Genomic DNA, 144179 nt, shown 5'->3' with positions numbered 1-144179 from the left:
CCCCCACCCCCCAGCAGTGCAGGGGCACCCTCCACCAGGCCCCCACCCATGTCCAACTCATGTCATCACAATCTAGATCCCTGGTCCCTATGGTCAGCCTCCAAATGCAAAACACCCACCCGAGTATTGCATCCACCCACTCAGAAATGGCAATTACATGACAGAACACCAATTGCAAGTTTCGAAACAAACACATGTCCCTCACATACACCCAATGGGTGTCAGCGAATCTCAAAACCCATATCATGATATGCATGAAACCAATGAGATGATACTACACATTGAAGTTCGATTAAAAAATATGTATCAAAGGAAACATAAATAGATTCAAAAATAAAGAAACAGAAATGGGAATGTACAAAAATGAAAAGAAGCATGTCCGTGAAAAAAAGCAAAACCAAAAATCATAATCCAAAGTAATGGTGTCCAAAGTCACTGTCCACAAAAGAAAATCCAATGGGAAATAATAATTGAAAGCCATTGCTCCATGGGTAAATTGTGAAAGAAAAATAAAATCCAACAGTGAACTATGTACAGACGAACAAGCCAGGGTCCATTATCCCAACAAAAAAAATGAAACCTATCTAACAACACTAACTAATAAAATAAACTATATTAAAAAATGTGGCCAATGTCCAAAAGGTCCAAAATAAATCAAAAAACAAAGGAAACCTAACACTAACTACATAACTATGTACAAGGGCAGCAGGCTAGTCTGACGGCTCACTTTTGGATGTCCCGGGCCAGGGCATCATCGAACTCCTGCTCAATGTCCCGGAGGCGGTCCTCCTCCATGGCCCCGAGGGTCCGCAGGGCCGTCGACGTGTCCACCTCCAACCCCCTGCAGATTGCCTCGAGGCACTCGGCCCGCCTCAGGGCCCTCCACATGGAGTTCTCCGCCCTGACCATTGTGAGCCGTGCCTTTTCCGCCCGCTGCCGCTCCGCATCTATGGCGTGGCCCAACCGCTGCCACACGGAAGACACTCTCTGTCCTGGGTCCTCCTGCCCTCCGGCCGATGCCTGCCCCTCTGATTTTGAAGGCCCCGAGCCTTCATGGCTCCCACCACGCTGCTGCTGCTGCTGTGCCTCTGCCCGTGCACTGCCTCCTGCTGCCTGCACATCCTCTGCCGGCTGGGGTGCAGTCGTTGATGTGGCCACCCCTGCTGGACATCCGACTACCGACTGTGGCAGGGATGCCTCCTCCACCAGCCTGGCTGCACCGTCAGAGGCAGCTCCACAGGGCACCCAGGTGACTGATGGGTGGGAAGATGGCATGGAGGACGACTGGCGCATAGGGGGTTCAGTTGAGGAGGGGGTCGTAGCAAGCCCCATCAAACAGAGGAATCCGGCCTGGGTGACCTGTCCCAGTAGGCTGATGTGGTCAACGAGCCATTCGAGATGACGTGCAGTCTCCTCAAGAAAAGACTGCAGGTCACCTCGCATGGCCCGTTGACGCAATGCCACACCAGTCAGGACAGGCTCAACCTGGACCCGGATAGCCACGTCCGCAGGCAGAGGAAGGCCAGTTGTCGTTTGCTCATCCCCTGCCTGAAAACGGGTCTGGACGTAGGCATCCCTGCTGGTGCAAGATGATGCAGGGACAGGATCAGGGACAGGATTGCACACAGGCACCTCCGCGGCGGCCTGTGCTGCCTCCTGTCCCTGGTCCTGCACTGCATCACTAGCACCAGTGGGATCCCCACCTCCAGACCCCGTCTCTGTTGCTTGCACGGCCTCCTCCTCCACCAAACCCCCCAATAACCTGGATGACTCCCTGCCATCTTCCCCCATAGGGCCCTGTGGGGTCCCAGCTGCCTCTTCTGCTGCCGAGGAGTCCAACTCCAACCTCCGCCTCTTGGACCTCCTCCCGGCAGCTGCAGCCTGGGACGCGGCACCGGACTCCTCACTCCCCGACGAAATGACAACATGGGAGGGGAGCCGGGCCTTGTGTCTCCGTTTGGCGGTGGGATCCCCGCCGCTGTGCTCCACAGCACCTTCTCCGCCCTCTTCATCAGTTGACGCTGCAGACAGGGAAAAATAAAACACAGGCATCAGGGCACTGTACAATGGACACATACACACATGACAGTTGTACATGAGTGGCATTGGCAATCCTCAGACATGCCATCACAATCCCCAACACACATGTCATTTCAACTCGCACACATGAGCCATACCACAGCCATATCGCAACTGGCAGCACCATCCATACACATACAACAGCATGAGCAGGCAAAGCTGAGCCAGACATCACATGCAACACAGGAAGTGCACCACACATGTACACACACCACCACACTTGCATGCATGTGTACACCTCTGCCAAGTGTCGCAGTGTTCAGATGGGCATCCATGTCACATCTGCCAATCAGGCTTCCACATCCCGCTGTCAAATGCATCCATGTTGCATCACTGTTGCACCCTTGTCAAATGCACACAAATGCACATGTACACAGTGCTGATACATGCAGCTGCAAACAACATACATGCGTGACATCACGGACATGTATACTTACACACACATTCATCCAAACATGTGTGCCCACACAACTGCATTTGGCATGCAAGCCTACGCACACAAGCACCATCCATGTCTCACACATTACAGCCCTCGCATGTGTTAGCCCCACAGCCCTGTACACCCCCACCCATACTCGACCCCATACAAACAGATGTGCAACCTGCACACTACTGAAACATCACCACACGCACAGCTCACAATCAGGATGCATGTACACTTACCGCTCGACTCCAGACGGGTCTGCCTCTCAAGGACCTGGACGTGGAGCGCTGGGGATATGCGTTCCAGGACCCTCATCTGATCTTCCGACAAGTGGCCCCGGCGCCCCTTGGCATCCGCTGCCTTCAAGAGGTGCCGGGCCTTGTTCAGGGTCCTGGACCTGAAGTCCTCCCAGCGCTTCTTGACATGTTGGAAGCCGCGGATTGCCACCCCCTCCGCATTGATGGCAGTCACGATGTCAGTCCAGATCCGAGGCCGTCCTTCCTTGTCGGCGCGGGAACTTCCGAAGAGGGCATGGTATTGCCCCAGGACTTGCTCCACCAGGACACCAACTTCCCTGGCACTGAAGCTGGTGCCCCTCTGCCTCTCCGGCCAGTGGTTGTCAGTGGTGCCAGATGTTGCAGTGCCTGACATGACAACCCCAGAAGCAGGAGTGGGTGGGCAACTGGGTTCTGGGGCTGGGCTGTGGAGCGATGGAATCCCAGTCGGGAGTCTTCGGTTCCAGCAGGGGTGGTCACAGCAACAGCACCCCTGGCTGATGTGTAGGCAGCAAATGGCAGGGCACGTGGGCAGCAGGCAGTCAGGCAGCAGCAGATGGCAGGTGGGAGCGTGCTCGGGGCTCTGGGGGGCAGTAGTTTGGCCTTCTGGGCAGGAGGGTGGTCTTCCGTGTGCTTACGCATGGCCAGCTTGATACGGAGTGATTTGGCACGTGAAAATTCAGCACGTCAGCGTGTAATTCTAGGAAAGGCCCTTAGCGCGTAAGCGCGTCTACACGCATACGCAATTTCATTGGACAGAAGGCCCCTCAAGCGCAGGCGCCCCTGTGACGTGACGCGCACAGGCGTGCATGGGCATTTCAGCGCGCGTGAAAAACTGCACGTCCGCGTGTAATACGAGGAAAGGGCCCATGCGCGTAAGTGATGTGACGCGCGCGTGCGTTTCCCTCAGCACGGGTTAAAGGTGAGCGGGCCCAGCAGTTCGCTGTACGTGCCTTTCGTGGAGACCGACATGTGTTGCTGCATCCTGTTGTTTTGCGCGCCATCACAACTTCACAGCTATCAAGGACGTATCTCTTCTTTTGGCGGGGATATTGGCTATCCGTGTTTTTCTGCATCGCGCTAGTCAGACGGTGAGTCGCACACGCTCTTTTTCCCACTGCGGGTGCCCCTGTGTATCGCACCCATTTTCGATGTCATAGTAGCCTGCGTGTCCCACGCGTATGCGTTATTCGTGTTACTGGGTGCCACCGCGTACTGCAGGAGGTTGAATCCACGCACGTAGGCTGCAGGGTTGCGTGCACGGTTTTACTGCAGTTTTGGGGTGCCTGAGCATTGCGTGACCTGTCACCACATCACCGGGGTCACATACAGCCTTGCAGGTGCAGGGGGGCTGTTAACATCTTGCTTCCCACCCCCTTCACCCCAATTGCCCAGGTCAATTGTGGTGTACACCTCCCACTGGCACCACTCCATCTGTGCCGGCACTACTACATCTGTGCCATGGTTGGGAGGCCACCAAAGGTGAGGGGCGCCTCAGCTGGGCATCCTCCTCGTGGCGGGCGTGGTCGGGGACGTGGCCGTGGTGACCAGGGAGTAGGGGGACTCCAGGGTGTCCAGGGCGGCCACAGAGGGGGAAGAGGGAGGGGTGCGCCACTTGAGCACAATGTTGTGCCATGTGTCGGTGCAGTCATGCCACCACCCCCTGTGGTTCCTGGGGATGCAGCTCCTGCATCTGGCATTGGCACTCGTGTGACCCGGCAGTCCGTTCCATCGACTTCCACTGGCCCAAGGGTAGTGGTAGCTGCAGGTGCAGCTGTGGACACCACCACCCAGGCTCGGGGTCTGCCAGCGCAGGCTGCGTTGGCACTTGAAGAGCCATTGGTAGATCTCCAACAGGCCAGGGGGGAAACCATAGGGGCAGGCCAGGCTGCTCAGACCAAGACACGTGTCCCTGGGGCAGTCATGTCATCTGCTGCCCCGAACAGCCGGGTGTTGGCAAGTGCAGGGGCAGATGCCCCCAACAGCACCCCGGTTGTGAGTCTGCCAACCAGGACCGTTGCGGTCAATGAACTGCCACAGCTGATGTTGCTGCGCAGGGTTCATTAGTGGGCACCCAGCTGCCACTGACACAAGTCAGGCCTTTGGTCATCCCTCCACCTGCCACTCCCTTGGCTCAATCCACCGAACCCACTGGCCATACTGGTCAGGGCGGCATTAGCCAGCCAGGGTCTGCGCCACAGTCCAAGAGGAGGAAGGTTGCACCTGCAGCACAGGCTGGGACCCCACACACAGCCACGACCTCCTGCACGTCGAGGAAGAAGCCTTTCTGTAAGCAGGAACTGGACTTCCTCGTGGACTACGTGCGGGGCCACAGCCGTGACATGCTAGTGGGTGCCAATAGTCAGACGACGGCTGCCCAACGTGACACCCACTGGAAGCATGTTGTGGAACATGTCAGTTCATTCGGCCATGAGGTGCGCACGGCGCAAGAGTGGAAAAAGCGTTGGAATGACATCAAACGCAGCACTAAGGCTAAGCGTGCCTCTAATTACAACTTGACTGTGGTGACTGGCGGTGGGCCTGCACCAGAGGAGGAAGAGCTCACTCCGCATGAGGCTCTCGTTGAGGAGTTCATACCACCTGAATTGGTCGAAGGAGTGGGAGAGATGGTGGACTTTGATGCGCAGTCCAGTGAGTGTTGATGCGTGTTTGTTGAGGACGTGTGTGTTTCACTTGTGGGATGTGTTGTGCATGATTGCCGCTACATGTGACGTGTACATGGTTCTGATGTGTAAGTAATGCAATGCTTCCATCATGCATGTCTCCTCTGCCTGCATGCGGGGACTCCATGTAGGCATGCTCTCTTGCCCCTCCTCCACCACTCTGCACCCCAGTTCCACCTTTGCACTGGTGTTCTTCAATCTTGCCAATGTGCACTTTCTTGTTCATGCTTCCTGTGTAGATGCTAACTTCCAGCGTAGAATCTGCCAGACATATGCCGTGTGGTACAGCCTTAGTACTTGATGCAGGGTATCTTCCTTATACTGTGCATAGGTCAGATGTCCCGCAGGGACATGAGTGCCCATTCATGCTCCATGTGCATTGCACGCATGCCCCTATGTGTCCTTGACTGGATGATCACTGTAATACAAGTCCTTGGTTACATACATTGCCTGCCATCTCATCAGCCTTCCCATGTCAACTGTGGCTCAGTCCTGCATTGCACACATGTTTAGGGTCTGACAATCTGTGTGGCTCACAGGCCTCAGCCTGTTCAATGGCCAATGACTCTGTCCAACTGTTGTTGTGTCTTCTTCACACATGGGCGGAATCTAGAGTTTTCATCATGTGTCCTGCTTACTGTCCCAGCATCATTTGCAGTGTTGTCACTTGAATCACATTAAGCTGTTGATGCCAGTCAACACTGCCTGTCAATACACAGGTGTATGGTCAGCCTTTTGATACCATGCTAGGCATCCCTGCTTTGGTACTGGGGTGGAGGGGTGCTTGGCTTCTAGATATGGTACACATTGAATGCACAATGCACGTGATGTCTGAATTTGACATTGCACTGCCTTCACATTTCCTGGCACACACCATGGAGTCCTTGTACATGTAGGTAGTGAGTGGCATACACATTTTCTGCACTGCATAGACCCACTTCCATGGAAACTGCCACCTTTCAACAGGTCTGATCACAGAAGCTATTCAAAGTTGACCCAGCATGCATGCCAGGTTATATGTTGTGTGTCACATGTCTGCCTGATGCGTTTGCTGTCGGTGTGTGTGTGTGTTGTGTGCTTCTGACATGAGTAGTGACCTTTTTTCTCTCTATTTTTCAGGTGATGACGCAATGGAGGCAGAGGTTGGTGTTGTCATGCCAGACAGAGGGTTGTTACCACTACATCAACCCGGCACTAGTGGGGGTTGTGGGGTGGTAGGCCACGAAAACCCCCAAGTGTTACAGTCCATCTTGTCTCTGGCTGCATATGAGTCCAGCCTTGATGACGACTCTGAAGTCCATGTTGAGTTGGATGAGCATCAAGTCCATGTGTCAGGGGTGAGTGATTCTGATGTGGACACTCCTCTGTCTGCGACACCTGCACTGAGGGATCAGACAGTCTTGGTTCCTCCGCCTGTTGTGGATTGGGACGCAGGGTCACCCTCCACACCAGTCACTGATGTGCCTGGGACATCACGTCGACGGGGGCATGTAGTCGTGCAGCCACGGGCGTGCCAAAACAGCCAGGACCCCCGGTCCTTGGGTCCCGCAGTATACTGAGTAGGAGCAAGACATGACTGCCAATTCAGAACGGCAGGGGGCAGCAATGGAGAACATCGCTGAGAGCATGTAGCGTGTGGCCCGATCTGTGCTCCCGCCTGCTAGGCAGGTGCTTCTCCAGAAGCAGGCGGCACGGTCCATGGCCCGCTCGTTCAGGCTGGGCATGGCGGCCTCAGACAGGGCACGCCAGGCTGAAATGTTGTCTCTGCGTCAAGCAATTGCTGCTCACACAGAGGCGCACATGGATGTCCTGAGGGAGGGGTATGCTTCCCTCAGATCCACTCTGGGTGTCCTCATGATGTCCCAGAGGCAGCAGGCTGAGGAGAGGTTTGCACAGCTTGAGTGTACCATCTCGGCTGAGCTACAGGCTTGCCGGGAGGTGCAGCGGATGTCCAGCCAGGCCTTGCAGGAGGAACTCCGTGTTACACGTGCTACCTTGCAAGAGGAAGCACATGTATCACGTGAGGTTCTGCATGCAGACCTATGTCACATCGCCACACAGAACCAGGCTCACCCGTCTGGCAGACATGCTGCCGACAAGGGGTAAGCTGCGGCTAGGCGTGGCCAGGCTACTGTGCCACGTCCTCCTTTACAGGATGAGCCACACTCGGACGACCATCTATCGCCCACATAGGTCGGGCTGTGCAGGCGTTGAGCCCATGGAGGTTTTTGTTTTGGCTCAGCATCATTGCATGTGGATGTTGAGCAGCACCCTGTACCTCCCCCCTCCTGGGTGCCTCCCCTTCCCCCGGGTCGTATGTGGCCATTTTTGATTTTTCTTTTAGTTTAGTTAGTTAAGTTTCTGTTTGATAGTTAGTTTAATTAGGTAATGTAGGTTTTCCATAGTTAGTGTAATTAGCTAATAGTTGATTTAGTTTAAAATTGCTTGTCTATTGTGCTTTCATGTGACGGTGCGGTGCTTTGTGGCTTTTGAAGGCATCCACTGTCTGTTCCAGCTTGGCCCTTCAGGCTTGTCTTGTGTATGTGTTTGCTGCTTGGGGTCCTTGACTCACATATGCCACTCCTGCCTCCCTTATCCATGGGCTCGCAAGGATGGTTCGGTGTCACAAACTTTTACACACGGGCTTTGGACTGTCATATCTGTGGCATGTCTGGTGCTGTGTGACTTGTGTTTACACCCCTAGTGGGGATGATTTTGGTGTTATTGTCCACTGTTCAGTGTTTGCTAGATGGGGTGTTTCATGATTAATGTGTACATTAATTGCTATGCATTGTGTAGTATGTTTCTTATCTTTACTGTACACGTGCTTGTTGCAATTCATGCTGTAGATAGTGTTCCACACTTTGGATGTGAAATACGGACTGATGGTGTGATTTATGATGTGACTCTCTGACATGGTTAAGTAATTAGATGCCTGAAGAGACACACACAGATGACTTTGAAGCATTAATCATGTGTTTCATGCCCTTTCTGCAGGGGGATGAGCATCCAGAGCACCTTTGCCAGCAGACATGGCCCATTGGACGACGGAATTCTGGACACGTTTGTTGGTGCCCACATGCACATGTGTGCACAAGCAGAGGCACAGGGATTGCAGACCTACATCCTAAAACTGCTGACGTGTTCCAAGGAACTCCAGGCAAGGTGAGCAGCAGAGGGGGGCCACAACACAGCAAAGCTTGCACCAGGCAAGTTGCACATGCAGGCTTAGTCACAGCACTGAGGGTGAGCTTGGACGAATATTGGTGTTGAAGCACACAATGCAGCTCAGATGTGTTGGTGGACTGATGGCTGTTGATTGTAAGGTTGTCTGGGACACGTGCAGGGGCAGTGGCACATACCCTCCGGTACACCAAGGTCCATTGAGGCACTTGTATCAACCATGTAGCCTTCCGAGACATGGGAAGGGGCAGCTCACAGGGACATACAGCAAGGGGCATACTCGGGTGCAGTGCATATCATTTCCATGTACTTTATGATAAATGCACTGCCAACTTTGTTTTGGTCATGGTGGTACGAAACTTGCTCTGAAGTCATGGCTTGCTATATGGGTCTGTCTGCTTACCCAGGGAACATTGCATGTTGTGTGAATTGTGACACATTGGTGTTCCATTTGCCACACACCCACCGGTGGCTGACTTACTGCATTGACTGTGTATGACCCGTCACAGGGGTAATGTTATCTATGGGTACGAAGCATATACACCAGATTGTCTGTTTGTAGAGTAGTTTGTTGCTATGGGGCATGTTTGGTGTTGTGTTTTTGTGTAATTGGCACGTATAGGTTGTTGACTGTGGCTCTCTTTGCAGCATTGCAGTGCTCCTGTGACCGGACCTGAGAGTGCGCAGGCAGGAGGCCTGCACTCAAAACCAGAGCTAAGTGTCTTGTGGTTTTTCTTTCAAACTGCTCTGCATAGACTTGCTGGGGGGTGCACTAATGCATGGATGAATGTGTGATTCAATTTGGTATGTTTTTTCCCCCTAATCACCCGGAATCCTATGCACTTTTGAACCCTGTACCCTCTACCCGGTGTTCCTGCTTCCCGTACCTATCCAAGCAACGTTCCCTAACCCTCTTTCCCCGCTGGGGTGCGGATGCCTGTGTAAGCCCCGAACTTGCAGGCGCTAAAACCCTAGAGGGGGTGGTTGGTTCGTACCACTCCTAAGCCTGGACTACAGAAGGCCATGACAATGATGTCCAAGTTTGTTTGGATTGTGTATGTGTTCATGCAGGTAGTACATTTTCGTGCATTGCCTACTTTCATGTGTCATTCCTCCTCCCCTCTCCTGCCACTCATTCCAGTTATCCAGTGTGTCAACACCTGTCCCGAAAGCATATCCCTGAACCTCCTTCCCCACCAGGGTCTCAGGGGCCTGTGTGAGTTTGACCTTGCAGGCACCCGGGACACGGTGGGGGTGGTTGTTTCGTGACACTCCCACGCCTGTACACGGGACCTGTGACAGTACACATCCGTTCATGGTGCATCATCCTATGTTATGTACCACACATGGTTCACATCCTGTTGTGACATTGTTTTACTGTGCTACCTTGGTTGTTGCATCATTGTGGTAGTACTTGGCCTTTTTGAGGTACAGCTACGCCATGTCATCTACTGAAGTGTGTTCTGGTTCGTTTTTATGGCTTGGATTTTGTGATTTTGGAAATGAGTGTGGATCCTGAGGGTGCAGGCACCATTTACACACAAGGTGGGAGATGGTGACGAAGGGTAAAGGTGATCCTGTGGCCAGGTGGAATTGAGGGTTGAAGGCTCCATGACCCAGGTGCAGTTGTTCAGTGGGTCATGGTCATTTGTGAGGGAGGGGGGAGTTGTTGTTAATAGTTGCCTTGCCCTGCAGTGTGATGGGAACTCTGACATTGTAATGGTGGTATCCTATGCACATGTTGTGTTCTGCTGATCAATGCCTGTTCATGTGTTGTGTTTACCTTTCAGGTGCGAGGGGATAGTTGTGGTTTGACATGCCGGGGTGTACACATGGTGAATGTTCACATGTGATGTGTAGAGAACACTGATGGTCACTTGAGTGCACATGCATATGTGGAGTGCATGTCCTTGCAGAACCACACACTTGCACTCTGATGCACTACATGTACTCCCACCCTTGCATATCCACGTGTACACCGTTTGCCTTCTGGTGGCCACTGTGTCCCTGCAGCACATGTTCTGTGACCAATTATGGATCCTGTACATGCCTAATTTGCTTTTTGATGTGGTCTGTCGCTTAGATGTGATGCTCAGGGTGTGCATCACACACAATGGCTGTTCACTGTGCTGTGCGCTGGGCAGTGTGTTGCAGGAGTAGGACACAGCACACAGAAGCTGCAGTGTTGATTTTGCAATGCACAATGTGCATGTAGACAGGCATTCATTGTTATGGTACGTCTACAATTCTTGTGATGCATTTGGAAATGACTTATTTTGGGTGGGAGGTTGTTGGTCTGTCATTTCATCTGATTCCAGGTCAGGCATCATTGTCTGATGCCACTGTACATTTTGGACATGGCAATGTGTACCTTATCGTTACTGTGTTGGTGTATGGGTATTGCTTGCTAAGTCATGTTGTGGTTTGGGAGGGTTTGAGTGACATAACAGTGATGGCCATGGCCTGTTTTGCAGGTGTGTGTGATGCACACCTTGCATGTCAGGGTCATCCGCTTCTCAGAGCAACTAGCTGGGGGTAGATCTCTCTCCGCGGCAGGGCCCTCCCTCTGGAACAGCCTTCCTGCCTCACTTGAACTTGAGGGGAACCATCTCCGGTTTGGGAAGCACCTCAAGACCTTCCTCTTTGCTTCTGCTTTCTCTCTGCCTCTCCCTTGCGGAATTCTTCACTGGAACTGCACTGGATCTGCAACTGGGCCACTCTCACCGACCTCGGTCCCTGGCCCAGCCACTCTCTACTTGCACTGCCTCCCTGGCAACCCCTGCACTGCGGTATTGTCTCTCTATCCCTACAGCCCCCCCTTCCCAGCACTTGTCTGCACTTACCTTTGCAGTTGCCACCAGCTGACCTATGTATTTGTTTTTTGGTCTACTTCCCCTGTACTGCACTCCCCCCCTCCCCTTCCCATTGCACTTTTCCCTTCCCCCTACCCCTGCACTTGCACAATCTAAATGACACCTGGCCTAGTAGTACCGTTGTCTGTCTTCCCTTGTTCCCCCCTCCCTGCCTCATCGCACCTTGAAATACTTGTGTATTGGCCATATCATGTCATATGTCATATGTGTGCCTTTTGGTCACACAGGATAGCTTGTGTTTAAGTACCTAGGGATGCAGACAATGTGGCACTTCCATGGCAACTATCTCAGGGTGGTAGGGTTGTGACAGTTGACTGTCTCTTTGTCATCATCGATTGTCACCTGGTATGTGCCAGGCCTGTGTGCACTCCGCAGCAGTCGGAGTTTAGGTGAAAAATGTGGGCACAAGCTGGGTCCGGGCTTCCTCACCACGTGCCCTGTCCCCTCCCATGGGCAGTGCCTGTGCCTGTGGTTGAGGATGCGGGGGCACCACCATGTCCACCGGGACGCCCTGCTGTGTTGCAAAATTGTGCAGGACACATGCTGCCACAATGATCCTGCACACTACTGGTGGTGCATAGAGTAGTTGCCCGCCAGAGCGGTCAAGGGAGCGGAAACGTGACTTGAGCACTCCGAATGTGCGCTCCACTATGGCCCTGGTTGCAATATGGGCGGCGTTGTATCTTACCTGGGGTGGGGTGGTGGGGTTCCGGATTGGCGTCATCATGTGGTTGCTCAGAGGGTAGGCACTTTCCCCTGTGGAGGTGATAATAGTTGAGATTATTAGGGTTTGGGTATTTGTCTGTGTGTGACTTGCATGCATGTGCAAGGGCATTTGTACTCACCTAGAAGCCATGTGTCGCCATGCTGCCCAGCTTCCAGGGCCCGGTTCAGGGTGGACATTCTGTATATGAAACTGTCATGGGTGGAGCCAGGGTAGTTTGCATAGACAGAGGTGATGATTCCCTTTGCAACGCATACCACCTGTACATTGATGGAATGCCAGTGCTTGCGGTTTCGGTAGATGTGCTCAGTGGCCCTAGGTGGACGTAGGGCCACATGGGTGCAATCTATGTCACCGAGCACTTTGGGGAAGTGTGCCACCCTGAAAAAATCCAGGACAACGGCCTGCCTTTCTGTGGGTGTTCTGGGCATGTATATGTGCCTGCGGACTGAGGGGCGCGCTGTCATGATTGCCAGTACCTGGTGTAGGCAGCGTGACTGCGTGGCCTGTGAGACCCCCCCCACTATGGCAGTAGTCCGCTGAAATGACCCAGTGACCAAAAAATGCAGGACATTGAGCAGCTTCTCCAAGGGGCTCAATGCTTGGGAGCAAAGGGTGGGGGATGTAAGGTCATCTTCCCACTCCCTGACCAGGTCTAGGATGATATGGGGTGGAAACCTATACCTGCCATAGACCTGGTCCTCAGGCATCCCACTAAGGCTTGTCCGTGGTGTGAAAATGCGTGCCCTGGCTATTCTCCTCCTCCTGCGGTGTCCCACGATGGGGCATTCATCGTAGCTGTGTATACGTGTTTGTTGTTTGCGCGCTCTTTTGTACTGTGCGCGGGGACGCTTCCGCCTGCCTTCGTGTGGCGGACGCGTTGACGCCTTTTGCCGTTCGGATCCATTAATACGGGTTATTCGCGTGCGTGTGGGCGTTCCGTGTAGTTCCCTGCAGTACTTCCCCAGTTACGCCTTCTTTTTCACACGTTGTTCCCCATTCCGCGTGTTACGCCCACTGTTCCGCTCACTTTGGTTGTGTGCGCCGCGCTATGTGCGCTTTTGCTGTGCGCGTAGCACACGACGTGTATGCCTGCGTGCGCCATGGCTGGATTGGGCGCACGGACAGCGGGAAACACGCGCGGCATCTTCCTTGAATCGCACGCGTGCGCTGCGTTTCTCACACTTGCGCTCCCTTGCGCCTGCTTGCGCATGGATTTTCGGCGCACGTTTGTTCTATGAATCGGCCCCAGTATTAGATATCCAAAATGTGAACAGTAATTAGCTTTACTGAATAAATAAATACATCAAGAAGAACTTTTGGCAACTAAATTTTCAAAAGAGACTCCTGAGGGCAGTCCAGATTCTGTAGTAGGAATTCAAAATGTCCTAGGCAAGCCAATTATTCAAAATGATGTTGATCTCACCATGGAAGAAGTAGAAAGTGAAATGCAACGAACTAAAGTTGCAGATGCAAATTATTATACATTAGTAAGTAAACCTAATGTAGAGCAGAAGTAAGTTGATTGTAAAATCAAAGATAGGTTCTTACACAGTTTACCAAATGACATGCATGAATGTACTTGGGCTCAATACAAACCTATATTGATGTATGTTAGTGGGCATGCAGGAACAGGGACATCTCTTTTAATTCATGCATTGAGAGCAATGACACAAAATGTAACTGATTGCTCTCTGTTATGTATTGTAGCTGCTCCAACAGGTTTATCAGCATTCAGCATCACAGGGGTTACTTTACATAGATTGTTTATGCTACCAGTGGAGCATGACAATAAACTTGAATATTGAAAACTTGTATCAAGTGCAGCACAAGAAGTAGAAACATTTATGAGAAAATGAAATACCTTGCTATTAGATGAAGTATGCATGGCGTCTAACTTGATGCTAGCTTTCATTTACTGCAAGAGTTCTTGAAGTGTGATTATGATGTTATTGTTGGAGGTACACGTGTCCTTGCTTTTGGAGATTTGTGACAACTAACTCCTGTGAAAGTTCAACCAGTATTCAAGATGCTGCAATCTAAGGATAGAAAAACAACTATGGGTAGCATTGGTAGATTTAACTTTTGGAATTATTTTGAATTTCAAGAATTTACCAGTAATATGAGGAAATCTGCAGACGTATTATAACCAGAAAGGTGATGGGTGGAAAGCTTTGAATTAATCTGAGCCACTGGCACTGTTCTAGCCAATCTTTCACACCACAATTTGTTGGCCCATCTGCGCCATTGCAAAAGGGGTCCAACCATATGCAAATCAGTCAGGTACTGCCACCAGAAGGACACACCCAGTCTGAACCACTAGGCCAGGTCCCCCTTGCACACAAACACAAACAACCCCAGGTATGTTTTGGCCTTGTTGGGCCTCATCACTGAGATGCAGCTTGGTTCCCTTTGGTGCAGCGAGCAATGCCCATGCCTGGGCATACCCTCTCTCACATAGGGAGACAAACTATAATAGAAAAAGTGATGGGTGGAGGGTTTTGAATTAATTTGAAACACTGGCAATGCTCCGGGCAACCTTCCACATTGAGGTTTTTAGCATGTCTGCACCATTGCTAAATCATATGCAAATCAGCCTGGTACTGCCACCAATGGGAGCAGCCAGCCAAACTGCTAGACCAGGTCAGACTTAGAGCATGCAGAAATGCTTAATAAGATTTGTATAGGTATCCTTGAGGAGAATATGAAAAAGTCTTAAAAGGGAGACTGATTTCTAACATGTTTCATGCAGGTTGCACTGCACCTGATGCCATTTTGACTTTTCAAGAATCAAAATGTCTCATGTTGCTTTGATGTGTACACTTGGAGAGTGTGACAAGTTCAACGCTATCTGAGAAGCAAGACATTGTAGAAATAACGTTGTGCAATGTTTTAGATGGCCATATTATGTCACTAGAGTTTGATAAAAGAGCAAAGGCTTGATTAATTCAATTAGGCAGTTCAATTTCTAAAGCAGCAGATCTGGAATCAGTTTTAAAACTGTGCATCAATGCATGAGTAATGTTAAATAGGAAGTTGAATGTAGACATTGTTCTAGTCAATGGAGCAATGGGAATAGTGGTTGCATTTCTCATCTTTCCTCAGAGTACAAATATTGAACTTATTCTTGTAAAGTTTGATCGTGTAGAGAAACCTCATTTGATTTCTCTGACCTCTGCACTCTTCATGCTTTTTAAGGATACCTTTGTGAAAAGAAGTGCTCTGCATGGGCAATTACTATTCATAAATCACAAGGGTTGTCTTTAGAAGCCGCACTAATTGGTCATACAGTCATATGTCGCCCTGTCACGTGTAAACAATATTCAAGGTTAATTTTTATTAAATTTTGATGAATCAAAAGTGACAGCTGACATTTTCTGCATTGAAAAATATAATAGATTACGTGTACTGTATGTTGCTCACCTTTTCCTTCTACCGCTTCCTGTAAAGCAATTAGCAAGAAGAAATAAGGAACTGGTGAAGCTACATTCAAATAAAGTGGTTCCTCTTAAGTGTGCAAAACAAGAGAATCTAGCAGTGGTGGAAAGTCAAACAAATATGACATACTCCCAATGCAGATTTAGTGATCAAACAGGAGTTGAATGCTATTCAAATACAGCTTTGTGCATGTTGTTTCAAATGACACCACTGATGCAAGAGATAACTTCAACAGTAGAGAAACAGCTATATGTGAACATTTGATTCTTATAGTAGCTGTAGATGAAAGACCACACAACACACATTCGGCAATGTCAATCTGAAGTATAGTAGCTGTTGCAAGTGGAAGTTAACATTTTTCTCAAAATACACAGGAACATAGTCAAGACTTCTGAATTACTATTTTTGAGGTAATTGTGCAGGAAACAGTTTGTACAAAAATAAGCATAGGATTTATGTATATAGTTATTTATTTTTATGATGCTCTTTTTGCATATTTAGGGGGTAATTCATATAATTTAGCGCAGAAGTGGCGCACACAGCTTGTGCCAGCCGCGTGCGCCAAAACCCATTTTCACACACAGCGTATTCATGGATACTTACATCCAGATTAACAAGGGGGGTCCTGGGAGTCCCTCTGCCAGACATTAGTCCTGGTTACGAGAGACTTACCCAGAGTCTTTAGCTCACTATCTTTCACAGAGAAGAAATATCCCAAACATATCAGTCTTTGTCCTGCCCTGGGGCAGTCCAGCACCGAAATGCTAGGCAATTCTCCTCTGAACAAGAGTACCAACAGAAACCCCAGACACGTGTTTCGGTTTGGTTGGACCTCATCAGTAGGGTGGATCTGTGCCTCTCTAAGAATAGTGAGCAAGGGGTCCACGTCTGGATTCCCCTAGTAACTTAGGTTGAGACCCAAAGTTACTTAAATATGCAAATTAACAAGGGGGTCCTGGGAGTCCCTCTGCCAGACATTAGTCCTGGTTACGAGAGACTTATCCAGAGTCTTTAGCTCACTATCTTTCACAGAGAAGAAATATCAGAAACATATCAGTCTTTGTCCTGCCCTGGGGCAGTCCAGCACCGAAATGCTAGGCAATTCTCCTCTGAACAAGAGTACCAACAGAAACCCCAGACACGTGTTTCGGTCTGGTTGGACCTCATCAGTAGGGTGGATCTGTGCCTCTCTAAGAATAGTGAGCAAGGGGTCCACATCTGGATTCCCCTAGTAACTTAGGTTGAGACCCAAAGTTACTTAAATATGCAAATTAACAAGGGGGGTCCTGGGAGTCCCTCTGCCAGACATTAGTCCTGGTTACGAGAGACATACCCAGAGTCTTTAGCTCACTATCTTTCACAGAGAAGAAATATCCCAAACATATCAGTCTTTGTCCTGCCCTGGGGCAGTCCAGCACCGAAATACTAGGCAATTCTCCTCTGAACAAGAGTACCAACAGAAACCCCAGACACGTGTTTCGGTCTGGTTGGACCTCATCAGTAGGGTGGATCTGTGCCTCTCTAAGAATAGTGAGCAAGGGGTGCACGTCTGGATTCCCCTAGTAACTTAGGTTGGGACCCAAAGTTACTTAAATATGCAAATTAACAAGGGGGGTCCTCGGAGTCCCTCTGCCAGACATTAGTCCTGGTTACGAGAGACTTACCTAGAGTCTTTAGCTCACTATCTTTCACAGAGAAGAAATGAGATGAGGTCCAACCAGACCAAAACACGTGTCTGGGGATGCTGTTGGTACTTTTGTTCAAAGGAGAATTGCCTAGCATTTCGGTGCTGGACTGCCCCAGGGCAGGACAAAGACTGATATGTTTAGGATATTTCTTCTCTGTGAAAGATAGTGAGCTAAAGACTCTGGGTAAGTCTCTCGCAACCAGGACTAATGTCTGGCAGAGGGACTCCCAGGACCCCCTTGTTAATTTGCATATTCAAGTAACTTTGGGTCTCACCCTAAGTTACTAGGGGAATCCAGACGTGGACCCCTTGCTCACTATTCTTAGAGAGGCACAGCTCCTCCCTACTGATGAGGTCCAACCAGACCAAAACACGTGTCTGGGGATGCTGTTGGTACTCCTGTTCAGAGGAGAATTGCCTAGCATTTCGGTGCTGGACTGCCCCAGGGCAGGACAAAGACAGATATGTTTAGGATATTTCTTCTCTGTGAAAGATAGTGAGCTAAAGACTCTGGGTAAGTCTCTCGCAACCAGGACTAATGTCTGGCAGAGGGACTCCCAGGACCCCCCTTGTTAATTTACTTACATCCAGAACCAGATGTGGCACAGAGTGGCGCAGCGACCGCCAGTTACGCCCCCAACCCCGCCCTGTGCGCCAAAAACATCGCACAAATCGCCTACATGGCGCAAAGGCCAGTGGACCAGCATACAGCCCCCCAACCACGGAAACACGCTAAGAACGCCACATAGCCCTCACACACCAGCGAAATTGCATGTAAAACGCCTCGCGCACCCCTCTGTCAGTCTAGAAATACGGATACCTCTACTTTAAGACCGCAAACGCATTTTGGTGGCCGTGAACCAACCGTCTCATGCACGATACGACAGAATATAGGTTTTCGATTTTGCCAATGAACGGCCATTTTGATGTAACACGAATCGCCATTTTGTTTTCTAACCATTGCTAATTGCTTTCTGTTCCTATTGCTTCGCAGTATATTTTCAGCTTACACTGCTCGACTGTGGAACATTGTTGTCTGTATGTGAAAAGGACAAGGCCACAGGGCCGTGAGGATAACAAGAGTTCGCTGAAACACAAACAGAGGCAGCGCCAGGAAGAATGCCCAGCTCCCTCCTTAATGTAGCCTTGAAGCAGAGCTGCAGGGCATTTAATCATGTCACATCTGCCAGCCAGTCTCGTTATATGGTAGAATATGTTAGAATAATACCGCTAAAGGCTTGAATTATGCTTTTCTAACGGCCCGCCTTTGCTGAGCCCGCTAAGAGCATGTCGGCTCCCAGGACGCGAATAGCACCTGATAGATAGCAACTCCTCCTGTATGTAGTTTGCTTCCAAGAACAGAAGCGCTGTGTTCTATTCAATAACCGAAAGATACCTACGCACTCACAAATTACAAATTGATACTAGAATAGATGTTTGAAGGTGTCATAGTGGTCGGAGATGTCCATCATCACACCAAGTTCAAAGAAACCCAATAAGGAGGGGTGTTAAACATGTCATAGCTGATTGTTTGATATGCATTTTGTATATATGTAACTGATGTACGTAATTCACTCTCTTGCGTCCCTCGAGGTCTAGAGATACATGTCGCGGGGCGTGAGACCGAGTTGGCCAACTGAGACTTTCTGCTTTGCAATAAAACCCTAGCTTTGGGAATACAACCTCGTGTCTGGCATCTCTATCGTGTGTGGTGACCCGCCTTGTTTCCATAGACGTCAGGGTCCCCTAGGGGCCCCTTTCAAGATGGTGCCCGAATAGGGACCCTCCCCCACTTGTTCCCTCGCGTAACGTTGTAATTGAGAAAGGCAGAGAAGGGCGAGGACGGGACGATCGAGCCGGGATCAAGAGGTGTTCGGGGCGCCCTGTAAAAGTGATGAGACTCCTTTGCAGATCTGCACACATCTGATCCCTGATCGACGTGCCTAGCTAGAGAACAAGGAGGCGAGGGTCCCGAAATGAGGCGGAAGCCAAGAAACGCAGACACGACGTCCTTTGGTGCGTCAGTATACAGACGACTTGATTTATCAGGTGAGTCATTCCCCGATTCAAAGTATCCTGATATTGGATGAGAGTTGACTTTGTAAAATCAAATGACCTAGGTAAGGTTGATTAACCAGGGGGAAGGTTGAAACATGCCTGGGGTATTGTCCACCTTAGCAGGGTTTTTCCGCTGTGGTAGACAATCTTTGGAAAATGGCCAAATTGTACCACCTGGGGGAACGCCGGCGTATGAGATTTATGTGAAGTATGGAGTGGGTGCGATAATATTCTGTGAGACTTGGCATAGGCAAACCAGAAAGCAACAAGACCATCAGTGGCCGATTAATGGTAGTTTTGAGATGGCGAGGATACATAACTTGGAAAGGGTGTTGATAAGAAAGAAAGCGTGTCCTGCAGCATTTGAGACTATTAAAGACTGGAGAAAGGAAGCAATGCTCCGATTTAAAAGCAGAGCAAAGCATGCGCGCAGACATAAATCAAAAGGTGAGGTAGCGGAAGAAAAAGAAGAGGAGGAGTGGACTGAGAGTATAAGAAGGGCAGGCAGGCGTGACCAGTTGAATATAGAAAATATATACCCACAACGAGAATTACACATGGCAGACGAATTGATAGAAAATATATTGACCGATACAAAACAAGGCCCAAGATCAGAAGTAAGACCAGACACGTCAGTAGCTATTGCCCAGACCCCGCCAGTAGCCCAAGCTCCCCCTCCGGAAGCTCAAGCCCTCCCACAGCCACAAACCGTGCACGTAACACTTCCTACTAGCCAACCAGGCCCACAACAGACACTCGCTGTTCCCATTGTCCTATCTGCACCTCCCGCCTTAGACACAGACTCGGTACCATCCGTTCCTCACGGGGTTGAAGTTGAAACCACGGGGGCAAGAGGCAGGACTGACCAACGGGAGTGCACGAGGGTAACCCACAGCGCAATCAGCAAAGAAAGGAAGGTGGAATTGCAGCAACAGGCAGAGATGTATATAGACGGGAATGATGGGACGGCAACATTGGCTTTGATATATAACTTTCGTAGAAGCAACGAAAGACAGGTAGTGTTGGAATGCATGAGTGAATATTTGGTGGAGAAATGGAAACAGCTAATTAGGAAATGACCACCGCAGCGATTGTTAGATTAGAATGCATTAGCACGCTGTAGGGAGAGTGATGAAGAAGTGAGAGAACATGTGTATAGACTTTATGAGCTTAAAGATGAATTAGATAATGACTATGCCGAAATGTTTACTACGCCTGGGTACAGGAGTAGGGAAGTTGGGAGACCTGAGAAGGGGAAAAAGGGGTCACATAATAAACAGCAGCAGTTACCATCGCCGGGGCAGAAGGAGATGGTGAACAAATTATCGTTGCTAAAACAGGTGGGGCAGACTTGAAGGAATGTCTAATTAGAGCAGAGTATCAATGCAGCAAGTAGTAGGACATAATAGAGGGCGAGGGAATGCACAAGGAAGGAGTAGTTTGAATATGCATGGGGGAACAGTGGGGCCGAATCAGTGCGCATATTGTAAAGAGGAAGGACATTGGCGAGCGCAGTGCCCGCATCTACAGAATAGAAATGGGTCTGGTCAGAGGAGACAGCATAGAGGACACCCAGGAGCGAATGGACCAAATAGAAATAGTATGCAGCAGCATCATAATAACGGAGATAATCAAAACCAAGGCCAAAACCAAAGTGCCCCAAACCAGAGTCAGAGACAGCAAAATCAACACTATGGAAATCAGAGTGGGGGAAATAGAGGGAAGAGTGGAAATGTTTTCGATACACAGCCAAACACGTATTACAGTAATAGTAATGATTACACATCGGACGATGTGTTATTTCCCCAATAGGACAGCCCAGGACAGGGGTCGGAACCAGTGTCTATTCCCGTGAATCAGAGAGGACCCTATGTAGAAATAAGAGTCGGGAATGAGGAGCACCGCTTTCTTGTAGATACAGGAGCACAGAAGTGTTCAATAGACCATCAGTTGGTTCCGAATATACCACTGTCAGGGCAAAAGAATATTTCCGTAGGGTTTGCAGGTACACCAGTCATAAACCCAGTGTCCAAACCAGTCCCAGTTACCATAGGACCATTTACCGAACATTGTCCTTTCCTTCTAACAGAAAATTGTGGAGAAAATTTGTTGGGATTAAATTTGTTGAAAAAACTAGGTTCTGTTATACATTGTACGGCAGACGGAGTGTTTCTAACGATATGGCCACACGATGCCCCTGTGTCAGAATGAATGTCCGAAGCGTTACCAGGGGAACTAAGTAAAGTACCAACCTGTATATGGGCAATGCATGACAACGATGTGGGATGTTTAAAGATAGAGCCAGTAAAGATTATTTTAAAAGAAGGTGTTACCCTACCGCGAATACCCTAATACAAAATTTCGGTTGAAGGTGAGAAAGGATTGAAGAGTATTGTTACCGATTTGGTGAAATTAGGGGTAATAGAGGAAATCACAGGTAGTACATGCAACAGCCCGATTCTTCCGGTTTATAAAAAAGGAGTTAATGAGGTACCATACCGTTTCATAATTGATCTACGCGCTTTGAATAAGGTAGTAGATCCGCAATTTCCTCTAGTGCCAGACGTCACTACAATATTGACAATGATACCTGTTTCAGCAGAATATTTTATTGTAATAGATTTGAAAAACACATTCTTTAGTATTCCAGTGGACAAGGACAGTAGATATTTGTTCGCGTTCACATTAGGAGGACGATCATTTACATTTATGCGGATTCCGCAAGGTTATACAGAAAGTCCAAGTATTTACAGTAGAGCATTAAAAGAACAGCTAGAAATGCTGGAATTACCCGTGGGTTGTGTACTTTTGCAATACATAGACGATTTATTGCTAGCTGCAGACGCAGAGGAGATTTGTAAAGAAGGCACTGTATTACTACTGTCACACCTAGCGGCACATGGCCATAAAGCTAGTTTGAAGAAATTTCAGTATAATCGAAAGGAGGTAGCTTATTTGGGCTACCTACTTTCGAAAGGAGGGAGAAGACTAACGCCAGAACGCATAGAAAGTATTTCTTGTATGCCTATTCCATAGACACAAAAAGGAGTCAGAGCCATGGCTTCATATTGCCGACAATGGATTGGTAATTTTGCGTTAATTGTGAAACCATTAGTGAATTTGACTAGAAAAGATGTGGTTATGCCTTTGCAGTGGGATGAGGAATGTCAGAGAGCATTTGATGGATTGAAAACTGCATTATGCTCGGCTCCAGTTTTGGGTACGCCGAACTATAAGAACATTTTTAGACTATTTGTGTGTGAAAGTGAAGGATGTGCATTGGCGGTTTTGACACAGGAACAAGGTGAAAGAAATAGGCCGTGCAGCTATTTTTCTTCTGCGCTGGACCCTGTAGCGCACACTACCACAATGTTTGCGATCTGTCGCGGCGGCTGCTGCGTCAGTGAAACAAACGGAAGGGATGGTATTGGGGGACACTTTAATTTTGATGGTGCCACATGCCATAGATGTTCTATTAAATAGGACACAGACGCAACACCTCACCTCTGCTAGATTGACAAGATATGAGATTATCTTGTTCGCGCCCCATATCCAAATTATGAGGTATAGCGCTTTGAATCCTGCAGAATTAATGCCATTGACATTAAAAGAAATTGGGAAGAATGAATCCCCCCCCCACGATTGCTTAATGGTCACTGAGGAAGAAACCAAGGGGAGAGTTGATTTAAGTGATATTCCACAGAAAGAGCCGGATGTAGAGTTATTTTGTGACGGCTCATGTTTTAAATTACCAGATGGTACAACAACTGCCGCATACGCTATCACTACCCTAGAGAGTGTTGTAGAAAGTAAAAGAATCCCCTATAATTCAGCACAAGCCGCGGAAATAATAGCAGTAACCAGAGCCTGCGAGATTTCTGAAAATTTGAATGTGAATATATATACTGATAGCCAGTACGCGTTTGGAGTGGTTCATAACTTTGGTCGACTCTGGGCTGAGAGAGGGTTTCTGACATCACATGGTGCCAGAATTCAACATGGCCCTTTGATTGTACGATTGCTGTCTGCACTCACGTTTCCAAAGCGCCTAGCAATAGTGAAATGCGAGGCACATAAAAAAGTAACATGCAAAATAGGAGAGGGAAACGCATTTGCAGACAGAATTGCGAAACAAACTGCCACTGATTTGAATACCAAGATGATGACGGTTCAGACAGAGGAAGTACCCTGTATGATAGAAGATGGAGTTGCGATTGTCAAAGAAATGCAAGCCGAGGCTACGGCCGATGAAATACAGGGATGGGCAGAGGGATCTGCTGAGTTGGATTTGGAGGGTTGTTGGGTGGACAAGGGAACTAGAAACTGGATGTTGCCAAATTCATATGTGACCGCAATGGTCACAATGGCCCACAGCCCTATGCACATCTGTGCCAAGAAAATGATACAACACCTTTCTACAGTATGGCAGAATGTAAAGATAAAAACGAATGCAGAGAGGTTGGTGCAGAACTGTATCACGTGTTTACAACACAACGTAGGAAAGGGAACAGTGACACCAACAGGCAGTTTTGGCCCGCCCTCCATGCCGTTTGTGGTAGTTCATTTTGATTTCATAGAGATGGAGAGGTGCCAAAACTTAAAATACGTCTTGGTGGTAATCTGTGCATTCAGTAAGTGGGTGGAGGCATATCCTTTAAAAGATTGCACAGCAATGACTACGGCAAAAGTAATGTTGAAGGAGTATTTTTCCAGATTTGGCTTGCCCCGGGTCCTATGATCTGATAATGGACCGCATTTTGTGGGTGCAATGGATATGTGCTGGTCTCCAGATTGATAAGAGATTCCATAGTTCAAGGCATCTGAGTTCTGCCGGTCTTGTGGAGAGGCACAACGAGATTCTTAAATCAAAGATTAGCAAGATTTGTGCGGGAAGCAAGTTGAGTTGGGTGGATGCATTACCAACAGCACTATTATGTATGCGTACGTCTGTACAGGCTAAAACTGGGCTCTCCCCATACGAGATCGTAATGGGGAGGCCAGCAAATGTTTGGTGCGCACCTCAGCCAAAACGACTCAGTGAGATAGAACATCCTGTGCTTAGTACTTGCTGTGGCCTTTTAATGCAGAAATTGCGTTTGATTCATCAGCAGGTGCAGGAGGCATTACCAGCACGGTATACTGGTCCGGGGCACGCGCTGGAGCCAGGAGACTGGGTGCTGCTAAAAAAACTTTGAAAGAAAGTCATCATTAGCACCCAGGTGACGCGGGCCCCATCAAGTACTTTAAGTGATGCAGACGGCAATACGGGTGGATGGAAGGAAGTCGTGGATCCATGCCACCCATGCCAAAAAGATTCCAACTCCACTGAAAGTCTTGCCTGACACTGCTGACCGGAAGGAGACAGCGGTCCCAGAAACGAAAGAAACTGTTGCCAGTGAGCAGCCGCCTAATCTGCCAAAACGTGAAGTGAAACTCGAAATAAAGCCTGAGGCGATTGCCAAAAAGGGGGAAGGGCAAAAAGTGCCCCAACGTTGCCCAGCAGAATCAACATCACTACTGACTGACGTGAAATCTGCCTTGCAGATACCAGCAAAACCAAATCGTGTACCCCTTTGGCGCCCACCAGCACTTGCCAGCACGCCAAAAAACGGATTTTCATCATTGGCGCGGCGCACACCAGCACCTGCAGTAGCGCCACAGGCTGACTTCAAGCCTGAATCTGAAAGTGCACCGGCACTGTTCGTGGATCATATGATAGCAGGAGCAAGGCGATGCAACCTGCGGCCTCGGAAGACAAAGTGATCCGCATTCTTTTTTTTTGGTGTTTATGTCAACCTCTGGTTCAGCTCATGGACGGAGAAGTAACCAGGGGTGTAGAGGAGAGAGGCGTGAGAATTGTGCAAGTCAGACAATTCAAGACTCGCGGCTCCTCGGTGCGATCATAAAAAGTACATGTGTCCTGAACCAGAACGGACAAGCTGGGCGCACATGGTACTATGGCAAGTGAGATAATTGATTAACAGTTCATGTGTCCGGAACCAGAGAGGACAAGCTGGGCGCACATGATACTGAGGCGATAACTGATCAAAGGTCCTCTGAGCAGTATAAGAAGGGACAAGTGATCTCGCCTAAAAATGAATAATCGAATCCACGCTAAAAAGGACAGGCAAAACTGAACTGTGAGAATTCCATTGAACTTATAGACATCAGAGCAAGCGCGACGAAGAGAGATATCCACAACGAACTGTGATAAGGAAGAAGAAGGACGACGAGAAACATGCCGGGACTGGTTCCAGCCTCCTCCTGCACTACAACCGCTGAGAATGAGTCAGTTATAAAGACTATGGCCCTCATTACAAGTCAGGCGTTAAGGGTTTAACGGCGCCGTCGGCGCCGTTATCCCTTAACGCCTGATTCAGACGTTAACGCCTGCTTTTTGCAGGCATTAAAGTCCAAGGCGCTAAGCGACCATGGTGCTAATTACGGCACCTTAATTTACGGTGCCGTAATTAGCACCTTCCCCATCCCCATTATGCCCTATGGGGCAAAAATGGGAATGGGGAAGAGCAAATGGTGAATGGGGAATTACCGCCCCACTCACCTTGGAATGGGGCGGTAATTCCGCCATCCACCATGGCGGAATTCAGCATGGACCATGGTGCTAATAGCACTATGGTCCACCGCATGACTTGTAATGAGGGCCTATAAGTTTAAGAAAAACGCATGGTAAAACAGATTGTATGCTGACACTAACGATAATAATTTGCTTTATGAGCATGGTAGCACCAATATCGACAGCCCTAATATTATGGTGGGTAGAAACAATACACCCATTAGAAATGTTTTTACCAATAATTAATATATCCACTACTGAAAGCCCGGTTCAGGTGATCACTTATACCCTACCCCCAATGGAAGAAAAACACAGGGAAGGTTTTGGAAATAACACCTTACTACTGATAATGAACATGACACATGCAATCCTGAAGAAAACAAACTGTTGGGTATGTGCCCATTTACCACAGCATGCCGGAAAAGGAATAAGGTGGTATGTGCAGCCATTACCATTACGTTCTGCATGTAGTGCATCTTTAGGTGCAATATTCTATGGGAAGTGGAATGAGAGTAATACGGGTCAATTAGACAGAACCAACATGAATGAGTTTGAGGAGATAATAATGAAGCCTGTGGGTTGTTCCATTTTCCATAAAGCACAAGTAATAGCCCCAGAGCCCACGAGGAAAAGTACACGGAAGATAACACGACAAAATAGGCGAGATAGATTGTGCCCGCCAGAAAAAACATCTGTAATGACGTTTTGTGTAAGAACAAAAGGGGACAAAGATGCAATTCCCCCATTTTACACGGTGAATTATAGCCCAAGAACTCTCCCTTTTTGTCTAAAAAAGAAAGGCTCTTTTTCAGTCGGAACATATACTGGTTGTATGAATACAGTGGTACTAAAATGGGAAATAGAACCAGTATACGTAGGTGATCCAGTTTATTTTATATGTGGAGAGAAAGCATACCCTTGGTTGCCCAGAAACTGGGGAGGTACATGTTACCTAGGCCTACTGTTCCCAGGAGTATTCCTTTTGGAAAGAGCAGCCATGGCCAGATTATCCAGAACTAGAGTCAAGAGGATTGACAAAGGTGTTTTAATAGCAACTGATGTAGCAAAATCATTCATTCCATTCTTAGGACAGATAGTGAACTCCTATAATATAAGGCGACTGTCCAGAATCCTAAAGAATACAATAAAAACAACAACAGATATATTATTTAACATGACGTTGGAAGAAAGAGGAATCAGGTTAATGACGCAGCAAAATAGAATGGCTCTCGAAATAGTGGGATCAGCATGTTGCGTTTATGTCGATGACTATTCCCCCACGATCTTTGAAGCAATAAAGAAAATGCACGTTCTAAGCTCTGAACTCCCCACGGGAGAAGGGAGCTGTGGAATAGGATCTTGGTTTTGGGGAATACTGCGATCTTGGGGATGGAAGTTGATCTCAATATTAGTAGTGGTGTTCAGAATATTCCTAATGTGCTGTTGTCGTATACATTGTTTACCCATAGTTTGTGCAGAGGTAACTGAGCGATGTACGGAAGGATGCATGCATATGATAACAAAGAAAAAACAACCTCATGATCGAACTAGCCCTGACCCAAATGAGATGAGAGCAGTGAAAGAATAGATATTGATGAAGACAAAGATGTCCATGATAGCATGCAAGACTCAGATATAAGTACTTCAGATTCATCATCACTAGAGGAGGTTTCAATAAATAGATGAGACGTTTGGCATACGGCCAAAGGAGGGTTTGTCAGTCTAGAACTACAGATACCTCTACTTTGAGACCGCAAATGCATTTTGGTGGCCGTGGACCAACCGTCTCATGCACGATACGACAGAATATAGGTTTTCGAGTTTGCCAATGAACGGCCATTTTGATGTAACAAGAATCGCCATTTTGTTTTCTAACCATTGCTCATTGCTTTCTGTTCCTATTGCTTCGCAGTATATTTTCCGCTTACACTGCTCGACTGTGGAACATTGTTGTCTGTATGTGAAAAGGACAAGGCCACAGGGCCGTGAGGATAACAAGAGTTCGCTGAAACACAAATGTAGGCAGCGCCAGGAAGAATGCCCGGCTCCCTCCTTAATGTAGCCTTGAAGCAGAGCTGCAGGCCATTTAATCATTTCACAGCTGCCAGCCAGTCTCATTATATGGTAGAATATGTTTGAATAATACCGCTAAAGGCTTGGACTATGCTTTTCTAACGGCCTCCCTTTGCTGAGCCCGCTAAGAGCATGTCGGCTCCCAGGACGCGAATAGCACCTGATAGATAGCAAGGTCCGGAATGCAACTCCCCCCCGTATGTAGTTCGCTTCCAAGGACAGAAGCGCCGTGTTCTATTCAATAACCGAAAGATGCCTACGCACTCACAAATTGCAAATTGATACTAGAATAGATGTTTGAAGGTGTCATAGTGGTCAGAGATGTCCATCATCACACCAAGTTAAAAGAAACCCAATAAAGAGGGGTGTTAAACATGTCATAGCTGATTGTTTGATATGCATTTTGTATATATGTAACTGATGTACGTAATTCACTCTCTCACGTCCTTCGAGGTTTAGAGATACACGTCGCGGGGCGTGAGACCGAGTTGGCCAACTGAGACTTTTGCTTTGCAATAAAACCCTAGCTTTGGGAATACAACCTAGTGTCTGGCGTCTCTATCGTGTGTGGTGACCCGCCTTGTTTTCATAGACGTCAGGGTCCCCTAGGGGCCTCTTTCACCTCGTAATATGCATACCCCGCTCGCGCCAGCGAAATCACGTGTAAAACTCCCCATGCACTCCTGGAATACGTATAACCCACTCACGCCATCGAAATCGCGTGTAAAACTCCACGTGCACCCCTCGGAATACATGTACCCCATTCGTGCCAGCAATATCGCATGTAAAACTCCCCACGCACCCCTGGAATACGCGTACACCGCTCACGCCAGGAAAATTGTGTGTAAAACTCCCCCCGCACCTCTGGAATACGCGTACCCCACTCGCACCAGTGAAATCGCATGTAAAACTCCCCGTGCACCCCTGGAATATGCATACCCCGCTCGTGCCAGCAAAATCACGTGTAAAACTCCATGTGCACCCCTCGGAATACATGTACCCCACTTGTACCAGAGAAATTGCATCTAAAACTCTGCACGCACCCCTGGAATACGCGTACCCCACTCGCGCCAGAAAAATCACGTGTAAAACTCCCCGCGCACCCCTGGGATACATGTGCCCTGCTCGCGCCAGCGAAATCACGTGTAAAACTCCACGGGCACCCCTCGGAATATGTGTACCCTGTTCGTGCCAACAAAATCATGTGTAATTCTCACTCCCGTAGCCCCAGATTCACGCAGCAGTGTGTTGAGAAGCCACAAGCACCCCCTTCAGCCAGCCCATGCCACATGGGTCCACCCTACACCCCTCCCCTTGCCCCACAGACAGCCCATCCACTCTCCCCATGCCCTGCAGGCAGCCCATCCACTCAGACCATGCCCCGCAGCAGCCCATCCACTCTCACCATGCCCCGCAGGCAGCCTATCTACTCTCCCCATGCCCCGCAGCAGCCATCCACTCTCCTCATGCCCTGCAGGCAGCCCATCCACTCTGACCATGCCACGCAGGCAGCCCACCCACTCTCCCCATGCCCCGCAGGCAGCCCATCCACTCTGACCATGCCCCGCAGCAGCCCATCCACTCTCCCCATGCCCTGCAGGCAGCCCATCCACTCTGACCATGCCCCGCAGGCAGGCCACATAGCACCATGCATTTGGGAGCCCCGACTCATGTCCTCCACCCCACGCCCAGTGACGGGCACCTGCCAGCAGGCCCTGAATCACATCCCACACCCCACCCCCAGTGACGGCCCTGAATCATGTCTCCCCACCCCACCCACAGTGTCGAGCACCTGCCAGCAGGTCCCGACTCATGTGAATACCCGGGGCTGTCGTGCAGGTGCCCTGCTTGAATGTGCCTGCACATCATCCGTTTGAAAAAATATTGACACCTCAGAACACACTGAGGTGATCACCTGGTCACTCCTATGAGGAAACAATCCTCTTCAAATGAAAATTCAGGCCTATAAAAGGACTTAATCATTAAGTTCTTGACATCAATATTGCGAACAATTTTCTTAATGTAAACACAATTAGATAATTCATTAACTCATGATGCGTTTAATTCCAACACTTCTCAAAAAATGAATAGGAGTACGAATTTCAACATAAGATAAACTTCATGTAGCTTAATTGGTTCAAACAAAATGTGTCTGTTTATTTTCACAAATTAAATCAAAAGAGCTTTCAAACAGGTATATATATTCCACTCCAGTAACATTCCTGTGTTGATCAAACAGTATTCACTTCATACTGTTTTACAGTAATTTTATCAAGACATCATACAACGCGTTTCGGGGTCCTACGCCCCCTTCTTCAGGTATGGATGTTACTTTCAAAATTCTCTTATCTATTAACAAAAAATAAAGGATATCAATCAATAATGTGTCCAAGGTGCATCACTTTCCAAGACCAAGTGCACTTGCAGCATTAAAAGCTTGAACTAACCTTGTAAACCTGGGGTAACTCGAACCCCTCCAATGGAATCTGTTTAAGACCTTGAGTCGAATTCACCAAAATCTGCGGACAATAGTCCAAAGAAAAATGTATGTAAGATTCTAATTCTCTGTGTGTAGCATGTAACAAAAAAATGAATACCACCAATGTAAAACTTAAAAAGAATAAAAATTAAACTCAAAGCTACCTACTTGAAGAAATCTCCAGAAACTTCCTACTGTAAGATCGCCAAAGATTTCAGACTGAACGCTGCTGCAAATCAACCCATGTGGATCTGTAATGAAAAGCACCCAAGCGCCATGAAGCCAACTATCAAAAGGAAAACACCCCAACAATTTATATCTAGTGAAATCTGTAATTTCCAAACTCAAATGAACTCCAAAAGAAAACCAATGAGTAACAAACAAGAAAATACTCGAGTGTTTTAAACAAATTGTTTTAACTCAAAACTAGTGCCCAATCATCTACAATATATTAGCACTCACCATTATCTGAATATATCCAAAAACCGAGGGCCGGGAACGGGAGGAACAGCTGCATTAGCAGCCTCCCATCCCGGGCCTCACTTTTATCTGATTCCTTAGCTTAGTCACGTGATCGCCTTGCCGATCACGTGACACGTCAACGTCACATTGTTCCTAAGATTAAACAAGTCTGCATTCACGAACAATGGTAAGATCTATATTTTGTATTTGTAAATTACAGTCCCTATAACTATGAGTCTTCCTGTTGTGAGCCATAAGATGCTCCATTATAGTACATATAAATTAGAGAGGGATTATCGTGTGAACGTTTCCCCGATCACGGGACTACTAAACTTACAAATCACGTGATATTAATAGCCGCGAACGGATCTGAACTGTCGTTGTCACAGTATACGTGACAATGGATATTCTGTTGTTGCAACATATTATATTTGTCGCCACTGTCGCCTACAAATCCTACTGCAAGTTAAATATGCATTATACTAAGTCACATGATCGCTAGATTGGACTCGTTGCCAAAGAATTAGGTCCATGACAAATATTCAAATTTAACTCATTGGCGCCACCAATGTCTGGGTACTACAAATTATTAACTAAATAAAAATGCTAAAAAAAATAAAATAATACATAATGTACCAAATTAACGTTAAATAATAAACACTATGTTAAACAATACTAACACGAGATGTGAGATGTGTCAATTCCAAAATGGGAAGGCAGCATGGCAAACAGTAATTGATACAGTCCTACAAGAAACTGTATGGACACAATATCGTAATCACATTTGAATCTTTGTTTTGTAGTCAATCACCACTGAAAAAAAAGGGAGAGAGGGTAACATAAAATCAAAACAGAAATACATTCCATATTAACACCACATTAAAGGCATAGACAAGATATATCCACCACAATCATTAGATATAACATGTCAAATCAAATTCATTATTCATCCCTCTAGGTTCCAATGAGTCAAGCCTATCAATCCATTCAATTTCTTTCTGTCTCAAGAGTAACTTCATGTCTCCTCATCGTTTCGGGGTTTTAATGTGTTCCAAAATGATTAATTTAATCTGGGCTATGGTGTGATTATGGGAAATAAAGTGTTGAGATACTGGTGAGTGAATAGACTTATTTCTTATGTTTGATTCATGTTCAGTCCACCTGATTTTGACTTTCCTGGATGTCAGACCTACGTAAAAGATGCCACAAGGGCATCTCATACCGTAGATCAAATTCAATGTGTCACATGTACTTGTGTGATTCAAAGAAATTGGTTTGCCTGTATATGGGTGATTAATGGTTGAACCTCTAATTACATTATGACAATGCTGACAATTGTTACAAGGCAATGTGCCTTTATATTGCTTAGCATCTTTTTGTATCTCATATTCTGCTTTAACTAGAAAATCTTTCAAGCATTTACTCTTCCTGTAAGCAAAAGTAGGAGGATCTTCGAACAATTGTGCCAAGACTGGATCCATTTTCAACATCTCCCAGTTCCTCATAAGAATCTTTTTGATCTTGTGACTTTGCTCTGAATATGTAGTCACATAAACAAGTGATTTCTGGTCAGACTTTTCTGCTGGTAGTAGGCACTGATCCCTTGATAATGATGAGGCCTTAATTCTTGAGTTTGTTAGTAGGTCTTGTGAGTAACCTCTTTTAGTACATTTTTGATGAAGTTTTGCTGCTTGAATCTCATATTCTTCTGGCTCTGAGATTATTCTTTTGTATCGCAAAAATTGACTTTATGGTATGCTTTCAATAGTAGTCTTAGGATGAAAAGTGGATGCCAATAATAAACTGTTCCTGTCCGTTGGTTTATTGTAAATAGTAGTGTGCAATTGTCTGTTCTTACTGTAAATTTCCACATCTAAAAACTGTATATGACTGTTACTGATGGAGGTCGTGAATTTGATTCTCGGGGCTAGTTGATTCATGTAATCAAAAAATTCTGAAAGTTTCTCCAGTGGGCCTCTCCAATTCCAAAAATATCATCGATGAAACGGAAGTAACATCTCAATGGATCCTTAAATTGTGGTTTATTCAAAACGGATGTTTGTTCAAGATATGCCATGTACGTATTAGCATATCCTGGGGCCATTGCAGCCCCCATGGATGTGCCTGATATCTGTACATAAAATCGATCTTCAAATCGGAAGAAATTATTGTTAAGCACTATTTTCAACAGACTTAAGATGCACAATCTGTTAGCGCCAAAATTTTGGGATGACAGTAGTAACCACTCCATGGCTTCCAGGCCTGCTTCATGAGTAATGTTCGTGCATAAGCTACAGACATCCATGGTAAACATGGTGTCTGTAGATTCGTCAAAGTCCAAACTTTGATTTTCAATAAAAAGTCAGTTGCATCTTTCAGATAAGAAGTCGTCGATTGCACCAATGGTTGAATAGCCTGATCTATGTACTGTGCTAGAGGTTCATCCCTGGCAAATCATCCGTTGCCAGGGGTCCAGTTGCTGGGTGACCACCTGTGCTGGAGCTCCGACTCCCGACTGTGGCAGGGATGGGATCTCCACCAGCCTGGCTGCGTTGGTTGGGGCAGGTCCACAGGGGGCCCTGGTGGCATCTGGGCCAAATGACAGCAGGAAAACGACTGGTGTATAGTGTGCACAGTGGAGGAGAGGGCCGCAAGACAGATCAACACATGGAGGAAACCCGTTACCACGAGCCCTCTCAAATGGTCCACGTTGGCACACGTCTCTTCGTTATGACGTGCGTGGTCCCACCAGGAAGCATGCACGCCATCACGAATTACACATGTGTGCAACGCGACACCAATGAGGACGGACTCAATCCTGTCACAGGTCCCCACGTACGCAGGTAGAGGAGTGCCAGATGATGTGGACCTCCCCCCTACCTGCGGACGGGCCTGGGATGGGGCATCCCTACTGGTGCATGGTGATGCAGTCACAGTGTCAGGGCCAGTGACATGCACAGGCCCCTCCGCGATGACCAGTGCTGCCTCCTGCCCCTTCCCCTGGACTGCACCACTTGCACCTTGGTACCACCCCCACCAGGCCCCATGTGCAGCTTGGAGGCGGCCTTCTCCTCCTCCATATACACCACCAACCTGGATGTCTCTGCACCGTCTTCCGCCGTCACAAGCCCCTGTGGGGGCTCACCTGCCCCTTCCGCTGCATCCGTAGTGGCAGATGCGGCACTAGTCTCCTCGCTCCAGGATGATGGAATTTCCTGGGCGGGTGACTGGGCCTTGCGTCGCCAGCCGGTGGAGGCATCCCTGCTGCTTTCCTCTACAGCGCCGTCTCCACCCTCTTCTTCACTCGCCGCTGTGTAAAGGGAGACATTAAACACGAGCATCAGGGTACTGTACAATAGTCCCCTAGACACAAAGCAATAGCACATGAGTGGCACTATCAAAAGTCACTTCCATCATGTCCCTCCACAACATATGGGTTAGTGCAGGCAACACACATGTAGAAACAGGCATAGCACATGCAACAAACATTTGCATCCATTACCAAAGCCCCGTAGAAACATCCAATGGTGGGTTGAAACTCGCATACATCATGGGACATGCTGATCACATGCACACACATCACAGGAGGGTCATGCATCTGGCCCTGTATACCCCCAGACACAGTGGATACAAGGATGACTAGGCTGTATCAGTGAATAAACGCATCATCACAGACATGTGTCATGCATCCATGGCGTTTACCAGTCACTCACACACTACTCAGACACACAGATATGTACACCATGCATGTCCATGACAGCAGCACCGATCTCTCACACCCCAAACATGTCCAAGTACAGACACAGGCTTGCATACATGTGTGCATTCTGCATGCTGCTCCGCATGATGCATTGTAGCACATACAGCATCCATGTGGGTCACACCTGACTGGACTCACATGCAGCACCATCATGTCCCTGCGCACACACATCCATACATGACCCATGTCACACATACAGCCAAGTAGCTAACTACCACCACACGGCAACATGCACTGTTTTACACGGCAAACCATGGGCACTTACCGCTCGACTACAGACAGGCCTGCATCCTGAGGATCTGGTGGTGAAGCACTGGGTAAATGCGCTCCAGGACCCTCATTTGCTGGGTGGTAAGCTGGCCCCTGCGCCCCACTGCATCCGCTGCGTCTAAGAGGCGCCGGGCCTTCTTGAGGGTCCTGGACTTGTAGTCCTCCCAGCACTTCTGGATGTGTTTGATGTCAGGGGGTGCAACCCCGTCCGCGTTGATGGCACCCACTATGTCTGTCCAGTTCCTCCTCCGTCCTTCCTTGTCGGCGCTCGATGGTGGGAAGAGGGCATCACAATGCCCCAGGACTTGCTCCACCAGGATGCCAACTTCATTGGCAGTGAAGCTGGCAGCCCTCTGCTTCTCTGCTTGGGGGTTGCCACTAGTGCCAGATGGTGTTGGTTCGGACATGGCAACCCCGAGGCAGGTGTGGGTGGGCAACTGGGTCCTGGGGCTGGTCTGTGGAGTGATGGAGCACCAGTCGGGAGTCTTCTGTTCCAGCAGGGGTGGTCACAGCAACTGGACCCCTGCAGATGGTTGATGTGCAGGCACCAAATGGCAGGGCACTGTTGGCAGCAGGCAGGCAGCAGCAGATGGCTTGTAGGAGGCTCCCCGGGGTTCTAGGGGGCAGGTAAATGTCCTTCTAGGCAAGAGCGTGGTCTTCCGTGTGTTGTCGCATGGCCAGCTTGATGCAGAGTGAATTGGCACATGAAGAAACAGCACATCAGCGTGTAATTCGAGGAAAGGGCCTTAGCGCATAAGTGCGTAAGTGATGTTACGCGTGTGGGCGTTTCCCTCGGCATGGGTGAATCCGCACGTGCAAAAACAGCACATCCGCGTGTGAATGCGTGTAATTCGTGGAAATGGCCTCAGCGCATATGCACACCAATGACGTTGGCATTGCTTTGTGCGCAGGCGTTGCCTTCAGCACGGGTTAAAATTGAGCGCGGACCAGCAGTCCACTGTACATGCTGTTCGTGGAGACCGACGCGTGAGTTTACTCTTCTGGAATCACACGCGATTACTTCACAGCGTTTGAAGTTCGTACCTCTTCTTTTGGCGGGGTGTTGCCTACGCGCACAAGCGCGTGTGTTTTTCTTTTTTTTTCCCATGCAAGGCAGACGGTGAGTCGTGCACGCTATTTTTCCCACTGTGATTCCCCCTGTGCATCGCGTACTGTTTTCGAGGTCATAGTAGACTGTGGGTTCCATGCGTACATGTTTTTTGTGTCCCTCGGGTGCCTCACCATACTGCTGGATGTTAAATCCATGCACGTGGGCTACCGGGGTCGCGTGCACATTTTTCTTTTGTGAATTTACAATTTTTTGTTTTTATTTTTTGTCAATTTTTGATTTTTTAAATGTTTTTAATTTTTTTTACATTTTTGGTGTGCTGAGCATTGCGTGACCCATCCTTTTTCCCTAGGGGTCACAGACAGCCTTGCAGGAGCACAGGGGTACCTATTCCATCCAGTACCCTGCGCCCTTCTACCCAATTACCCAGGACAATTGTTGAGTGCACCTCCCATCGGCTATTTACCATCTGTGCCATGGTTGGGAGGCCACCAAAGGGTAAGGGGGCAAAGCTGGGTGTCCTCCCAGGGGTGTGTATAGTTGGGCACAAGGGTGCAGAGACCAGGGGGGACAGGGAGTCCAGGTTGTCTAGGGTGGCTACAGAGGGGGAAGAGGCAGGGGTACCCCACTGGGGCAGGAGGCCCAGCCACGTGCTCGTGCAGACATGCCACCACCCCTGTGGCTCCTGGTGATGCAGCTGTTGCATCACAACCTTGCGCCCATATGACCCAACAGCAACTTACAAATGCTGTCACAGGCCCACCGGTGGTGGTAGCTGCAGGTGCAGCTGTGGGCACCACCACCCGGGCTCTGGGTCGGGCACTGCATGTTGTGTTGTGTGACAAGGACTCCCAGGACAATTTCCATCTTGTCCGCAGGTGCGGGTTACGTGGGTCCAGTGTAGCTGTGACTGGGGCACACTTATCTGGGGCAGTTATGACATCTGCTGACCCAAACAGCGGGTGTTTGTAACTGTATGTGCAGATGCAGCCAACACCACCCCGGCAGTGAGTCAGACCCAAGCCAGACCTTCTGTCTTCATACCAACACCCACTGCCTTGGTCCAGTCCACCACATCGCCACTGCCCCCACTGATCAGGGCCACATTGGCCACTCAGGGTCAGTACCACCACCCAAAAGGAGGAAGCTTGCTCCTGCGCAAGAGGCTGGGACCCCAGACACGGCTCTGGCCTCCGGCACGTCGAGGAAGAAGCCTTTCGGCAAGCAGGAAGTGGACCTCCTTGTGGACTACGTGTCGGCACACCAACGCGATATCCTTGAGGCCCCACAGTGCCATGCAACGCATCACCAGCATTGGGTCCACTGGCAGCATGTTGCAGATGGTGTGACATCCATGGGATTCCTGGTGTGCATGGCTCAGGACTGCTACAAGCATTGGAATGACCTCCGACGCAGTGCAAAACAAAAACGTGCATCCAATTATTCTATGTCTCTGGTGACTGGTGGTCCCAGGAAGAACAAATCCATGGAGTGGGAGAGAGGATCGATTATGATGCATCGTCCCATGAGTATTGATGCGTGTTACTCAATGACATGTGTGTTTGGCATGTGTGACCCTCCCAGCTATAACTTGGCTCCTTCCTTTCTTCAATCTCCCTCCCTACCTGTGGTGTTCACCAGGGGTCTGACCTCTCGGCCTGACTTTACAAACAGCACCTGGCAGCTCTCGCCTGCTGCATTTTCATTTTCTGCTACGACTTCCAGTGCTATGCTGATGACACTCAACTCATTTCCAGGCTGCCCTTGGCCACCTCTTCTCCCTCCCTCATTTCTGATAGCCTCATTGACATTTGAAATTGGTGTACTGGCAACGATCTCTGTCTAAATGCCAGCAAGACTGACATCCTCCTCATCAGTACACCTTCGCCATCCTTTACCCTCACTCTCTGGCCAGCCCCCCTTGGCCCTCCTGCGACCTCCACCTGCAAGGCCAACAACCTCGGGTCATCTTTGACTCCACACATTCCTTTTCCGCACACATTTCTGACGTATCTTGAGATGTATTGCCTTCTTGCTTAACCTCCTCGGGGCTACTGTCCCTTTCCTATCGTTCACCTACAGACTCACAGTCTCTCAAGCTCTGGTTGTCTCAAGGTTGGAGTACTGTGATAGGCTGTTTCAATATTCTACCTGCCTCCGCACTCCGCCCTCTACCACTAATCCAGTACAGGACTGCAAGACTTGTCCTTGGCCTCAAGCCCTGGGATCCTATCTTTCCAGCTCTGAAATCCCATCATTGGTTACCGGTGGATGCAAGGATGATGCTCCAGACTCTCTGCAGTGTGCACAACGATTTGGGGCCTGGGTCCAAAATACCTTCAACTAGCCCTCTGCCAATTCCTCCCCTCTTGAGTCCTTTGCTCCTCCACCTCACACTCCCTCCGGGTCAGTCGTTAATTGAAGAAATAAGCTGGGGGCAGATCTGTGTCTACGGCTGGGAGCTCCCTTTGGAACAGCCTACCGGCCACGTTGAAACTTGAGGAGAAACATCTCTGCTTCCGGAAGCACCTCAAGACCTTCCTATTTGCTCCTGCATTAGCCCCTCTTCTCCCCAGCTGAAAAGTTTCCTCTGTTGGCACTGTGCACCTGCACATACTCTGTCCTTTGGGCCCAGATACCTGCTCACCCTGCCTCCCTGCTGCACTGCCTCCAGGGCTCCCATTGCAATGGGTCCTGCACGTGTACCCACACAGTCCCCGACTCTTCTTCTGCACTCATCAGATTTGCCCTATCCAAATTATCTTGCACTTGCCACGTGCTGGCTGCACTACCACCTTTTGAATGCCTATTCTATCATTGGACTTCATTTTCCTTCTTTGGTCTCCTCTGTCTGGCATGTTACACTTCTCCCCCTTCCAGGGTCTTCAACCTTTTATCCCTTCTCCATGCACTTGTGTGTTCTCAATGTCACTGTGCCCAGTATGATAGTTGTTTTGATTTCCTTTTCTTCCTTGTTCTCCTCCCTTTTCTTGTTTGGGCTCTGAGCCACTTGTGTACGAGTGCAATCTTGATGAGATGTCATATCATGTCATATACATCCTTTGTCCTTGGTGCAGTGTGTCTCACTCTGACTGTGCTGATGGCAGTGGCTCCCCATGCACATGTGTGCACATTCATGTTCCATGTGCATTCCATGTATGCCCCTAGGTGTCCTTGACCGCCTGCTCATTGTAGTATGTCTCCAGGATGATCCAAGTGTCATGTTATTTGGACAGCCATTTCATGCTCACTGTGGGTCTGTATGTCATCACGCACGACTTTAGGCTGTCCACATCTGTGTCATGCACATGGCTCCCCCTGTTACAGGCCCACTGCCTCTTTTCAACTGGTGTTGTGTCTTCTGCATGCATGGGTGTACTATTGATGGTTCCTCATCTGTCCTGCATCATGTCCACTTCTCATCGGCTGTAGTGACATTTGACTGACGACATGCAATAGACAAATGCCAGCACTGTCTGACAAGGCACAGTTCTGTGGGGAACCTTTCATTGCCATGCAGTGCCTCCCTGCTATTGCCCAGAGGGTGGGTGTTTCACAGTATCCATGCTACATAGTGCATGCCATTTGCACATGATGGCTGCAATTGCCCTTACACTGACGTCATGTTTGGAGATTGACATCACTACGTACGTGTTAATGTTGGAAGTTGAGGGGCTACACATGCACTGCACCGCACACACCAACTCCTGTGGCAAGTTCAGACCTTCAACATGCAAACACAATGCTGCTGTCTGATGGTGACCTGACATGTAGTACCCATGTCCCTCCTTTCACTGTATAGAAACACATTAGCGTAGGTGACTCCCAGGACACATGTACTCTGCATAGTTGATGGTAGTTGAGTTCTGCACATGAACATGCATGTTACATGTGTCGTGGTGTGTTTGGTTTGATTGCCAACTGTGGCTATTTGTGTGTACCCCCATGCTTATGCTATGTGCCATTTCTTTGTTGCCATCTCTCATTTCTGCTTTGGATATGTGCCTGATAGAGGTTGTGTGTGATGCAGGTGATGTGCAACATGCAATACATGTGCTGCCTTCACATTTTACACACATCCTTTTCTGCTTTTGGGATACCCTTGCATTGCAATGCCACTGGATGCATGTTGGGGTTTTAGTTGCCTGTGAAATGGCTGCTTCATTAGTTGGCTGTCAATGTTGTGATCTGTATGTGTGTGGTATGTGCTAGTGGCATGCGTGTTCATGTTTCTTTTGTTTATGTTGCAGGTGATGATGCACTGGCGGCAGAGGATGAAGATGTCATCCCAGACACAGTGGTCAGTTCACATCAACAACCAGGCACCAGTGGTGGTCGTGGGGTGGCAGACCACGAGAACCCACTGGTGCTCCAGGCCATCGTGACCAGAGCTGACGCTGAGTCAGGCTTTGATGTATCCTCTGACCACTATGTTCAGTAGTATCTGCATCATGACGTGTCGTCGCCGGTAAGTGATCCTGTGTTGGATGATCTTCTGTCTGCGACACCTGCAGTAGAGGGCCAGGCAGGGTTGGAATGTCCACCTGTGGTGGTTACGGGTGCACGGTCATCCTCAACACCAGTTGGCCATGTTCCTGGCGTATCTAGTGGACGGAGGGATGCAGTCCTGGAGCCGCAGGTGGCACCAGCCCAGCAAGTACAACGGCTCCTTGGGCCCAGCAGTTGTGGTGTCCGGCAACACGGTGGCCGTGTGCCACCGGGGTCAACTGAGTGGGAGCGTGCCATGATTGCCATAGCACAGCAACAGGGGGGAGCAGTTGAGATGATTGCTCAAGGTATGGAAAGTGTGGCCCATTCCATCTTCCCCTCTGTAAGGCAAGTGGAGTTCCAGCAGTGGGCTACGCGGTCCACGTGTTGCTCACTCAGGATGGGCATACCGGCGTCTGACAGGATGCGCTGGGCTGAAATGGTGGCTCTGCATCAAGCACTTGATGCTCAAGCAGGGGCACACCGTGAGGCCCTGAGGGTGAAACACCAATCCCTCCAATCTACTCTGGCTGCGCTCTGGATGAACGAGAGTAGGTGGGCAGAAGACAGGATGGTGCAGCTTGAAAGAACCATCTCAGCTCAACTCCATGCAAGCCAGGAGTCACACCCTTTGTCATGTGAGGCCATGCAGGCAGAACTCCATCTTACACGTCAGTCCTTGCAGGAGTTAGAACATGTGACACGTGAGGTAATGCATGCTCACATACGTGTCATTGCCATGCAGGACCTGGTTTACCAGACCCGCATGCTTGCTGACGTTGAGGGGCAAGGAGCGACTAGGTGTGGTGAGGCAACTGAGCCACGTCCACCTTCTGATTTCCATCCAGAGGGTGATGACGACAACCAATCTCCCACATAGGTCGGGGTGTGCAGGCGCTGAGCCCAGTGAGGATTTTTTTTAATCTCAACATCTACACATGTGGGTTTTGAGGTGCACCCTGTACCTCCCCCTCCTCGATGCCCCCCCCCCCCCCCGGAACATATATTTTTTATTTTTTTTCCAGCACATTTTTTTTTTCAGCAAAACATTTTTTGCCCATAAATATTTTTACATTTTTTAAATTTTTTTGGGAATATTTTGTGATCTTTATTTTTTCCTGCACATTTTTTTTAAATCATTTTTTTCTGGATTTATTTCATTTTTACATTTTTTAAATTTTATTTATTTTTTACAAAAAACTTTTTTAATTTAATTTTTTATTTACTGATTATTATTTTTTCTTTTCCTGCAAATAATTATTTTATTAATTTTATTTTCTGCTGATTTTTTATTAATTGCATTTTGTTATGTCTATTGTGCATTCATGTGACAGTGTGGTGCTTTGTGGCATTTGAAGGCATCCACTGTGTGTTCCAACTGGGCCCATTCAGGCTTGTCTTGTGTATGTGATTTGCTTGGGGTCCTGACACATATGCTACTCCTTCTTCCCCTTTCCATGGGCTTGCAAGGATGGCTCAGTGTGACAGCATCTCACCCAGGGACATTGGGCTTCCGTCATATCTGTGGCCAGCCTGCACTCCTACTTGTGTGTACACCCCTAGTGGGTATTCCGGATGGCTTCTCCAATGCATGTCTGCACTTCACTTTGGTTAGTATTCTGTTGACTGTGCATTTCATCATGTTGCTTATGATATTTTTATGTATTGACTGTCTATGTTCATGCACTTCCTGCTGTAGGTGGTACCATGCACCCTTTGGCTGTGTAACACACACTGATGGTGGGAGGGGTCCGTGTGCTGACAATGTTGAATTGGGACACTTGCCCCACAGTGATTTTGATATGCCACATGAAGGCTGAACGCTGAGTTGTCCATGTCACCACACATTTCAACAACCCACCATTCCTTGCTTGCCCTGCTTTGGCCATCTTGCAGCCTTGCCTGGTGTTTTGATGTGCCATTTGAAGTATGGCTGCATTGCTTTTGACTTGACTGTCATGTTTGTGTCCTGGCCCTGCTCCCCCCTCCCATTGGTTGCACTTGGCCCTTGTGACAATCTGGCCAACCAGGAGGCTGGAGCCTGCCACGACTACCAAAGGCTCACAATGGAGGCCCTGTCTAGCCTTGTCCACCACCCTTCTCGGTCCCTTGATTGCCCCCCTGTCTCCCCTGCCCCCGCTCGTCTCCCTCTGTCTCCCTCCTTCACCATCACACCCCCTCCTCTTCTGCACGTCTTTTTTCCCTCTGCCCCCTGTGTGTGCTTTCTTTCCCCCTCTCACCCTTCATGCATTTAGACCTTGGCCCCCTCCTCCCTTCTCTCCTCCCTCTCCCTCTCCCTCTCCACCACTCTTCCCCCTCCTCCTTGTTCTCAGTCTGTCTTTTTCCACCACTTCCCCAATTTCCATTAGTCATGGTGATACATAGCCGCTTGTTCTTTGCAGACACTTCCCCCTCTGCCTCCATCTATCCGCCCCCACCTTCACCTTTTTTAGTATTATTTTGGCACTTACTTTTATCATTGGTCCCTCCACCACTGATTACAGGTCGTCTGTTCCCCCTTTCCCTTCTGTGTTTCTTCTCCCCCTCCCCAGCACTATCTTGATTCTTTGTTGACCTTCCACAGTTTGTCACTTGTTTTGTTACTCTCCTCACCTCTTCCCTCCTCTTCCCTCACTCCCCTCCTTATGTGACTCCTGCACTGCAACTATTGCCATCAGGCATAGCAATGTCAATGGGCCTCATTACGAGTCCGGCGGTAACTGCGGCGGTAAAATTGCCTGTTACCGTGGGACTTGTATTAACATTCCACCTCTGTGATTCCCCGAAATACCAGGGCATTACTACCCTGGTGTCCTGGGAATCCCGGAGGCGGAATGGTGTAAATCCCCATTCCCATTGAGTCCTACAGGACTCAATGGGAATGGGGAAGTGGAAACACCGGCACCATCTTGTGATGGTGCTGGTGTTTCCACATCCGCCTGCAGGCGGGAGGTGTTCAACCCGCCAGGTCAGACCTGGCGGGAAGATCACCTCCCACCTGCAGGACTCGGGATCGGGCGGTCCGGAATTAACAGTGGCGGCAGGTTTACCGCCACTGTTAATTCCGGACCGCCCGACCTGTAATGAGGCCCAATGTTAGTTTTGTTTTCCCACATTCCCTCCCTAGGCTCTCCCTTATTGTTCCAGGCACTTGTAATATGTACTTTGATTTGATAGTTCATTTTCACATTCTGGACTGTTTGAAGGACTTGTAGGAATGTACTGTTCTGCTCCCTTGTTCCCTCCCTCCTTGAGGCACTTTGATGAACTTTGTGTGTAGGCCCTATAAGGATTTTCAATGAATTAGTGATTGCTCACTGTCTGCCATTGTCAATTTGGGGTACTCTGTACATGATATATTCTGCTGGTCAATGGCTGATCCTATGTTGTGTATTATTTTGTGGTGTCAGGGGATGGGTGTGGTTTAACACACAGGGGAGTCCTTGAGTGCAATGTTCGCATGTGCTGTGTACAGGACACTGGGGCTCACTCCATTTCACATGCATGTATTCGATGCATGTCCCTACTGACACAAACACTTAGGCAACGCCCCCCACACCAACTACGTTGACACCATGCACACACATGCACCCAGATTGCCTTCTCAGGCATGCTGTGTCCCGACAGTCCATGTTCACTTCTGAGTCATTGATCGTGTACATGCATGACAGGGTACTATTTGGTAGATTGCAGTTTTTTTAATGATGCTCAAGGGGTTTCCCCAATACAATGCACAGTCACTGTGCTGTCCAGTGAGCGGTGTGTTGCAGGGGACACACACGCAGCACACAGCGTTTGAAATGCCAATTTTTTATTGTCCAATGTGCATGCCAACAGCTATTCTGACTTTTGCTGCTTGCACCACTGGTGGCATGCATTTGTGCCACCGTTTTCAGGGTGTGAGGTTTTGTTCAGTCATTTCTTCAGATACCATGTCAGGTGTAATTGTCTGGTACCTATTTACATTTCTGTAAAACATGACATTTCAATAGTCATGAAGTGGCACTTCATGACTATTGTGTCATGTGTTGTGCATATGGTTTGAAGTTTTGCCGTTGCATACCATGGTATGGTGTGGCAGACGGGGGTCGTGGGTGTTGGGAGGGTTTGGGTGGCATACCAGTACCTGTTTTGCAGGGGCAGGGGACATGCACCTTGCATATGTTCCCTTTGGTCACATGGGATTGGTTGTGTTTAAGTAGCTAGGGATGCACCCAATGTGGCACTTCCATGGACACATTCTCAGTGTGGTAAGGTTGTGACAGTTAACTGTCCCTTTCTCATCATTGATTGCCACCTGGTATGTGCCAGGCCTGGGTGCACTCCGCAGGGGTTGGAGTTTAGGTGAGAAATGTGGCCACAAGCCAGGTACCTACTGCCTCGCCACATGACCTTTCCCCTTCCATGCGCAGCGGTCGTGCATATGGTTGGGGATGTGGGGGCACCACCATGTCCACCAGTACGCCATGCCGTGTTGCAACGTTGTGCAGGACACATGCTGCCACAATGACCCTGCACACTACTGGGGGTGCATTTAGTAGCTGTCCTCCCGAGCGATCAAGGGAGTGGAAGCGTGACTTGAGCACTCCAAATGTGCGCTCCAGTATGGCCCTGGTTGCAATATGGGCTACGTTGTATGTTACCTGGGGAAGTGTGGTGGGGTTCCATATTGGCGTCATCATGTAGGTGCTCAGAGGGTAGGCACTGTCCCCTGGTAAGGTGAGAATGGTTGTCATTAGTTGGGCTTGTGTATTTGTCTGTGTGTGACATGCATGCATGTGCACAGGCATTTGTACTCACCTAAGAGCCATGTGTCACCATGCTTCCCAGCTTCCAAGGCACGGCTCAGGGCGGACATTCTGAATATGAAACTGCCATGGGTGGACCCAGGATAGTTTACATAGATAGAGGTGATGATTCCCTTGGCATCGCATACAACCTGCATGTTGATGGAATGCCAGTGCTTGCGGTTGCAGTAGATGTTTTCAGTGGCCCTAGGTGGACATAGGGCCACATGGTGCAATCTATGGCACTGAGCACTTTGGGGAACAGTGCCACCCTGTAGAAGTCCTGGACCACGGCCTGCCTTTCTGCGGGTGTTGTGGGCATGTATATGTGCCTAGGGACTGAGGGGCGCGCAGTGATGATTGCCAACACCTGGTGTAGGAAACGTGACTGTGTGGGCTATGAGACGCCCCCCCACTATGGCAGTTGTCTGCTGAAATGATCCAGTGGCAAAAAATGCAGTACACTGATCACCTTCTCCAAGGGGCTCAATGCTTGGGAGCACAGGCTGGGTGATGTGAGTTCATCCTCCCACTCCCTGACCAGCTCTAGGATGATATGAGGTGGAAACCTATACTTGCCATGGACCTGGCCATCAGGCATCCCAAAAAGGCTGATCCTGGGCAAAAGAATGCGAGGCCTGGCTATTCTCCTCCTCCTGCGGTGTCCCACGATCATTGCTGCGAGGAATGGGGCATTCATCGTAGCTGTATATGCTTGTTTGTTGTTTGTACGCACTTTTATGCTGCGCGGGGGCGCTTCCACCTGCTTTCGTGTGGAGGATGTATTTGTGTGTGTGCGTGTGTTTTGACGTGCGCAGGTTTTCCCTATTCGATTCCATGAATACGTGTTGTTCACTAGCGTGTGGGTTGCGTGTGTTTCCCAGTGGTACTCCCACGTTACACCTACATTTTCACTCGTTGTTCCACATTCCCTGTGTTCCACCCCCTTTTTAGGTGTGTGCGCGAGAAGTTGTGTGGTTCCCCGTTCCTGTCAGGCACGCATTTTGAAAGTCGCATTGACGTGTAAGGTAAGCGCGGATTTGGAGCACCTCCCGGAAAAAACACACGCAGGGCCTTCCATGAATCGCAGGCGTGCGCTAGCTTTTTCACGCTTGCGCCAGCTTGCTCCACAAATTTCGGAGCACATTTATTCCATTAATTAGCCCCTTAGACTTTGCTGATGTAAAACCAGGTTCGTAGTTTCCTGAATGCTTTGTATAGGTGCTGTACTTTATTAAGGAGCTGCACACCCAGGGAAGGGCGTTCAGTCAATCAGGTGGCTGGATCAACAGGAAAGAATACACATCCCCGCCTGCTATGCCAGTCACCTGAGGCCCTTCCCCAGGTGGCACCATTTATTTTTTCATTTCTTTTCATCTGGGGAGGGAACAGGAAGCCTCTCCCTGATGCCTCCCCGCCCCACCCTCCCTCCAAAAGCCCCCGATCATCTCTGCCACCCACACTCTCCAATCCCACTTACCTGCTGGGCTGGAGATCTATGCTTTCCTCCCAGAACTCCTCGAGTCTCCCAACCGCCATAGACATGGAAAAGGAACTTAGTCCCTTTTCCATATGGCAGCAGCCATTCTCACCCCTCCTTTGGGAGATTGGCTGCGCAAGCAGCACAATTCACTGAGGTGGAAAAAACGCCATTCACACCCCAGATAAACCCTGGTGTCTGAATGGCTTTCACCCTCTTGGCGTGGAGATGAAATTGACGTTAATGGTCCAACGGCCTCCCCAAGGCCTTTGCTGTGCTTGGTCTTACCTTGCCTAGGTGTGGCGGGCTATTACCAGCCATGTCAGATCCCTGCCGGGCTGGTGAAAGGTACAATCATGTATAGAAAATGTATGTTTTAGCAACACTACTGTACATAGAACTAATGTTTTTTTTTAGGAAATATTATACAATTAAGTTATTATTTCTAATAGTATTGTTTTAGATTATTACTATGTTAAAATTAAGTTTAGAGAGTAGAGTTTTGTTTTCTCTCCAATGAGAATTTTTTTTCTTCTACTTAATGATTAATAATCACAACCTTAATTGGTTTAGTACTCTGAATACGTTCAGTATTCATAAAGTACTACTATGGAGAAAAGAATCGTCTTTATATTTCTTTTTTATTTATTGTATATGGTTTACAATCTATGTCTCACAGACATGAAAAACCTTTACAATTTATCATGATAAAAGAAGGAACAAAGAAGAGGAGAGTTCCTTGTCTAAAACCAATAAAATAAACAGCTTTCTTACCCCTCTTAAGAAGGGGCAAATTAATAAATTCTAAAATAATGAGAAGGGGTAAACAGAAAAAAAGAAGAAAGAAGAAGAGGAAGAAACAGGTAGCCAAAGAAAGGAGGAGCAAGAAAGGAAACAGGATAGGCACAGTATACAAGAGTGCGTATCTGGAAAAGACCACAAGGGCATAACAGCCCCAAGTTTGATGGGGTACGATGGAGGCTTTACAGAAGGCTCGTCCCTCTCTTTACTCTTCTCAAACTGTTTTCCAAGTGGGTTGCACCTCAGTAATTCTACAGTTTCTGTTATTTTATTCTTTCTTTGTCCTCTTTTCTTTCTTTGTCTTCCGGCTGACCCTGCTCATGATTTCTTCCAGAGCCAAGACTTTAATTACACTTGCAATTCTGGTTTCCTTTTTTCCTGTCTTTTGTGTCTTGGTATTTTTTTTTTTTTTGCTTTCTCTCCTCTTCCCTCCTCCTTTATTGTTCCTCTATACCAAGTGTAGGAACTGAAGAAGGTTCACTACTGCTGCTGTCAGCTGGATCTCGTGGCCTGCGATTATTCTGTGCCACATGTTTTCCGGTGTTAGCCAGTCGGCTCTTTCTACAAATCTTCCTAGTTTTTTCAATCGCAGGTTCCACGTTCCCTTACATTCGGTGAGCAGATGCTTTAAGGATTGGTTTCCTGGGATTGCACATTCCTTACAGTAGATAACTGTCATTTCTGACTGTTTCTGAATGTTAATAATGTCCCCCTTAATAAGACGTTCATTCTCGCTCTGAGGAAGTTATTTCTGATTTATGCGTCCGGAAATGTTTCTAGGTATCTTGGAAGTGTACCTATTTTTTTCAACTGTCAGGAAGGTGTTCTTTGGTGTTGAAGATCTTGTTTTTTCTATCGTGTATATCCAGTCCAACGTTTCCAGCTCATGTTTTATCTTCAGTGGGTTTTTCACCAGAATTTCCATATTTGACTCTGTTCGTGATATTACAGTTTTTATTTTTTGGTCAAGACTCTGTAGAATTTCAGATCTTAATTTGCTATGGTGTTCATTGATATCTTCATAGAAAGAGCCTTTTTTAGGGTTTCTGATTTCTCTATAGAAGGATGTTAGTTTCCATTCTGCCAGACAGTTTAAAGACTTCAAACCTAATTCAAAGCATAGCTGTCTCCCTGATGTACTCCATGGCAGATTTAGGGCTTTTTTTCCAAATTTTTCCTTCTATTTTATCCCAATTAAAGTTGTGGTTTGGCATCTATTCCGTATAGCAGGACTGGAACTATTTTGCTCAGGTAATATTTTACCACTGGGACTACTGAAAATTTGCAGAATCTGTTCCTAATTTTAATCAGGTGGGGAATTATCGCATGGGCTTTGGTGATGATGTCTCTCTCAATTTTGTGATTGGCTGGGCTTGCATAGATCTTATACCCCAAATATGTAAGGTCTTCAACTTGAGGAATTCTTTGCCCGTCCAGGACCCAGTGCTTGCATGATGGCTTTTTTCTTGGATGTTTAAATACTAATATCCTTGATTTCTTAGGGTTTATTACCAACCCATTCTCCTTGGCATATTTGCCCAGTCCATCCAATAGTCTTTGCAAGCCAATGGTTGTTCTGTCCAGCAGAACAATATCATCCGCATAGGCCAGCCAGAATATGTTTCTACTGTTTATAGTTGGGCTCGCCAATGCGGTCGAGAATAAGTGGTCTCCTACATCTGCCAAGAACAAGTTAAAGAATGTGGGTGCCCCCAAGCAACCCTGTCTTACCACTCTTTCCACTGGAACTGCTTCAGAGAGGTGGTGTTGTTGTCTAAACGTACTCTTAAACTTGTTCCCCTGTGTAGTTCCATTAGCATTGATAATAATGTCTCTGGTATTCCCTTTTTTCTAAGTTTATGCCATAGCCTGGTTCTTTCAATTTGGTCAAAAGCCTTGGAGAGGTCTATCCAGGCTCCAAATGGGGGTGTTCCTCCATTGGCCATTGTTGTTTCACTGAGAATATTTAGTAAGGCTCCATTCAGAGCCGTTGATAGGCCTTTTCTAAAGCCTGTTTGACATCTGGATAGCACCCCCTCCTGTTCTGTCCAGGTCGATAGCTTGTTCAATAGGAGTCTCATGAAAACTTTACTATCAATGTCTAGGAGGGCGATAGGTCTATAGTTTGATGGATTTGCCCTATCGCCCTCCTTGAAGAATGGTCTGATCAAAGCGGTCTTCCATGATGGTGGGAAGCTCTTTTGCTGTAATATCTCCTTAAAGAGGCTTCTCAGCAGCTTTGCCCAGAGAGTCAGGTTTTCCCTGAGTACCTGATATGTAAGACCATTTGGCCCTGCCGCTCTTGATAGTGAAGCTTAAGATATTATTTTCAAAATTTCGTTCTCCTCAATTTGCAATTCCCAGCCCTTGTCTAGGGACAGGAAAGTTGGTTCCTTTAATCTCTTTCCAAAACTCTTTGTGAGGTATTCCACCCAGGATTTTTCTGGGACCAGGTTGCATAGTGTGCTGCTAGAATGTGAACCTAGTTCTCGTATCAATGACCAGAAGTTTCTCGATGATGAAGTCAAGACTAATTTTAACATTCCCTCACCTTCATTTTGATGGAGAAGCAATTTGTGGTTCTTTGTCCAAGCTTTGTAGTTTCGCCTGATTATTTTTAGTTCCAGAGTGTATGCTTCGCTGTTCAGTTTTTGGCTCTTCAGTTCTCTGATGATTTTTCTCAGAGTTATTTTCCTTTGTCTCGTTTTTTCATCAAAACTATGGAGATGTGTGTGTTTTCCACTGTTTGAAGGCATTTTTGGGGGGACAAGTGACCATAATATCATTACAAACTTGTCTGGTTTGCTTATCTCTTGAGTCGTCTAACATATTCTGCAGTTTTCTATTAAGGTTCCTCCCTTCTTGTCCGTATTTTCTCAGTCTGATTTTTCCTTTTATTCCCATTATTTCTTGATTGTGAAATTGATTTGTGAAGCCGAACTCGTATATGATCGATAATTCCAGTCTCGAGTGGTCGCTTCCTCCTTCATTTATTATTTTTAGTTGTGATTTCCGGGAAAAAAAGGCTCTCGCTGACAAAGATGTAATCCAAGAATGAGGCTGATTTTCTTCTTTGCCATGTCATGCAAGGCTCTTCATCATCTTGATTTACATTGTTCAACATTTTCAGGTCCCATGCCTTGGTGAATTGTAACCAAGACTTTCCTTTATTTGATTGGATCTGTTTTCCTTCGCCCCCCCTTGCTCCTTTTACGGCATACACATTCTGCATTGAAGTCTCCTACTAGCAGAATGTCCAACTTTTGTCATTCTGTCATGATTTTACCCATTAGTTCTGCTAACTTGTCCTGAAAGTTCCAGATTTTGGTGGATGCCGGGTTCCAGTAGATATTTATCAGGATGAGGGCAATTTCTTCCGGGTTAGTGGAGGAGTGGACTTTACAGGCCAGAATCCCGCTTTCGTCTTTCCATATTTGCGTGGCACATTTAAATGTGCTGTGCTATTTTTGATGGCGGTTATTAAACCTCCCGCCGGCCTCCCTTTTGCTTTCTGGCTTGCCGGTAAACAAAAAGTTGTGAATCCCTCTGTTTCTATTGGGTTTACCAGCCATGTTTCCTAGAAGGTCAATATGTCCATTTTCTCCAGTAGATAATTTTTTGTTTCTTTTGCCCTGAACGTGCTGGAGCCTCTTGTATTCCAGCTGACCACAGGCCCATGTTTTTCAAAACTTGCGTAAGTATATCAGGTAGGGCCGCCAGTGTTTTTTCTTGGATTGATGTTTCCTTGACAGGTGTTTTTTTCCCTTCTCCATTTGTGTTCCAAGGGCCCCTGCCTTCCCACTGCCCCATTTCCTTCATTCAACCTTTTTCACTTGACTGTATTCGGGTTGAGTCGGGGTCAGAGGTGTGTATTGTTAACCCTTCTTGTTCTAGTTCTTTGCTTGCCTTTAGAATCGCTGTAAGGGCTTTTGTTGAGCTCAGTCCTACTAAGAACAAGTTTTCCCGGTCTGGGAATTTCACATATTCAAGGTCTTCTGTAGAGAATAGATAGAGGTCTCTACTTTTTTTGAGTATTGATAGTATCGCCGTTCTGCTGAGAGATTTGGTCTTCGCTCGTTTTGGTGCCATCTTTAGCCATAATTTAGGGATTTCAAAGCCCGTAAGGGATTCTTCTTGGGTGGCTGCATTACTGCAACTCCGCTCCCTGTCCTCTTCCTCCCTTTGCTTTGTCGGTATATCTTTTTTCTCTCTGGTTTCTCTTATTTCAGATTCTAAGATAGTTTGATATCGGGGCTAATTTTATTTTGAGCCCGCTTCGCCTGTTTGTTTTTTTTAGTTTTTTAATAAAAATCGGGGCAAGCTTCAGTTTTTTGTTGGTAGATGTCACCGCTACCTCTGTAGGTTTAATTTGGTTCTCAGTTTGTGAGCCTGCATTTACACCCGTTCTATTTGGGGCATCCTGTCCTATACTTTTTTTTGCCTTTCTGGTTTTGCGCTTGATTTTCAAAGTTTTATTCTGTGGTATTATGCCCTTTCTTTGGTTCCTCTTCCAAAGATGTTTTATCCTTTGGAGGTGTCGTTTTTTCCGCGATTTCATCTATGCTTTCTTTTTTCTCCCTTTCCCTTTTTTGACTGTTGTTATTTTGTTTCTTTTTTTCTTGCTTTTTTGTCAGGTGGGGAATCTTTCCTGGTCGTTATTTTTCCTTTTTTTTTTGTTGCATTCCTTCTTCCCCTGGAATTTTGGTTATTTGCATCACTCCAGTTTCTAATTGAGTCATCTTTGAGTTCTTCTTTGCCATCTTTTTGCGGATCTTTATTCTCCTCTGCAATATGATCCTGTTCTTCCATCAGTTGGGCTGTCTTTAAGAGCTCTTCTATTGTTAATTCTGACAGGGGGGTGTCAGATTGTTGAGCCCCGGTCTGGTTTCCTATTTCTTTTTGCGCTGGCTTTTCATTCCAATTCAACATAGCCTTCAGCATCTGATCTCTCCCAGACTCTTCTGCTTTCCCCAAGTCTTTCAGGAGGGTACAGAGAACAGCCGTTTCTTTTCTGTGACTTAAAGATTCTTTTTGTTATCTCTTCTATTGATGGAATTATTGTGGTGTTTATCACATTTCTGAGGCCAACCATTGATGCTTCACATCTTGCCACTTCATTGGTTAGTTCAAAGACTATTCCTGTTTGGGATTGAACCTCCCCTTTTACTAGTTCGAAAACTGATACCAGAGAGTTTAAGACATAATTAAGAGCACTCAGGGTTGCCCCACTTGTGGGTGGACTTTGGTCGCGCTTTCTTTCTCTCCCCTCTTCTGGGGTCTCATTATTAGCACTTTCTGTTGAGAGACTTCCTCTTTCTTCTTCCCTTTCAATTTCCATCTCACTTTCAATGCTTTCCTGTGTTATCTGCCGTTCTTCTCGTGTCTTTTTCCTCCTATCTTCCTCCTCTGACTGCTGAATTGGGTTCTTGATTGGGTATTCTACCAGTTCATCTAGACTTCTACTTCTCCTTTTCTCAAAGTATTCTTTTATTTTTTTTTGTATATTTCTGGGGGTAACAGTGTATTCCGGCCCTTTTTTCCGGTGATTCCTGCATTCTGTCTGATTTTCATTGTCAATTCTCTCATCCTCTGGTCTTAAATTAGGGCTGTGAATTTGTGCCTCAATTGAGTGTTGATTGATCAATGCTGGCTCCTGCTCCCTCCTTTCAGCAGGCGACCCTACTGTGGTGGAGTACGCCACTGGCTCCAAATAGGAGCCGTCCCATTCTGGTGCTTTTGTTAGATCCAGGTGCGCTGTACTCCTTAGTTTCATTCTACAAATTGATGCGTCGGGTGGATCTAGTTCCGTGGATGATGATTTTTATCCTTCTATTGTTCCTCCTTATTTCTTCGTTTTACTTTCCTCTTACTTTCCTTCTGTCAAATTTGAATGGAGTTAGGGTTTATATTACCGAATTGCAGTCCCTCCCCAGTTTGAATACTTGTGTCTTTCAATCCCGGGTGTCAACCTTTATTTCCCACTCCCCTTTTTGTTGTTTCTCCTTCTCCCAAGCTATTCTCTCTCTTTATGTTTACTTCGGGATGAAGTCAGAAAGAGATGCAGTGAATAGTAAGCGGGAGGGGTTCCCTACGGCAGTAAATCGGTAACAGAGTGCTTACCGTAGTGTTCGTATTTCTCTCAGCTGATCTGGTCTGCGGCTAGTTTTGGATGCGTTCTCCGTCCCCTCGAACTACTTTCTCTCTCCTCGCGTTAGCAGTCCGCCTTCCCTCACAGTCCAGACGAGTGGCAGCGCCGGACAGGAGTCGTGTGGTCTTCAGATATAGGACTCACCGGCAGATTAGAGGAGGTGCGCCGCGCGCCAAAGCTGCCAAACTGCAAAACAGCTCCACACCAGCCCTTCTGCCTCAGGGCTTATGCCGCAAGGGTGCACTTGGTATGCTGATAAAGCCAGCTGATTCCCAGGTGATTTGCGCGTCGGTAGGAAGAGGTCTCCTGTAGTTTTAAAGCGAAAGGCGTCCTTTTCACCTTTTCCCTTTAGATAACGTTTGTGCAAGCAACAGGTGAAGGGTAATTGCTCTGTGCTCCGTTACACACGTGAAGCTCCTTCTCTCCTCTTACCCGGCAGCAGTTCAGTTCAGTATATCAATCACAGGTAAACAGATAATGACGCTGCCACAGCAAAACAGCTCCACACCAGCCCTTCTGCCTCAGGGCTTACCCGTGAGGCTTATTTCTATTATGAAATATATTGCATTGTCTTTTACAGATGTTATGGTGACCGAGCAGACAAACTGAGGCACCAGTTATAGGAATTAGGTAAGTAATTTTGAATTACATATCCAAGCAAAGTGTTCATACTATGCTATATAAAACAAAAATTCAAGGAAAAACCTTGATGTTAAGGTGAGCAATACATTGTAATAAAACCCTTGAAATTCAGCTAGAGCAACCTTAACTCTGCACCCCATGTCACGCAGCCTATGATTACAATAATTACACCCAAGTTTAAAGTGGCCCCTTACTGAGTTTACTGTGTTAAAATATACTTTGGCCATGGCCAAATGTCATTGCCACTGCCCATGGCTAGTTAGTGTTGTAATGTAATCAGTAATAGCATCAGTGATTTCATCAGCGATGTCATAGATTATGTCATCATTGTGGTCATATTGTGCTTACATTACTAATAGCATCATCTATGACTTCACTGATGACATCACTGGTTCCATCACTAATAACATCATATATGACAACAATGATTATTTAACTGATGGAATCAGACATAGGATCACTCTAGGTATTTGCCCATATTTAGACCAACATTACATTTCTACATATGCGATGTTAGCATTTTAGAATAGTTCATAACATTGAGTACATTGTGAGAAATAGTCAGCAGCTGCACATACATGATATCACTACTTTCAAAGCTTTCATGTGTAGTAGTTTGGTAAAAGATTATATCTGAATTATAGGTATGAAGGAGTGAGAGGTAGAGGAGACCGACTGCCCCCAGGGGTTGTACCAGGAGTTGTATCCTACCACCCAGGGAGAGATTGAAGGAAGTAGGAGAGTTAAATGTCAATAGAGGACAACCTGAATCCTACAGCAGGGGCAGAAACAAGGCACAGCGGCGTAATGGCAAGAAGCAGAGAATCCAGCATAGAGACAGCACCGACTGTCCAAGATCAGGGTCTGTGATTGAAGGACCATCCATAAACTGGAAGAAAGCTGATGAGTGGAGAGCTAATGTTATCAGTGCTGTCATCAGGGATTTCATCTGTGATGTCATCATTGTGGTCATAGGCTACACAACAGGGGTTGCAAAGTTAAGATGGCTTTAGCTGATTTCTGAGTTCACAATTTACAGGCCGATTCATGGAATTAATGTGTGCCGAAAAAACGGCGCACGCGTGCGAAAACGTGCGATTCGCAGTGAAATAGCGAAAACGCAGTGCAAGTGCGATTATCGTACAGAAAACATTGCACATCAATTCATGGAAGTCCGTGCACGCGCAAATTGTGGGATGTGCGCTGAAAAAGTGTGCGGTGCACGCTGGTGCACGCTGGCGCACAGGTCATCGAACGCCGTGCGATAAGGCCACAGCGAATTCGCACATAGCGCGGCGCACATAACAAAAGTAGGCGTAACACGGGGCGTCACACGCAGAATGGGGAACAACTCGTGAAAATGTGGGCATCACGGGGGAAGTACAGGAGGCAAGTGCGCAGAACGCCCACACGCTCGCCTGTAACACGTATTCATGGAATCGAATAGGGAAAAACAGTGCACGGCCAAAGACGCGCACAGGCCCATACATGTCCGCCACACGAAAGCAGGCGGTAGCATCCCTGCGCAGGAAAAAAATGTGCACCAAAGTTCTACACGCGCGAGAAGGCCCACACGCGATCGGGCCTGGGGGAGCATGTGCGTGTATCTCAGAGGTGCGCGAGAAGTTTCACACGCGATCGGGCCTGGGGGAGCGTGTGCGTGTATTTCAGAGGTGCGCGAGAAGTTTCACATGCGATCGGGCCTGGGGGAGCGTGTGCGTGTATTCCAGAGGTGCGTGAGAAGTTTCACACGCAATCGGCCTGGGGGAGCGTGTGCGTGTATTTCAGAGGTGCGCGAGAAGTTTCACACGCGGTCGGGCCTGGGGGAGTGTGTGCGTGTATTTCAGAGGTGCGCAAGAAGTTTCACACGCGATCGGGCCTGGGGGAGCATGTGCGTGTATTCCAGAGGTGCGCAAGAAGTTTCTCACACGCGATTGGCCTGGGCGTGTGTATTTCAGGGGTGCGCGAGAAGTTCCACACGCGATTGTCCAGGGCGCGTGTATTTCAGGGGTACGCGAGAAGTTCCACACGCGATTGGCCTGGGCGCGTGTATTTCAGAGGTGCACGAGAAGTTCCACACGCGATTGGCCTGGGCGCGTGTATTTCAGGGGTGTGCGAGAAGTTTCACACGCGATTGGCCTGGGCGCGTGTATTTCAGAGGTGCGCGAGAAGTTTCACATGCGATTGGCCTGGGCGCGTGTATTTCAGGGGCTCGCGGGTGTTTTCAAACGCGATCGGGCCTGGGGGAGCGGGGTACGTGTATTTCAGGGGCTCGCGGGTGTTTTTACACGCGATCGGGCCTGGGGGAGCGGGGTACGTGTATTTCAGGGGCTCGCAGGTGTTTTTACACGCGATCGGGCCTGGGGGAGCGGGGTACGTGTATTTCAGGGGTATCGTGGGTGGTTTTACACGCGATCGGGCCTGGGGGAGCAGGGTACCACTCACCGTCTGCCTTGCGTGTAGAAGAACACGTAGCCAACACCCACCCGCTGTGAAGTAATAGCGTGTGAACCCCAACGCCTGCAAAACACACGCACCGCACCCCACGAAAAGCAACGCCCATGCGCGATATGTCACAGACACGCATACGTGCTAAGGGCCTTTGGTCCAATGGAATCGCGTATGCATGCTGACGCGCTTACGCGCTAAGGGCCTTTCCTCGATTCACACGCTGACATGTAGAATTTACACGTGCCAAATCACTCCGTATCAAGCTGGCCACGCGTAAGCACACGGAAGACCACGCTCCTGCCCAAAAGGCCGAATTACTGCCCCCCAGAGCCCCGAGCAGCCTCCCACGAGCCATCTGCTGCTGCCTGCCTGCCTGCTGCCACCGTGCCCTGCCATTTGGTGCCTGCACATCAGCCATCTGCAGGGGTCCAGTTGCTGTGTCCACCCCTGCTGGAACAGAACACTCCCGACTGGGATACCATCGCTCCACAGCCCAGCCCCAGGACCCAGTTGCCCACCCACGCCTGCCTCGGGGGTCGCTATGTCAGGGCAAACACCATCCAAGACCACTGGCGACCCCCAGAGGGGCAGAGGGCCACCAGCTTCAGTCAGAAGGAAGTTGGTGTCCTGGTGGAGCTTGTCCTGGGGCATTATGATGCCCTCTTCGGATCACCACGCGCCGACAAGGAAGGACGGGACAGGATCTGGGACGACTTTGTGGTTGCCATCAATGCGGAGGGGGTGGCAACATCAAGCAAGTCAAGAAGCACTGGGAGGACTTCAGTCCAGGACCCTCATAAAGGCCCGGCGCTTCGTGGAGGGGGGCCCGGGCAGCATGAGTACCATCCAGCTGAGGGTCCTGGAACGCGTACGCCCAGTGCTCCATGCCCAGATCCTTGAGAGGCAGACCCGTCTGGAGTCGAGCGGTAAGTGGCCAAGCCTTGCTGTGTGAGACAGGGCATGTTGCAGCGTGCTGGTTGTCTGATACTTGCCTGTATGTGTGACATAGGCCATGTACCCGTGTGTGTGTGCAGGGACATCATGGTCATGCATGTGAAACCAGTGATGTGTGAAGCACACGGTTGGTGTATGTGTTTAAATGTAACATGGGGAGCCCTATGCGGAATGGACACATGAGAGCATGCCAGTCTCTGTTCCTGGACATGGGTGTGGGTGAGGGATGGGTGCTGATGCCATGTACATGTATGGTGTCCATGTCTGTGTTTCTGACCTGCGTGTCTGTGACTTGTGGATGCCATGGATGCATGACACATGTCTGTGACAATGTTCAGATTCACTGATGCAGCCTAGTTTTCCTTGCATCCACTGTGTCTGGGGTGTACGAGTCCAGATGGATGAAAGTACGTTGAAGTGTGTGCATGTGATAGGCATGACCCATGATGCATGTGAGTCCAAAAACAACATTGTATGCTTCAAGAGTCCCTTGGACATGTTTGCTTATGTCCATAGCATGCGCCATGCCTGTTACTGCATGTGTTTTGCCTGCACTGACCCATGTGTTGTGGAGGGACATGATGGAAGTGATCCTTGACAGTGCCACTCATCTGCTATTGCTTCCTGTCTAGGGGACCATTGTACAGTACCCTGATGCTTGTGTTCTATGTCTCCCTCTACACAGCGCAAAGTGAAGAAGAGGGCGGAGACGGCGCTGTGGAGCTAAGCGGCGGGGATGCCCCCACGGCTGCAGCGGAAGGGGTGGGTGAGCCCCCACAGGGGTTTGCAACGGCAGAAGACGGTGTGGAGCCATCCAGGTTGGTGGTTTCCACAGAGGAGGAGGAGGCCGCTACTGAGCCGCACATGGGGCCTGGTGGGGGCATCCCTGCTGGTGCAAGTGGTGCAGTCCATGGGCAGGGGCAGGAGGCAGCACAGGTCGCCGTGGAGGTGCCTGTGCATGTCACTGTCCCAGGCCCATCCGCAGGTAGGGGGGATGTCCATGTCATCTGACTCCCCTCCACCTGTGGTGGAGGGGACCCCTGGCCGTATGGAGAAGGTCCTGATTGGTGTCGCGTTGCGCACGGCTGTCATTCGTGATGAGGTGCGTGCTTCCCGGGGGGAGCACGCACGTCATCACGAAGAGCACCGTGCCAACGTGGCCCAGTTGGGAGCGGTCATGGTCGGGGTCTCGTACATGTGTCGGGCACTCTGGCGACCCTCTCCTCCTCTGTGGAGGCTATGCGCCAGTCGTACTCCATGCCGTCTTCCGGCCCAGATGCCACCAGGGCCCCCTGTGGACCTGCCCCGACCAATGCAGCCACCTCGGTGGGGATCCCATCCCTGCCACAGTCGGGAGTCGGAGGTCCAGCAGGGGTGGACACACCAGCAACTGGACCCCAGCAGATGGAGGATGTGATGGCATCATCGGGCAGGGCACGTGCACGACGGCGTCAGTGGTTTCCATCAGCCTGGATGCCGTTGTGCTGGCACAGGCAGTTGCGTCGGAGGCAGCGGCAGGCTCGACATGGGAGGCATCATGGCTCGGGGCCATCAACATCAGGGGTGCAGGCATCGGCCGGAGGGCAGGAGAACCCTGGAATGGGAGTGGCTTCTGTGTGGGAGTGGTTGGGCCAGCAGATAGGTGCGGAGCGGCAGCGGGCAGAGGAGGAACGGCTCACAATGGTCAGGGCGGAGAACTCCATGCGGAGGGCGCTCAGGCGGGCTGAGTGCCTCGAGGGTCTTCGCAGGGAATTGGAGCTGGACACTGCATTATCCCTGTGGGACCTCGGGCCAGGGAACATGCCCGCCTCCAAGCCATTGAACAGGAGTTCAATGATGCCCTGGCCCATGACAACAACCAGTGAGCCGTCGGACTAGCCCGCTGCCCTTGTAAATAGTTATGTAGTTAGTGTTAGGTTTCCTTTGCTTTTTTATTTATTTTGGACCTTTTGGACAATGGGCCACATTTTTGTATATAGTTTTATTTTATTAAGTAGTATTTTTATGTAGGTTTCATTTCTTCAGTTGGGATCATGGACCCTGGTTTGTTTATCTGTATATAGTTGACTGTTGGATTTTTTTTTTTTTTGGATTTACCCATGGAGCAATGGTTTTCGGTTTTGTTTTTACTTTGGATTTACTTTCTTGAACTGTGACTTTGGACACCTTTCCTTTTGATTATGATTTGTCGTTTTTCATTATTTTACGGACATGCTGCGTTTGGTTTTTGATTCCCATTGTCATTTGTTTATTTTTAATCCCATTTATGCTGTTTTTTTCATCAAACTTCAATGTGTAGTATCAACTCATTGGTATCATGCATATCCTGATATGGGTTTTGAGATTCACTGACACCCATTGGGTGTATGTGAGGGCCATGTGTTCATTTCCAAACTTGCTATTGGGGTTCTATCATGTCATTGCCATTTCTAAGTGGGTGGATGCAATACTCGAGTGGGTGTTTTGCATTTGGAGGCTGACCATAAGGGCCAGGGATCTAGATTGTGATGACATGTTGGCTGGGGGACATGTGTGGGGGCCTGCTGGCAGGTGCCCCGCAATGCTGGGGGGGTGGGGGTGCAGGGGGACATGAGTGGGACATGAGTGGGGGCCTGCTGGCAGGTGCCCCGCAATGCTGGGGGGTGGGGGTGCAGGGGGACATGAGTGGGACATGAGTGGGGGCCTGCTGGCAGGTGCCCTGCAATGCTGGGAGGTGGGGGTGCAGGGGGACATGAGTGGAACATGAGTGGGGGCCTGCTGGCAGGTGCCCCGCAATGCTGGGGTGTGGGGGTGCAGGGGGACATGAGTGGGACATGAGTGGGGGCCTGCTGGCAGGTGCCCCGCAATGCTGGGGGGTGGGGGTGCAGGGGGACATGAGTGGGAAATGAGTGGGGGCCTGCTGGCAGGTGCCCCGCAATGCTGGGGGTGGGGGTGCAAGGGGACATGAGTTGGTGATCAGTAGTGCAAGGAGACATGTGCCTTGTCTGGGGGGCATGCCCATGTTGGGTGGGCTGCCTGCGGGACATGACCAGGGATGCAGGGTAGTCCCCTGTGGTGTGGGCTGCCTGCAGGGGCCGTGGAGGGTGTACAGGGGACACCTGGGAGGACCCACACTGCCAAATCACATGTAGGACTCCCCAGCACCCCTGAAATACACGTACCCTGCTGAAATCGCGTGTGAAAATTCTCACACACCCCTGAAATACACGTACCCTGCTGAAATCGCGTGTGAAAATTCTCGCGCACCCCTGAAATACACCTACCCTGCTGAAATCGCGTGTGAAAATTCTCGCGCACCGCTGAAATACACGTACCCTGCTACAATCGCGTGTGGAACTTCTCACGCACCTCTGAAATACACGCCCCCAGGCCAATCGCGTGTGGAACTTCTCGCGCACCTCTGAAATACACACATACGCTCCCCCAGGCCCGATCGCGTGTGGAACTTCTCGCGCACCCCTGAAATACACGCACACAGGCCAATCGCGTGTGAAACTTTTCGCGCACCTCTGGAATAAACGCGCCCAGGCCAATCGCGTGTGGAACTTCTCGCGCACCATTGAAATACACGTGCCCAGGCCAATCGCATGTGGAACTTCTCGCGCACCCCTGAAATACACGCACACGCTCCCCCAGGCCCGATCGCGTGTGGAACTTCTCGCGCACCTCTGAAATACACGCGCCCAGGCCAATCGCGTGTGGAACTTCTCGCGCACCCCTGAAATACACGCACACGCTCCCCCAGGCCCGATCGCATGTGGAACTTCTCGCGCACCTCTGAAATACACGCGCCCAGGCCAATCGCGTGTGAAACTTCTCGCGCACCTCTGGAATACACGTGCCCAGGCCAATCGCGTGTGGAACTTCTTGCGCACCTCTGAAATACACGCGCCCATGCCAGTCGCGTGTGGAACTTCTCGCGCACCCCTGAAATACACGCACACGCTCCCCCAGGCCCGATCGCATGTGGAACTTCTCGCGCACCTCTGAAATACACGCGCCCAGGCCAATCGCGTGTGGAACTTCTCGCGCACCCCTGAAATACACGCACACGCTCCCCCAAGCCCGATCGCGTGTGGAACTTCTCGCGCACCTCTGAAATACACGCGCCCAGGCCAATCGCGTGTGAAACTTCTCGCGCACCTCTGGAACACACGCGCCCAGGCCAATCGCGTGTGGAACTTCTCGCGCACCTCTGAAATACACGCGCCCAGGCCAATCGCGTGTGGAACTTCTCGCGCACCCCTGAAATACACGCACATGCTCCCCCAGGCCCGATCGCGTGTGGAACTTCTCGCGCACCTGTGGAATACACGAGCCCAGGCCAATCGCGTGTGGAACTTCTCGCGCACCTCTGAAATACACGTGCCCAGGCCATTCGCGTGTGGAACTTCTCGCGCCCCTCTGAAATACACGCGCCCAGGCCAATCGCGTGTGGAACTTCTCGCGCACCCCTGAAATACACGCACACGCTCCCCCAGGCCTGATCGCGTGTGGAACTTCACGCGCACCTCTGGAATACACGCGCCCAGGCCAATCACGTGTGGAACTTCTCGCGCACCCCTGAAATACACGCACACGCTCCCCCAGGCCAGATCGCGTGTGAGGCTTTGCGGGCATGCGTGTTCCCGAAACCCGTAATACACGTTCCCCGCTTTGCGTTTGCTGTTTGCCAGTCCGGTAAACTGGTACAGGGTTGGCACAGCCCTTTGCGATGGTTTTGCGATCTTGATGGCTTTTCCTTGCGCGAGGGCATTCTTGGGGGCGTAACTGGCGCTGCTGCAGGGTCGCTGCACCACTCTGCGCCACGTCTGCTTTTGGAGGCGAGAATCCATGAATACGCTGTGCGCGGAAATTGATTTTATCACACGCGGCTGGCGCAGACATTCGCACGGGCACGCTGTGCGCCAGCCGCGTGCGACACTTTTGTGAGGAATTCCATGATTCGGCCTGTTAATGTCCCTGCAACAAAAGTACTTTCCTTGAATTTCAAGGGTTTTGTTACAATCTATTGCTCACCTTAACGTCCCTGCAATGTTATCTTCAACACATTTTTTACAGGAAAATTAGCTCCACACATATTGCGCATGCCCAATTTCCCATGAAAAACTAAAATAGCCACTCCCATGGAAAATATATTTCCTTGGCAAGGAGGCAGTTGCCCGGAAGAAGATGGCTGGAGAGGAGCAGGTAAGTGAGGTGGGATAAGGAGAGTGGGCGCTGGGGTGCCAGATTTTGAGGGGGCCTGTGGAGAGAGGGAAGAGGAGTCTGAAAAAAAGATGGCAGACATCCAGGTGGGCAAGATTATGCAGACAGTTACTGTTGGATTCTGCCCGCATTCCCGGTCAACTTATTGGCCACACGCTCTACGCTGGGTGAGACTTTCAGTATATAATGTATACATTTCTATATGCTGCATATCCTTCTCAGTATAACATGTATGTATGTCAGCATACAGTGCATATATTTTAATATATAATGTATTCAGGTCAATTAACTACATATAGATCTCAGTATGATATATGTGTATCTCAGTGTGAAGTTTATAGATGTCAGTATGTAATGTATGCATCTCAAAATACGATTTATAACATCTCAGTATATAATCTATGCATGCCAGTATGCATTATATAGCTTCGTGAATCTTAAATTATGTCCCTAAAAGCCCCAATAACTGTTGCTGTCAGTGTAATAAACGCCTTCCCGGTGCTGTCACAAAACCAATTTTGATAGCAGAAATGCCAAAGTTAGCATGCAGTCCTTCATGTTGAGTTTGTCATTAAATCTGAAGTACATTATTCTTCAACACAGTGGTAGTGATGGAGAGAGGGAAAATGACACCGAGATAAAAGGTGCTGCCTTCTGTCTCAAAATGCTAAAGTAAGCCGTGTTTGCACAGTTTCGTTTCAAGCCAAATGACCAAAATATTTCAATAGATGGTAGATAACACGGTACGACAATCTGCTCCTGAAATCGAAATAAGCTGGCACCAAGATAAATTATGTAACATTTGTTGTCCATTAATACATGCTCACTACAACTGCCTTTTGTTGTTCTTGCATAATTTACTGCACACTGCAATATGTTTTGCATTTCTTAATTAGAAACAAAATCAATATGTTGCTCGAGTTTTAATTGGAAACTAGCTAAATCTTGGAATGTTTTCCTTCTGCATTAGCTGCTAGTGATTTAGCATTTAATTTTCATCCTTCGATGACTGCTGCTGTTGGAGATCCATGTTTCATTGTGAACGACCAATCATTGCTCTTGAGAAGCTCCCTTTGCTTCACTGAGACGGGTATGCTGCGGGTTGCCACTAGATGGCAGAATTCCCTCCTTCAATAAAAAAGAATCAGACATGAGCAGAATGTAATGGTTTTAAATGTTTTTCATGGTCTTTAATTCGTGGAACTTGCACAATGGTAGAAGTTGGTTCACTTTCTAAGTTAAGCAAAGCTCCATGGAAGAACATCAATTTTAGACATTTATGTATAAGCTTACGGTTGCCCATAGCTTTAAAGTGCTTCATTGACAATTTCAAAGCTCATTGTAGGGTCTGACAAAGGAGTGATTGTACTTCCTGGGACTGGTGAATTCTCCCCTACACCACTATACGGGGACAGGGGCTGCAAGATACCCTGCCCCAAGAGGGAGTGGAGACACATCCAGGCAACATAGAGGAGCAGGCCCTGTCCTTCCTGCTCTCTGTAACATCATTAATGGAAAGTCAGTATCTCAATGGCTCCCTATTGACCTGTGCTGGAAGTTTGTACTATTGCTACGCCATACACCTCTGCTACCAGGGACCTTATTTGAACCAGTGGCCTTCTAGGATCACACTGATGACCATATCTAACCTGGAAGTAGCAGCTCCTTGGCAAATGTCCCCAATCAAGGAGCAGGCCCCCCCTCCCACAGAGCAAGGGTTTAGGAATGTCCCAACAATTCCCCAGGAGGGACTGGAAGATGTTAATTATGAACACCACAAGGTGACTAGATCCCTCCTCATGCCTTTGGTAGACTTATCAGCAGGAAATTAGTAAAACCAAGGGCATTCGCTGCCAATGTAACAATAAATATAGCGTTTAAGAGACATTGCCAGCTCCAAAATAGGATCGATGTGATCACTACGACCCCTAGAATTCTGACGGCCGAAAATGACGACATTTTCTTTTAGAATCTTTTTTTAATCCACCTTTATACCACGTACATATGAGGGGGCAGACCTCCTGCAGCCACTCATACTACTATTATATCCCATACCCCCCAAAAGAATATGTGGTATAAGGGGCGGGGGTCAGAAGAAAAAAAAGTCAGAATTTATGGAGTTGAAATTCTGAGGGTGACATTTTACGCCATTACCCCAACATACAGTGAACCTCAGAATCCCAAACTGAGAATCTATCTCAATATTGCAGAGTGAAGGGAAGACCATAGGTTAACAACCAAGGGATAAACCAAAGGATTGGTGAAATTAAATGGTAGACAGGCAGTAGAAACTTTCTCATATTTATTTAAGTTCCCTGCAAAGACAGGGTAACGCTAGCATGGTGGTTCTCTGAACTTAGACAGGCCCTCTTGTATTTTCCATGGTTCTTTCAACATGACCCAGTATCCTGGAGAGATTACAAGCTCCTTGACTGCATGCCTGACTTCAGGTTTTGCAGAACAGCTGGTTCTGTTTTCTTAAATCCACTATCTTCTTCTGATCGATTCTAGTTTCCTTCTTCTTGTAAACCCAAGGTGCAGTCAGTCGGCATGTGGTTTGTTGCCCCCTCATCCACTTGAGGGGTTCAATTCCTCTACTAGAATGGGGAGTCAGCCTCTATGCAGAAAGAATGTATTTGAGTATATCCTGCCCGGTCCAGAGAGCGTGCCAGTACCAATTGGATGCTACCCTTGGAGAATTGATTTATTCGCTCCACCAACCCATTGGCTTTGGATGGGATGGCACTGGACTGGTCTTTTCTGCACATTTTGCTTCGCAGGGAAGGCACGCATCTCAAGGGAGACGAGTTGTACTCCATTATCAGTAATCATTTTGCTGGGCGCATATTCCCGGTCAAATTTTTCCATAAGAAATTTGACTAGACATGCAGAGCTTACGGGTCCTATAATTACTGTCCACTCCACCCTTTTTGAAAGGTAGTAGATGAGAACTGTGAGGTGGACTTGGTCAAATCCTACATACTCTGAGGGTCCGATAATGTCCCAGACTATTTTCGTCCACAACCTCCTGGGGATCTCTATTGGCTCTAGTGGTTGCTATCTAGTGGGTTTTGTTTGAGAAAGCCTACACATTGGTGTACCTGCCCGGCCACCAATATTTTATCTTACCATGCTTTTAATTAGGTCTCCTCCAAGGTGTTCTTGATGTGCCAGCAGCACCACTTTCCCTGGCTAATGTGTTTGTGGCACCAACCTCTCTCCCCGAATGGTGCCCCGCGGTCCCTCTGAGAGTTTGCTTGCAACAGCTCTGTATCTGCTCAGCTCAGGTGTCTTGTACCCCCATCCTTCACCCAGGCCTGCCCTGATGTGGCCTGTCAATCGCACTGTGCTTAATCCACTCCTACTAGTTATTGCCTGATTTACCAATGCCACAATGTGTTCATTGGTTCAGTCACCTTCTGCCAAGTACTCATTACTTTCCTTTTCTGCCGGAATTCTAGAGAGACAGCTGCTACGTTCTTTAGTACACGGTGCATATATTATGCTGACGTTGACGTTCATGATTTCTACAAGCCATCAGCAAATGTGTGGGGGCTCCCAAGGTGCTCAACATGTGAACTAGGGGTTTCTGAATATATTGGGGCTCTTGATTGCAATTGCCATGTCCCAGACCAGGGTTCTGAAATTACATAGACACCAGAATACACTGAGCGCTTCTTGATTGATTGTTGGATAGTTTCTCTCTGCCCCCCTTAGTGCTCGTGATGTGACTTCTATGGTAACTTTGCATCCATTTTTTATTTGGGTAAGGATGCCCCCCAACCCCTTAGGGACCAATTCATGGAATATTTGCCCGGTTCAAAGTGAATTTGCACTGCTGAAAATTGACTTTGCAATGCTGTGACAAACCCTGATTCGTGGAGCCGTTCAAAGTGTATTTTTGCCGTGCAAAGTCCGGGCAAAGTCATTTTATACTGCAAAAATGACTATGCGCTGACTTTGCACGGACTTTGCATCGCAAAAATATACTGTGCACGGTTCCATGAATCAGGGTTTGTGTCGGCAGTGCAAAGCCACTTTGCAGCAGTGCAAAGTCACTTTGAACCAGGCAAATATTCCATAAATCGGGCCCTTAGTGTTTGCATCTATGGTTAGGGCAGTGCAGGTCTTGGTGACAAAACTTCTGAGGGTTGCTGGACGGTTTAAATCCTTTTTCATCCTCAAATTCTTTCCGGCACTTATCCAACCATGTGAACCGTGAGTTTCCTTGAGCAGTTCCCTCCTCTGACAAGCCCTAATGCAAACTGTTCCACAAACTTCACATAGTATTCTGCCAGTCCCAAAAATGACCTCAATTGTTCCTTGTCGTCTGAGGGCGAGACTTTCAGCATGCTTGATGAACTTCAACTTGGGTTAATTTCCACGGTGCAGACTGTGTCACTCAAGTACGTTACCTCTAGTTTTTGCTCTAAATTTCCAAATCCTTACTATAAAGGGAAATGTAATTTCACAAACATTGTGCAGGCCCTGATATAATGTCTTAGCTCTCCCACCAACCCTTAAATGAACCTGCAATGGCCAGAACCATCCACCATCAGAGATACCATCTAAACATTTCAACAACACCAAAACCATACTCTTGAAGCAAAAGGTTCTCTCCTGCTAACCTACTTTATCACTCTCTATGTTGTACTACTTGCACAATCAACCCTCTCACACAGCACTGAGCTGCTTAGAACATACCAAGTTTATAGAGAACTACCAATGCTTACTTCCCTAGCACAAGCATACACTCATTTCCCTAGCCCGAGCTCTAGCCCCGCACACCAGCAGGTAATCAGATCCTCACACTGCTGAAACATCTGATTAATCCTGGGCTTTCCCATCTTTATGAAAGACACTCAAGTGCCTCCATTGTTTTCCACATAGGCATAGTCAAGACTCATAACTGATGAAGCCATCTTTACTATTGTGTTTGACAGTTATTTCCATTGGTCCGGCTACTGTTCTCAGTGCAGTGCAGCAGTAAACACATGCTTGATAATTGTTGGTATATTTTTGGGGATGATGAGAATCAGTTCCAGAGCAAAGCAATAGTAAACTGCTGCCCTCGGCAGGGAGAAGGCTAATTGGCTCAGGAACGAGCTACCAAGCAACTAAGTTGGCCCTAAATTATAAAGGGCAAGAGGGGTAACCAGGATGGCAGAGAAATGCAATTTTCCTAAATGCTGCAAAAATCTTAATGTCAGCCCTATTGGTAATAATACTGTTTTACCTAAATATGGGAGAACAGACTCATTTAGGTTAGCCTCCCTGCAACCCTCAAACGAAACTGGAACGGCAAAGTCCCTCCATCATCAGAGTCAATAACTACATATTTAAGCAAAATCAGCATCGTGAAATTGAACCAAAAGATTCTCGCCTGCTAAACAATTCCCCTCTACCTTACCCACTAACTGACTGACGGGTTCATCGCTCTCCATCTTACACTTCTCACAAAATCAACCCTCACGCACATCATTGAGCTGCCAACAAAGATGCCCCATTAACGGACCATAGAACAAACACACCCTCACACCAACAGCTAATCAGGTCCTTCCAACGCTCACTTCAACTGACCAATTTTGGGCTTTTGCTTTTGGATAAAAGTGTCTCTATCAGTAACCACACCATGACAGTTCTCAGGTACCTGTGGCCTGCAAGCATCAAACCACAGGTTCACTGTCAGTTTCATTGGTCTTGTTATTGTCCTCTATTTGTTGTGTGTCATAAAGTCACTTCCGCTGAGACAGAAGGTGGGACTGTGGTATCTGGGAGCCAGGGGGATACACCCACTCAGTGAAAACAGAAGGCAGCATTCGGGTAACTCCCCGAACCCCCAGAGCTCCTCAAGTCTTCCCACCACTGGTAGCAGTAAGTCAAAATCTCTGTACCCTCTATGTTCAGCTAGTCAATCCCAGACACACATAGACACAGACACACACACACACACACAGACACACACACACACCCCGCACCCCATTTCCCAGACGTTTGATATATGAAGAAAACACGTGCCTCTTGAGTAGGGCTTCAGTTCATATTTGGTGTAACACATATGGCAGCAGAACCTACAGTGCAAGCAGGTGGACAGTGCACAATGGGAAACCATCACTGTCAGTTAACCATGCAGGGCCAGAGGCAGAGAAAGCAGAGCCAATGGACCTCAAACCAGGCATGTGGTTACCAGTATGGTGCGGGAAGCCGCCATGATTCCTGCCTGACCTTAGTGTGGCGGAACTGCTTAGGGACCGGAATCAAGCCTTTCCCAAATTCCCCCCAACTGGAAGTAAGGAGTGGGGTTTTACCCACAAGGCAAGCATGGGTTTAGGAGGACAGGGCTAATTAGGGCTAGGCAACAAAGGGCAGGAAAGGGCCATCAAAATACAGCCTACTGACTACTGACAGACTGCACGCTGGCATAAATGAAGTCCCGTTTCGTCCATTTATATGAGCGCCATCCATCCACCTAGAGATACAGCTTCCCCCAGCCAAGATACCGTCCATGTTCACATACGTGACGTCCCTGTATGGGACGCTCAGACACCACTCCACCAGAATAAACTAACCCACTATTCATTTTTTGGTTCCATTTTCGGTGGCTTCCTAAAACCCAGCACACCTTAAAAAACCTGGTGAGGCTTTCCCAGCACATGCAAGTGACAGCACTATGACACTGTCTTGTTTCTTGCTTTTCCTGCACAGAATGATGTTTCCTGCAGTATCCATCATTGTGGACTGAACTCAGCCACTTTCCACTCAATCAAGCAACCTCCAGTGCGGTTTGACTGGTCTGATCTATAAGGAGTGCCTGCCCTACAGCGAGATTTACTTCAAGGTTTCTGTGGTGAGTTAGGCATGTTTTCCAACCACTTCAGACAGATTACAGTTGCATTTCCTTGCACTTACGTAATTTACCTTCAGGTTTGCCCACCTACCAAATTCAGGTTTCTCAAGAATCCGAACACTCGGTTCGTTGCTACAATTAATTTTGTTTGTTACTAATTTAACCCAGTTATGTCCAGAAAGAATTAGGGTCTTGACATACAAGGATTTTACATTGATTTTCTCCCTTTTTTGTTTCTTTATTTCTATCTTCTTGCTACAGGGGCCACCCATTTGCCCTGATGAAGGCGGTTCATGTTGAACAAAATGTGTCACTCAGAAGCATTTCCTAATGGGACAATTCTTCCGCCGAAACGTGTACCATCTGCAAGGGGGCCGTATCGATCTATATGTTTGACTAGTACCTATTGAACAAATATCCATAGGCCAGTAATTATATTCTATAAACTGACCTAGCTCCCCCTGTCACGTTGGCACCAGCAAGATGATATGCTTCCATGGATAGAAGCAATTTCAGGACCTAGATGCCTACAGGTCCCATAAACCTTCTTGACTCTTACATGCACTATACATGGAGCATGTTCTAAATCCAGAACCATTTGGTTGTCTAGACTATTGATATTTGTTTTTACACATATTGCCTTCAAATGTTTTTTGATATTCTCAAGTATCCAACTAAGTTATTCACTGTCTAGATTATTGAAATCTGTCTTATTCATATTGTTTTTCAAATGTATTTCCTTGATGTTCTTTTGCTTTAATACAAACCTTTTATGTTTACAACCTTTAGAAATTTGTCTCATACATATTGTTTCCAAATGTATTTCCTTGATGTTTCTTTGTTTCAATACAAACCTTTTATGTTCACAACTCTAGACATGTGTGAATTTCCTTATTCGATCTTTTTTCTTTCTGGACAATCCTTTGGGTTACTAACCTAGGAATTCATTCCATTAGTACAATCAAACCAGGCTCCCCGATTTCCATTTTGTTTCATTCATTGACAAAAATTGGGTAGGAGCCTTGATGGTAGCAGTTCTACTTCCTTTTTGTCTTTGTATCTTTTTGTGCCTGAGTCTGCTACCTGTCACCCTGGGCACACCGAAGTCCTTAGAATGTATATTTCCATTTAGACAACCTTAGGTTGTTCTTTCGGTTTGGTGACTGTGGGTACACAACCTTGAAGACCGACTAAACAAATTTGGCCACAGTGCTACCCCTTAGAAAACACTGTCCAAGAAATACTCCTTGTTCAGTGCATACAATTTGGGCAACCCTTAACCTTGACTTATATGTATACAGAATCTCATTCTGAGAGGGTGGGCACTCCCCAATAGTCCACCACACAACAAATCAGGTACATATAATGGCAGAAAGTGCTACTCTAAGCTACACAGAGGAACAGACATTAGACCTGTTATCAGGACCATCTTTCTTTGATCCTACTGGGCCCAATATATCTGGGCCCCCCACAAGCACAGGAGACGACCTCCTGAAACTTAAAAAAAAGGTATTAAATATAGCGTTTAAGAGACATTGCAGCTCCAAAATAGGATCGATGTGATCACTACGACCCCTAGAATTCTGACGGCCGAAAATGACAACATTTTCTTTTAGAATCTTTTTTTAATCCACCTTTATACCACGTACATATGAGGGGGCAGACCTCCTGCAGCCACTCATACTACTATTATATCCCATACCCCCCAAAAGAATATGTGGTATAAGGGGCGGGGGTCAGAAGAAAAAAAAGTCAGAATTTATGGAGTTGAAATTCTGAGGGTGACATTTTACGCCATTACCCCAACATACAGTGAACCTCAGAATCCCAAACTGAGAATCTATCTCAATATTGCAGAGTGAAGGGAAGACCATAGGTTAACAACCAAGGGATAAACCAAAGGATTGGTGAAATTAAATGGTAGACAGGCAGTAGAAACTTTCTCATATTTATTTAAGTTCCCTGCAAAGACAGGGTAACGCTGCCTCATCAACACGCAGCGGCTCTAGACAGGCCCGACGCGCAGCGTTCTGCATGCCATCCGATTCCAGGGTTGGAACGCTAAGACAATGATCAGCTACAACACCATGGGGTTTGGGGAATTAATAATGCACATAATCTTCTTTCCAGATTGGTTTGCGTCTACGTCTGGGGGTTCTATCCTCACAAAATGGTCCTTTGCATGTTCCAGTTTTTCCAACTGGAGCTTACTTGAGACTGGAGACCAGTGTCGTGTTCGAAATGCTGAATTGGTGATCCTTCCTATACTCCACCCAGCTGTTCAGCACAGCAAATCTTTACCACTCATTGACACGGCCGCACGTCACCATTGTGGAGCACCACAGTGGTTCTCCATTTTGGCTAGCATGGTGGTTCTCTGAACTTAGACAGGCCCTCTTGTATTTTCCATGGTTCTTTCAACATGACCCAGTATCCTGGAGAGATTACAAGCTCCTTGACTGCATGCCTGGCTTCAGGTTTTGCAGAACAGCTGGTTCTGTTTTCTTAAATCCACTATCTTCTTCTGATCGATTCTAGTTTCCTTCTTCTTGTAAACCCAAGGTGCAGTCAGTCGGCATGTGGTTTGTTGCCCCCTCATCCACTTGAGGGGTTCAATTCCTCTACTAGAATGGGGAGTCAGCCTCTATGCAGAAAGAATGTTTTTGAGTATATCCTGCCCGGTCCAGAGAGCGTGCCAGTACCAATTGGATGCTACCCTTGGAGAATTGATTTATTCGCTCCACCAACCCATTGGCTTTGGATGGGATGGCACTGGACTGGTCTTTTCTGCACATTTTGCTTCGCAGGGAAGGCACGCATCTCAAGGGAGACGAGTTGTACTCCATTATCAGTAATCATTTTGCTGGGCGCATATTCCCGGTCAAATTTTTCCATAATAAATTTGACTAGACATGCAGAGCTTACGGGTCCTATAATTACTGTCCACTCCACCCTTTTTGAAAGGTAGTAGATGAGAACTGTGAGGTGGACTTGGTCAAATCCTACATACTCTGAGGGTCCGATAATGTCCCAGACTATTTTCGTCCACAACCTCCTGGGGATCTCTATTGGCTCTAGTGGTTGCTATCTAGTGGGTTTTGTTTGAGAAAGCCTACACATTGGTGTACCTGCCCGGCCACCAATATTTTATGTTACCATGCTTTTAATTAGGTCTCCTCCAAGGTGTTCTTGATGTGCCAGCAGCAACACTTTCCCTGGCTAATGTGTTTGTGGCACCAACCTCTCTCCCCGAATGGTGCCCCGCTGTCCCTCTGAGAGTTTGCTTGCAACAGCTCTGTATCTGCTCAGCTCAGGTGTCTTGTACCCCCATCCTTCACCCAGGCCTGCCCTGATGTGGCCTGTCAATCGCACTGTGCTTAATCCACTCCTACTAGTTATTGCCTGATTTACCAATGCCACAATGTGTTCATTGGTTCAGTCACCTTCTGCCAAGTACTCATTACTTTCCTTTTCTGCCGGAATTCTAGAGAGACAGTCAGCTGCTACGTTCTTTAGTACACGGTGCATATATTATGCTGACGTTGACGTTCATGATTTCTACAAGCCATCAGCAAATGTGTGGGGGCTCCCAAGGTGCTCAACATGTGAACTAGGGGTTTCTGAATATATTGGGGCTCTTGATTGCAATTGCCATGTCCCAGACCAGGGTTCTGAAATTACATAGACACCAGAATACACTGAGCGCTTCTTGTTCGATTGTTGGATAGTTTCTCTCTGCCCCCCTTAGTGCTCGTGATGTGACTTCTATGGTAACTTTGCATCCATTTTTTATTTGGGTAAGGATGCCCCCCAACCCCTTAGGGACCAATTCATGGAATATTTGCCCGGTTCAAAGTGAATTTGCACTGCTGAAAATTGACTTTGCAATGCTGTGACAAACCCTGATTCGTGGAGCCGTTCAAAGTGTATTTTTGCCGTGCAAAGTCCAGGCAAAGTCATTTTATACTGCAAAAATGACTATGCGCTGACTTTGCACGGACTTTGCATCGCAAAAATATACTGTGCACGGTTCCATGAATCAGGGTTTGTGTCGGCAGTGCAAAGCCACTTTTCAGCAGTGCAAAGTCACTTTGAACCAGGCAAATATTCCATAAATCGGGCCCTTAGTGTTTGCATCTATGGTTAGGGCAGTGCAGGTCTTGGTGACAAAACTTCTGAGGGTTGCTGGACGGTTTAAATCCTTTTTCATCCTCAAATTCTTTCCGGCACTTATCCAACCATGTGAACCGTGCGTTTCCTTGAGCAGTTCCCTCCTCTGACAAGCCCTAATGCAAACTGTTCCACAAACTTCACATAGTATTCTGCCAGTCCCAGAAATGACCTCAATTGTTCCTTGTCTTCTGAGGGCGAGACTTTCAGCATGCTTGATGAACTTCAACTTGGGTTAATTTCCGCGGTGCAGACTGTGTCACTCAAGTATGTTACCTCTAGTTTTTGCTCTAAATTTCCAAATCCTTACTATAAAGGGAAATGTAATTTCACAAACATTGTGTAGGCCCTGATATAATGTCTTAGCTCTCCCACCAACCCTTAAATGAACCTGCAATGGCCAGAACCATCCACCATCAGAGATACCATCTAAACATTTCAACAACACCAAAACCATACTCTTGAAGCAAAAGGTTCTCTCCTGCTAACCTACTTTATCACTCTCTATTTTGTACTACTTGCACAATCAACCCTCTCACACAGCACTGAGCTGCTTAGAACATACCAAGTTTACAGAGAACTACCACTGCTTACTTCCCTAGCACAAGCATACACTCATTTCCCTAGCCCGAGCTCTAGCCCGGCACGCCAGCAGGTAATCAGGTCCTCACACTGCTGAAACATCTGATTAATCCTGGGCTTTCCCATCTTTATGAAAGACACTCAAGTGCCTCCATTGTTTTCCACATACGCATAGTCAAGACTCATAACTGATGAAGCCATCTTTACTATTGTGTTTGACAGTTATTTCCATTGGTCCGGCTACTGTTCTCAGTGCAGTGCAGCAGTAAACACATGCTTGATAATTGTTGGTATATTTTTGGGGATGATGAGAATCAGTTCCAGAGCAAAGCAATAGTAGACTGCTGCCCTCGGCAGGGAGAAGGCTAATTGGCTCAGGAACGAGCTACCAAGCAACTAAGTTGGCCCTAAATTATAAAGGGCAAGAGGGGTAACCAGGATGGCAGAGAAATGCCATTTTCCTAAATGCTGCAAAAATCTTAATGTCAGCCCTATTGGTAATACTACTGTTTTACCTAAATATGGGAGAACAGACTCATTTAGGTTAGCCTCCCTGCAACCCTCAAACGAAACTGGAACGGCAAAGTCCCTCCATCATCAGAGTCAATAACTACATATTTAAGCAAAATCAGCATCGTGAAATTGAACCAAAAGATTCTCGCCTGCTAAACAATTCCCCTCTACCTTACCCACTAACTGACTGACGGGTTCATCGCTCTCCATCTTACACTTCTCACAAAATCAACCCTCACGCACATCATTGAGCTGCCAACAAAGATGCCCCATTAACGGACCATAGAACAAACACACCCTCACACCAACAGCTAATCAGGTCCTTCCAACGCTCACTTCAACTGACCAATTTTGGGCTTTTGCTTTTGGATAAAAGTGTCTCTATCAGTAACCACACCATGACAGTTCTCAGGTACCTGTGGCCTGCAAGCATCAAACCACAGGTTCACTGTCAGTTTCATTGGTCTTGTTATTGTCCTCTATTTGTTGTGTGTCATAAAGTCACTTCCGCTGAGACAGAAGGTGGGACTGTGGTATCTGGGAGCCAGGGGGATACACCCACTCAGTGAAAACAGAAGGCAGCATTCGGGTAACCCCCCGAACTCCCAGAGCTCCTCAAGTCTTCCCACCACTGGTAGCAGTAAGTCAAAATCTCTGTACCCTCTATGTTCAGCTAGTCAATCCCAGACACACATAGACACAGACACACACACACAGACACACACACACACCCCGCACCCCATTTCCCAGACGTTTGATATATGAAGAAAACAGGTGCCTCTTCAGTAGGGCTTCAGTTCATATTTGGTGTAACACATATGGCAGCAGAACCTACAGTGCAAGCAGGTGCACAGTGCACAATGGGAAACCATCACTGTCAGTTAACCATGCAGGGCCAGAGGCAGAGAAAGCAGAGCCAATGGACCTCAAACCAGGCATGTGGTTACCAGTCTGGTGCGGGAAGCCGCCATGATTCCTGCCTGACCTTAGTGTGGCGGAACTGCTTAGGGACCGGAATCAAGCCTTTCCCAAATTCCCCCCAACTGGAAGTAAGGAGTGGGGTTTTACCCACAAGGCAAGCATGGGTTTAGGAGGACAGGGGTAATTAGGGATAGGCAACAAAGGGCAGGAAAGGGCCATCAAAATACAGCCCTTATTGATCAAATCACCCTTCAATCGCCAACAGAAAATGTCCCGAACTCCACTACATGTGTGGGCGAGATGACATCATTCCAGTGAGGAGCGAGAGAGAGTAAAAGAGGAGCAGCCACAGAAGAAGAGTATGAGCATCAGGGACGTCATTTCACCAAAACAACAGAGATAGCGGAAGTGACATCACATGACCCTTGAACTCTGCTGACTTCACAGGAGGTGATGTCATTTGACCCAACTCCGAAGAGGCATCACGGGAAGCGATAGAACACAACCTTTCACCCTTTGACAAAACAGGAAGGTGCATCACATAGTACACTACGAAAAATATGGTTATATCACTGTACTGTGATATACATTTCATACAAGAATGGATCAGCATATGTATCGTTAATATCAGTGTGTATAGGCCCAGATCACCAAATTACTCGGAATGCAAGCAGACTTCCAAGGCCAAATGATAATGATGTGTTATTATAAAGCACTTAATCTTAAGCGCTTTATATTGAACAAATATACATACAATATCACCTAACCTGTGTTGGCACTCATTTATCGATCTCAGAAGGATGAAAGGCTGAGTTCAGGTGTTTAAGAACAGACTAAGTCAGTGACTCTCCTCCTGAAGTGTGCCTGACATAAACCTTTAATGAGTCTCGCAATTATTAAATAGACTTCCAGAAAGACAAATTATTTGTTATTCCTATTATTTCAGGGTCACTGCTCTAAGTGTTACATTTGAGCCACCGTCTTTTTTCTTTGTTGAGAGACCTGAATAAGAAAGCCAGCCACTCCAGAAACAAAGGGCTACATGGCCCTTACCACAGCCCGGGAGTTTACATTTTTGTTAGGGGTAGCAAGGGAGACCACAGGGGTACCAAGGGAGACCTCAGGAGTTAGAGCTGAGGGTCAGATGAAGAGGTCACCTGGAACCTGGTCCACTATACAGGAGGTGACTGATTTCTGAATCACACTGAGAAAGAAGCCAGGTGGACACCGCAGGCAAGAGCAGACCGCATGTGGAGGACCTGGGTGCAGAAGATGGCAGGGATCAAACACAGCATAATAAAGAAGGTGCCAAAGTTGGCCGGGCGCTATATCCCCTAAAACTGTCAGAGCCATCAGGGAGTTATATAACTACAGGTCCAAAAAGGACTTGGAGCTGCACTACTTGTGTCAATACTACTTAACCTTCTAATTGATCAGTACTTAATGTATGCGTGCGTAGTCTCAAGAACCTGCACACAGTTCTAATAATTGGATATAAATTGCTCTATCATATTACCTCTGTTGGATAGGCTATGCACTCTCCCAAGGAATAATCCTGCATTCAGTTCATTAATATTATTTCATGTTTTTAATAAGCACTTATTTTTTCACAAACAAATCATGCATGCACATTCACAAAACATTAACATTATATGCTCCAGCTCATACATGTCTGAATTGCACTGTTTCACCACTGCTCGATGCTTGCCATGTTGGGGTTGCCTCATTCTCTGGGAGTGTACAGTCTGCTACTCTCTGCCTGACCTCGGCTGCCGCCTTTGGAATGGTTTCATAGCACCCAACCAAGACATTGTTCTGGATATTTTGCCACACAATAGAGGCTTTGCCATGCACCACAATCGGTGTGCAACCTGTGGCTCTTCAAACATTTTAAGGTATGGCTATCGTGATCCATCACTATTGACTACGATGTCTAGGATATATGGAAGTTGTAGTCCAAATCCTCCAGAGACCCATGGCATACAAAACCTACACCAGTCAAACACCCTTTCGTTCCCATAGTTTGATGTGGCGATCGGACATCTGATTCACATGCAGGCAAATTGCATTGCCCACAAATTGCTGAAGACCCTCGCACACGCCCATTTAGGGACCCATTGCGAGTGTAAAGGCAACAGTGAAACAGGTGGTACTTTTAAATACCTCCATTTTTACTGATCTGCTTGATTACGAGTTTTGGAACCAATAATCAAGCAAAACACCTGAATGAAGATGGTAGTTTTTGTCCACCCAAAAGAGCAATACTTATTATACACCCGGTATTCCTGCATACACGCACCCAGGCCAATCGCGTGTGGAACTTCTTGCGCACCCCTGAAATACACGCACACGCTCCCCCAGGCCCGATCGCGTGTGGAACTTCTCGCGCACCTCTGAAATACACGCGCCCAGTGCCCAATATGCGTGCTGCAATATTGCAATATTGCAATTCCACAATGAGATCTTTGGGGACTAATGACCAGGTGCGGTTACGGTATTTCATTTTGGTGGTATTTGGACTACGAATACTTCCAAACTTGCAGTGGAGCACTTAGTAAAAATATGCCAGAAAAAACAACAAAAATTCCAAATGTAATGGTTATTTCACAAAAGCATTAACACCAGGCATGTTTACAACAACATATCGAAATCGGTCTGAACAGACTGGCTCCTGAAAAAGGCAATTCTTTTGACCTTAACACTGTCCCATTTTTAAGGGGATGTAAACAGGCACGTGGCCTAATGCATGCATGGGGGCAGATGCAGTGACAGAGCAAGTGGTGTTTGGGCAGTGTGCCTCTACTCGACCTTTGGAGGGGGCCACAGCACACAGCACCTTTATCAATCAATGGTGAAGCTTATTCTTGCAGATTGATATTTGAATTTGTGAAGCAGTAAATTGAGCCTTGGATTAATGAGATGTTGTAAACTGTAATGCTGCTTTTCTGACTTATTGATCTGAGTCGTTATTATGAGCCGAGGGATACTTATGAGTTAAATCAAAGCGCTTATCGACGTACCCTCTCTTTATCGACGGGCTTTTTTTTAGGCAGCCATAAAATCTAAAATACAGCCTTACTGAACAAAAACCTGCCACAGTCCCAAGAACTGGGGTCTGCAGAAGATATGGCGGGGATAAGTACACATGGTTGGGGGTGACTGACTGCTTGGAAGTGGGAAGAGCACTATATTGTAAACAGAACACAAATTCCAAAGAAAAAAGTGGGGGCTTGTTAGTATACGGATTCCGCAGAACCAGAGGAAGTGATGTCTGATGACATAATGCCACAGCAAGGCAATGCCTGCCCCTGTCCTAAATGGGGGGTAAACCTGACCCCTTGCTTAAGGTAACTTGACAGGCAGTAGAACATATTTTCTCCTCTGCTACACAGTAGCAATCTGCGCGGAAAGTAACTGACATGGAAGAAGGGTGAATACCAATGAACCTGGTAATATCGCCAAACTACTGCCCGCCTTTCTCACCCAACATCATTCTTAGTGTTAGAAGTGATGGTGCGCAATTCATTGGTTTTATCTCATGTCATTTTAATTTCCTCTAATGAACCCGTAGAGTTGTTTTTCCTTTTATAATGTAGGACTGTACTTACCAAAACGCTAAATCGCGTGATGCAAAAAGTCAGGCCTGGCTGAACAGTTTCAGTTCACATGGCAACTGCCAAATGGCGATCTATGTAGACTCTCCTGCTATTTTAAAGACAAGATAAACTTCAACTGCGCCTGTTCGGTCCCATGGGATGATGTTGCTGTGTCAGTCAGCTGTAGCTACATGGAGTTTTAGCTTCGAAATGCAGATAAGTAGCTCACACATGCAGCGCCAAACAAACAGCGGCAGGGCGATCATTAATTGCAGCCGGACATGCAATTATATGCAATTGAACTGTTATCACGTGGCAGCTGTTTGGCTCCCCAGGCACACACTTAAATAGAGCAAAGTCTCCTCTTTAACCCACTAGCCTAAGAGCAGGCCGGGCTCCATGAATTCCTCGTCTGGGTGGGCCAGGTTTGTGATCAGGGGGGCCCAAATTCCATTGGGCGTGGGACTAGGAGTACCGTAACAAAGTACTTACGTTGATCCAGATTTCCTGCATCCGTAATCCAGCAGAAAATGCCTTCCCAGATCTGGAAAAATGCATTTCCACCCCTCTATGAAAAACAGTACAGAGCAAAAGAGAAGCAAGGAAAATAGTGTTGCAACATCAATCGACCTATCTTCCCTTTCCATCTGCTCTCCCCTTTCTAGTATATCCGATCCTCCTTCACGTTTCACCCCAGTCACCTTCCTTCAGCTCCCCTAACCACCATTCCCATTGACCTCCACTTACTCCCACCTACTCTCACCAGTCCCCAGCATGCCTTTCTTGGCCTGGCTGGGGAGAATCGAGGGTGATGCCTCCTCCTACTCTGAGAGGGCTGAGCAGTGAGGCCCCAGTCTTTGTACCATCTCAGAGGGTGTTTGCCCAACAATGCATTCCTGAACACTGTGGCTACTCCCAGCAGGCCCCACGGAGTAGGTGCTTGTGGTCTCTCCATCTTGTTGTGAAAAATCTACCCCTCCCCCAGAATACTGAAGCAAGGAATAGGAGATTTTGTTTCTTACAAAATTACATTTTAAACACAAAACTGTATTTTTTGGTGTATTATTGCAGCATATTTTAATTGAGTTGAGAGTTCAAGGGAGTGCTAGAATGTAGGTGAGAGTGCTAGGGCTGGGAGAGCTGCATCAGGAGGCAGACGGTGTAGGCTGATGCTGTGTGTGGAGCATGGTGGGGCATGGGTGGCAGGGATTAGAGGACCTGGCTCCCATGCCATGCCCCTGTACATCATTGGGCCTCATTACGAGGTTGGAGGCAGCCATGCTGATAAGAGCGGCAAGGCTACCTCCATACCGGCATGAAAGTCCAGCACCCGCGAATGGGAAATTACCGGGGTATTCTGATCCGGCCGGACCCGGTAATTGATCTTTTGTGTGTGTCGGCAGATCCCCATTTCAGCCCCATGGGGCTCAACGGGGATGCGGATGCCTGTAGCACCGGCACCGTTCATAGCGGTGCCGGTGCTACAGGCATGCTGTGCTCGCGGGTGCCTTTCATTCCGCCAGGACAGACCTGGCGGAATGAAAGGCACCTGCGGCACAACTCCGAGTTTGCCAGTCCGGTAACAACGGTACCGGCAAGCATACCGGTACCATTGTTACCAGACCGGCAACCTCATAATGAGGCCCTGCTACTTACTGTTTGCATACTAGTTATAATATGCAATTATCCTTGATGACTCTTTGATGTATTTACTTTGATTTGCTATTGAATGACACCATTTTGTTCAAAACATGAGGCCAAATATTTTCAAAGAAAGATGTGTGTGTTGGTGTTCTTGGTGGGTCCTAATGCCTTTGCTGCCCCTCTATTAAATCATGAGAGAGGATTTTTGGAATAGCTTATAATGCAAACTTAATCAGTTCTAGGGGCAACTTATTTTAGCGGGTAAGGCATAAGCGTGCATCTCCCAAGCTCAAGTTCGTCAAATATGTGTTGAAGTTTGACTTTGAATACCTAAAATAATACTCAATTTTATACAGATTACTTAAAAAATGTACTAGTCACATGATAAAGAAACTTGACAATGTATTAATCATTGAAGAAACGTGTTAATGAAAACAGTAAGGGGGGTATTTTGTTTTGAATCTTAAATTGCGCACAAAGGATCTGTCAATGCCTACCCCCAGGGAACCAGACCAGGTCCAGCAACCCCGGAAGCAGGCATCAAGTTATTTTGAGCCAGCCCAAAAAACCCTGCTACGGGCTGTTTGGGTGCTGTCCCGACGCCCATGGTGCCAGGCTCATATGGAGAGTCAGTCCTGATGCCATAGGCGCCAGGCTCATAGAGTTGAGCTTACCTGATGCAGACCATGCTGCAGAGCTCCAAGCCAAATGAGGCTTGGAAGGGACTATTTTACCTAGGGACTATTTTTTTACTCGGGTGGGGCTGGGGAGGAATACTTACCTGGGACTATTTTGGGTGCTATTTAAACCACACCCGAAGAGCAGCACACGCTTCGCGTTATTCTGCATCCAGCAGCGTAACGCTCATCGTGTCTGCAAGCCTGCATCCAGTCTTCTGCCACGCCCGCCTCGAGTCTGCAGCTCCTAGAAAAAGGGAGGAACAGAAGGAGAAGAGGTTAGAATAAGAGCAAAACCTCCGATCCTTACATGAATTCCAGATCCACCGCGCCTTCGAGCTGGAAGAAAGAAGCATTTTACGCACTGCAGCGCCGCGCTGAACTCACCGGCCTTCGCAGCATCCTCACGATCCACCGCATCCTTCTGCACGTTCCCGCCACACTCTGGCACCTAAGGGGAACATAAGAACAGCAAAGGTGAGCCAAGGGAATAAACTGAGGCAATAGTAACTACCCCCATAGACTTACCTGATTACCTCCGGGGGTACTATTCCTCTTCACGGGTCGGCGCTGTCTCCATTGCATCCTCGCCGTACCCCGGCCCCTAAGGGGAACAAAAGGACAACAAGGTGAGACGAAGGGACAAACACGGGGAACTCTTCTCACCACAATAGACTTACCTAATTTTACCGCCGGAGGCATTATTCCCCGAACTTCATATTTTCTCTCCACACCTGAATAAGGGAACAAGCCACAGGTTACATTCTGGCCTTATTTTATTGAACTGTGTAGGAAAGGCCAAATCCTTACCTGAACTTCGTCAGCTACCACAAGGAACTCTTCGCTGGGGTCAAGCTGCAAACTGCAAGGAATCGGACAAGAGTGAAAGTCAGACATGTGAACTCTTACGAACTACATACTTTTCGGAGTCAATATTGTTCTGGAACTCACCACTTCCTTTGAGCCAGTGAAGCAACTGGTTATCAATGCGCCCCTGCGCTCAATGCAGGATGGAGAGCACATCTTTTCAAACCATCAGGTTAGACTATAAGAGGGGACATCAAAGGTGATCTGTGGGGAGAACAGCGGGGTTGGGGGGATTTACGCTCAAACCCATGGGTGGTTAATTCCCTTTCTCCATTTACAGAAGAATATTCCTACGGGCCAAGCAAACGAAGCTAGGTGGGCCAGTCCAGTCCGTCATCTTGGCCCTAAGCGTCACATTGGTGGAGACTGCAGCTGTCCAGTTCCGATCGACGCCTCTGTGGGGGCCAGGTGAGCGTAACAGGATCAGTCCTGTTTGCAATTTTTTATAGAGGGGCCATTCATTAATTTAAATAGTTTACTCCAAGTACTGAAAAAGTAAAGAGTAAAAAAAAAGGCGAAAATTGCCTTTGCTCTTCACTTTTCCAGTACGTGTCTGAAAAAGTGTAAATCACTTCCAAAATTCACAATTGTGCGAGCCATCCACAATGGATTGATTTGGAGTGTGATTGCTTTTTTTCATAAAAGACTGTCCTCTAAGTGAAAAGCCCACAGTTTCCTGGTTGGTATTGTAGCATTTTTGCCATGCAACCGTGGTGTTTATAAGTGGGTATAGATAATAAATGATGGAACAAATGTAGATTTCTTTTTCTATCCTCATGCACAAAGACTCAATTGATTTTTGTCCCTGTGACTTCAATGCACAGCAGGCTTCCTTGATCTGTCCTATTTTTTAGGAACAAGGCCCACAATACACTTGATGCATTCTGTTTGCATGCACACTCTGTTAAGTTACTCAAACAGCATAAGGTTATCAATTCAGTACTTATCAGTTTGAATCATGAAACTTTCTGGCAGAGTAGATGAGGCTTCCACGCTGACAAAGATACATTCTACTGAGGTCGGAGCCCCACCGTTAAGTACGCATGAGAAGATGTGAAACTGGTCCATACTTGCAATCCTAGCCTTATCATTTTCAACTCAGGGAGCTACGGCTTGATTCCCTATGGGTAGCAAGCAAGGCACCTACATCTGGGCATACACACATTCACATACGCATTGGCAAAGCCAACAGCTTGGGCTTTTGATTAGGCATGGACAGGCATTTGCCAAGCCCTGCTATAAGGGTACCACCTGGCCATAAAATGGGAACAGCTGGAAAACAGTGCGCGAACCTGGGCATATGATGATTATTATTATACTTATTGAGTGCTGTAGAAGAAGGAAGTTTGCTCCTGGTTATCTTGCTTCAGTGGTTCAAATAATAGTTCTAACACAGTAGTTATTGCGATACAGGTTTCGCTTTTATTTATACTAGTGCTGGGTTGTTTTTCACATTCAATTGGTATGCATTGAGTACATTTACGGGCAATTGTATGCCTTGTTTGTCAGCCGACACGTGTTTCAACCCGTGGGTCTTTATCAAGGCTATTGTAAACAGTCTCTAGCCCCCTATGGGCTCCTGTCCACACATAGGTACCCGACAGGAGCCACAACGGACCTGTGATATAGACCAGAACCGAAGGGCCCAACAGGAGCCACTGTTCTCTACAGGACAGCACCCATACCGCAGACCAGGACCCAATAGGGGGCTCCAGACTGTTTACAATAGCCTTGATAAAGACCCATGGGTCGAAACACGTGACCCCAGTCAGTTGATGCACCTTATGCAGAAATCTGTGTTCATGTAACATTACCTGTCATTTATTGTTTGGTATAGTTAACCATTGCATTAAGCATTATGTGAAAAAATACTATGTTCTCACACAAAATAAACATACTTTAAATTGCAGACACCAAATTTGTGATTTTGGGTTTGAGAAAACAGTTGTAGTCAGCCTGTTTGAATAAGTGTGCTACATCACTTAGAGGTGTGAATGTCCCTCCATCTCCCTGGTCACTTGTGCTTCCATGCTGTGGGGCATAAATCATTGTCTAGGGCAAACAAACAAATCCTGGACCAGCTGCCTGCAGTTCAGCTTCTCAGAATGATGTCTCTGAGGTTGACTGCATGCCTAGAGTGAAATCCTATGGAATGTTGGCAATGGGCCTCATTACGAGTTTGGAGGCAGCCATGGAGCTACTAGCTCCATGGCTGCCTACAAACCGGGCTCCATTACCGGGTTCCTGCAATGAGGAATAACCGGGTCATTCCGACATCGGAGGACCCGGTCATTCCTTCTTGCAGGAACCATTCCCCATTCCCATTTGAGCCCACATAGGGCTCAATGGGAATGGGGATGGAGGTAACAACGGGCACATTACAAGTGTCCTGTTGTTACCTCCCTCTTCCCTTTGTGGGACCCGGAAAAGACATCTGGTTTAACCAGACGTCTGATCCGGGTCTTGCAAAGGGAACCTCGTAATCGGCCTTGACGGAATGAAGGGGGCCGGTCCCGTACCAGCCCCCTTCATTCCGTCAGCGCTAGGGTCATAATGAGGCCCAATATGTTGGAAATACTCACCTGAAATACGAAGACTAATGTTGGCGAGCTGGTGAGGAGCATCCAACAGAAAAGTATGAGACCTAAAAAAATGAGTGTGAAAGTTATGTTTTGATTTGCACTTTTATTTGTAGTTTTGTAGTTATTAAAAGGAAGTGGGGAAACTACTACTGTCAGTGTGCATATACTTTCTTTTTTGTTACATTCTTTTAATTTTTTCAGTTTTCCAAACAGAGTTATTTGCATTTAACAGAACATTCCTTTATAATCAGTACATAACTATCAACTCTGTTCCCCCTTCTTGTAACTTAGTAACATCATAACATTTCCCAGAGATTCAGGGAGGTATAAACCTCTGATGACACCCTTCCCGCTGGGACTGCAGTTATTCCCCTTGTTCAGATCTTCCAAACTACACAGACTTCTGGCATTTAGAAAGGATTGAATACTCCGATCCTGGTCTCCACCCCTTCGATCACCGCCCAAAACTCTCCTCCTTCAACCCTGCGCATGGACAACAGGGGTCCACCCATATAAGCGTCTTTCCAGTGCCTCATTCCAAATCAAGCATGTTCAGGGATTGGAGTGTCACAGGGCACGTTAACAATCTATTTTCCTTCCCTAAGTAGTCTATCAAGCGCCCCACTTCCTAATGAACACCGGTAAGGTGTCATTAATATTAGCAGACATTTCTGCATTATCAAATTGGCCCACACTTTGTGCCCCCAATTGGTAATCCGTGGGGGCCCTACTCTCTTCCATGCTGCTTGAAGGACTAGCCTTGCTGCTAGCAAAAGGTTTGAGATTAGGTAATGTGGGTTTAGTCGATGAAACTGTACCCCTGAGGGGATAAGGTCTATCAGCATGCTCCCCAGGTTTTATGGAATTTCTTTCCCCACCATTTCTGCTATGGTTCTATTTATGTCTCGCCAGAATAGCCATTTATGATATGGTCCTATGTATGTCTCTGCAGAATGGTTGTAGTAGTGGGCATTCCCACCAGATGTAGAGCCAAGGTACTTTTTTGCCATCTCTATGCCAACATTCGTTGTACTCCTCAGGGAAGTTCTGAGACATCCTCACTGGGGTCATGTAAGTTCTACTTCATAACTTGTAGTTAGTCTGCCTCGCCTCTTCCTACTCTCTTCTTTTGTATATTCTTCCCAGATCGACCTCCCTCTTGATTGCCAGTTGGGAAAGGCGGTTCCCTTCCTGGATGGGCAAATGTCGGCATGTTGGTGAATCGGAGTGAATGGGGAAGGACCACGACAGGACACAGTCAAGAGAAGCCCAGAAGGTCACCCGCATCACGGTCGCCACGCCATGACCCAAAGATGTAATCAGCCTCACCGGATTTCAGCGGTGAACATGGCTGACACCTCCTCTCTAGGGATCTTCCTCTCTCTCAGCCTTCCTCTCTGTAAGCTTCCTCCGTCAGTCAACTCGGGTGGTGGGTGCCATTTTAGAGCTGTGCACTGTCATGTTCGTCCTCTGGGTGTCGCAGTGCAGACAGTTCTTCAGCCCGGATCCTAGGATGCCCACGGCAAGCTACAGCTTAAACCGCCAGTGCAGGCTGAAAAAACGAGGTGGTTCTCTGCTAGTTGATGTTGGCCGAGGGGACATGGTAAGAGCTCTGTTGTAACCTGCTTCTCATGTTGTGTCTGTGCTGTGAACATGTGAGTTGTGGAATGCCTGTCAATGCTTGTGGAATGTTGGATGCAGAATGCTGAGTGAGTGTTGTCCTTTGCGTGCTCTGATAAGTGTCAGTTGGAAGTGAGCTGCCTGGATGAGTGGGTGCCGGTGGATGTCTCTTTATGTTTCAAACCTGATGTACATACCTTTAACCTGTACCTGATAACCTGAATCTGTAACTTGAAATAAAGAAGCTGTTTGCTTACCTGAGGCTACAGTGTCATCCTTGGAAGAAAGTGCTGCCTTTAACAAGCATCCTCAGTGTGCATCCATCTTTGGCCGTCGCTGGCCCCTCCCCCTGCATATACTTTCTTAATGGCAAGGGAAAAGAAAATGTAAGTGTTAATACTTGGCTAGACTGACCTAAAATAGTAGTGCCAGTCATATTTACGTTCTGACATTTTTTACTTGACATTTAGTGTATAGCACACATGATAAGTGTTATTACCTGACTAGACTGGCTTACATTGGCAGCTCCAGTCTAGCCATATATTCTGTGCGTCTCATGGCATTTTTGTACTTTGCACCAAGGTTAAAAGGAAACATAAGCATGATTACTTGGTACACTGACCTAGCTTGCTACAGCCAGTATGGATATACTTTCTTTCTGTGGCATGGCATTTTTTTCTGACTGGGAGTCCTTAAATGTTAATACTAGACTATATTGGTGCAGCATGCACGGACATACATGGGCACAGCCAACATGTATATGTTTCATTTACTAACAAACAGTATAATGAAAATGTGTTGTAAATTGGTCCTGTCACTGTTGGTGACTTGCATCTATTGGGTTTTTTCATGTGCTACCATACAAAATTGATTTCCAACTGTGTGGATTTTTACACATTTTTTCACAGACAGTGCTGTAAAAGGCACCATTTCGACCCATTATTTTAAAGATATTCTCCAGGGGAGAACTCCAACAGACCACCCATATTTGGTTTGGGCCCACCTACTGCGCTCGGTCACTCCTGCATATTAGATTCATACATTTATGCCCCTTCAGTTAAAAAATTCACCAGCCACCTCTGGAGAGGATTTAGGGAGATTATGAAAGCAGGGATGGCAAAGTTAAGAAGTTTGACAAAAGTGTCAAAGGTAAGGAGTGTGAGGCCTCAGAGAATGCTGCAACAGTAGTCCAGTTTGCTGTGGATTAGAGTGGTAATCAGAGTTTCAGTAAAGTTTGGGTAGATTTTCATGATGACGCTTACCCATTTCATCACACTATAGGTAAAAATAAGAATATCTGTTATGTTATGCTTTATAAATAATCGTTATAGTTGTAGGTACCTGCTTGATGTAGTGTTATTTATGAAAATGCTAGATTTACAGAAGGGAGAAGTGCATTACCCTTTAATACAAGCATCACAAAAGCGAACAGTATTGGCTTTTCTATAGACAGGATAATGCCCCAATTCATATACTTTTAACATTATAACTTTTATATATTACAGTTTTCTAAAAAGAATCATCCCAATAAAATGAATAAATATGCATTTTTGGTGATCTTTATTAGTTTGGAATTATTGGTAAAACATGCAGCATTTCCAAATACTACATATTTCACTGCTATGCCAAACTAGAAGTCTCCTTTCTTGAAATATGCTTGATTGTGTGTGACAGTGATTACCGTCATGCAAAAACACTACTGTATGTGCTATTGTCTTTACATTTCATTGTCATAACAAAAAATATAAAATGACACAAATACTATTTATTTTTTCAAAAAAAAGAATTATATATGCTAAGTAAATGAATATAGGTCAGTGTGCTCGGATGATTTATTGCTTAGAAATCAATTAACTGATGGCATACTTGGCCAAAGATTGTTTATTTTCTCAGAAATTGCTTGATTACATACATTCTATTACCTGTACAAATCTTTCATGTTGGATTCCCTCTGCTCTCCCTTTATCCTTCCTCATATGTCCTTTTCCATTCCTCTGTAGACTAAGGTCTAGATACCTGTGACGGGGGCACCATACGCTACAGTCCAGACCAGGTTTCGGCAGTGCTAGACCACGTTGGTGATGACCAAAACAGTACAAAAAACTAGTAACCTAACATAACATATTTGAAATGAACCTGTTATTTTTCCTACAGATGCATTTGTAGACAGAACTGTCTGTTCTAAATCAATTCAATGTGACACGAATGTAGATAATTAAGAGTTGAATGGTGACACTTAACCCATTGCTATTTAGACAGCTGTTTTTGGAGGCAAACATTTTGGTTTGAAAGGGTTTTAGTATGGCACACATTTAGATAATACAGAGAATATGTTTATAGTCATGGTACTTGTAATGACTTCTATTTATGGAATGTAGTTACTTTTTAATAACTGATTATTTTACAGAGAAATATCCAGGATCTAATACCTCACCAGAACCCCACCATAACAATTCCACCCCAAAATCTGTAACCAGAAGCAGGCTACTTTTAAAGTGAATTTTTTGTTTAATTTAAAACAATAAACAGGACAAAGGCTGATATGCAGGGAAATTTCTTCTCTGTGAAAGGGACAGTGAGCTAAAGACTTGGTAGAGTCTCTCCCAGGGGTTATTCACCCAAGAACAAGTCATTGGGCTGTGTTCGTGCTGGTAGAGAGATTCCCAGACCCCCCTTTGTTTTGAATGAATAAATGGGAACCTGCTGCATATGCGCAAGTAAAGCAAAAATCACAGGTACGCGCACTCCATGGGGATACTATAAATGGGCCATTCACAGCAGGCCAGTCAAAACACACCATGAACACGCAGTGGCTGTGAAGTTGGGGGGAACTGAATTCTGGCTGCTTTTCCACCAGCAGATCACCGTCACTGGGAACAGCATCAGGCGATACAAACAAGGTCAGCAAACCAGGCCCATAGCATCTGGTGGTCTCTGGACAAATCAACGTTATCTGGGGAGGCACTTCAAATCACCCCTTGGTCAGTGGATATGGGACCAAGGATGTGGAATGAAGAGTTGCTGTGAAAAGCTCCAATTAAACAGTATGTTTTGGTGTCCCTGAAAGACAACAAGTACACAGTGGGCCTCATTCTAAGTTCGTCCGTCTGGAAACAAGGGTGCCAGTAAGCTCACCAGCATCCTTGTTTCCGGACTGGCAAACTACGTGTTTGCCTGCCATGGCCGCTGTGCCCGACAGGTCTGACCCTGCTGAGTGCAGCAGTCACGGTAGGCAAACCCTTCACAGAAGCACCAGCACCATTACCAACAGTGCCTGTGCTTCCATGTCTCAACTCCCATAGAGTCCAGTAGGACTCTATGGGAATGGGAACAATTTGCCGGTGCCTGACTTCCCAGGCCACCAGACTCGTAATGAGCCAGTGGCACCGGTATGTCAGGCGCCAGTAAAATATTTCGGGTCCGGCGGCAACCCACTGGTAGCACCAGCAGGGTTACCGCCAGAACCGTAATGAAGCCCAGTTTGTCCATAACAATGTTTGCAAGGTTTCCTATTGGTCAGGTGCTGTTTGAATTTCTCCCTTTCCACCAGCTCGGGGTGTCTTGTGTTCCTTCTTTCTGGTGCTGATCAATGGCAATAAATAAAGTTCCGGAGGTCAGCACAATCATGGTATTACTAATTGTGAATAGTTTGCGGAGTGGAGCGGGAGGCAATGTGGCACTACACTGACAGGGGGCAGGTCTGTTTTGCTCCAATCATGTTCAACTAATACATGTCTAGCTATATGGGTATGATGTATTTTAACCAGTCAGTTTTGTGAGAACAGCAAAGATGTGGAGTATGAAGTGCAACTGTTTCTAGACACATTGGGCCTCATTACAAGTATGTCATTCCGGAAATGGCGTTGCCTATCGCTCCATACCGGCACCTTTTTTTGAACAAGCATAGTTTGAGTTGTGATACCGGTAGCACCGCCACTGCAAGTGACCCACCGCAGCCGGCAACTCTGTTGCCGGAATTTGCAGAGAGATGCTTCAGCCATGCCTGAGATACCGGCATGACGTTTGTAAGTGCACATTCCGAGCTCCACACACAAGCAAATACCGGCATGGACATGCCAGTAGCACCACGGAAACCATGCCAGAAACAGCGGCATCACGCACCAGGTGTTTAGTAGACTCAGGTGTGTAGAAACATGCCACAGGTGTCTAAAATCAGCACAGGTGGTCCCAATGAGCACTGCTACGGCACAAAAGGACCACTCCCCCACCCCAAACCCCACACCCCTTCCAACACTTCCATGCTAGCAGTAGCAGTATTGAAGTTGGAGGCCCTGCGTGCAGGCCTACTACTTGAAGTGGCAGGGGGGCAGCGGATGTGTCAGAGTCGCTTGAGGAGAAGGAGAGCCATCATGACCCAGCAAAACCCTAATGTCCAGCAGGTTGAAGCCCGCAGGCAGCCACCTATTCAATGCATAAGGGCCACACCTTTCAACCTGACCCAAAGCCAGATCCACACCCTGTACCGACTAGACAAGGACACCATCAATTCAATAGTGGACCTGATCAATGACGACCTGGTCAGCCTGATACATATGTTATGTTATGTTATTGGATTTGTATAGTGCAGCCAGGTACCCGAAGGCTTAAGGGCCCTGAAACATAGACAACCATCAAAAATACAATACACAACATCAATAAGAAAACAAGATATCAGAAAAGGCCCAGGAAGGGCAGATCGAAATGCGCCATAGTCAGAAATTATGAGAAAAGGGCATTTTTCAACCCTTTCTTAAAACCTTTGGTCGATGTAGTGGCTCTTAGCGCAGGAGTAAGAGAATTCCAAGTCTGAGGTGCAACAAAAAAAAAAGGCAGCATCCCTGGACTTCTTAGTTTTAAGAAGTAGACCATAACAAGGTTCAATTCTTCAGATCTGAGGCTTCTGCCATTTTTCTTAGAAATTGTGAGTTTCTTCAAATAAGCAGGCATAGTTCCATGAACACATTTATGTGTAATGAGAAGAAGTCTAAAAAACAATCTGGCCTGCACAGTCAGCCAATGCAAACTTCGACATGCTTCTGACACATGGTCTCTTTTCTTAAGATGTTTGACCACCCTAACAGCTCCACTTTGAATCATGCCTACCAAGAGGCTACAACCATAGTCAAGTTTAGAGCCAATAATGGCCCTTGCCAAAGTTTCTGAGCTTTTTTCAGAAATGAAGGGTCTGAGACAGCGAAACAGCTTAATAAAATAGGATGCTGCAGAGATTAGACTATTGACCTGGGCCTTCATATTTAGATGCTTGTCTAAATAAATGCCTAACATTTTAACTTTGCTCATGACATTGATTTTATAGTTGTCAACAGTGAAATTCTTAAAACTAGGGCCCAGCTTCTCCAGTTTGGTCTCTGACCCGACTAATAGTAGCTCTGTTTTGGAACTGTTGATGGCTAAACCATTAGCCACCATCCAATACTGGATTTTTTGATACATTTTATTGATATAAGATTCGTCCTCCGTGTGAGAGCCTGAGATTGGGATAACACACTGGGTATCGTCTGCATAATTAGCAAATATGATCCCTTCCTTTTCAAGCATCTGGAAGAAAGGAATCATATAGATGTTATGAAAGCAAGGTGACACGCAGGCCCCCTGAGGGACACCATACATTAGAGTGAAGGGTTTTGCTTCAGCGCTGTCGCTAGTCACTCTGACTTGTCTCCCCTCTAGAAACAAGGTAATCCACTCTACTGCTGATTGGGAAATATTAGCATTGTTTTTTAACCGGTGGATAAGATGGAATGATCCAACAGGTCAAACGCTGCTGATAGATCAAGAATCATCAGAAGCGATATGTGACCCCCAACCATCCTGTGGAGTAGGTGGGACTTGAGTGCTAATAGAGCAGTCTCAGTTCCATGATTTGAGCGGAAGCCAGACTGATAATCATGATAGATGTGATTCTGTTCCAGAAATATGGAAATATGGTTATATGCAACTCTATCTAAAATCTTCAACAGGAAGGTGGTATTGGTAATGGGTCTGTAATTCAGAGCTGTAAGGGTACAGAGATTGGGCTTCTTGAGTAAAGGAGTAATCCATGCATTCTTGATATTATCAGGAACCTTGTTGTTTGCAAAAGAGAAATTAACACATTTCGTTAGAGCTGGGGTCAAAATAGGGGAGCACTCTTTAATTATAAATTATATCCGCACAGCCACACCCCCGCCCCCCTTGCTCAAGGTATTGTCTGTGCTACACATCCTAGCCACGGCACATACCAGCACACTGTGGGTGAACTGCATGGGATATCACAACCCTGTTTTTCACGTGTCCTGTTCCAGGCCATTGATGCACTCCTGCGTCACGTTGTAGACCACATCAGCTTACCCGGGACTGCTGACCAGGTCAATGGCACAAAAATTGCCTTCCATGCCCTTGCAGGCATGCCAAACATGATTGGTGCAATGGACTGCTCACATGCTGAGCTGGTGGCCAGGCATGATGTGGAGGCAGTCTACTGGAACAGAAAACCTGCCAACTCAAAGTGAATTCAACGTGCAAGTGTACAGGGGGAAATCAAGATGCAACACAATAATAGCATACCTGAGTGCAAGGCCTTGACAGGCGTGTCTCAACTGAAGAAAATGAGCCAGTGCATGCATAACAACATCAATTCTGTACACTAATATGAAAAGCACTACAGGTACCAGAATGCCCCACACCAAAGTGACAAAAGGAAGCACTAACAAAGTCAACAAAACCCACACCACCTGATGCACAGACAGAGAATACTTATGCCCCCACCCACATACCACCATTGACCTGCACACCAATTAGCCAGCTCCCCTGCCTGCTAGAAGTGCACAACCACATATGCATCAGATTGGAATTAGAAATGATTTGCAGTACAAATCTATGATTTAGTGTCATGGACATAATAGTATTATTGCATTGTAACACAATAATAACACATACGCCTGAGCAGATTGAAGGGAGCACTAATGTACAACCCTCTAAAGGTGGGAAAGATAGTACTTGCCTGTACCATGTTGCACAACATGAGTAACAGGTGCAACGTCCCACTGCCCCCCGACATGGACATGCACCCACCAGGAACAGGAGGATATGAGTGATGAGGAGCTGCCAGTTGCGCAGTGCCGTGATGGCATGAATTGACGTCTAGTACGAGATGAATTTATACACCACTACTTCTGATCACCTGACACACACGTGGCACAGGCCAGCTAGCGCACATTAATAAATTCACTCACGCTGAAAAATCAATGTCCAGTCATGATTTCTTTGAAACACCAACTGTATTTTGTGCTATGAAAATATATTCAAATGTGTAACGGATTAACTGACCATGCTATCCCCCCAACTATCCCTCCCCTCTTCGCCTCCCCAACTATCCCTCCCCAAACCCCTCCCCAACTGTCACAGACTTCTTCACCTTTTCGGGTTGGGTGTAGGGCTGTGTGCCAAGCGGAACAGCCACATGGAACGGCGCTTTGGGCTGCTCTGCACTATACTACCAGGTGTTGTGCTTGTCGATGCTGCGGGGTAGAAGTGCCATGGGCCGTCAGTGCGGAAACACCTGGAGTAACATGGCCATTGTCTCTACGATGGATGACATAACACTATTCCCCTCCTGTACCCTCCTTGACATCTGTATGATAGCACGTATACAGTGACCAAGGGCACGTGCATTATGGCGTCCACTGGCCTGGACGCTCTCTCACATGAGCTGCACCTCCTGAAGGTGCTGCTGCACCAGGGATGTCAGGGCATCCTGGCGTTGTTCTATCATGGTCAGTCATCCTTCAATATCCCTCACACTGGGGAATGGGGGAGGTTGTGGGCTAATTGGGCCCATTGGGCTGAATAGCAGGGGCTCATCAATGCTGGGGTCAGTGGTATCTCCTGTTTCCACAGGACCGCCGTCAGCTGGGTCCTCTATAATGCACGCAGGTGCACAACCTTGCAGCTGTGGTGGTGGTGGCGGCAATGTTGCATCTGGGGATGCCAGGAAGGGTACAACTTGTGGGGCTTGAGGCGGCTGTGCTGGTTGTACCACTGGAGCCTGAGGTGGCTGTGCTTGTTGCACCACTGGGATCTGAGGTGCCGGTGCTTGTTGCACCACTAGGGCCTGAGGTGGATGTGCTTGTTGCACCACTGGGGCCTGAGGTTGCTTGACAGATGCAGCTTGGGTCGCAGTTGTTGAGGCAGTGGAGTCCTGGGTTGAGGTGGTGGTTGTGGTCAATTGGGTGCCCCTAGAGGTGCTGGAATGGGCATCCTCATTGCCAGTTGATGTGCCTGAGGGAGTCAGAAAGGCACAACAGTGATGAGTGTGGATTGATGAGGCAGAGATTAATGCTTAGGCTTTTTACTGACAGTGCTGTGAGGGGACATGGCATGGTGCACAAATGCTTGTGTCATGCATACTGTGTGGGTGGATGTGTGATGTACGTACATGGTGTGTGGTGTGCTGGAGATACTGTCGTGGTGTACTGGCAATTGCAGGGTATGGTGTCAGGGGTGTGGCACACACACTGTGTGATGTCATGTGAGGGGGTTGTGCCTTGGATGGGGTCACCATGTGCCTGTATGGTACCAGCCAAACCCCTGTCTCTATTAGCACAAGATCACGGGTTTGCCAGAATGGTAAGTTTCCATTCCCCATTGGGCCCAATGGGGAACTAACAGCGCTATTACCACTGGCGGTATTAGCATGGCAGCAATAGCACCGGAAATCGGCAAAATCACAGTGGATTTGCCCCAGCTCAGAGCTGGGGGTAAATACTGCCAAACCCATGATTTGGCAGACCCTTAAATGCAGTGGTAATAGTGTTACCAATGCATTTAAGGGTTACCGCTAAACTCATGATGAGGCAGATGGTCTTTATTTACGGGCCTCGAGTATAGACCCCAATACAGGAGGAAGACATACTGGGGCTGCGATAGTATGCTACAAGAACAGGGAATAAGTAGTTGAATCACAGCAGAGGTTACCATCGCATTATTCAGCACAGGCAGCAGAGTTAGTGGCCATGATCAGTGCATTGGACATGATTACGTCACGCCCATAATACATTCAGGATTAGCATGATGGGAAAGGAGGCGGCTCAGGAGAAGCGACCAGTCCCCAGTACAACATGACAAATTGCTTGGACAACTGATAGAAGCATTGAAACTACTGGATTAGGTGGCCATAATAAAATGTGACTAAATACAAGAACAAGACCAAGACTTAATATCATTAGGGAATAAAATGGCTGACAGAGCAGCAAAAGAAGCAGCCTGCTTGCCTGAAGGTACCACCAGACTATACCCAGGGGCAAAGGAAAGAAACAGATGATGGCGGCAGGGACGAGAAAAGGACACAAGTCAGAGAAAGGAGAACGTTTTAACACAATACCCATTTTACAGATAATAGAGCTGCAAGGAGAAGCTCCACATGAGGAAACATATTTGTGGATACAAAGAGGTTGTTGCTTTTCACTTACAGACTTGATATGGAAGCAAAATAGCACAGGGAAACCAGTGATACCAAAGAAGTTGTTGAGCATAGCACTAGAGCAGTTGCACTTTCCCGCCCGCATGTCCAAAGAACACATAGTGGCCGAAATAAATGAAGGGTGGTACGTTCCGAAATTACATGAGTGGAATTGCGTGGTATGTCATCAATTTCTGTCTGGCCATAGGTTGAAAACGGTGCAAGGGACATTGCTATGACCGGAAGGGCGCTTCCGGCACTTGCATATCGACTATGTTGACATGCAAGAAAGATGTACCTCTTATAGGTACATGCTTGTGCTTGTGGTGGCTGCTCCTTTTCATGTTGGGTTGAGGCAGGGCCCTGTGTTAAAAACAAAGCAAAGTCGGTCGCAAAGTTCTTGCGGGTGAGGGAAGTGTTTTCGAGGTGGGGAAAGTGACGAGATAAGGTTTGATAATGGGCAACATTTCACCAATTAACTTTTTAGGAGATAACGCACCTCCTGGGAGTAAAACACAGGTTATCCACAGTGCACTGGCCAGAAACAACCAGAATTGTTGAATGACTAAATGGCTTTCTTAAAGAATGCTTAGTAATGCAAACTACGTCTTTGTGCAAAAACTGTCTGTATTGCCTCCTACTAGCACTATTCGCTCTTCGCAACTCATTTGACTCTGCATGAAATTGTAACTGGCCGTGGCTACAGTTGGCGAATGGGAAGAGCTCTGTGCCTTGTGCCTGGTGGCCCTCCAGAATAGGTTGATTCTTGATCTAATGACTGCAATGGAAGGTGGGAGCAGCTGCTGTATGGCGATACCCGCCAAAGATGCTTCCAATGGGACACTCACAGAGGCTGTCGAGGAACTACATACAGTACATGAAAAGATGGTAAGAGAAATGCATAGCACTGCCTCAGACAGTTGGCTGGAGTCATTATTTGCCTGGGTACCCATGTGGCTAGCGGATATGTTCAAAATAACTGTCCCTGTGCTCATTGTGATGCTTGTTGCCTTCTGTGTCGGACAGTGGATCATCAAGAACTGTAATTGCTGCAAGGGAAGAGTAAGGTATACAATGTCTGTTAATAAAATTGGAAACTATGGTAGCGGATTGGAGAGTCAGCCTCTCAGGGAGAATGAGTGTGAGGATGTAGTGCATGCAGTCTTTGTAGTGCCATCACCAAATGCGGAGGACTATTATGCCTTTTGGGTAGCATGCACATTAGATGGACAGGATTGCATAATACTTGGGTTCACATTAGATTGATACGAGGAGGAGGAAGAGGACAAGGACATGGTAAAACAGTTATGGATGCTCAAGATAAAGAGTAAAGAAATGACAGGGAAGAAGGTGTCAATCGAAAGATTGATTGAAGGGGTAATGCAATGAAGGTGCTAATTCAGCGCCAGGCAGAGGGGTGCACCTACCAATTGTGGGAATGATGAGGCCGGGTGGGGACACCCCCAAGGTACGGACAAGGGATCACTGGAAACAGCACCCAGCCCCAGGGAACAAGAATGGAGGGGAACAAGGAGGGCATACTGTACACATAAAAGTATGGACACAAGGGAACCTGCTGCATAAGCACAAGTAAAGCGAAAATCACAGGTAATCCCACTGCATGGGGATACTGTAGAGGGGCCATTCACAGCAGGCCATTCAGAACACAACGCGCACACACAGTGGCTGTGAAGTGGGGGAACTGAATTCTGGCTGCTTGTCCATCAGCAGACTGCCATCGCTGGGAACAGCACCGGCTGATACAATCAAGGTCGTGAGCCAGGCCCACAGCAACTTGTGGTACTGGGGAAATCGACCTTATCCGGGGAGGCACTCGCCTAACACAATTGACGATTTGAAATCACCCCTTGGGCAGTGGGCATGGGAACAAGGATGTGGAATGAAGAGGCACTCCAAAGAGAGCCAATTAAATGGTATGTTTTGGTGTCCCTGAAAGACAACACATACACAGTGTGTCCATAACAATGTTTGCATGGTTGCCTATCGGGCAGGTGCAGTGTGAATGCCTCCTTTCCCACTAGCTCTGGGTGTCTTCAGTTCCTTCTATTCTGGTGCTTACCAATGGCAGACAAATAAAGATCTGGAGCTCAGTACAATCATGTTATTACTAATTTTGAATAGTGTGTGGTTTGGAGTGGGAAACAATGTCGTGTCACACTGGGAGGGGACAGGTCTGTTTTGCTCCAATCATGTTAAACTAACATATGTCTAGCTATAGGGTTATGATGTAGTTTAACCAGTCAGCTTTGTGAGAACAGCAACGACATGGAGTTTGAAGTGCAACTGTTTCTAACTGTATACACATTGCATTAACTGTATAAAAGTAGTGTTCACTGTGAGCCAGTTTGTCAGTTCTCATCAACCAGTTCTGTTCTATTGTGCTGTTTGATTTGTGCTCGCCCAGCTGTAATGAACAGTGTTACTTCTTGCCTGGTGTACGCTCCTTCTTGGAATATTTCTGGTAACTCATTGAGTACATGCCCCTAGAGGACCCCTAATAAAGGTGAGTCAAGGTTACCAAGATATTTGATTTTAATATTATATATTTATAATTTATTGACAATGTTTATATGTTGTTACCTAAATGTTATTATTTGTAATGTTTTTAGACTTTAAGTTTTTCTTGGTTTAACACTAACCCTTTTCCAAAAAAGAAAAGATTTTCAAATAATTTCGAGTTGTTGAAAGTTATGTGATTGTTTTTGATTTGTAGTAGTATGGCATGAGTGTTTATATTTGTAGGTGTGCTCAGTGAGTGTTGGTACTTTACTTTTTGTACAGCTTAGATTAACCTTAACTGTAGGGTACACAGTGTATAGCATGTGAGTGTATGTAGTGTGTTTGCTGTATGCCTGTATTAATGTATAGCATATAACATGTACGTAATAGTTTCCATGTGTACAGTATCATACATGTGTGAAATGTACATCTTCTGAATGTATATGTACATTTTGTATAGAAGGTATGCATTGATTCTGAGGTTGTGTCATAATAACATAACAACATGTGGTACAAGTGTGTTTTAAGTGTGTGTTGTAAAAGTGTGCATGGTAAGGTTGTGTGCATTGTGTGTCATAGGAACGTGTGCCATAGAGATGTGGGTTTTAGCAGCATGTGTCAGAAAAGTGTGTTCTGTGGGAGCCCATGTCATAGATACCTGTGTTATGGAAGCGCATCATTGATGCACATATCATAGGACTGCGTGCCATAGGAGGGTGTACCATAATAGTATGTGTTGTAGGAGATTTCTTTTTAGGTGCAAGTGTCATAGCAGCGCATGCCGTAAGAGCATTTGTTGTAGGAGCATGTGTCATAGGAACACATATGGAAGATGTACATATCATCGGAGCATGTGTTGTAGGAGCGTGTAACAGAGAAGAATGTGTTGCTGGAGTGTGTGTCATAGATGCATGTGTCATAGGAGTGTGTGCTAGGACCGTGTGTGATAGGAGCATGTTTCATAGGAGGGCATGGCATAGGAGCACATGTGGTTGAAGTGTGCCTAGTAAGAGTGTGTGCTATTAGTGTACATACACAAAATGTTCATTTCACACACAGATGTGTAGGGTTTTAACATCAAATGTACTTTCATTCTGCTCATGAGTTGTATGCATTCTATATGCATGAAAGTTCAAATTAAAATGAACTGTGACTTTGATGTCAGTTTTCAATATGTACAAGAGGAACATATTACTTTTACAATTCATACTTATATACTGTTTACATCTGCTGAAAAGTGACATCAAAGTTAACCTTTATATTTATTCTCAGCATGCATAACATACGTATTCCAAATGTACATGTACATATTGTATAGAAGGCGTACATTGATTCTGGTCATGTGTCATAACAGCATAACAGCATGTGGTGTAAGTGTGTCACAAGTGTGTGTTGTAAGATCGTGTGTGGTAAGAGTGTATGTTGTGTGTGCCATAAGAGCATGTGTCAGAAGAATGCATGTTGTAGAAGCATCTGCTGTAGGAGTGTGTGCCACAGGAGTATGTGGGATAGACCCGTATACCATATGAGCTTGTGTTGTAGGAGAGTCAAAGGAGCATGTGTAGTAACATCGTGTGTCATTGGAGCAAGTGTCTTAGGAGCATGTGCCGTAACAATGTCTGCCGTAACAGTGTGTCATAGGAGTGCATGTTACAGGTACCCGTGTTTTAGGTTTCCTGTTGTAGGTGTGCAAGTTGTAGGTGCGTGTGCCATTGGTGTGTGTCATAGGTGAGCATGTCTTAGCTGTGCATGTCATAGGTGCGCATGTCTTAATAGCATATGTAGTAAGAGCATGTGTTATATACGAGTGTGTGTCATAGGAGCATTTGCATAGAAGCACATATAGCAGGAGCGTATGCATTAGGAGTGTGTGTCATAGGAGCTTGTGTAATAAGAATGTGTATTGTAGGACCATGTGCCGTAGGTGCATGTGTCATAGGTGTGTGTGTGTTGTAGGAGCATGTGTCGTAGGTTCACGTGTCAGTGGAACTTGTGTCCTTGGAGCCTGTGCTGTAACAGTGTGTGTGTCGTAAAAGTGTGTGTCATAGGAGGATGAGAGTGTATGTCATAGGAGTGTGTGTGGATCCCTGTGTCATAGGTGTGCATGTCATAGGTGCTTGTGTCCTAGAATCTTGTATCATAAGAGCTTGTATTGTAAGAGTGTTATGATGAACCCGAAGAAGGACTACCATGGGTCATGGTTCAAGATTATTTATTTTAATTAAAGGAAAAATGCCTATGTAGTCCAGTCGCTATAAGGGAAGTTCCCTAACTTCTAAAACAAAAACTAAGAATGCTTGTCGAAGTCCAAAAGCAATAAGGGAGGCTTGCACAATAGCCTCGGAATGGGCTCCTGCCTGACCCAGCTTGTGGAAGACTTATTCTCAGTCTACGAGTTCCTTTGAAATCCATTGCCACATTTCACAGCCTTGTTATAGAGTTTGTTGGTTAAAAATAGTATCACCCGTATTGTTTTTCTCCTCTCCCTTTGGAAAAGACGAATTCTTCTATTATTTTTCCGTGCTTTTTCCAGTGTTGAAATCCCTCCAGGATCACTTTAAATGCACTTCCCGCTACCCCACCTTTGTAGAAGGGGACTCTCCAATGTCCTGTGGCTCTATGGTAGGGTTATTGGTTCTCAGTCCAATTAATAAACATAAGGTCTTTGCCCTCTCGGGTATTGCAGGTTCTTGTTACCACACTGGCTTTGCTAGCCTTGGTACAGAGCATTCCTCCTCCTTTCAGTCTGTTCCACGTAGGATGTATGACTGTCCCAGTTTACAAATTTCTCATATCTTTGTCGGCTTTCCCAGCCTTGGCATACAGCACACTTTTCCCTTCAGCTCCTTTTTACATAGGACGTGTGCCTGTTTGGTTCTCTTAGGTTCTCGTACTGTTGGCAGCTTCCCCAGCCTTGATATGCACTGTTCGTATCTCTTTCTCTCTGTTTTACCTAGATCATGTGACCATTTCTTTTTCTTAACCTCTTTCACTGGTGGTGGCTTCCCTAGCCTTGATATACACTGTTCATAGCCCTTACAGGCTTTCTCACGTTGGGAGCGTTTGCTTCCCTGTTGATACTCGTCTTGTCAGGAAAGGCTCTTGCCGTGTGGATGTTGGCGACTTGGACTTCTGTCCTCCTGGTCTCTGCATTGGTTGCTCGGCGCCAGGCTCACCACTTTTCTCTATCGGTCACACCACCAGGGAAGACGGTTTTCTTACCATCCTTGTTGGTCTCCAAACTGGAGCCTCTTGCTTGGTCAGAGAACCCGTCGCATAGCCTCAAGCTAGCGTGTCTCACTTCTGACACGTCACCGCTAGCTCTGCAGCTTGGCATAACTCTGTCCCTCCAGGACGGCGTCTCCACAGAGGCTCGCCTCTGTTTAGAAATGTCTGTCCTCCCTCCTTTGGAGTCTCTCTTCCATTTGCAGTCTGCTCAGCTCTTAAGCACATTAGCAGAATGAAAAGAATTGTGGCTGTCTTCTTTGATGATCGCTATCAGATGATGTTCTGTATTGCCTGAAGCCAACAAAGTAGAAGAAGGGTATTTGTTGGTTAAAGGCATAACAGTGTCTTTCCAACACCATATATGCTGAGAGTATGTTTAGGACTGGGAGTTCCTTCTTGGAATGAAAGTCCTTGTCCCCAAGAGGGGAGCCACTCCCATAGTGGTTCTACTTGCCCAGACCCCTAGACACCTGCTGCTTAAGGGAACGTTCAGTGCAGTTTCTACTTCTTCCTACACTTTTATTTTAAATGAATCCATTCCAGAACGGTTTCTTTTTAAAATAAAAGTATAGGAACAGTAAAACGTGATAAAAAAGTAGAGGATCACTACTCCCAACTACTTCCGCCCGCTTTGACCACTGCTCATTTGACAGAAATTGGGTTGCTAGCCACTAGGAGTTGGTAGAGAAAGCACCAAGGTCATCCCCTTCGTGGTAAGGTTGTAGAACCTCATGAGGGGAAACTTGGTGGCTTTGTCCTACTCATCGTCGGTCAAAACCTTCCTTATAGCATTGTTCAGCACGGGCCTGATTGTTGATCAGCCTCACCAAGAGGGTCTCGAGGTCTTCTTTCTCCTCTGAATCAACAGGAAGTTGGGTGGAGAGGGTTGTAGGTCCATGTCGCTTCAGTTTTAAAGGTTTACTGTTCGGCTCAAGCAATGGCTTTATATCTAAATGTTCTATGGGTGGGAGGTGGTCAATAGGACTTGTCATAAGCTATGGGCGAGGGTCTGTCTCTGTGTCCGGTCACTGAGATCCCCCCTGACACCATATGTGGCGAACCATAAAAAGGACTTGGACTACAATGGCTCATGGTTTAAGGTTATTTATTTTAATTAAAAGAAAAATGCCTATCTGCCCTATCGGTAGGAGGGACATTCTCTACCTTCCAAAATAAAAACTAAGGGTGCTAATCGAAGTCAAAAGATAGAGTCCTGTTTCCAAATCATAGGTACTAACTGGACTGCCACTTTAGAAAATCTAACTAAAAGGAAAAAGGGAAGCTTGCACAATAGCACTGGAGTGGGCTTCTGCTTGGCCCAACTCGTGGAGGAGTTATTCTCAGAGTTCCTTTGAAATATATTGCAACATATATTGCAACAGTTCACAGTCTTCTTATAGAGTTTGTCAGTAAAAAACACAAATCATAGTTTTTCACTTCTACCTTTGGTTCTCAGTCCAATTAATAAACATAGTGCGTCTATCCTCGCAAGTAATACAAGTTCCTGTTACCTTGTTGGCTTTGAAAGCCTTGTTGCAGAGCCTTCATACTCCATTAAATCTGTTCCATGTAAGACGTATGCCCATGCCAGTTGGTATCTCTTCCACTCTGTTTTACATGGGTTGTATGCTCATTCCATTTTCTTAAATTCTCGTGCTGTTGGTGGCTTCTCCAGCCTTGATATACACTGTTCGTAGCCATGACAGGCGTTCTCAAGTTGGGAGCGTTTGTTTCTTTGTTAATACTCATTGGCAAAGGCACTAGCCCTGTGGAGCTTGGCGACCCTGGCTCCTCTCCTTCCCCTGCTCTCTAGTGGTCGCACCACCAGGGACAATGGTTTTCTTCCCGTCCTCGTTGTTCTCCTGACTGGAGGCTCCTGCTTGGTCAAAGAACCTGCCTTGTAGCCTCCAGCTAGTGAGTCTCGCTTTTCTCATGCCACCACTGGCTCTGCGACTTGGCGTAGCTCCATCCCTCCATGACCGTGTCTCCAGAGATGCTCAACTCTATTTAGCGATGTCTCTCCTCCCTCCATAGGAGTCCTTCTCCCATTTGCAGCCTGCTCAGCTCTTAAGCACGTCAGCAGAATTAAAATAATTGTGTCTGTCTTCTTTGATGATGGCATTCAGATGATGTTCAGCATTACCTGAAGTCAATAGAGTGGAAGAAGGGTCTTAGCTGCTTATAGGCATAACACGAAATATCAAAGTCTTTCCAACACCCATATGAGCAGAGGTTGTGTTTTGGACTGGGAGTTCCTTCTAAGAATGGGAGTCCTTGTCCACACGATGGGAGTCACTCCCAGTGAGGTCCCACTTGCCCCGACCCGTAGGGAGAGTCTTGCTTAGTTCACTCTCCTCCCTAGCCATGAAGAGGGCGGCTCCTCTCTAGGGAGAAGGGACGAATTGTCCAGATTCCTCACTGTGTTCATCATAAGAGTGTGTGTCGTAAGAGCATGTGTTGTAGGAGTGTGTTGCAAGAGGGTGTGTTGTAAGAGCACATGTCGTAGGAGAACATATCCTAGGAGTGTGTGTCATAAGAGCAAGTGTCCTAGGAATGTGTATAATAGGTGCACAGGTCATAAGAGTCTGTGTCCTAGGAACGTGTGTCGTTGGAACGTGCTTTGTAAGAGCCCGTGGCATAGCAGTTTGTGTTGTAACAGTATGTGTTTAGAGCCATGGGTCATAGGAGAACGGGTCAAAAGAGCACATGTCCTAGGAGCATGTGAAGTAAGAGTGTGTATTATTAGTGTAGACATACAAAATGTTCATCTGACACAGGTACATGTGGGCTTTTAAAGTAAAATATACGTCCATTCTACTCATGCATTGTATGCCTCCTAAACGTATGAAACCTCACATTAAAGTAAAATGTAACTTTTATGTGCGTTTGTTGTAAGTACAAGAGGGGTATATTCCTTTCACAGTTCATACTTGTATGCAACGTACATTTCCTGAAAACTCGCATCAAAGTCAGCCCTGCCGTTCATTTGAGTTTTCAGCAGACTTAAATTGTAAAACTGATACCCCTCTTTGTACAATTCATGGATATTAATTACATCTCATGAAAACTGACATCAACTAAGTCCCTAAGTTTCAGGAGATCTAATGGTGTAATGTATAACATGTGAACTATTACAGTTCATATAAAAAATACTTATTCATTCTGGACATGCGCCAAATAGAGATAGATTTTAAAATGATATCTCAAAATTGGCCGAATACATTTTCAGTGCAGCAATTCCTTACAAAATCTAGTTGCATGCCAACAATTGGGAAAAGTGAAGCGGACAATTTCAAGATATGTGGGTTGAAAAAAAACATTTGGCTTTCTTTGGGAAACCCTCATGTTAAAAGCTGTTCCCGACATGATCAAAGTATCATTTTATTAAAATATGAAGCCATATTAAGAAAATGTATTTTGTGAAAGATTTGTTAAACAATGAACCAGGTATGAAACAACTTGGGCTCGAATCGTTGACTCGATTTCCAGGAGGTTCTGGGGTTATTTCGTCAAGTAGTTGTTACAATATTCAACGGGAATGGGGTTCTCCCTTCTACCAAAATTATAGCTATATAGGCATCCCACAATGAATCAACAAGGCTTTTAAGAAATAAAAAGGCACCATTTTATTTTTCTCGATGTGAGAGATAACTACATTTTTTCCAGGGTTACCCGAAAACAAAAAGTGGAAGGAAGCCATTTGGAGGAGAAAAAAATTATCAAATGGCATCAGAAGGGCGAACAAGGATACCATGTGACATTGTGGAGTCTAGGATGCAGCAGCTAATGAGATTGCCAGGAAGGAATTTACAATAACTGTGGCTGTAACCGTGGCTATAACCGCAGCTATATAATCACAGTTATGACGTTGAATATGTGCAATGTAAGTGCGTCAGAGGAAAGACTTAGTGACTATGAACAGGCAGTGCTCAGGCATTATGTGGAGGGGAGGAATGTTTTTTGGTGTAGGAAGGGTAGTTGGGTGCATTGGAAGCCATTTCAGGTCCTTAGACAATTGAAAATGCACACATGATTTCCGTCAAATAACCATTAAATAACTGCGGTTAGTGCATTTTGGTGAATTTCAAATAACTGCGGTTATGGAAAAATTGGTTCAAATATGGGTCAAAATATACAGTTGTGGGGACACATACTGTATAAAATGGATGATATACGGTTTATTAATCCATTTATATAGTATGTGCATTTTTTTCCTATCCTTAATTACTTCAAGGGTGGTTCTTAAAAGAACCTTTTGGGGTTTAAAGGAGGAGGGGCACTGGGGTAGGAGGACGGGGAAATGGGATGGGAAGAACATTAGGGTTGGAACATGTAACAAGGGGTAAACAAGGGCACATCAATTGTTTGGGGGGGTTGTTCAAAAGGGGGTAATTGCCACTTAACAAAAACATAAAGCCTAGTGGTGGCAGTGTGGCTGGTGGTTAGCAATTGCACTGCCCACTCATCCAGGGTGGCACCCCCAGTGGGAATCCTGTTGTGGCAGACGAGACACAAAATCATGCTCAGGTTTTCTGCTGGCTGGATGACAGCAGGTTGGGTCGCAGGTGGTATAGCTGTTGCCCCGCTGGTGGAAGGGGTTGTGGCCCAGGATGTTGATGGAGATGATGTGGTCAGAGCTGATGGTGGTGCATGTGAGGAGGTGGATGCAGCACTGCAGACCCGTCATGCTGCTGGGATCCATGGGCCTTGACCTTTTGCTTTAGGTGGGTCTGTCAGAGGGCTTGTCCACCTCATCCCAGTGGACACTCCCCAGATGCTGGATGAGGGTTGAGGTGTTCAGACTCTGGAATGGCATGTTGGATGGCCCCCATCACAGGACCTTTTTCGACAGAAGGTACAGCAGACTTCCTCCACCTCCTTTAAACTGTGGTGCTGCAGCACAAGAAATATGTCCAGCTGTTGGATGCCATAATTTTGCTCATCGCCTTTTGCCTGGGGGGGGGTGAGGTGGTGCTGACCCAGATGACATCATCATCTTGTGGAGGGTTGATGACCTATTGTATGTCGTCATCGTTGCTGTTGTCACTATGTCCTGACATGATGGTAAATGCAGGACAGGGAGGAAAATGTACATAGGGCCTCATTACGACCTTGGCGGAGGACCATGGTGCTATTAGCACCATGGTCCATGGCGCTAAGGTTGCAATTCCGCCATGGTGGTTGGCGGACTTACCGCCCCATTCCGACCTTGGCGGGGCGGTAAGTCCCCAATCCCCATTTACCCTTCCCCATTCCCATTTTTGCCCCATAGGGCATAATGGGAGTGGGGAAGGCGTTAATTACGCCACCGTAAATTACGGTGGCGTAATTAACAACAAGGTCCCTTAGCGCCATGGATTTTAACACCTGCTAAAAGCAGGTGTTAAAACCTCCATGGCGCTAAGGGACCTCGTAATCAGGCGGTAAGGGTTGGCGCTGTTTACGCTGCCGTAAACCCCTTACCGCCTGGGTCGTAATGAGGCCCACAGTAAATAAAAGTAGAGAAAAACACAATGCCACCTAAAGGAAAAGGTTTTTAAAAAAGAAAACAAAAAGCTAAAATAAGAATACATAATACTCACAGATGACAAGACAGTGGAGAGAGGTTATGGAGCAAGGGAGGTAAAAAGCAATAGGAAAAATTGTGTTTTTGTTTGCAAAAAGCTCTGCTGGCAGGAGTGGGAGGTGTCTCACGACAAGACAAAAGAGCAATGAGAAAATCATACTAGTTTAAGTAAAATAACCACAGTTATGACAGAGAATCAATCAGGAGCCGCACTGCGATGCAGTGGGAGGCATCATCATGTTCATGTGGTGGTTGTGGTTTCATAACCACCGTTACGGGACATAGAAACTTTTAAATAAAAATACTTACAAATGCATGATTTTGGCTGTTCTCACAGTGTCAATGGACCAGAAGTTACTGATTGTGTTGTGACCTATAGTATAGTTGCTTCTGGGCAAACCAAGCCTGGCATAAACCACTCCAACCTGGTAGTGAGGATTTTCGTGAATATCTTGGAATCTAAATTTAGTAGGGCTTTAGGCCTATAAAATGAACAATATATGGGTGACTTTACCTGACTTTGGTATTATGGTAACCTGGGCTTCAGGCATTTAGGCTGGTAAATGGCCCCCGTTTCTCACTGAGTGAAACACATCGGCAAGGAGTTTGGCCAGTATCTGCAAAGGGACTTGTAGACTTTAGCTGTGAGGCCGTTGGGGTCCAGGGCCTTATTAGGTTTAAGTGTCTTGATGGCATGAATAACCTCCTGTGGGTCAATCGGAGCTTCCAAAAATTCTCTATCCCCCATGTCAACCGGGGCAGATCCACCCCTATAGGTAAGCCTCTATGTCCCCCCAAGCTCAGAGCACTGGTAGTGTAGAGCTTTGTCTAGAAGGCGTGGAAAAACTCCCTCTTCTTTCCCCTCGTCTCCCCACTCCTTCCCCTCAGAGTCAACAATAGAGTTGATAAATGCTCTAGTTGTCTGTTGCCTGAGGAGGTGGGCCAACAGCGTTCCCAGCATATTCCCCTGTTCATGGAATTGGTGGCAAAACCAGAGCATAGCTCTTTCAGCTTTTTGGGTCCTCTGGAGTCTTAGTTAGATCTTGGCTACAGTCAGACTCCTGGGTTGTGTGCTGGTGGGAGTTGCAGCATATGATTAATTTGCTCTCCTATCCTCACCCTCTAATTGCTCCTCCGTCAATCCTCTTGTCCATTTTAGCCTGGCCGCACTAGCTGATAGTACCCCTCTAGAAACCGCTTTCTGCACATCCCAGTGGATGCCTTCTGCAGTGTCATTTTGGTTGTTGTTATCATGGTATTCCCAAATCACCCCCTTTCAATTCATCTAAACATCCCGATCCCAAAGGGCCTCATGTGAGAGCCACCACTGATAGGTCTTGCATTGTTGTAACCAGTCTTTCATTCTCACCATCACCATATCATGGCCCGACAGGGTCATGGGCTCAATATCTGTGGATAGGACAAAGTGAGTCATATCCGTTGGGATGAAAATGTAGTCAATCTACGATGCTGGGTGGTGTATGTGTGAGGTGGAGGTATAGGCAGAGCTATCAGGGTGTAGATGTCACCATACGTCGACTGCATTGAGGTCAACCATGCAGTTTTTGAGAGTAGGAGATGCTGAGCCTGTGGTGGAATAGGAGGACCGAGCAGTTCTTTCTTTGATGCCATCCATTAGCAGATTAATGTCACCCATGAAGAGAATCTCCCCTACTCCCCTCTACTGACCTCCTCCAGCAGGCGCAGAATACCTGATTCCTGCACTGAATTAGGGGCGTAGAAGGACAGCATGGTGATTTGCCTCCAGTGGAGCTCGTCTTCCACCATTACACATCTGCCCTCAATGTTCTTCCTGGTTGCTTTGTGTGTAAATCCCATATCCCTGTGAATTAATAGTGAGACCCCCGCCTTTTTACTATCTGACTATGAGTGGTACTGGTGCAAAAAGGATCTACGCTTCAGTCGTCCATGGTCTTTTTTCAAAAGGTGGGTCACCTGAAGTGTTACTACATGCAGCTGGAGCCTATTCAGCTCCCCAAACAGCCATGTCAGTTTACCCGGGGTGTTCAGGCCATGGGTGTTAATTATGTCTAAATTAATCACCACAGTGTGCCACGTAGTGTCTCTCTACCTTCAGCCAATCGTTGTCCATAGTGTTCTCGTTCTTCCCAAGCCCCCCAATGTTCCCAAGCAGGATTCACCTCTGAAAAAATAGTAATGTTACGACACCATAAAAGACATTCCCCATGCACATTACTAACATTATCTCGCTGCCCCCTATGGTACTTCCCGGGTATCCCCCAATATATCTGCCAGTCAGCATGATACCTGATCTGGAAGATAGTTCCTCTCTCCCCCTCCCATCTGACCCGGAATTGCTAAGAAATGCCTATGCATGGCGAAGCTTGAAAGATAACTACACAGCTCAACCCAGGGAACTAGTAGATTCTCAAACTTATCGGCTATAACTTTGTAAGATTTTCAGTTTGGAGCCAGTGCTCTCTAGACTTCTAGACTGGGTGTTCAACCTTGGGTGCTGCAGTGACTCAGATATCCTCAGGCATGTCTGGACTGCTGAGTCCCGAAATTGGATGCAATTTGCTTTTCTTGCCTCCCCAAGATTGTTTCCTAGACTTTATAGTTGTGGAATTTCACCATGATGCCCTGGGGGGCAGGGTTTGGGGAGAGGGGTATTCTTGTTGTCTCTCCTCGGGCCCACTCTGTGCACCCTGTTGTGGGATGTTTTAACCCACTCTGCTCTGCCCTGCGGCATCACTGTGTGCTGGTGGCACCAGAATCAGCAAAATGGCTGCGAAAACCCCATGCGCGCCAAAACCTAAGGAAATTGCGCTCTACCAAGCACCAAAAAGATGGCTGCCAAATCTACCCTGCATGTGTCAGTGGTGGAAAGGAGACCTCACTGCTAAAACATGCCACTGGGCTGCCCACCAAGTAATAATTTAAACTGCATGAAAGGCAGTGCTTTACTGAAGAAAACCCAGAAATTGTTCTTAAATCCCTTTTTCTTGGTTGCTGAAAATACAAAATACCAGTCCAAAACACCACAAAACATCGAATATCCTTGCTGGGTGTTACCCGTCACCTCCTTTAAGAAATCATTATGAACGTACAATGTCATGGAAAGCGGAATCTGTCATCAAAATATCCACAGTAAAAAGTGTGCTTGCCTGTGAAAATCTGTCAAAATATGGGCGCAGTAACAGCGGCGACAAGTATGACAGCTGTCATTAGTTTGCATCAGAAGTTTAAACTTGTGCAATTGAAATCAAATGTCTGGAAATTAAGTGACCTGTTATTAAGAGGAACATAGGTTATAACTATTTAATTTCCATGGTTTAGGAGCTAGAATAAGAGTTCTAGCTGCTTGTGTGAAAATTGCAAGTTTTGTTTTAAACCAAGAAAAATGTAAGAATTTGACATTGAATTTAAGCTGAACTCAAAGCCACCCCAAACCAGTTCCACAGCTTTCCCCCCAAAAAAGGCATCTCTCTTCTGCTTCCCACCAAGGCCAGGAAGTCATACCTTTGTGAGAATTAAATCAGGGGAGGAGATCTTGGGCTGCACCAGAAGTGGACAATGGACCTTCTTTGGCTGAAAGGATATGCAGATTATATGAAGTGTCAAGCGTGGCCTCTCCCAGAAGGAAGGGGGCGGATTGCTTCAGACCTGCCAGGTGGAAATGGAGGCGGGGACAGACGGTCACTTGTGGATTCACAAACACAGAAAGCATATTTTTGAAAAAGACTGATTAAAGGACTGTACAAATATGTAAAAATTATATAATTAATAGCATTGTGAATGTGATTTTTGGGTGCACATTTTAAAAGATGCCAGAACTCTGTGTGATGTTCTGGGAAGGCATAGTGAAAATTCTGGTTTTGCAGCAGATATATTTATGTGAGAAGCATGAAACTTCACACACTTGTTGGGTGTCTTGACCCACGTTCAAGTTATTATGCTGCAACATTTGGGGCTGTGGGCTCAGAAAATCCAAGATGGCCGAAAAAGCCCACATTGCACCAGAATCCAGGAAAACCGCGCAGTTTTTGCGCACACCAAAATGGTCGCCAGACCTACCACCCACCAGTGCGAGCGTGATGGGCCAGAAGCGCCATGAGTGAAACATGGTGCCAAAGGAAAAACAGCAGTGCCTGTTAGCTTAAAAAGCGCTTTGAAATCACCTTTGTTTCTCTGAAATGCAAGCTAAAAATGCCTATTTTAAACATTGCAAGATATTCAAAAATCTCACTGAACACCAGCAGACATTTGGCAGAATGTAGTCTTGTGTGCATACAAAATCTGGAAAGATGAAGAGCCCAAAACAATGTTTATAACAAAACTGGCTGAGCTGTGGATGTCAGCAGCTTAACTGAAATTGGATTTAAAACCACTAAAATTGAAATGTTTAAAATAAATGAGTGACCTACTTTTGAGTGTCACATAGGTTGCAACTGTTTAAAGGTCATAGTTTTGAACTTAGAATCAGCGTTCTACCTGCATGCGTAAAAATTGTAAGTTTGATTTGGCCTGGCTGCCTTCTGCTGTTCCCACGAAAAGGAGATGACACCTCCCTGATTGAATCAGGGGAGAAGCACCTGGGAGCAGGGAAACAGAACAATGAGCCTTCCTTGGCTCAGGCAAATGTTAAATTAGGGGGGGTCGTAAATGGCTTCCTCTTGAAAGAAACTGGGAGGGGCAGTGCCTCTGTGAGCAACTTGAGTTGGAGGAAGTGGACAAACCAGAAATTCCACTATGTGCTTTGGGAAACCACACCCCTCTCGGCCAGAGCACAATTTTAAAAAGATGGATAATTCATAGTACGGACTTGTCAAAATTATATAATTAATATCATTATTCTTGTAATTTTTCTGTGCACATTTTAAGAGGTGTTAGGACTCTGTGGTACGTTCTAGGGGGTAGTAGCGGAAAATAAGGTATTACTCCGAATGTCTGTATGTTAAAAACCTGACACTTTATCATCTGATGCCCATATTCCTTGTGCATGTTTGTGTAAATTCTGGAAAAGTTTAGAGGTTGGGTTCTTGATGAAAAGGGCAGAATTCTGTCATACGACATCTTACAAAGACAGGGATCGGATGGTTTGGTGCTACAGAAAATATGTTAACTGGACGTATAATATTAGAAAAATGGTACATAGATAAATATGTATTTGGATCAAAAATAGATTTGGGTACAAATTGACAAGGGGAGTGTTCTTTCTGTATGCCATAAAATTAATGCCTGATGACACTTCATTCCTTCCCCAATCAAGGGAGAGAGGAGAGCTTGGCCAATGATAAGTTGTGAGGGGCAGGCTTAGTTATGCCCACGCACACACCCATTTTCAAAACACATAAAAAGAGACTGCTTGGACAGGCAAGGGATTCATTTTCTATTTTCTTGCGGAGCATTTTGCTGGAACACACAACATCTAGAAGGAACATCCAGAACTTAGACTCCAGATAGACTACAGAACTTAAAGCAAAGGCTTAACCCACAAGCTGAGAACTCTTCTCAGCAGGCCTTCAGAATCCAGCAATCCAACCAAACTATTCTACAGCCGGGCGAGCTGTTGGATTCTTTGCCAAGAACTTTTGCAAGAACCGGTAGCAGACCCAGAAAGCAGTGCTATATCCAGAGAGACCAGAACCAGAGAGACCCAGACCAGACCGCTGTGAAGTGCAGAGCAGAGCTGATCCAGAGAGCTGTGACTTCAGAACAACCCGCCCGGAGTGCAGTCCAAACCTGCTGACCAGACCCTGATGGCCTATTTCAAATTCATAGTGTGAGTACTCAGCCAGAACTGTGCAAAACCAATCTCTTAGTTTAAAATAATCTAATTCAAACTATTTTAACCTATTTAGAACTGCATCATTCTGCAAAACTGTCATCTGTCATTCTGAGCTTTACATTTATTTTGAGAATCTACCTCCATTAAATCGTCCGTATCTTTTGAACCGTGTGTGCTAGGAACGTGGTTTAACTTTAATCTTTCCAACAACAACTTTCATCTTTCCAACAAGCCTAAAACTGACTTCCTACTCCTTATAGTTCCTCCGTAATCACGATCGACGCACTCGGAAAAAAGTGCTGCGAATTGATAGTTTGCTTCATTTCAACCATGTGTAAAAATATCTGTCTTTTGCTTCCATTACTGAATCCCGTTTTCAACCTGATAACCATCCCTGAATCATTGGTAGGGCTGACCTGAACTGATTTAAAGTATCTCTCACTCACCCTGAACCTCTAGAGGGAATTAAAAGCATTTTCAGCATATTTTTCACTTCATTGCCACCACATTTAAAAGGATCGTGCCTGCTTTAAAATCATACCTGTTTTCCTCTAAGCTCGCTGGGGGGAACTGGAAATTTGTATTGCATTTTGTATTCCTGAGAATTGTGTGCTCTCCTTCCATCTCCTTATCTTGCATAGGGGGGGAGGGAATAGTCAAAGAAAAAGTGATCATATTATCTTTTGTTGAAATCATATCAAGTTTATTTCTGTGCTGCATTTTTCCCTCATTGCTTTTTCTTGAATCCATAAAAGTATTTTCTGCTACCTTATCCTACGTATACTAACTCCTCATTGATTGTAAAGAAGTGTGCTAGTGTCAGATTATCTATTGTTGATCAACATTATATTCATAAGTGTGCTATCAATTATTAATTTATTCATAAAAGTGTGATATATATATATCTTGTTTACTTTCTCAATAAACCTTTTAAATTGCAAAACAAACCTACTTCTTGGCTCAGTGAGATCAGGGGGATTCATAGAGAGGGGTGTCATACAAGGGTTTATCATCCAGGGTATATCTTGCTATAAAAATATATAAATAAGGGCTTCCCTTGAGCAATCCCAGACATGGCACTGACTTAGTGGGAGTGCTTGATTGGAGTCACTTAACACACTTATGCCCATAGAAAATGCGCACATATGTACCAATTTTTAGACAAATTAGATATTCTGTCTCAGACAAAAAGTGCAAAAGTCTGTCAAATCCAGATCAAATATCCCACAGCAATGGGGCTTGGAAGAATACTTGTTCCATAAAATATGTGATCTAGATATACTATTGTAATAAAGTTTGTAAAATTGTAAATATGTATTATATGAAAAGTAGATTTCATGTTCAAAAGGCAAAGGGGAGGATGTTTTGCCTCATAAAACCACATCATCATGGTGACACACTGTTTTCTCCTCCAATCAAGGGAGAGAGCGGATTCCAGCCAATAGCCTACCTAGGGGGTGCGCCTAGGATAATTCAGCATACCCACCCCTTTATTAAATTAATAAATAGAGACAGCTGAGGGCTTAGAGACACACAGAGATTCACCCACCAACCGATTGCTGGTGGAGCACCCTGCCAGAGGACCTGACATCTCCCTTGCTCCAGACTCAAGAAACTTGGCAAGCAGAAAGACCCATTTCCAAAGTTGAACCACTCTCAGCTTGGCCGTAAAAGTCCAGAAACCAAAAATTACCCCAGACCTATAAGGGGAACCAAAGAACAACCTGGCTGTGCTGTAACTGCTTTCCTGCTAAGAATTATTGCCAGAATCCAAAGACCCAACCCAGTAGAGCCGTGCTGTGACCAGATTGGAGATCCAGTCCAGTCCTACCGTGCGGTGACCAGAGTGCCTTGCTGATTGCAGACCAGAGCACCTTGCTGTCCAGTCCGGTGTGCCCAGCAGAATTCCTGTCCAGAAATCTTGACTGACCTGAATCCCTGACGGTTCTGTTCAAACCTACGTAGTGAGTATCCTTAGTATAGGACTGTCACTAGCATATGTACTGTCCATAGTCATCCCAATCCAAACCCATCTTCTATTATATACAGAACTGCATTGTTAGAATATTTTTGAACTGCCTGAACTCACTATCTCATCCCTATTATCGTCTGTACTAGTAGTGTTAAACCGATCTTTGCGCTGATATATATTTCATCTGAAGAAGCCGAGCGTCTCGGCAGGCAAAAAGCATCCAGTGACGTCCTGGGCTAGTGGCTGTGCTGTCGTGTAGTGTGCATCTTCAAGTCCATCCACAGTGTAAGAAATCCTGTTTGTATTTTTAAAAGCTCATCCTTATTTTACAAATTGCCTCTATCTGAAAAAAAACGCCCTCCACAAAAACGGCCATAACTTCTTCAATTTTCATCCTAATCTTTCCAGAGAACCCAAAACCGCATCCCAAATCCTTATAGTTCTCCCGCGATCGCGATTACCGCGCGCGGAAAAGTTTGCCGTAAATTTTTAGTTTTGGCAAAATCTATAACGTGTAAAACAGCTTTGCATTGCACCCGACCTCAAAATTAAGTTTTCCCATTGCTTATTACTCTCACATCATTGCTAGTGTTTGTCTACAACCATATAAAGTGGCTCCCATTAGAATTTCACAAATCTTAGTGATTAAGAGCATTTTTAGTGTTTTCCCCATTCCATTCCAAGCCAACTTTAAAACCATTTTGACCGTTTTCCAATTAGTTCTATTTCTCTCTTGTCAAGGGTTTTGACCCATGTTGAATCAATAGACTGGGTAGATGTGGGGATGAGCTGTCGCCGCCCATTATTCTATCCCAGAACAAACTAAATCAATAGACTGGGTGGATGTGGGGATGAGCTATCGCCGATCACATTCACACCAGAATAGGAGAACTGCACAGTTGGCACGAGACCACTGCAAAGATACAACCTTCTTGTGGGGGGTTCCACATCACCACTCTACTGTAAGGATGCCATCAAAACAATGTTAAGCAAGGGTCCTATACTATCAAGCAAAAGACCACTCTATTGAAATGCAGTAATTCAAGACAACTCAAAAATGGATGCAGTACTGACAAATTCCCCAAGGCGGCGCTAGCGGTCTAAACTCTGACAGGGAAACTGTATTTAGGAGTTGCAAGAGGGGCAGGGACTTCAAAGCTTGTTGGTTAATTGAAAATCTTAGCCACCTGCTGTTCCCAGAGGCCAAGAGGCTGAGAACTCTTAACACCCCAGAGACTCACCACAGGAGGCAGGATATCACATGGCCCTTCTGAGTGAGAGGGAGGGGGTTTCCCCTTCAGCCTGGAGGAGAGAGACAATAGCCCCTTTCTGTTGAATGGGGTATGTTAATTTTGAGTGTTTCCTGTCAACAGCCCTCTGCCAGCAAGGGGAGACATGTGATCACTGACCCACCCAGACTTCTGGAGGCGGACCCAAACACTTTGAGGAGTTGAATTGCAACAAATATATATTTTATAGAAACTGTGATAACTTATTGTCACCAAATGACAGGAATGTACAACTTTGAGAGTCTTAGTTTGAAAAATGCCCTCACGATTTGAGTCCAAACTCCAATTTGTACCATGTTCTGGGGCAAAACCCCACTAATTATGAATATTGTAGACAATGTATTTAAGCTAGAGACATGGGAAGTTACTGGGATATATGTGGAAGGGAAATGTATCTTTGTATAATTTTTGATGAAAATCCCATATTGCACAACCCACTAAAATCGAAAATAAGTTGCCATTTTTTGAATGCAAGCTCCTAGAAACGCCCGAGGTGGAACAGAGACTACCTTAAGCAAGGTGTAATATGTACATGTAATGTCAACCACTTGTTTTCCCTGGAAATATGTATTTGAATCATCTGACCCATAAACAGACCTCATCACTCTGACTCACAACCCAATTCCCCCAATCATGGGAGAGGGGAGAATTGGGCCAATGACAAGTAGAGAGGGGCAGGCTCAGTTATGCCACGCACACACCCATTTTCAAAACACATAAAAAGGGCCACTGAAACCCAGGTAGGGAATTCAATTCCATTTTCTGCGGGACGCTCTGCCGGGAGACTCCAGACTTCACATCCATCAATCTTCAGAGACCAGAAATTTACTTCAGAACTTAAAGCAAGGGCCTAAACCCACAAACTGAGAACTCTTCTCAGCAGGCCTCAGCATCCTTAAAATCATCTGCAAACTATTCCAAAGCCAGGCGAGCTGTTTGAATCCTGTGCCAAGAACTTTTGCCGGAACCGCAGACCAGACCCAGACCGCTGTGAGCAGACCAGACCCAGACCGCTGTGAGCAGAACCAGAGATCCGGATCGCTGTGACCAGGACCGGTGCCTGATTGACCCGCCGAGCAGACAGAACCGCCGCCGGACGTGTTCACCAGATCCGTGACGAGGCCTAGTTCAAATTTATATTGTGAGTACCTAGCAGAACTGTGCAGAACCAATCTCTTAGTTAAAATAATCTAATTCAAGCTATTTTAAACTAAGTAGAACTGCCTCCTAGAAATCGTGTCATCTGTCATTTTTAAAGCTGCACAACTGTCACCTGTCAATTCTGCAGCTGCAAGCTGTCACCTGTCATTTTGAGTTTTACCTTAAATCTGAAAATCTACCTTTATTAAATCGTCCGTATCTCTGGAACCGTTTGGGCTAGGAACGAAATTTAACTTTCATTTTAAAGCTGTGATTCTAGGCTTTCCAACCTAGAACCGACTTACTCCCTATTTACAGAAATGTACCGCAATTTGCGATTTTGGTTCAATTTAGCAGCTCCATTCTTTCCTTTGTTAAAATCCGTTTGCAACCTGGTAATAACTCATAGCGCATTGCTAAAGTGAGCCTGAACTAATACCAACAAGCATCTCTCACTCACCCTGAATCTCTAGAGGGAGTTAAAATCAGTTAGCACATTTTCCCATCCATTGCCATCACATTTAAAAGCATTTTGGGCTTGTGTTTCAAACGTCTACCTGTTTCCTCTAAGCTTGCTGGGGGGGCAACTGAATTTCGTATTGTATTTGATTGCATTCCTGAGAACTGTGTGCTCCTCTTTCCATCTCCTTCCATTTCTTACATTGCATAGGGGGGGGGGGTGAATTGCCAGAGAAAAAGTGATTACATTGTTGTTGGTTGAAATCATATCAAGTTTATTTGCTGTACTGCATTTTATTCCACCTTGCATTTCCTTGAAACCATCAAGCATTTTCAGCTACCTCATCCTCTATACTACTCCTAAGTAATGAAGTGTACCATTGTAACATTGTAACATTACCCATTGTGGATCCACATCATATGTCTCAGTGTACTATCAGATATTAATTTATTATAAAAGTGTGATATATATATATATATATTGTTTAATTTTTCAAATAAACCTTTTAATTTGCAAAACAAACCTACTTCTTGGCTCAGTGGGGTCAGGGGGATTCTAAGAGGGGGGTATTATACAAGGGTTGTCATCCAGAGTACTGAACTGGACATGAAAATACATCAATAAGGGTTTCCATCAGCATCCCAGACTAGGCATTGACTTAGCCGTAGAGTTCAATTGAATCCGCTTACACTCTTGTGTTTGCTGGGGGGAAATTGGGATTGATATATTTGCTTCAATTCTGCATTCCTGAAACCTGTTCTCTCTCCTCCTATATCTGTACATTGCATATTGAGGGGTGTGTAGGGGGAAATATTAACCACATTGCCATTTGATTGAACAAACCCACAAAAGTATAATTTCTGTGCTGCATTGTTTTTGCTCATTATTACTCCTTATGATTAAAGAGATTGTTTAGTGTGACATCACCCCATTGGTGATCATTATATAACCATTAAAAATAGTGTGATATATATTGTAAAACACATAAATAAATATTTTAACTTTGCAAACCTGCCTGCTTCCTGGTTCAGTGTGACCGGGGAGGGTTCAAAGAGAGGGGCGTGATATAAGTGGTACATCGTTCAGAATAAAAGAACTTATAGACACAAATAAATAATTAAGGGTTTCAGTTGTGCATCCCATGCTAGGCATTGATTTAGGTGAAGTACCGGATTGAAATCACTTACGAGATTGGGGGCTCCGGCCGGGATTTCTGAATTAGACATACCACTTGTGACAGTCTAATACAGCGTGCTACCTAACGGGGTACACAAACCCTGTTGGGCTACCACACTGTGTTACACTGTGAAAGGCACCCTTCAATAGGAACGCTCTAAGGAATTGGTCTGTTTGCAAAATAAATAACTTCTGTAAGTCAGAAAGGAAATTAATATTTCCGGAATGGCGACCTTAGTAGAAATGAATATGGCAAGGGAACACCTATTGCACACATTATTTGTCAGGGGTGAATGGACAGAACAGGATCAGAATGTTTGGTTTCAGGAAATTAAAGAACAGGCCACTGCCACAGGGTTAGACATATGGCAGGATCAAGGTCCATTACACATGGCACTGAGTGAACTGTACATGGCCCCTAAGGTAAAAGAAGAGCAAAGTAAGATTGCCAAAATAGCGGCACATCTGTACCTCCATATTGGAACAATACAGGAAAAATATGCTGAAAACCTAGATCTGGCAAATAGGCGGGTACAATCACTAGAAAAAGCCCAAACTGATCTTGACTCTGCAGAGCAAAGGCTACAAAAGAGCCTAGAATCAGAAAATGAAACCAGGCAGTACCTGATCAAAATAAAAGGAGATTTGGATGTCCTGCAGCAGGAGAAGGCAGAGCAAGATACCAAAGTACTGGCGCTGCAGAAAGGGTGCCAAGAAAGTTTGGACTCGCTACTACAGAGCCAACAAAAACTGAAACAGCAAATAAACATTAATAGAGCATGCGCAGAGCAGGTAGTCACCCTGCGAAACCACCTAGACCAAGAAAAAGAAGAAAATAATAAATTAATTCTCAAAGACTTTGGCACCCAGACAGAATTCGATGAAGAGCGCTAGAAAGCTGGTGCACTCCAAAGACAAAGGGACGACCTGGCTGCACAGAGGGTTACTCTCATTCAGGAAAGGGACGCCTTAGGCCAGGAGGTCAGTCATTTAAAAGCCAAAATGGAAGAAAATCACCTGGCCCTTCAAGGACTGGGTGAACTCCAAAAAGACCACAGAAAACTGTTAGAGCACGCCAGGAAAATGGAAGATGCTCTAGAAAAGAAAGACCAGGCCAGTCATGACAGGACTCAGGAGGTAACCCTCCTGCAGCAAAGATTGGCCCAATACTCTAAAATTACCCAGGATTCTCAGAGAGACAATGAGGCTCTCTGTGAGAAAAATTACAGGCTCCATAGACAGGTGGCTATGCAGGAACAACTGATAGAGACTAGTAAGGCATTGATAGAAGAGAAAAAGGGACAGATTCTTGCATGGCAGCAGGGAGTGGGGCTGAGAGAGAGGAGGTCCGCTGGGAGAGGGAAGCACCTGAGCATAACATCAGGAACCCTAGTACCAGAGGCTTTCATCTCTTCAACGCCATGGACTCTGCCAACCCCATGTCCACTGGCGTACATGAGCCAAGGGCCACGTGGATGGCAAACTTCAATCCAATGAGGAATATGGGGTTCATAGATCAGCACCTCCCAGGAATGGATGGGCGGGCATCTGGGTATGGGTTCCCAAGTACTAGGGCCATCTTCTCTGATCAGGCAGACTCCAATGAGGGTAGGGTCAGAGAAATGGATCCTCTAAAATATAATTTACCCAGAGACCAGATGGTAAAATTTGGTGGGGAACTCCATGAGAGTAGGCCTACTAAGGGCATCCTGAAAACCTTTTCCCAGCTAGGACAGTGTGGGGGGGGGGGTACTCAGCCAATCCTGGGAGCAAGGAAGAATCAGAAGACTCTTCTGAGCTCCACAGGACTCAAGAAACTAGGCCCCCACATTCTGCCTGCCATTCCCTAGCTCGCAGAATCCGAGAGAGCCTAAAAGACCAGACGGGCACCTCTGGTAGCAGTGCCTCTGAGTCAGAGGATGAGTGGACCAGGGTCACCCGAACAAAGAAATCCAACAAGGTCAAGAGGGCATTGCTCAAGGATCTCCTAAAACAAATCAAAGCCATTAGGAGCGTCATCACGCCCTGTCATAAGAATGCAAAGTATTCGGTTTGGGAGCACCTTGAGCTGTTTGAACAAATGATGGCCACTTTCCATTTTAAGGACAGCCAAAGCTGCATTCAATATGTAAAGTGGACCTTTTCTCCCGAGTACTCCAGCTTCTTTGCGGGGCTGGAGGATCAGAATCATTCCAGATGGTCCACCTATAGGGCGGCCATCTTGAAACACGTTTCTATTAACAGGAATCCTCAGGAGACTCGCAAGGCAGCCTATAACTTGCAATGTGGGGAAGATCAGGCCCCACAACAATTTGTTCAAGAGCTAAAACCTGCCTTTGCGCAGACCACTAGAAGGGTGCGCACTGACAGCAAAGAGTTTGTAAATACTTTCTTCCATGCTCGCCCCAAGTACATCATGACCCAGCTAGTGAAAGACTTTCACGAGAAAAGATCACTAGACTGGGTCATTGAACAAGCCACATGCATCTATGAGATGCAAAAGCCAGTGGAAAACAAAAATAATCCAGAAAAGGCCGAAAACCACCAACACCCCTGCTGCTGTCATAGTGGCGGAGGTGAAGTTTGCCCCCATTTTAGATTTAGAGATGGGGGGGCCTAAAAACCTGCCCGCACAGAATCAAAACAACCCCAAACCCAGAAGGCCCTCGGGCCAGTCACAAACAACGAGCCAGGGAGGCAATCCCACACATGGGACCCCTAACTCCCCTGACTACATCAGCCCACGCTACAGGGGCAATAGACCCATCCTGGGTTATGTGTGGACTCCTCCAGCCCAAGGGGGGGAATCCAACCAGACAGCAGCTAACCCAGGGAACTTCCCTCCTCACTTCCCCCAGGAGGGCAGCAATCCCCCAAATACTGGACAAAATTCTTCCCAAGGTACCCGCACAACTTTAACCCCCAAAACAATCCCTCCTTCTTTCCCCACTCTCCTGAGCCCAGACAACCCAATCCGGGAGAGGGGAGGCCAAGGGTGGAGGGGTACCCAAACTTTCCTAACCCGAAGTATTTAGGGAGAAGGGATAGCTACCTTTCCCGGGATCCAACCAGGGGAGACATGAGGACCCGGTACCAGCAAGAGCGGGTGTCGCAACTGGAGCGCCAGGTCCACAACATGGCACAGGATCTGGGTCGCATGCTGAGGGCTCAACAGAACCCTCAGATGTGCATGACAGTGCAGAATGCCTCAAATCCAGGACCTGGTGCTCCCTCCCGAGCAATGACGGGGGAAGAACCCCGACAACCCACCGGTTCCCATGGGAGGAGGCACAAGGTGAAGGGGGGTGTAAAGCTTTGGAGGAAGCTTCCTTCGCCACTAGTAAAAAGCCCCTGGAAACCCAGGAACCGGAACCAAAATCTCCTGCCCCTGAAATTCTGCAACCCAAGGAGCAGTGAGGGGGTAGGAGAAATAAAGAGCCCAAAAAGACCCATTTTGAGGAGAAGGTACAAGTCTTCTAGTGTGAAGGAGAGGGATCCTCAGAGGATCCCGGGACAAGGATCTTCTCCTTCAGAGATGGAGGCACTCCTCCAAAAGAAAAATGGGTCCCAAAGGATCCAAATCCAGACTGGGTAGATGTGGAGACCGAGTTAGCACCGCCCATCATCAAACCCCAGAATCATCAGCAGGAAAATCCCCTGGTTCAAACCCATCCTGGTGACTGCCTCCAAAAAAAGGGGGGGGCAGCCCAGAACCAGGGGAATCCAAAACTTCCCCCATATCTAGCTGTAACCTTTTTCTTTCAGATACCCAAGACTCCAAACAGAATCTTGCCCAAATAACCTTCCTGTCAGTGTCCAAAACAAAGAAACTAACCCACCAGTTGTCTAAAAATGTACATTATCTTTGCCCTCTTAAGGAGAAGGAGGGAAGATTTTATGCTCCGGTCCAAATACAGGGGCAGTGTACAATTTTGGCAAGGTGGACACTGGATCCCAAGCTACCCTTCTGTCAAAAAGGGCCTTTGATCAACTGAATTCAGGAAGAGGGGAGAAATACCAAATTCCTCTCACCCCTCTTCCTGGACAACTTCAAAACTTCGAAGGGAAGGAAATTCCCATCGAGGGGACTGCAGATTTGGACATTAAAATTGGGCGACACAAGGTGAAGCACCCGGTCATAGTTGTGACTCCAGAGGGCACACCTTGTTTACTAGGGAATGACATCCTGCAGAGGTTGTCACCCCTCATAGATTGTGCAAACAAGGTCCTCTGGACCCAGACTAACCGACCAATAAAATTGAAACAGAGTGTCCACCATGTTAGTTTAAACGGCACATGCCACATGGTTGAACAAAAATCTGATCAAGTAGAATTTCACTTCCAGAAAAACCAAATCCCAGACATGACAGTAATTGCAGTAGGACAACAAACTGGTGATGGGGGGTCCTCTCTATTTCTGATAGTCAACCTTCCTTCCAGTATAAGGTGGTATTCCACACGGGAAGGAAACACTCTGAAATTATTTACAAATTCACAATCAGAAAATCCCACTGCTATAGTCCAGAAAGATGAAAAATCAGCTCAAAGCCTGGATGATATTCAGAAAATTGGAGAGCAGTTGTTCATCACTGTTCAGTTAAATGAAGGGAAGGACTCTATTCTGGCCCGAGTATGTGTGAACAACGGTAAGAGCTTCATCAGCAAAGCCATCTTCCGCAAAATCCCAAAAGATACAGCCATTCCCACCTTTAAACTGATAGACAAATGGGAAATGGACCTGGAAACACCCAATTCCAAACATCTCCTGCCTAGCAGGTGTATGCTCAAAATTTCCATAGGCAACAAGAGCATAGTCCATAATTGTTGGGTCGTGCGAGATGTCCCTGCTGCATTTTACTTAGGCAGTGACATTCTCAATCGCTTTGCCATTAGTTTGGAACTAATAAACTTCAAAGCTTGGTCCCGACTAGCGGGTAATCCCATGGGCTTTGATGAACCAGAGAAAGCATTTAGGTCAGTTCAGCTGCTGCCTTAAGCAGTTGAAATTCAGATTGGAGAGGAGGTCACCATCCCAGAACGGACCCGACAATTCTAACTGGAAGTGAAAGTCAAAAGAGGACAGAAACTGAAAAACCCTGACGCCTATATTCATCTTAATGCTCATTTCCAACAGCAAGGGCTGGGGTAAACCCAACACCACTAGTCAATATAGAACATGACATCATTCCAATAGAGGTGGATAACAGCGACTTAAAGAGTATCACTCTAGCCGCCTGCACCATTATTGGAATGGCGGTTGATGACCGACATTTTTCCATAGATTTAGGTAATGAACTGTTAGGACCAATCCCCAAGGACTGTTTTGACAGTGATCGTGACGATGACACAACACCACACAGGATCTTCACCCAGCATGGGGGAATTTCCTGGTGTACACTTCCTGCCCTTATGGTAAGGAAGATGTGACCTGCGACTTCAGGAGGGATGAGGTGATCTTTCAGGTCTGCGAGGACTGCCTTCCCCACCTGAAGCCACCAGTCCAAGTCAGCACTTTGACCAGGGACTTCTCCACCCTGCTAGAGGAGGCCGCTGAGATAGCAAAACCGGAAGTCTTTCCAGGCTTCAGGCAGATGGTTAAAGAGAGAGTCAACCTAGCTGATGCCTGTGAGACTCTGGAAGCAAAAATTGAAACAAGTTTTCTTAGATTTTCAAGATCTCTTTGCGGGGGACTCATATGACTGTGGTCGCACCGACATCCACACAACAACAATTCCCATGGACTCTGGCATGACGCCAGTGTTTGTGAAGCAATATCTATTTCCTCTCGCATCAATGGAGTCCCTTCCTGAAATAATTAAGAACCTTGAGTCCTGTGGGATAGTTCGTCCAGTCCACAGCACCTTCAATAATCTGGTGCTGGGGATTTTTAAGCCAAACGGCGGGTGGAGACTCTGTGCCGACCTAAGGGAGCTCAACAAACAGGTTCATACTTCCCGATGGCCTCTTCCCTACATTGACCAAGGGCTGGCCCAGATCCAGGGGTCACAGGTATTTGCTGCAATAGACCTGTTCAATGGATACTGGACTGTACCTGTCAGTAGGGAGGACCAATACAAGCTGGCTTTCACCTTCGGGGGGCAGCAGTTCACATGGACCCAGATTCCCTTCGGATACATCAACTCCGCCAACGAATTTAACATTTTTCTACATAAGGCTATGCCCGACCTATGTGAAAGGGGTAACCTGGCCTTTGTAGATGATGTTTTAGTCAAAAGCTCGAATGTGGAGGAACACATAGCGGAGATCCATTATGTTCTGACACAGTTGAGGGCAGCCGGAGCAAAACTCTCCTTTCAAAAGGCACAGTGGTGCAGAACCCGTGTCAATTTCTTGGGGCATGAGATTACTCCTCAGGGTCTCTGTCCTCAGGAAAAGAAAGTGGAAGCACTCCAGAAATTAAAAGACCCCACAACTCTGCGGGAACTAAGGAGCCTTCTTGGACTGACTAATTACAGCACAAAGTTCATTGAGGATTACGCAGAGATCACAAGACCCCTGATCCATCTTTTGAAGGGGGGGTCAAGTGGGAGTGGGGTCCAGAACAGGCAGAGGCAGTAAAACAACTCAAAAGAAGCCTCTCACAAGCGCCTTGCCTGGCTTACCCTGTCAAAAACAAGGAGATCTTCTTGGAGACAGGGTTCTCAAATACATGCTTGACTGCAGAATTATATCAAAAGCATGACAAGGTCAATAAAGTAATCTCCTATGCGAGTAAGACTTTATCCTCTGTGGAGGAAAAATTCAACGATTGTGAGAAGGCACTCCTGCCAACGGTGTGGGCATTGAAGAATTACCACCCGTTTATCCAGGGGGAACACATCATAGTGGAGACTCCACACCAGCTTCTGCAATATCTCCAAAGTGACAGAATCCGGGCCGGAAATGTGAGTAATTCCCGAATTATTTCCTGGATTCTGTCAATGCAAGGCTTTCTTGTGGAGGTCAGATATGGCCAAAACAAGAAGAGTCCCCTCGCGCAAGGTCTGGCTGACTTGAATGATTGTGCCAGAGAAAACTGTCTCGAGGACGAAAGTCTTAAAATCAAGGACAACATGGAGGCATACTTTAATTCCCCACACAAAGTCTTTGAAGAAGACCAGTGTGAGGGAACGCCCACTGTTCATGTGAATGGATGCTCCTACCATGTTGACAACAACGGGGAAAAATAACTTGTGGCCAGCGTAGGGAATGCATGGGTGAATGATGCCTCAGAACCTCCCCGAAGTAGTCAAGTGGCAGAGTTGATGGCTATGCATCAAGCCATCTTCACTGCTGTCCAACACCAACTCCACAAACTGGTCATAATCACAGATTTGGATTATGTACGGAACGATTTCGTGGAGCACTTGGTTAACTGGAAAACCAGAGGCATGCTATGTGCTAATAACAAACCATTGAAACATGGACAATTAATCCAAAATATTGATGAGCTGGTCACCTTGAATGGGATGACCATCTACTGGAAAAAGATCAAGGGTCATTCTAAGGTAGAGGGACCAGACAAAACTGAAAATGACATTGCTGATCAGCTGGCCAACACCGGAGCCATCCAAGGGGATCTACTTGAGATCGAGTCCCTGTTGGGGGAAATCCAGGTCACTGCTATCACTAGGTCCCAGACAAATGCTCACAATGAACTCTCAACTGCACAATGGAGTAAGGAGACCCCAGATGCTGATTTGATTACGGCTCAAAAAGAGGATCCAATAATTGGTAAGTTTTATCAACACATTGAGGACCCTGAGAACTTTCCCCTGACGGATACCGATTATATTGGGAAAGAGGACCTCAGAGTGTTAATGAAATGTCCAAAAATGTTCCGAATCCAAGACGCGTTGTTGGTGAGGAGATCCCTATCTGGCTATGACCAGTGGGTGGTCCCTACCTCATTCCGAAGCCTGATGCTAAGTCACGCCCATGATGCGGCCACAGCTGGTCATAGGGGGTTTCATACAACACTTGAAATCTTAAGAGAGGTTGCATACTGGCCACAAATGGGGCAGGACCTCGACCAATAATTGAAGGGGTGTCTTGTGTGTGCACAATTTCAACCAACATCCCTCACACACCATGCGCCTCTCCAAAAGAGGGGGATGACACTGCCTTGGTCAGATTTACAAGTCGATTTTATCTGAACCGTGATTCGCTCCTCTAGAGGGAACAAGTACATGTTGTCCGTTATATGCTTGTTCACTAAATGGGTCGAATGTCTCCCGGCCCCAAATTGCAAGGCAGAAACAGCAGCTGCTCTGATGTTCATCCACATCTTCTCGCGTTTTGGACTACCCCAAAGGATCGAGTCAGACCGAGGTAGCCACTTCACTAGCGAAATGATGACAAAGATGTGGAGATACTTTGGGTCAAAAGGAAATTACACATTGCCTACCATCAAGCCTCTAGTGGTGGAGTTGAGAGATACAACAAGACAATTGTGAGCATATTAAAAAAGTTTGTGGCAGATTCTGGGCCAAGTTGGGACATTCGATTACCTCTTGTCCTGATGGCCATCAGATCTACCCCTTCTTCTGCAACTAAAATGTCACCGTTTGAGCTGATGACAGGACTAAGGATGGTGCTTCCCCAGCATCTGCTCTACAGAACCCAAGAGCAGACTTTGATCAATGCCTCCACAACTCATGAGTATGTTGGGAATCTGAGAAAACATCTTTAACATGCTTTTGCCTATGCTCAGCGAAATCTAGAAAGATCTGCAGACAGTATGAAGACCCACTATGACCTTAAGAAAACTAGACAAGAATACCAAGTAGGATACCTGGTCTACATGTACAATTTCCAAAGGAACCAGGCCAAACTGCGTACATTTCTTCCTAGCTGGCAGGGACCTTTTGAAATTGTAGACAGAATCTCACCAGTCGCCTTCAAAATCCGTATCCCCAAAGGCAGTTTGGCAGAGGGGGAAGATAAGTGGGTCCACATCTACCAGCTGAAGTGTTGCCATCCTCGGCACACTCTGCAGCAACTAGAGGATTCATCTGGAAACCCAGTGAGGGACATCCAGTTCCCAAGATTGTAAAAACCATTCCATCTGCTATAGTTAGTAATAAGTATAAGCGGTTAGGATTGTCACGTATCTATCAAATGTATGCGTTTGCCCCAATACATAATTAGTGGTGGGGAAATGTCTACAAATATTCTCTGTTTTGTCATCCTACAACTGAAACCGTGGATCCTAAACCCAAGGAGGACCACTCGGTTACCAGGAGGAAAGACCAACGGGGCCCGGGGTATCGCTCCATACACTTCCCTCTGGAACCCGCGAGGTGAACCTGCCGATCCACCACTCATGGGAGAAGCAGACACATTTTTCCATTTGGATGTCATGATGCCTACCTCCAAGGAGCCAGGTCCGAGCCAGCAACCCCAGAGGCAGGCATCATTTCCCCCAGGGGAGTGCCAGCGGGCCCAAGCTGGGGCCCTTTGGACGCAGTCCTGGTGCCTTAGGCGCCAGGCTCATGTTGGACCTCTGTCCTGGCGCCTTAGGCGCCAGGCTCATAAAGCTACACATGTGTTCAAGTGTTTTAATGTGCACTTACCTGATGCAGACCATGCTGCCACATCCAGGCCCTCTTGAGGCCTGAATAGGAACTACTTTACCTGTGGGACTACTTTCCACCCGGGTGTGGTCGGGGAAGGATACATACCTGATCGGAGGAAGGATACACACTTGGAACTTCTTCCAAAGCTATTTAAACCACACCCGATCAGCAACTCACACTTCGCGTTGTTCTGCTCCTCGCAGCTGGACGCTCACCGTGTCAGCTCTTGCATCTGGACTTCAGCCACGCCTGTCAGCATCCTGGGTCACCTGCAAAGGGAGACAAGAGACCTACCAGCTAATCTGTACCACAGAGACATCACCGACGATCCTGAAAGGGAAGACATCATTTTAAAAGCATTTTGTTACGATTGCTGCAGCGCTGCATTTCACTCACCTTTCCTGGGTTCCTCCATCTTCAGCAGCGATCATCCGGATACACAGCCACTTCCCAGAGCCTAGAGAAAAAGACAAGAATAAGAGGTGAGAGAAGGAAGGGAATAGCAAAAGCTCAGTTTCCTTCTAAGACTTACCTGTTGGGTCATTCCCATTTCATTTCGGGTCTTGCTGCTTCCAAGCATTTTCTGGACCCCGGCCCCTATGGGGAAAAAAGACAAAGACATTAGATGAGCGAATGCAAAAACATTACCTGAGCGCTCATCTAGGACTTACCAGATCTTTACTGGAACTGCACGTTTCACTTCGGGTCGGCGCCATATCTCCGGCATTCCGAACCCCGGCCCCTATGGGGAAAAGACATCAACATTAGCGCTTTGTTGCAAGAAGTCTCCAAAGGAATCTTCATTCATCACCTGAAAAAACACAATGAACATTATTATTTAAAGCTTGAACTTTTGAACTTGCAACAGAACTTTTACAGCGCCTTACCAGTATAATCAAGCTTACCTGAACTCCCATCCAACCTCAATCCAGTGAAGTAACTGGGTTCAACGCGCCCCTGCGTCAGAAGCAGGATGGAGAGCTCGTCCTTTCAGACCCTAAGGTGAGACTTCACGGGGAATCGTGGAAGGGTATCGTGGAGGGTTGGAAGAGAGTGGGAGGCTTGAGCATAACTCAGTCAGTAGGTAATACTCCCTCACCACGCACAGGGGTATATTCCTACGAGCCGGAGAAGCCAGAGTAGAGGGCCCTTCCTGTCCATCTTCAGAGTCCTGCGCTTCACCATTGAAGAAGCATCAGCACTCGAAGCCAGACCTGCGCCTCCGTGGGAATCAGGTGAGCGTTACAGAACGCGAAGACTACCCACAATTTCCCACCCGGGCGCTATGGAGACTTCCGAGACTGACCAGCTGGCCCAGCTTTTGGGGGAATTACGGGCAGAGGTGCACTCAGCCCGCCAGGAGACTAACGCTCTCAAAAGAGAACTGATCCTATCCAAGGAAAGAACAGATGACTTGGCCAAAAGGTTATTGCAGGCCCAGGCAGGGCACACTCCTTTACCTAATTCCGGAGGTACTTCCACTTCAATGGGTTTGAATAACCCGGTACAAATCAATCTACCTGGACACATGCCTTTGGCCCCGCCTGAACATTTTGCGGGGGATCCCAAGAAATATGCCGTCTTTATGAACCAATGTCGTTTACACTTTCTATGCAGACCCGGAGCCTTCCCTAACGACCAGACCAAGGTAGCCTTTATACTATCTTACCTCAGTGGCAGTGCTGCCGATTGGTCTATTCCATTGGTAAATCAGGATGATCCCATTCTCCAGAATTTTCAGGGCTTCCAGGCCAGCATGGAAAGATTGTTCGCTCGACACTCTCAAGGACAGGCCCTTGATAACGAACTGCTATCCTTACGACAAGGTAATCAGGATCTCCTGCCCTACATTGCCACCTTTAATAGACTGGTTGTGGAAACTGGATGGCCAGAAAACAAAAGGATCACATTGTTTCATCGAGGCCTGCGCGGAGAGCTTAAGGATGTTCTAGCTCAGATAGTAAATCCACCCCAGGTCTGCGCAGTCTACATAGACTTGGTGGTTCAACTTGATCACAGACTTCAAAATAGAAAAGAAGATCGGTTCAAGTACGAAACCCGAGTACCGATCAAAACCCACGCTAACTCCAAGAGTACCGACGTATCCGAACCTATGCAAATCGGCGGAGTTAAAGGACCATTAACGCAGAAGGAACGAGATAGAAGGCGGCAAATGCAACTTTCATGTATTGCGGGACTTCCGGTCACTTTCTTCGAAATTGTCCAGTTAAATCACCTAAGAAGGTGGTTGGAGCCACTGATAACGATTTATTGACACCTGATTCGGGAAACGACCTAGCCCGACAAGCGTAGGGGTCCGCTTGCCGAGCTTGAAAACAAACTCTTTGACCTCGCATTTTGTCATGCCAATGGTGCTAGTGAATCAAAAACAGCCTCAGCAGTTGCATGCTATAAAAGCATACATCGACAGTGGAGCTATTGGAAATTACATAGACCGTGAATTGGCTTCTAGGATTAAGCTCCCTCTCCGCCCGAAAGTAACCCAAGATGTCATTACTACAGTGGATGGAACCGAAATAGCCTCAGGGCCTGTAACGCATTCCACCGTTGAAATGACACTGGTGGGTCAGGATGGACATCTGGAAGCAATCGTGTTTGATGTGATCAAGGTCCCACAATTTCAAGTAATTCTTGGAATTCCTTGGTTAGAAACACATAATCCCAGAATTGACTGGCGAGCAAAGAAGATAAGTTTTCCTGATTGTGAACTAACTTGTTATCCAGGAAATCCAGCTATGGGTCTAGCCTCAGCAATTTCTACCCCTGTACAGATACCGTCAGAATACCAAGAATTCCAAGACGTTTTTCAGAAAGAACAGGCTAACACGTTACCTCCCCATCGATCTTATGATTGCCAAATCGATCTGGTACCCAATGCTCAACTACCTTGTAGTAGGATTTATGCTCTTACGGAACCTGAGAACCTGCATTTGCGTCAGTATTTAGATCAGTACCTAGCCAATGGTTTTATTCGCCCGTCCAAGTCTCCTGTCTCTTCAGCTCTGTTCTTCGTGCCGAAAAAAGAGGGCAACCTTAGAAGATGTATAGACTATCGCGCCCTAAATCAAATAACGATTAAGAATCGTTATCCTTTGCCCCTGATCCCTGAGCTTATCGACCAGGTGAAAGACGCTTGTGTGTACACCAAGTTAGATCTCCAAGGAGCTTATCACCTGGTGCGTATAAAAGAAGGTGACGAATGGAAGACTGCATTCCGCACCAAATGTGGGCTCTTCGAATATCAGGTGATGCTCTTCGGTTTGTGCAATGCACCTGCCGCCTTTCAGTACTTTATGAATGATGTTCTTCGGGAACTTATCAATGTCTGTGTCATTGTTTATATTGACGACATCCTGGTGTACTCTTCTTCAGAATCCGATCACAGAAAACATGTTAGGGCAGTTCTTGAGAAATTGCGCCAGCACAGACTATTTGCAAAACTCGAAAAAAAAATGCGTTTTTCATACCACAGAAGTTGAGTTTCTCGGATTCATCCTGACACCTCAAGGAGTCCGAATGGACTCGCGAAAGGTGGACGCCATCCTCAAATGGCCATCTCCTAGCTCGGTGAAGGGAGTTCAGAGCATGCTCGCTTTGCCAATTTCTATCGAAGATTCATCCCGGAATTTTCCCGAACAGTCCAACCCATCACAGCTCTCCTAAAGAAAAACAAACGCTTCGAATGGACTCTTGAGGCCGAACAAGCCTTTCAGGACCTGAAAACCAAATTCACCTCTGCACCTGTATTGAAGCACCCGCACCCAGATCTCCCGTACATTGTGGAAACCGACGCATCCAGTTCGGCCATGGGAGCTGTCCTGTCGCAAAGAGACCCAAAAACTAACCAACTACACCCTGTGGCCTTTTGGTCCAGAAAATTTTCTCCTCCTGAAATCAACTACACAATTACTGATAAAGAGTTACTGGCTATTAAATCTGCTTTCAAGGCTTGGCGTCACTACCTTCTCGGGGCAAGACACACCATCACCGTAATTACGGACCACAGAAACTTACAGTATTTAAAGACGGCCAAAGCTCAATCTTCACGACAACTCCGATGGGCTCTATTCTTTGCGGAATTTGATTTTGTAATTACCTATCGCCCTGGCTGCAAGAATGGTAAAGCGGACGCCTTATCCCGGATTGGCATGGAAGAACCTAATTGGAGTTTAGAACCTGTGCCCATCATACCTGAGCAAAGAATCTTAGGCTTAACTTCATTGCAAACTATTGAGGACATCCAAACGCAAGTAAAACAACTTCTAGACTCTTCAACCTTACTGGAATGGAGTCAAAAGGGTCCTCATTACACCGTTAAGGATGATTTACCCTACTTCCAGGAGCGGTTGTTTCTGCCAAGTAAAGAATTGCAAGAACTTGTTATTGCCCATCATCATGAATCATTAATGGAAGGACACCCTGGTATCGCTAAAACGGAGGAAAAAATCAAACGCCACTCCTGGTGGCCTTCTTGGAGAAAAGACATAAAGTCTTTTGTACTGTCTTGCGGAATTTGCGCCCAAAACAAGGCTCAAAAGAAAAGGCCAGCCGGCCTACTTCAACCCTTGGATATTCCACCGGCACCATGGCACACCCTGTCAATGGACTTTATAACTGAGCTGCCTCCTTGTGCTGGTTACAACACTATCCTTGCAATTGTGGACCTATTCTCCAAAATGGCCCACTTTATCCCTTTAAAAGGTTTGCCTTCAGCTTCCACCTTGGCCAAGGAATTTCTGGAGAATATAGTTCGCACACATGGTTTCCCTTCAATATTAGTCTCGGATCGTGGAAGTCAATTTATCTCACATTTTTGGAAGAAGTGTTGCCAATTAGCACAAATAGATGTGCGGTTATCCACCAGCCACCACCCCCAGACCGACGGACAAACTGAGAGAACCAATCAGACTCTCGAGCAATATCTTCGGTGCATGTTACACCAATCTGAGTTGAATTGGAAAGACATCCTTTGGATTGCAGAATATGCATACAACAATTCAGTGCATTCTGGAACCGGACAAACCCCTTTTTATACTTTGTATGGTTACCATCCTCGGACCTCTGACCTAGATCCACCTCTGACCCTGGAAATGCCCACAGTAAATCATCTGCATTCCACAATAACCCGAGCCTTCAAAGAAGCTGCAATTCATTTACAGCAAGCCAAGAAAAAATATAAAGAAAACGCTGATTTGCACCGAAGTAAAACTCCTCCTTACCAAGTAGGAGACCAGGTATGGCTAGCAACTAAACATTTACCCCTCAAGGGCCCGCGAACCTTCAATCCCAGATTCATAGGACCTTATCCCATCAAGGCTATAATCAACCCAGTGGCCTTTAAACTGGATTTACCGTCCAATATGCGTATTCATCCAGTTTTTCATGCATCACTTTTGAAGCCAGTACAACCAGGAACCCGACTGTCCAAGCCTCCAGACCCAGTTCAAATTGAAGGGGAATTGGAATTCGAAGTTAAAGACATTTTAGACTCCAAGGTGGTGAAGTCGAAACTCTTCTATCTTGTTGACTGGAAGGGATATGGACCTCAGGAGAGATCGTGGGAGCCTAGTAACCATGTTCACGCACCTCGATTAATACAAAGGTTTCACCAGAGATTTCCGAACAAGCCAAAACCCCCGGAGGGAAGAACCTTGGGAGGGGCCTTGAGGGGGGGTACTGTCATGATGCCTACCTCCAAGGAGCCAGGTCCGACCCAGCAACCCCAGAGGCAGGCATCATTTCCCCCAGGGGAGTGCCAGCGGGCCCAAGCTGGGGCCCTTTGGACGCAGTCCTGGCGCCTTAGGCGCCAGGCTCATGTTGGACCCCTGTCCTGGCACCTTAGGCGCCAGGCTCATAAAGCTAGACATGTGTTCAAGTGTTGTAATGTGCACTTACCTGATGCAGACCATGCTGCTACATCCAGGCCCTCTTGAGGCCTTAATGGAACTACTTTACCTGTGGGACTACTTTCCACCCGGGTGTGGTCGGGGAAGGATACATACCTGATCGGTGGAAGGATACATACCTGGAACTTCTTCCAAAGCTATTTAAACCACGCCCGATCAGCAACTCACGCTTCGCATTGTTCTGCTCCTCGCAGCTGGACGCTCACCGTGTCAGCTCCTGCATCAGGACTTCAGCCACACCTGTCGCATCCTGGGTCACCTGCAAAGGGAGACAAGAGACCTTACCTGCTAAATCTGCACCACGGAGACATCACACCGACGATCCTGAAAAGGAAGACATTTTTAAAAGCATTTCGCTACGATCGCTGCAGCGCTGCATTTCACTACCTTTCCTGGGCGCCTCCATCTTCAGCAGCGATCATCCGGATCCACAGCCACTTCCCAGAGCCTAGAGAGAAAAAGACAAGAACAAAAGGTGAGAGAAGGAAGGGTATAGGAAAAGCTCAGTTTCCTTCTAAGACTTACCTGTTGGGTCATTCCCATTTCATTTCAGGTCTTGCCGCTTCCAGGCATTTTCCGGACCCCGGCCCCCATGGGGAAAAAAGACAAAGACATTGAATAAGCGAATGCAAAGACATTACCCGTGCGCTCTTCCAGAACTTACCTGTCCTTTACTGGAACTGCACGTTTCACTTTGGGTCGGCGCCATATCTCCGGCATTCCGAACCCCGGCCCCTAAGGGGAAAAAGACATAAGCATTAGCGCTTGCTGCAATAAGGCAATGAACATTATTATTAAGCTTGAACTTTTGAACTTGCAACAGAACTTTTACAGCGCCTTACCTGAATAGTCAAGCTTATTTGAACTCCCATCAAACCTCAATCCAGTGAAGTAACTGGGTTTCAACGCGCTCCTGCATCAGAAGCAGGATGGAGAACTCATCCTTCCAGACCCTAAGGTGAGACTTCACGGGGAATCGTGGAAGGGTATCGTGGAGGGTTGGAAGCATTATTCTGTCAGTAGGTAATACTCCCTTTTCACGCACAGGGGAATATTCCTGCGAGCCAGAGAAGCCAGAGTAGAGGGGCCCTTCCTGTCCATCTTCAGAGTCCTGCGCTTCACCATTGAAGAAGCATCAGCACTCGAAGCCAGACCTGCGCCTCCGTGGGAATCAGGTGAGCGTTACATTGGACCGAAAAGAAAACTGAACATCCCAATCTCCCGACTTGCCCTTGACGGGTGGTCAAGAGTCAAATCGCGATGGGGGGACTGTGCTCTGCCTTGCGGCATCACTGTGTGCTGGTGGCACCAGAATCAGCAAAATGGCTGCGAAAACCCCATGCACGCCAAAACCTAAGGAAATTGGGCTCTATCAAGCACCAAAAATATGGCTGCCAAATCTACCTTGCCTGTCTCAGTGGTGGAACGGAGACCTATCTGCTGAAACATGCCACTGGGCTGCCCACCAAGTAATAATGTAAACTGCATGAAAGGCAGTGCTTTACTGAAGAAAACCCAGAAATTGTTCTTAAATCCCTTTTTCTTGGTTGCTGAAAATACAAAATACCAGTCCAAAACACCACCAAACATCCAATATCCTTGCTGGGTGTTACCCGTCACCTCCTTTAAGAAATCATTATGAACCTACAATGTCATGGAAAGCGGAATCTGTCATCAAAATATCCACAGTAAAAAGTGTGCTTTCCTGGGAAAATCTGTCAAAATACGGGTGCAGTACCAGCGGCCGCATGTATGACAGCCGTCATTAGTTTGCATCAGAAGTTTAAACTTGTGCAATTGACATCAAATGTCTGGAAATTAAGTGACCTGTTTTGTTTTAAACCAAGAAAAATGTAAGAATTTGACATTAAATTTAAGCTGAACTCAAAGCCACCCCAAACCAGTTCCACAGCTTTCCCCCAACAAAAGGCTTCTCTCTCCTGCTTCCCACCAAGGCCAGGAAGTCATACCTTTGTGAGAATTAAATCAGGGGAGGAGATCTGGGGCTGCAGCAGCAGAAGTGGACAATGGACCTTCCTTGGCTGAAAGGATATGCAGATTGTGAAGTGTCAAGAGTGGCCTATCCCAGAAGGATGGGGGCGGATTGCTTCAGACCTGCCAGGAGGAAATGGAGGCGGGGACAGTCACTTGTGGATTCAAAAGCACAGAAAGCATATTTTTGAAAAAGACTGATTAAAGGAATGTGCAAATTTGTAAAAATTATAGAATTAATAGCATTGTGAATGTGATTTTTGGTTGCACATTTTAAAAGATGCCAGAACCCTGTGCGATGTTCTGGGAAGGCACCGTGAAAATTCTGGTTTTGCAGCAAATATATTTATGTCAGAAGCATCAAACTTCACACACTTATGCCCATAGACAATGCGCACATATGTACCAACTTTTGGACAAATGAGATATTGTGTCACAAACAAAAAGTGCAAAAGTCTGTCAAATCCAGATCCAAGATCCCACAGCAACAGGGCTTGGAAGAATATTTGCACCACAAAATATGTGATCTAGATATACTATTGTAATAAAGTTTGTAAAATTGTAAATATGTATTATATGAAATTATATTATTATATGAAAAGTAGATTTCATTTATGGTCAAAAGGCAAAGTGGAGGATGTATTCCCTCATAAAACCACATCATCATGGTGACACACTGTTTTCTCCTCCAATCAAGGGAGAGAGCAGATTCCAGCCAATAGTCTACTTAGGGGGTGCGCCTAGGATAATTCAGCATACCCACCCCTTTATTAAATGAATAAATAGAGACAGCTGAGGGCTTAGAGACACACACAGATTCACCCACCAACCGATTGCTGGCGGAGCACCCTGCCAGAGGACCTGACATCTCCCTAGCTCCAGATAAAAATAAATAACTTCTGTAAGTCAGAATGGAAATTCATATTTCCAGAATGGCAACCTTAGTAGAAATTAATATGGCAAGGGAACACCTACTGCACACATTATTTGTCAGGGGTGAATGGACAGAACAGGATCAGAATGTTTGGTTGAAGGAAATTAAAGAACATGCCACTGCCACAGGGTTAGACACATGGCAGGATCAAGGTCCATAACACATGGCACTGAGTGAACTGTACATGGCCCCTAAGGTAAAAGTACATGGTACTGTGCATGGTCTCTAGGTCATCACACTTCGTCTTGAGACCCTTGTGGCTGTTCTGAAAGGCCACCATCTTTCTTTGGATCTCTCTCTTGTCAGTTTCAGGCCTGGCAAGGGAGCGCTCATTATGGTTCATCGTATCTCCCAGGGCCACCATCTCTCTCCTGATCTTGGTGCACATTGAGTTGCATGTCCATTTGTACACTGGACGAACTGTGTGAACATGGGGAACATTTGGTTGAAAGTTTGAGGGGAACATTTTTCAATTAAGAGTTCTATGATGGTGTCACCTACTATTTCATGGCCTCTTCTGTTAGTATCTATGGCAATTTGGTTTGTTTATTGTTGGTTGTATGCTTCTTCATTGAAATACGGTTCTGGGATACTGGTGTGAAACCATTCACCTGCACAGAAGTTAGAAAAGTTATCTATGTTCACATTGTACATGTTAAGAGTTGTTTTTGTAGTTTTCAAAATGTACTTAATTTGTGATTTTATTCTGTTTAAAACTAATATGAATCGTTTTCATTTAAACGTGCTGTCATTAAGTGCTACAAGTATAATTTTTCTTTACTAATTTTGAAGTGGGTGTGTGACTTCTCAGATCTTTTTATGAGACTGCAGCGTAATTATTTTTGTAAAATTGATTATTTTGCATATTTTATTGTGACTATATTGCTAGCTATAGTTTGATGGTCATTTTCAGTCTAGTTTTTTTACTACATATTTGGTAACTTTTATTTTTTTGATGCAGGAACAATACTTTTGTTACTGGTGACTGTTGTATTTTGCAAGGGCAGAGTTACTAGTTCTCTTGATTGTGCATGTTCTATAAATTGTTTTCGTGGAGGGTGAGTATATTACTTCCCTTCTCTTTATCAGCTTGATCATTTCTTTGTGTTCTATGGAGTTGAGTTTTAGTAGACATTGGGCCTCATTACGGGTTTGGCGGTAGCCCTCTGGTGCTACCGGCGGGTTGCCGCCGGACCCATCAAAAATTACTGGCGCCTGACTTCCCGGTTCTACCGTGCTATTACAAGTCCGGCGGCTGGGAAGTCACGCACCAGTACTTTTGTTATTCCCCGTTCCCATGGGAGTGGGGACACGGAAGCACCAGCACCATTCTTAACAGTGCCAGTGCTTCCGTGACGCTTTGCCTACCATGACTGCTTTGCCCGGCAGGGTATGATCTATCAGGCACAGCGGCTTTGGCAGGCAAACCCGTAGATTGCCGGTCTGGAAACAAGAATACTGGTGAGTTTACCAGCACCCTTATTTCCGGACCGGCAAACTCAGCATGAGGCCCATTGTTTTGTACCAGTTAGAGAAAAGAAAGTATGTACTTTAATGTTGTGCAAGCGTTCTGTAGGTTTTATTGTAAAGGGAACAGGAAGAGTGGTGTATGGATAATAATATGGATTCCTATTAGGTACTGGGATGAGGAAGGGAGTGTTGGAGCCATAATACAGAGTTTAATTGCAAAGTGGTATGTGGAAGAGGGCTGTGGGGATAATGCAAAATCATGTGATTTCAGTAATGGTATGAGGAAGGGGAAATACAGAAATTAATTAATTGTTCTTAGTGAAGTCACATGAGGAGAGTGGTGTATGCATACATATAAATATTGGGTAGTGGGATGAGAAAGAGGGGTGTTGGAGTAATAATATAGATCATAATTGCGCAGTAGTATCTGGAATGTATAGATAATGGGAATTGTGAAGTAAAGAATTTGTAGAGGAAAAGGTTATAGACCTCTGGTGTAGTGGTATGATGAAGAGGGTAGTGGGGATAGCGTAAAATAATGTTATTTCAGTAATGGTATGAGGAAGGGAGAAATACAGAAATTGATGCATTGTTGTTAGTGAAGTCACATGAGGGAGAGTGTTGTAAGCAGAAGGATAAAGATTACTGTTGAGTACTGGGATGAGAGGAGGGGTGTTGGAGTAATACGATGGATTATAATTGTGAAGTAGGATGTGAAAGAGGAATGCATAGATAGTGGAAGCAGTGGAGAAATTATTTGTAGTAGAAGAGGTTGCAGACCCCTTATGTAGTGGTATGAGGAAGAGGAATGTGGGGATAATGCACAATAATGTGATTTCAGTAATGGTATGAGAAAGGGGGAAATACAGCAATGAGTGCATTGTGGTTAGTGAAGTCACATGAGGGAGAGTGGTGTACGCATAAAAATATAGATTAATGTTGGGTACTGGGATGCGGAAGAATGCTGTTGCAGAAATTATATACACTCAATTTTGGAAGTAACATGAGGCAATGAGATGTATAGGTGATAGGAGGCGAGGTGGAAGAAATTTGTAGAGTGAGAGGTTCCAGAACAGTACAATGTTGGGTAAAGGATATGGATTGTAATTGGAAAGAGGTTTGTGAAAGAAGGGTGTATAGGTGATGGGGGCTGTGTGATCAAATGCTTGTAGTGTTAAGAGTTGTCTAATAAGAAAGAGATTAGTTCATGATGTTTCATATAATAGTTTATTTCTGAGTAATTTTCATTAAAAAATGACAAGTATATAATATTCCAAATAAATAATTTGTACATCAGTACTATGGACATGGCATTTGCAAAAAACTCAGGTTCCCCTGCTGAAATATGTGGACATTACTACATGGTATAAGCTTTGATTTTGGTGGGCAAAATGTCTTTCTGTAATAAAGTGTCACACAAGCATGAGATTATGAAATTGAAATGGAAGGGTAATCAACAACCACATTTTAATTGGCGTTAAGAGTCCCATTAAGGCAGCATGTTTCTATTTCTGCGAAATGTTACTTGAAAACATTATTTTGGGTATTTAAATTGATATTATTTTCTTGGGAATGAAGAGGAGAAAATAATCTCCTTTCCTGTTTCACTGTAAAGGGTAAAAGAGAAAGAACATTCTGTGCAGGTTGTCTTGCTTTTCTGATTTCCCAAAAACTCACCACTCTCCCAATGTCTTTTCATTTTACTACCCCGCATACCACCATTGCAGTATCATTTGATGCTGTATTTTTGGATTGACAGGCCTATCCAGATACATCCTTTATGTTTCTGTAACTGCATGCATGACAGTGCTACTAAAATATGCAAATGTATTCATAATTCATACATTTAAATGTATGTATGTATGTTGTTCCCAGTGTTCCTCTGAATTACTATCTTTTTTTGTTTTTGTTAAAAAACTAGAGCCAATAATGGACTTATCTCTATTTAAATACATTATTCTGTGCACATAGCTATTGTACAGTCCGGCTTTCAATTGCATGTTGCTAGCATCTTGGTATCACCAGAAGCATCTACTGCCAAGAACAAAGGCCCATTGAAAAGGCTGCTTTCAATGGAGCAGACACATTCTGCATCTGGACTTATTGCTTGACAGGTCGGATGTCAGGGTTTGTTCGAAGCCTCTGCTATTTGTAAGTTGCCATTACTGGCTGACCAAGCATTCAACAATATTTCACCAGGGTTGACTATCAGCTAAGCCTAAAAAAATGACCATGAAAACCCTGGGTTTGGGGTTCATGTTGGCTTTGTTTTCTTTGTAATTTACACATACGACTTTGCCACAATGATGGATAAAGGGGTGTGTATTCCAGAAAGCTGATCTCTGCATACTCACAAAGTTTAGGTTAACCAAAGTTCAGCTCAGGTTCATGGTACATAGTAGCTACATGAAACATTCAGTCCCATGTAAAAGAAATGTGGTTTTTAACCTTGCCTTTTTTCACGATAGCACTTAAATAGGGAACTGTTGCCCATACATATACTAAACCTCTAATTTTAGTTGACATGAACACTCTTTCTATCATTTCCTTGCAGCGTACTAAAATTAAAAAAATCAAAAGTTTAGTATACGCTTTTTTACATGACAGCATAAATACATAAGTTCCTGTGCATGAGGTAGTTTATTTTTTCAGTAAAACGTGTGGTTTTATTATGTTTAACATTATTTAACAATATTTCAATGCAAGATAACATTCTGAGCTGACAATATTCAACAGAGAGCATATGTTCCTCCACAAATGTTATATATTAATTAATTAATTTAATCCAAGCACCTCTCCCATTTGTATGGCATCCTGACACTGTGACAGATCTATAAGAAATAGGTTGGGTTAGGCTAGTGGAGGCAGACAGAAAATGCAATATAGCTTTCTAGCTGTCTTGATGCCTGCAGTTCTGGTGCAACCTCTGCAGGCCATGTTAGGCGGAAACCTGTGCAGTTCCCTCTGGGACCACTGCAAAAGATTTAGGACTACAGGTGTTTGGCAGTAAACCCACTTGGTAGTAGTCTGTACCACACAGATTCACTTGGTAGCTGTGGCTGAGCAGTCAGACTTCCCTCAAGAAGAGTTAGGCAGTATGTGGAGTATACAAAATAGGGCAATTTACACAGTAGAACAAGCAAACAAGGAACAAGGCTTCGGTGTAAAGATATATAGTTCTTTATTTATAAAAACACATCTATGGAAAACACTCTGGCACTAATACGGCAAACAACTTCAATCACAATTACTATAAGAAAATCAATCCCCCTAACAATAGTTCGACAAGTCTAGGTTCAACAGCACCACTTATTTGCAGACAGAGGTGAATGCTTTAACCTAGATGGCACTCTAGTATTCGTTAAGACGGGAGAGAAAAGGCAGGGTATGAAATGAACTCGGTACCAACACTTTTACGAACAAATGCAAGGCAAGTAAGGCAGGGTCTATTGTAGATCGCAAAGTTCAGAGGCCAGGCCCACTCGGAGAGAGGCAAGGCGATATGTCCCAAAAAGTATCACAGTGGAAATGCTCTTCGAGTCTTTGTCGCAAATTGTTATAGAAAGATTGGACCAGTTCAGAACAGAAAGTTAAGAAGGCTTGGAGGCGACCCAATGGAGAGGCGAGGATTCAGACACCTCACGCTAACCGACACAAGGGAAGCCAGGCGGACACGGTACCTTGTTTGTGGAGAGACAGCTCCGGCGGGGGCAGTTGTTCCTGGTGGTGGATGCATGTCGGGGCTTTGCCAAGAGAAGAGATGATCTCGTCGTCGAAGGAAAGTTGAAGATCGTTGCACCACCAGGGAAGAGAACACCCGCGGAGTGATCCGTCACAAGGCACCACCTTTTGGTCGCAGTACAGGGGTTAGTGGCTATCCAGTTGCCGGGGTGCTCTGCAGGGGCAATTCGACCACTGCGTCCTGGAACGAAGAAAAAGCAAAAGGGGACTGGTTGTTCCCACCAGTCAGGGGAAGAGACTCTCCGGCGGGGAGATCTCCTCTGTCGTCGGGAAGTGGTGAGTCGGTTCAGCAGGGCTCCACCGGAGGTGTCGTCGTTGCAGGTCGGCTCAGCTTTACCCTCGTCGGATTCTTAGGTCCTGTGGCGACTTCTGAAGATCCATTCCCAAAAGCCCTGCTTTTATGCAGAAAACCCCCATTCATTCAGCCTAGCTGTCGATCAAAACACGCTAAGTGGTGAGCGGGGTGGCTCACCACTTGGGCCAATCACACCAGAGTTCGACTTGAGTTGGCAAGGCAACTCAGTCCAGGGTGCCTAAACCCCCTCCCGCACCCACTGTGGTACCCAGACAGAATGGCACCACTTTGGAGGACTTCTGTGTAGAAGCCCGCCAAAAGTGGAACAAAAGGGCTCAACCTTTGGTTTAGGAGTCACAGAGACCAATACAGACACCATTTTAAAAACCGAGTTCTGAAAGAAAAAAACAACCGATAGATTTATTTAAGATAAATAAACCGGTGGTATGTTAGAGATTAACGAGAAAAAGTATTAACCTCCAACAATGGGAAGAATCCCATAGGGTTATATTCGGGGTCGAATATAACAAGTAGTTTCCACTGCCACCAGCCAAAACTTCACGATGGG

This window comes from Ambystoma mexicanum, chromosome 10, assembly GCF_040938575.1.
Source record: "Ambystoma mexicanum isolate Mex_15411 chromosome 10, UKY_AmexF1_1, whole genome shotgun sequence".
In the NCBI taxonomy this organism is placed as follows: domain Eukaryota; kingdom Metazoa; phylum Chordata; class Amphibia; order Caudata; family Ambystomatidae; genus Ambystoma; species Ambystoma mexicanum.
The sequence above is the reverse complement of the archived record's forward strand: the minus strand, read 5'-3'. Positions refer to the sequence as shown.